At 34.1% G+C, this 128776-nt stretch overlaps 1 protein-coding gene and 1 pseudogene across 1 annotated transcript; one reads left to right on the top strand and one right to left on the bottom strand.

The window, feature by feature from the left end:
- The first annotated feature begins 34117 nt into the window (after positions 1–34117).
- Positions 34118–34225, top strand: LOC145242638 (U2 spliceosomal RNA; annotated as a pseudogene).
- A 4761-nt stretch (positions 34226–38986) lies between these two features.
- LOC145297004 (protein transport protein Sec61 subunit alpha) lies at positions 38987–88133 on the bottom strand. Its single transcript, XM_080143226.1, has 12 exons — positions 87752–88133; positions 87249–87316; positions 85543–85608; positions 64866–65076; positions 62894–63003; positions 61027–61180; positions 56023–56183; positions 52993–53133; positions 48870–48926; positions 46803–46991; positions 45140–45287; positions 38987–40277 (listed from the first exon to the last, which is right to left on the bottom strand). Exons 1-12 carry the CDS (start codon positions 87756–87758, stop codon positions 40162–40164), a joined length of 1428 nt encoding a protein of 475 aa, XP_079999352.1. The 5' UTR covers positions 87759–88133; the 3' UTR covers positions 38987–40161.
- Between the last annotated feature and the right edge of the window lie 40643 nt (positions 88134–128776).

Genomic DNA, 128776 nt, shown 5'->3' with positions numbered 1-128776 from the left:
CAAAAAGAATGTCCGGTGTAGAGGTAGAACAGTGTTCTAGCGAATTCTCAAGTGATGAGTAAGAGACATTTTAAGTGCGTACCTTTTTTTTTCTCGTGACGAGTATGCGGTCAAACACATTGTTTTTAAGGAAAGAATCCTGCAGCAACGTGAAGTGTTAGCGATACTGAAAGTTTGTTGTTTTTAAGAGGCTAGAAAAAACGAAAATAACAAATAAAGCCGTAGAAGGTTTCGTATTCCTTGGTCACCAACATATATAGAATAAACGACAACGAAATGGAGTTTCATTCTATATTCAGAAGCAATTTTATTTGTGATCTTCATAAGTAGCGTGTACAAGAGAGAAACGGGTTAGTAGGTGGACGTGTTCCTGTGTAAAGATAGATTTAATATATTGCCGGCTTGTTGAGGGGAGAATGGTTCCGTTTACACATGTTTATAGCTAGTAGTCGTCGGGACGAAGTAGGCCGGTTAAAGGAGAAAAAGTGAAGTCTTCAGTATATTTAAGTGTTATAGTGTGGGGGGGCAGTTCTGTAGCATGATAAAGAATGTTCGTTTGGGTACCACACGTGGAACCAAATGGGAGTTAGAAGATCGCCATGTTAGCTTGTACTCACATGCCTGGGCCTTTGGACTCAGGCGAAGTCTGCTGCCCAGAAGGGTCAGGAGGAAAAAGGATTAACAGTTTCAGATTTCGTTTTTATGTACTCCATCACGTGACTGAGAGCTAGCTTGTGATTGGACAAGCGAGAAAGAAAATGCTGTTGCCTATGATTGTATCAAGTTTCGGCTGCTACACACCTTAACATTTATTGCTTTGGTCTTAAATCAAAATAAAAAGTTTTATCCATGTCCAAATTACCCACATCTAAAATTTCAAACGTTTAGACACAAAATTGACAGAGGAATTTGGTAGAATCTGCAAAGGTCAACTTCGACTTTTTGGCAGCCAAATTTTTGCCTCAAAACTGATTAAAATGCTTGCCGCATGTCTGAATACTCGTTTTGTATAAATTTCAAATGTTTAGACCCAAAATTGGCTGAGTAGTTTGCTAGACACTGTAAAAGTCAAATCTTTTGAACTTTGACCCCTTGGCAGCTTAAACTGATTAAAAAGCACGCCCTATCTCTGAATACACTTATGTAAAATTTCAAACGTTTCGATCAGAAATTGGCTGAGGTCACATTTTCTTTTAACTTTGACCCCAATTTTGACCTCTTAACATTTATTGTTTCGGGCTCAAATCTAATTATAAAGTTTGATCCATGTCCAAGTAACCTACATTTAACATTTCAAGTGTTTAGACCCAAAATCGACGGAGGAGTTTGATAGAGTTTTCACAGATCAAATCGTTGAACTTTAACCCCTTGACAGCCAAATTTCTCGCCGAAAACCAATTCAAAAGATTTTCACAAATCTCAATACCTCTTATGTCAAGTCTCGAGTCTGTAGACTGAAAATTGATAGAGTAGTTTGGTAGGGAAATGTACACACAGACAGACATTTTCACTTTTATAGATATATAGATTGGAATTTTACACTACTTTTTCGAATCTCTAGTGATTATAAAAGAAACCCGGTTATTGTTTGCAAAGTATTTTGAAGTTAAATTCAGTTTTACGATATTTTTGTTTATTCAGTTGTTAAGTAATTTGCTAGAGTAACTTTTTAAAGGTGAAACATTAAAAAAAAATTAAAAAAATAAAAAACATTGTTAATGACCGGTTTGTTAGAAAAATAAAAAAGGCCACAGCCCGCTGATTTGTGAACGAGAAAAGGCGAAAGTAGCTCAGAGAGACATCTGCTACAGGAGAACCTTTGTGGATTTTTGGGAAAAATATTGGAATCATCCCATCAATAATAGGTAAGAATATAGTGTTACAAGCGAGATACTTTCTGGAACTATAGAAGGATCCAACCATTCCCCCCTCCCCCAGCGAATTTAGCAACAGATTTGGTGCAAGTCTTACATTGAAAGTCAGTCCTAGAAACGTATCAAAGCAGGTGCCTTTCCTCAAGAAGAGAGACATTCATTTCAATTGGGGCAAAGTGGTGATGTGAAAGGAAAGAAGCTTGGTTTTAAATGTATTAAAAGTAACCGGCCACCCCTTTCCCCATTGCACAATGTGCTTCAGGTCGGAAAAGAAAGAGAAACAAAGTCCATTGTTGCCATAGATGGGTGTGTCGTCGGCATACATGACAACGGTGTAGTGATCGTTATAATGGTGGAAATTGATTATTTAAGGAGCGACTCAACAAGAATTTGTTTACAGTTTTGAATTTTTTAGATGAGTGGTGATTGTCTGTCTTATTTGGATTAGTCGGACTAATGTTCTCATCTTGTGTGTTATTAGTAGGTCTATAACAACAGAATATTCTTTTCATTATTTTGACTCTCGGGTATATATCAGTTTATATCTTATATGTTTTTAGATAGCGTGATATGTCTAACTGTGTCGGATATATACTCGAGAGTCAAAACAATGATAAGAATATTCTCTTGCCCTAGCCCTAGTTATCAGCACAACGTTTCGGTCGATATAGCCGCCGACCTTCTTCAGGTGTATAAGTCGCCATGTTTGGTAAAATAGATGGCTGTGCCATCTGCATAAATGTCAGCGACTAAACTTAGAATGTGATTTGGAGGATCATATATAAAGATCAGGAAGAAAGTTAGACACAGAATAAATCTCTGAGGCACACCGGCATTGATACTGTGTGCTCCATACTTTTGCCCATCAATGACTATTTGCATAAACCTATCAGCGAGAAAGGGCTTGATGGCTGAGAATACATCTCTAGATATCCCATAACTAGCTATCGTGTGAAGCAAATCTTTGTGCCAAATCCTATCAAAGGTCTTTGATATGTCAAGAGATATTGCTCTAGATACGAAACTTCTGTCAATAGACTCACTGATCTGATACTACAGTCAGCACATCAGAAGTTGATCTTGCAGGAGGAAATCCATAATTCATGTCACTCTGTACACTGTTTACTGGGTTAGTTGATAATTACTTGATTTATCACAGATTCTTACTCATGGCGCACAGGGAACTAATTGGTGTGTGCTGAGACGCAGAGGACCGATTTCCGATGAAGTTTTCCAATGTGATGGGCAGCATTTCTCCTTTAAGCAACGATTGAACAGCTTTGCAAAAATAGGAGCTAGTTCCGGTCGCAATTTCTTAATCACTATGATTGGAATATTATCGAGGGCGATAGCCTTGCTGGTATGTTGGTTCTTGATAAATTTGGACACATCCAAGACAGATATAGTGTTTGTTGTCATAGGTGGAGCAGGGTCGGGTGGTTGGTGATCCTGATCATAAAGGGTGTAATTTAATACAAAGTTCTTTGAAAAGGATGAGCACAGGTGCGTGCGGGGGGGGATAGTTAGTGGAAATGTCTCTCATACCGTGAAATGCATGTGTTAGTAAATGTATGTAATACAATCGGCTTGGCCCTGCTCAAGGAAGGAGGGGAAAAATATAATAAAAAGAAAAATATAATAAAAAAGAGGAAGTAGGCTTATCGAGGTAGACAAGTAAGAGCTACGATGCAGTCCTAATTAAGATGACGGGAACAAAATAACAAGAGGATTGTTAAGCTTGGTGTGGTAGTTGTTAACTATTAACCAAAAAACTGAATAATATAGATATATTTAGAATCGGCAAGAGGCTTTACGGTGTTTTATAACAGTGTCTGGTTGACGACGGTTGGGAGCGGTTTTTGGCAATAGTCGACGACGGTCAAAATTGAGTAGACAGTTGGAGTTTGGGAACAGTAGAAGATAGCTCATGGCTCGGATCAGGTGGTGAAATGAATCGATCAACCGACTGACAAACATAACCTCAACATTAGATATAGATGTGAACTTTAGCATTTAGAGGATTAATGGTGTCACACATGCACCCAGAGTGCAACAAATATGTACAGAAAGCAGTTGAGTTTTATTTTTGTTTTTATACTTGTGAACGCGTACGCACCCCGACGAGAGAGAATCGGAGAGAACTTGGTCGTTTATAGTCTTAGATGTGCTACCATAGATGGTAGTGTCATCAGCATTAATGTCTACGAATGATGTAAGGATATGATTTGGAAGATCATTAATGTAGACCAGGAAGAGAGTTGGCCCCAGGATGGACCCCTGAGAGACTCCAGCATTTATACTGTGAGCTTCTGATTTTTGCCCATCTACTACTCTTATAAACCTATTTGCCCATCTACTACTCTTATGAACCTATCAGAGAGAAATGATTTAATAATTGAGAAGACATTTCCAGCTATACCATATCTGGAGATCTTGTGAAGTAAACCTTCATGCCATACCCTATCAAAGTCCTTAGAAAGGTTGCCTCCGTCGAGAGATGCGCTAATCCTATGAGATATAACTGTAAGCACATCTGCTGTAGATCTAGCAACACGGAAACCATATTGTGTGTCACTAAGAAGGTTATTTTTGCTGAGATGATTAAATACTTCTCTATTTAACACAGATTCCAGCAACTTACTCATGATGCACAAGAGACTTATTGGCCTGTACTGAGAGGGAGATAAGCGATCACCTGAATTCTTAAATACAGGGCATACTGATGAGATTTTCCAGGGTGATGGGAAGCAATTCTCCCTAAGACAACGTTTAAAAAGTTTTGTAAGTATGGGCGCTAGTTCTGGTTGAAGTTTTTTGAGTACTATAATTGGAATACCGTCAGGCAGAGTGCTTTACTGGAATAAAGGTTTTTGATTAGCTTGGTAACATCACGTACAGATATTTGTATATCACATAGCATGTTTTCTGATACAGGAGGAAATATTAGGGGTTGGCAACCTTGGTTGCAAAGGGTAGAATTAGCTGCAAAGTTCTTGGCAAAGAGTTTGGCTTTTTCTAATGCTGACGAGATTACTTTAGGTCCATTGATGATAGTTGGGATAGAGCACACGCTTCTGCTCAGGATTCTGTTTGCTATTTGCCAAAACTTGTGGGAACCAAGCCGCTGCTCAGCTACTTTGGACTTGACAGACTGAGCATAAAACTCTCTTGCGTTCTTTATTACTTTCTTACAATGGTTGATGGCAGTCCTGAAAGCGGCTTTAGTCTCAATACATCTATTACGTTGGAAGCAGTGGAAAAAGTGATTTCTGTGCGCAATGGCAGCAGCACATTCTGGAGAGAACCATGGCTGGCTTTTAGGTTTTCCGAGAGTATGAAACGGTCTATACCTTCAATTAACCATTTCGTCAGGTCTGATGCTATAGAGGACACATCATTTTTAAACATGGAACGCAGAGGTAGATCTGATATAAATGTACGGAAGTTATCTCAGTCAGCCATAGAGTATCGATATACTGTACGATGGAGAAGTACGTCTGAGGACTTATTACATTTCATTTTATCTTAACTGATACAACAGAGTGGTCAGAAGATCCAAGTGGAAACAAAACGGAAGCTGAACATGGTTCAGGGCAAGTTTTGAGAAAAAAAGTCTAGGAGACTTGCATACTGGCCATCAGTGTCGAGCACACGGGTGGGTTCGTGAACAATCTAAGTGAGGTCATGAGCAATAGAGAAATCGTGACATAATATCCCCTTATCATCAGTCTTGTTTGAGTGAGTTAACCATTCCACATTGTGGACATTGAGGTCTTCACATACGTGAATGTTGGCTGAAGGTTAAGCTTATAGGACGTGGTTAATTTTTTCAAATATGTTAAAAGCATAGTAACTCCGCTGTTGTGGGGGCGATAGAGAGTAAATATAAACGCAGTAGTGTGAGCAAGTGCAACCTGGAAACACATATAGGGTAAGTTAGGATCTTCTCTGGAGATGCCCCTACCACATGGAAAGCAATCTTTAATATAGTCACATATTCCATGCCCATGGCGATCTTGATGGTCAGATTTGGAAGTTAAGTTGGAGTATCCTTTAATTACTAACTCATTTAGTCTGTCCAATGCGAGTTTCGCTTAGAAATAATAGGTCTGGTTTAGTCTCTTGTAATTGGGTTTCAACCTCTGGAAGGGTGGAACGTAGACCTCTGATGTGTGAGAAGAAGACATAGTAGTGGGGTTCTACGTTGGAAGTTGGAAAAGGGATATAGTTTGATTCTGAAACACTCCGTGATGAATACATATGCACGTGTGTGGAAAAGGGTACCTATTTCCCGTATCTAATGTTTAAGAATTAAAATCATTTACTTTTCAATAATAATTACTTTTAAACCTTTTGATGGACAGCAGAGTTAAAAATCGTTAATTAAAAAAATAATAAATTATTAAACAAACCTTTTATCGATTTTGTTTGTTTTTTTTTTTGTTTTTTTTTTGTTTTTTGTTTTGTTTTTTTGTTTGTTTTTAGAGGAGGGTGGGATGTTATCGTTATTGAGAGTCAACGAAATTCTTTTAAGGCAAAACCAAAAAATAAGTTATCCCCCCTTAAACAATAAAGAGTCGAATGTTTTGCCCGTCATTAGTCTAAGGGAGATAACTCTAATTTTACCAAGAGATTCGCTCATTTTTTTTTTTTTTTTTTTTTCATTCGAGAATTTGGGATACTAAACATAATGTAACCTTGAGGAATTGCTTTTGTAATTTTTTAAACCTACTTTTCAATAGAAAAAAACGTAACTTCAAAGAATTGTAAGGAAAGAAAACTGTGACTATTTAAAAATGCGAGGATAATTGCAAAGGAATTGTAATTTTTATCACACAAAACATTTTATTTAAAGTAAAAAAATAAGAATGAAATATTTCAAAATCAAAGCTGCGACGACATTTTTTTTAAGTTTATAACATTAATAACAAAATAATGTAAGGTTTGTGATCACATGCAAAAAGACCAGGTATGATACTAATTTCCAACATCCATAACAAAAAATACAAGTAAAAACTAGTAAAATGAAATTAATTAATCGTAATGTTTACTCTATATTGAAGAGGAATGATCAGGGTTAAGTTGCAAAGTTGCATATAAACATTATTCATTGTATACGGAAAAAAAAAATCTGCGAAATTCGAGTTAAACATCGTAAAATAACAAAAACTTTTTAAAATAAAAAAATATCAATGGCGGCACAGATTTTTGTAAATACATTAGAACCCGCGATACGGTGGCCTTAGGATACGGGGTGTTGTTTTTTTTTGGGGGGGGGGTCAGGTTACGATGTGAAATACGATGTTTTCCGGGCCCTGGTTACGATATTTGTCCAGTCTTACGGTTTTATGTATAATGTTATTTGATTATATAAGTGTGTATTATATACTGTGCTGTATTTTGTTACTAATTTTTAATGTCGTATCCCGGGTTTCTACTGTACAAGAAAAATCAGGCCACATTTAATTTTAAAAATGTAAGAAAAAACTTAGTACAAATATACATTATATCTTGTTAAAGTTTAAGTTCAATTATTTGTCAAGTGAAATAAAGTCTTACATTTCGCTTGAAATGTGATGATAAAAATATATATAGATATGTATGTCCCGAAAAAATGTGCCGTTGGAACAGACAACAGCTAAAACAATTATCTTCCGGTATCTATGGACGGCTTTAATTGACAAAATTTCCTTGTTGATAACAGTTTATTAATTTTCAATATCAGTAATTTGTAAGCCCCCCCCCCCAAAGTAATATCTAAATTATTTCTATTAAATTCCTCTTTATTCTAAGAAATATTAATTTTTAATTCCTAAAACTAAGAATTATTTAAATTTTTATTAAATCCTTCAATTACCTTTATCGGAAACTTATTTTCAATTCAAAATATTTTTAGGGAATTATAAACTAGAACTCACTTTTTATTTAATATTAACAGATTTTAAAATCAGCTGTGCAGTGCAGTGTGCACAAACATATTTAATTAACTCTGAACTCGTAATTGTTTCAGTTACTTGGTTTAGAAATTATATTTTTGTTCTCACAATGAAAAAAAAGTAATATAGGTTACGCGACGATTTTTATTAGTGAGATACGAAGATAAACAAATTGGTCTACCATAGAAAAAAATTATTCACGTTCGATTTCTAAATGGATTTGTTACTTGCTCATTGCCGAAAAACTGCATCATTTTTTTTTAATATCTTTTTAAGTATTAACACTAAGATTTTCTGTTTTTCTTCTATATTAAGTTTTAAGAGGAAATCTTCCATATTTTTTTTTTGTTGTTGTTTTTTTTTTTTTTTTTTTTTTCACAGACTCTGAAAAATTCGATCATTCGATCATTAAAATATAAGAAATTATTTCGGTAATCTTTTGAAATTTCACAGGTGAAAATTTTTAAAAGTTGCAATCAAATAACAAAAAAATCGTAAAACTTAAATAATTTTATTATAATATATAATATATTTTCCAACTTCATTTTTCCGAAAATTCTAGAAAAATCGTATAAATCGGGAACAATTTGACACAAAATTAAAATGTAAAAAAAAAAACTAAAATAGCAAACCCTCCCCTAAAAAAACTTCTGATAAGATCGCGTGGGGGGGGGGGGTATGAGAAATTTTTTTGTAATCTTATTTCAGTTTATAGTTAGTTCAGTTTTTTTCTTTTAAAATAAGTGTGCAAAAAAAAATTAACGAAATTAATCAATTATTTGATTTTCGAGAAAATTTTAAAAATGCCATTGTTTTCATTGTTTATGTCAAAATATCATGCGGTTCCATTTTTCCTGTTTTTAGCTTTTAGGGAAATTTTTTGAAAATTTACCTGTTTTACCGAGAGTAATGTATATATATATATATATATATATATATATAATGCCTGATGAATCCTAGCGTGGATGAAACGCGGAATATTCTGTGTAGCTTAATCGCCATATATATATATATATGAAATTCTTTTAATAACACTGTGCAACAAATTTGAAGTGAAAAAAAAGTACAAGACATATAAGACCTGTTTCGGTGTAAGAAAAGTATGCTGATTCCAAATCTGACATTTATTTCTCTGGATTAGGTACCATTTTCATGTATTTTATTATTAATTATTTTGAAAAAAAAAAAAACACCGAATTCACCAGTTTAAACAACATTTGTCCTCTTAACTCTCTTGTGTAGAGTGCCATCATCCTTTTTTAAATTCCAGCAGTAGTCTGCCAACATACTAGTGTTCCATTTTCCTTTAAAACGTTTTTCTATTAATGAAATATCTTGATGGAACCTTTCGCCATGTTCATCACTCACATGGCCAAGATTCTCAGCAAAAAAATCCAAATGAGAGTGGAGCACATGAACTTTTAGAGACATGTTACATCCCATATCATGAAAATGATGCAATAGATCATTCACAACTTGCACATAGTCTTCTGAACGATGTTTTCCCAGGAAGTTATCACAAACTTTCTTGAATGACTCAAAGGCACATTTTTCTTTTCTCGTGAGATGTGTGTTAAAAGTTTCATCAAGAACAATTTTTCGAATTTGGGGACCTATGGAGATACCTTCTTTTATTTTAGCTCGACTTAATGAAGGAAACTTTTCTGCAAGATATGCAAATGCCAAGGAATCCTTGTCTAGTGCTTTCACAAACTGCTTGAAAAAACCGAGTTTAATATGCAAAGGTGGTAAATGGATTCTATCACTTTGCAGAAGTGGTTTGTGTTTGATGTTATGTTTTCCTTGCTCAATTTCATCTCTAGCAGGCCAGTGCTTGCGTACATAGTGTTCAGCTCTTGCTCTAGAGTCCCACAAGCACAAGAAGCAACAAAATTTAGTATAGCCTGGCTGAAGGCCAGTGAGCATGGCTATAACCTTGAAATCTGCACAAACATGCCATTTATGGACTTCATAATGTATGCTTGCTAAAATTGGTTTTAAATTTTCATATGATTCTTTCATGGTTATGCTGTAAGCTATAGGAACAGATGGCAAGGTGTTCCCATTGTGAAGCAAAACAGCTTTTATGCTTTCCTTGGATGCATCTAAGAAAAGTCGCCAGTTGGTGTTATCATATTGTATTTCCAGCTGTTCAAAAAGTCCAACAATGTCATTGCAGAAGCATAAATCATCTGTCAAAGTGAACAAAACATGCAAGTTTTGTGCACGTTTTCTGTACAATGTTATTTTCACACCTTTTCTAAAAGATTTCGTTCTTTAAGCCTTGATGCAAGAAGTTCACTTTTGTCTTTGGTTAAATAAAGATCTCTGCATAAGTCATTTAGAGCATCTTGAGAAAATAGTATTGGTTTATTATTGCTTTCTGAATTAGAAAATTCTACTGTTTCATCACTGTAATGTTCATCCTCACTGCTTGAACTCCACATTTCCTGATCAGGGGGTTTTGGTACAGGTAATTCTTTTGAGTGCTCAACTGGGCGCATTGCTGATTGCAAATTTGGGTAAACAATGTGTTTCTTTTTTTTTTTTTTGCTGTTGTACAGCCCGTATAGTCTTGCTGACAAAAATAGCAATCATTAGAATCATTGGCACACCAAACTTCATGTGAACATTATTTTTTGCATACCATGCGCTCAATGTTTTCACACATGTAAGGCAACAGGCATGAGGAGCCCATGACTTGTCTTGGTCTCCTATATCAAAATGAAAGTACGCCTTGTACAATTTCTTGATATGGCTGGTAATGCTGCGACTTTCTTTAGCAAATGTTAATTCGCCACATATGTAGCAGAATTTGCTTGGATCATTTTTGCACTGTCTTGAAGTCATCGTCAAAGCCTATATTGCATCTAAAGAATAATGACAAGAAAAAAAGTAAATTGTTTTATAAAGAAAAATAAGGATTCTATAATGTGGACATGTTAAGCCATTATAAACGCCCACTAGCAAGTTATTAGATTCTTTCGTACATAAAGTAAGGGGGTGATAAAATTTCATTTCTATTTTTTGCATTTAATTTAGTAAATTTTCAAAAAAGAATGTATAAAATGCTCCTTTATGTTTAAAACATTAAAATACACAATAATCCGGTCTTTATTGTAGTTTTTAGTTAAAAATACTTTATTAAATGGATATCTATTTTTAACCCTCAGATTTTTTCCCGTGCCCTACAAATAAGGTTCTGGGGCAGGTTTTAGCTTCTTTTCCTTGATTTTTTTAGCCTACATTAAAAAATGCCTTTCTTGACGAATACCATGGCTTTTCGGAAGGTGATGAACACCCAACCATGTGCTACAACATTATGTTTTTACTTTTGAAAAACTTAGCCCTTGGTCTAGAAAATATTATGCTAACCAAGCTAGCTCTGTCATCTAGCTCTCTTAAATCTGGAAAAATAGCTCATTTCGGCTGACTTTATCAAATAAATGATTCAAATAAATGATTTAACAAATAATGTACATAATATGTGTATATTAAACTGTGTTTTTCTCTTAAGATTTATAATTTAATGCACATAATATGTGACTGCAAAGTCGTCAGTAACCCATTTTTGACGTTTTTACTGAAATTTACGACTGTGGCAATTTTGCACAAATTATACCTAATTCAACAAAAAGAAAGCCAGAAATAAAATTTCCACGTTACTAGGTATACAAAAATTGCTGCAGATATCCTGTACTTTTTTTAGTGTTGCACAGTGTAATCTTTCTTCTTAACAATACAGCAAATATTAGGATGAATCAATTTTATTTACACGTTTTTACTGTTATTATTTATGGGAGTCGATAATTCCGCCTTTATTAGTGTCATACATACAAAAAGACACATAAGGAAATTGTTGGTTACAACAGGATAAATGTTCCATTTGGTAACGTTACTAAATGATGATAATGTTATAAACTTTGTTAAAAATTTTAAATGACTTCATCCTTTTTTTGTATGTTTTGTTTTATGAAAATTATAATTCCTCTGCAATTATCGTCGCATTTTCCTTCTGTTGTGTAATGTTAAAAATAACATTTAAAAAAAAAAATTAACATTTTTTCACGCTGTTTTACAATTGGTCATTGTTCTGAGGGAGAAAACTCTCTCTTACTAAGAGATTCGTTCATTTTTTCATCTCATAATTTAGGACGCTAATAAGCTTTCACAAGCGTTTTACGAAAACATACTTTTATGTTTTTCATTTTTTTCTTTTTTTTTTTTTTTGAGGGAGTATTCAATTATAGAACTTGTATAGGTTCTAACTAGGCCCCGCCAAAAATGGCCGAAAAATCAAGTTGTTGTTGTTTTTTAAAACGAAATTACATTTATTAAAATCCATTATTTCTGAGTAACTTTTTTTTTTTCCAGAAAGATAAAACCCTGAATTTTATCCTATAGAAAGCAGAATAATGTAAACTTTTCTACTATTTTTAATTAAATTTTAAATGTTAAATTTTCCCCAAAAGTTAACAATTGGCGTTTTTTTTGTTTTGCACAAAAAACGTATATAAATAGTTTAAAAAAAAAAAAAAAAGAAAAAAAAAAAAAGGTTTTTGAAAGAATTAATTTGTTTATTTCTTGTCTAACTGAGATTTAGAGTGATTTTCTATGAGAATATGCAAAAATATTATAATATAAGTACCTGGATTTCAAATAATTCCATTTATTCATATAGGCAACCAGTTACTTCGAGTCGATTTGATTACTCTGTTTACATTTGTTCTTGATAAAAAGCAAACTACGGAAGACCAAAAAGCCAAAAAAAATCTTTTTCAGTGACGAAAATTTCAATGTATTATTAACGCTGAGGCTGGTCAGTACCAGATGGGTGACCATTTGTATGAGTTTGGTTTTTAATGTGTATGTGTGTGGGGGTCAGGCTCTCCAAAATGTGGAGGGGGCAATTTAAAGCAGAATAAAAAAAATTATTTCGACGCGTTTGGTCCACCGTAGTAGAAAGGCGGCAAGCGTTTCCAAACTGGATCGAAAAAATGATGATATTTTTAACACAAAGCGCACAATATTTATCGAATTTTTTTTTTTATCGATTCTTCAAAGCATGCCCTGTTTAATAATGGTCATGCTGTTTAATAATGGTCATTCAGCTCGCTAAAAAGAAATTGTTAATTTACTTATCAAAGATTTTAAAATGGCTTTTTTCGTATAAATATTAAAACAAATTTTTTTTGTTTTGCTTAACTTAAATTAATTATTTTACTTAACATATTCACCGAATTTCACACTTCAAAACTCAAAAGCGGGATGATTAAACACAATCGAAGTTCTGATATTCAGACATCAAAATAAGGTATGCAAACAATTTTTTTTTTAATCTATAATCCCGTCCCTTACAACAACACAATATGTTTTGTTCAGTTTCAGATGATTATTTTAAGCATATTTGGAACCCCCTCAAAACAAGGGGGGTTTTGTAAGCAAAATATATATATATATATATATATATATATATATATATATATATATATATATATATATATATATATATATATGAATGAATGAAATAAAATGGAGGTGGAAGGACCTGGATACTCAACGTTTCGCCCGATTTATGCGGGCTTCTTCAAGAGGGATGGTCATTGAAGAAGCCCGCATAAATCGGGCGAAACGTTGAGTATCCAGGTCCTTCCACCTCCATTTTATTTCATATCGTTGGATTTAATCCAGCTCAACAATCATATATATATATATATATATATATATATATATATATTGTTTATGAAAAATAAGTACACTGTTATAAAGTTCATTCTTCACTTAATAATCGCTGAAAATTTCGTATTGATTGGATAATTACCTGATTTTTAAAAAGACGGTCCGTCAAAAAGTACTTCCCCCCCCCCGTTTTGGCGGTGCCTAGTTTTAACACGTACCTCTGCAGCTTAATTAACCGTTAAGTGTTGTGCCTGCTGCGTAAAAGAAGGTTGTTATCCTCAGAACAATGACAAATTGTAAAACAGCGCCCATTTTTTAATAAGGTTAAAGAAAAAATTCATTTTTTCTTAAAAAAAAAAAAAAAAAAGTATTCGCATCTTTTTATCTTACAATTTCTCGAAGTTGAGTTTTCTTAATAAAAAAAATATATAGTCTGAAAAACAATTCCTCGAAGTTGTGCTGGTTGTAGCATCCCAAATTATCGTACGAAAAACAAATCTTAGTAAGATTAGTTATCTCCTTCAGACCAATGACGAATTGTACGAAAGAGCCTAATATTTTATATAAATAAAAATCATTTTCTTTAGAAATGCTGAAAAATCAATATTTATTTGTGAAAAAAAAATTTTTTGCAGTACTAATTTCTACAAATTAATTTTTTGTAACTTTTATATGTTTTCCATATGTGAGTGTTGCCAAGTAGAAAGGTAATTAAAAAAAAAAAAAAAAAAAAAAAAAGAGGTGTCGATCTGTCGCTTAAGAAACGGTTGTTGGTTCACGGTGCAAGGTAAACAATCAGGTAAGTACTTAGAGGTGTTAGAACTTCCCGCGAAGGTGTTTAGCGGTCGTATTACAAAGAATTTTAACTTTGTGATTCCTCAATAATTGATTTTTCCGACTTTCTGTAAAATTTCAGATATTTATAAAATCCTTCATTGAAAAAGTATCATTTCTTTTTTTAAACTCTTATTCACTCCAAAGCACAGATCCACTTTGACGTTCTTTGGGGCCATGTCTACAGGGATACAATGTAGAATGTTGAGCAGCGAGATGTCTGTTCACTAGGCACTTCCAAACGATTGTGAAGAACGAAGCACATAATCCCGTGACGTCAGGCTTGTGTTAACTATACGAAGTATGGAACAGCAGAAGCGACTTAATGATTTTTTTTTAACCTTTGTTTATCTTCTACAAACTGCAATTAATCTTTGTTAGGTTTTAAACTGCAATTAATCTTTGTTAGGTTTTAAGATTTACACAGTTTAATGATTAATAATATTATAAACAGTTGTATATGAAATATACTAAATATGTACTACTGTTCGTTTGGTTAATTACCGGTTTCCATACTTTATTTGGTTAAAAGGGGCGAACTAAATATCGTAATGATCTACAAAATGTTTGTTTTTGTGCAATAATATTTTGCAATCGGTTTTAATCTGGCGATAAAATAGCTGTCAAGAGTCATGTTTTAAAACTTAATATTTTAAAAAATGGCACTTGTACAGTTTAATCAAGACATTAAAAAATGGAAATATCGAAAAAGGTTATATTGTACGTATCCGTTTTGGACTGAAGATCTCCGAAAAAAAAAAGTTTCATTTAATTTGATCGAGTAGTTTCTTTTTTACAGTGGAAAAACACTTTCTTATGAGAGCACGTTGAAGTCAGCCATTGCGAAATTTGCTGAAGTTGAACAACATGCCATGGGCAGATAACTCAATGTAAAGTGTCGACACTCCCTTCCCATCTTTAATTCGAGCTTTTCTTCCTAAAAATCGAACCTTTTGCTCGGTATCATAACAAATTGTTTTTTTGTTGTAAAAAACAAAAAACGGGTTTGTATTACTGTACACATAGATTCGAAAAAGTTGTCAAAAAAACAAATAAATGTTATCAAAGGCAAGATAGGTACTTTTCTACCTAACTGGATATGTTTTCAGTGTTTTTATTTTATGTAACATGTTTATTCAGCTCGAAAAACATACTGTGTTTACCGATGTATTGGAAAATTCAAAATGACGCCCGACTCTCTCTTTAACACGGTAAGTTTTGGAAAAGATGCTATAAATATAAAACTAGGCAAAATACTGTTAGAAACTCGCTCAATATATATTACCGTGACATAGGTTGACATATATTTGGTGGTTTTTTAATAGTATTTTGTCTAGTTTATTATTTATAACACCTTTTCCCGAACTTACCGTGTTAAAGAGAGAGTCGGGCGCCATTTTGAATTTTCCAATACATTAAAGTAACTTATCTTGCTTTTGATAACATTTATTTGTTATATATTTGTTTTTTGACAACTTTTTCGAATCTATGTGTACAGTAATACAAACCCCAAAAAAAACTACTTGATGAAATTAAGTGAAATTTTTTTTTCGGAGAACTTAGTTTCATAACGGATACGTGAAATATAACCTTTTTTCGATATTTTCATTTTTTAATGTCTTGACTAAACTGTACAAGTACCAAAAAAAATAAACACCGTTAATGAAAAATATATGTTGTAACGGAACATTTTGAAATAAATAGAATTTTAATTGTTTTGATCTTTTAAAAATTAATTAATTTTTAGGAAGTTTCTTTTTCTTGGCAGTTCAGCTGATAATAGTATATATTAATTAGAAAAGAAAACGCTATTTAAAAAAAAAAAATATTATATCAATTTTTTAATTGAAATTTTAAAGCAAATTTATGTTCAATACGGGATTTAAACGTTTAAAAAAATAAATCTATTTTATTTATTTGAACTCTTATATTTCATAATAAATACAAATTTCGATCAATTTAAATATATTTTGTTCAAATTTCGAAAAAAAATAAATAAATAGGGGGAGGGGACGCGCACTAAAATATATTTCCTCTCATATATTTAACGGAAACTGCATTTTATATGTAATTTCATTCTAAAATGGATAAGTATTGAAAATTTCACAAAAATCTGACAATTAGTTGATTTTTTTCTAAATTTATTAAACACGGGTATGTTTTCACGTTCGGGATGTTTACTACATGGGAACATTATTTTAAAGCGTCAATTATGTAAACAAGATTTTCGTCTCACATTTTCATTATTTTCGTACGATGAAAAAAAATTTTTTTATTATCATTACTAGTTCATTTTGCTCTTTTTTAAATAGTACAAAAGTTATATTGATAATATTAATTTATGATAAAGTTACGTCGTGTTACATATGGGGGGGGGATAATTGGGTAAATTTATACAAATACCGTGACAGCGAATTAGTAGAAAAAAATGTACTTTCCTTGTAGAGTTCTGTGTGCTGAACACGAATCTGAAAACCGCATCCGTCGCAAATTAATAGTTTCGGAGATAATAACGTTTTAAGAAGTGGGGGATAAATTTTCTATAATAATTTAATGTAAAATGAGCACCCACTTTTTGGCCACTCTCGACAAATTTTTGAAATCACTACCCCCCCCCCCCCCCCCTCTCGACAAATCCTGTGAAATCACTACGCGGCTTCCCTCCCCCCTCCCCACAAATCCGTTTAAATCACTACGCCCCCCCCTCCCCTCTTTTTCAAATTTATGTGACCCTTTTATTTTACTTTTTGGGGAAGGGGAGGGGTGAAGAGAGGGCGCAGTAATTTTATATGATTTCTCTTTCTATAATAATTTAATGTAAAATGAGCACCCACTTTTTGGCCACTCTCGACAAATCTTTGAAATCACTCACTACCCCCCCTCCCGACAAATCCTGTGAAATCACTACGCGGCTTCCCTTCCCCCCCTCCCCACAAATCCGTTTAAATCACTACGCCCCCCCTCCCCTCTTTTTCAAATTTATGTGACCCTCTCCTCACCCCTCCCCTTCCCCAAAAAGTGGTGAATTTTGGAAGTGCCTACATTTAAGCTTCTGCGTCTCGGTACAGTCAGGGAAGCAGTAAACCGGAAAGAAATTATAAAGACTAGCAGATAGCGGGAAGAGATACCCGTTTATTTTATTATTTCACGGAGTTTTAAAGTCCAATACAAGGCATGTTTCATTCATCCATCAATCAAGACTCGAGTACAGTTTTCGGTATCTTTTTTATTTTAAAGTGGCAAAGTAGGGGAGATAACTTATCTAAACTTATTTAGTTTTCGATATCTTTTTTACTTGAGAGTGACCAAATAGGGGAGATAACTAATCTAAATTTATTTTAATCTACTTATCTTATTTTTATTTATTTACTATCAAAGATACCCGCTTCGGAAGTACCGAGCGTACAGATGTCACGATCTTAACCTTTGACATTGACAATAGTGTGCACCATCCCTAGGTTGGGGACTATCATCATGCCAGGTTTGGTCATGATCAGTCCAGTGGTGTGGGCTATAGGAGAGTATATATATAGGCCATAACCTTAACCTTAACTTTGAAAAATAGTGCGTACCTACCATACCTAGGCGGGGGGGGGCATCATCATGCCAGGTTTGGTCATGATCGGTCAAGTGGTTTAGACTGTAGGAGTGTTGTACATACATACACAGCCACGCCCATACGTATATATATATATATATATATATATATATATATATATATATATATATATATATATATATATAAGAGAGAGAGAGAGGGAGGGAAGGCGGTAATCATGACACCCTGCACAGATGATTCCCGAAAGGATGAAACACTAATGTCTGTAGGTATTAAAAAATAATTATAGTAATAATTATGTCAGCCTCTGTGAAAACTCATTTCCTTTTGTTGAGCACTTTAAGTTGAAGTTAAAAGTCGATCACTTAAGCTTACATGCGCAGACCATGATGTCATAATAATTAGATTAATATCACCGTCTTGAGATTTAAAAATAAATGATTAAATTGCAACTGTATTTCGCGGTGAACGGTTACCGTGTGGGTTTGTTCCTTTCTAGTGTAGTTAGTGATGGCTTTGTTGTCAGGTTCGAATCTCCCTGCACTGATGAAACACTAGTGTCTGTAGATATTAAAAAATAATCATAGTAATATATGGTAGTCGAATGGAAAATAATAAGAAGCTACCACGTGTAGGGACCTAGACGACCTATGTAGATTATGCCTTCATGAAAAATTTACTATCCTGTACTTTAAAGAACACTAACATCTATTACACTGTAGAAGAGAAATAGCAAACAACTATGTTCACAAGATAAAATTTACTCTAGGATAGCAATACAAAATAGTTTTAAAACTAACAAAAACAATAGAAAATAAACAATAAATAAATTAAATAGACATGAATATACATAAACGATCACACACACACATATATATATATATATGCATATATGTATGTACACATATGTATATTTATATATAAACTAACATTAAAAAAAACACTAACCTAGTTTTAAAACAGATCAAGAAACTAAACAGAGCACACACAAAGGAACAGGTCAACCAGAGGCCAAATAGGCCTTTGTCCGATAAATGCATGCTCATTGGCTGATAGGAAGGGCGCGGTGGATACTAGAAAGCTGATTGGCTAACTAAAATCTCAATAGAAGAGGAGCATATAAAAACGATAAACAACCACAGAATTCGTGCATAAGCCTGAAGAGTCCTAGAGTGGGTGAAACGCGGAATATTCAGTGTAGCTTAATCGCCATATATATTTTATAAATTACTAACTAGCTCTACCTCCGTATTGAGCACTTTTGAAGTAAATACTTAAAGTTTACACATAAATCTATACTTTCGTATATTAATTTTATGTGAGTAAATGAAGTAGTTATATATATATATATATATATATATATATATATATATATATATATATATGCACACACACACATGGTGACACAAAAAAAACAGAGGACATTAAATTGTTTTTCTGAGCATTTTACAGTCAACGGAGAAAAAAGACCAAAGACTCTAGTGTTTTGATGTGATGTTTTGAATATAATAAACTAGTTACGACCAAGGTTTCATTTCATTCGGACAAAATACTAAAAAACGGGGCCTAATTAGAGTTGGGCCCGGTTTTTTTTGGGGGGGGGGTGCTATAGGATGTATATATATATATATATATATATATATATATATATATATATATATATATATATATATATATATATATATATATATTAACTTGTCATCTCTTTTCTGCAATATGGAATCGACAAATTGTCGAAAACAAGATGCAAGAACGGTCCACCCAACTCCAGTCCACCACAGTGTGTGTGTGTGTGCGTGCGTGCGTGCGTGTGTGTGTGTGTGTGTGTGTGTGTGTGCCTAAAACTAAGTAATAAAATAAATATTTTTCTTATTTCTCATCATATTAATGGGAAGTGATTTGGATCTGACCGTATTTACAAATACAGTTGTCTCTGTATTAACACACGAGCACACACATTTTGAGGCGTCATTGATTCATGGGAGATAACTCTATTATACTAAGCGATTCGTTCAAATTTCTCATACGGAAATTTGGGACGCTAATTGCAGATTTATTTTTTATTAAGAGAACGCAACTTGTTTACTGTATCATGTCAGCTGATATTTGGGATTGACAATGGATGCCTTGGAAGAGTCACTTCTACTTAATTGTTAGGAAAAGTGATGTGTTATTCAACTATTTTATTTAATGTAACAAAGTTTTAACATTATTTGCATATTGGTTAATTAAACATTAAAAGCAACAAACAAAGAAGGAAAAAGTGACGGTAATTGTTGAGAAATTGTTATCTTTTGAGTACTTAAAAAAAATTATTTTTTATTAAAAAAACAAAACTTCGAGAACTTGTAAGAAAAAACAATATATATATAAGGGAGTAGTCACCAACAATGTGTATTTTTTAACATTATTTTATTATTTATTAATATATATATATATATATATATATATATATATATATAAAGCGATTAGAGCACTGTTAAAGTGGTGAACGGATGTTTATTTAAATAGACATCTGGGGAGATTATTTACGGGCACCGCTCCCGTTGGTCGATCGATAGAACTGCTGACTGTCAATGTGATGGTTCTAGGTTCAATCCTCGGCTTGGGAGAGGTGTTAGTCTAGCGGCACTGACGAGTTGTGATACAACGAAACAGGACTGTGTATCGATGACTACAAATATATATATATATATATATATATATATATATATGAAAATATATTAAAAAAAGAATACGAAAAGTATAAAAACCTATAACTTTTATTTGTTTTCAACATTTTCTGGAGAGCCCCATGGAAGTCTTTTTGTGTAACCGTGTCAATGACCCTCGTCACAGCCTATTTCATCTCCTCAATTGTCTTATAATGACAGCCTCTAAGGTTTTCCTTGAGCTTAGGGAATAATCAAAAGTCACAGTAAGTTTTGGACTATAGGAAGAGTGAGAAACTGTCCTGATGTCCATGTTGGTCAAATAGTCTGTGACAAGGATGAAATTGTGGACTGGTGCATTCACGCAAATCTTCCGCATCTTCAGTTGCTTGTGAATTATTGTGTGTACAGTTCCCACACTGACATCAAACTGTACATTTATTGTTTCTATAGACCCACGGCGATCCTTATCAATGGAATTCTTTATTTTGCTAATCAAATCTGATGTTCTGACTTTCTTACTCCTCCCACACCTCTCATCATCCCTCACAGAGTCCCTGCCTTCCTTGAATCTATTATGCCACTCAAAACTGATGCTCAATTCATGCAAGATGATCCAAAAGCAGTCTGAAGCATTCCATACGTTTCTGTGGTATTTTTTCCAAGTTTAAAACAGAATTTTATTGCATATTGTTCTTCTAAAGTGTCCTCACGTCCAGATTGCCTTTTTGAAATTCACCATCTGTGACAATCAGGCTTTAAGTAGGATGGATTCCAATTCCTGCTGCAGCTGTTCATTTGAATCTTAAATCATAAAAATTGTTCAGTCATCTCATAAGATGTATAGCAATAATATATTGAATTTTCAACAGTTTACGACAATTTTAAATGACTGTATAAAAAAAAAGTCTGGAAACTTATTGAAGCCATCTCTAACTCCATTAGTAAGGAACAAACCGCACGGCCAACGTTAACCATGAGAAACACGGTTGGAATTAACATTTATATAAAGCGTAAAAGCAAGACCGTCTTAAAAGACAAGATGGCCGGTGGGCAAAAATAATTTAATCTGCTGACGTCATCACGGGTAGTCCATTAGTTGCTTCTTGACACCGGTAAACACCGGTACTCGTGGATATCTCCATTCAGCAAAGTAAGTTTTAACGTGCTCCCCCCTGTATTTAACACGATGCAACTATAATTTAATTCAATATTATCATCCTAAGTTTTTTACCATTCAAAAGAAGAAGCTTCAAATAAATTGCTAATATTAAAAAAAAATTTTTACAGCATACAAAACTAATGAAAATGCAAGACAACATCGACTCTTTTGAAGAGACGATTTTTTTAAGCTGTTGACACATGTTTTAAAAATTTAGCAAAAATTAATTTTCCTGAAATTTTCAATATTTAAAAATAAATTATGCCGGCTGATAACATTTTTAAACTTTTTTTTAAAGCTAGAAAGATAAAATTTAAAAATACTTATATATATATATATATATATATATATATATATATATATGAAACTTAAAAGTAAAAAAAAAAAAAAAAAAAAAAAAAAACGCGTGTTCATTTCGGGTTTGTATTACTGTACACATAGATTCGAAAAAGTTGTCAAAAAACAAATATATGACAAATAAATGTTACCAAAGGCAAGATAAGTTACTTTTCTACCAAACTAGATATATTTTTCGTGTTTTTATTCAATGTAACATGTTTATTCAGCTCGAAAAACAAGGTGTTATAAATAAAAAAAACTAGAAAAAATATATGTCAAGCTATGTCACGGTAACATATATTGAGCGAGTTTTTAACAGTATTTAAACCAGTTTTTAATTTATAACACCTTTTCCCAAACTTACCGTGTTAAAGAGGGAATCAGACGCCATCTTGAATTTTCCGGGTTTGTATTACTGTACACAGATTCGAAAGAGTTGTCAAAAAACAAATATATAACAAATAAATGTTATCAAAGGCAAGATAAGTTACTTTTCTACCTAACTGGATATATTTTTTGTGTTTTTATTCAATGTAACATATTTATTCAGCTCGAAAAACATACAGTGTTTACCGATGTATTGGAAAATTTAAAATGGCGGCCGACTCTCTCTTTAACACGGTTAGTTCGGAAAAAGGTGTAATAAATAATAAACTAGACAAAATACTCTTAGAAATTTGCTCAATATAAGTTACCGTGACATAACTTGATATATATTCGGTGGTTTTTTAATAGTTTTTCGAATCTATGTGTACAGTAATACAAACCCAATTTTCCAATACATCGGTAAACACTGTATGGTTTTCGAACTGAATAAACATGTTACATTGAATAAAAACACGAAAAATATATCCAGTTTGGTAGAAAAGTAACTTATCTTGCCTTTGATAACATTTATTTGTTTTTTGACAACTTTTTCGAATCTATGTTTGCAGTAATACAAACCCACGTATTTTAACAAACTGAAAATATGGATATAAAAAAATGATTTTGCATGTTATTTTTGTTATGTGGTGAAATAATCTTAAATAAGAAACATGATTTTTTCTTTAGGTTAATATTTTTTTACTGTGCAATATTTCATGAATTTATTAAAAATATTGTTTTTGATTTTGAAAAAATATTGTGGTTCATTTGCATTTAAAAATATTGTGGTTCATTTGCATTTAAAAATATTCATTTTGATTTTTAAAAAAAAATATTGTTCATTTTGATTAAAAAATATTCATTTTGATTTTAAAAAAATATTGTTCACTTTGATTAAAAAATATTCCTTTTGATTAAAAAAAAATTCATTTTGATTTAAAAAATATTGTTCATTTGATTAAAAAAATAGTTTAATTTTAATATTTCAAATATTTTGCTTGTGTTCTGCTTCAAATATTCATAATCTTACATGCATAATTTTCATTTAATTATATTAAATAAACTTCAAGTTTACTACAAATCAAATCGTGTTCCTTCACTTTTTAAAAATGTAATTTATAAGTAATTAAAGAACGCATTCTAATCTTTAAAATCTATAATACAACGAAATATTCAATTGCTTATAATACAACTTGTGTTTTATTATTTTTTTATTATTTTTTTATTATTAATATTAGATGAGTTTCAGTATAAATCATCGTGTTCTTTATTTCAATCCAATTTTGAAGTTTTGTAACGCTGTCTGTAAAAATTACTGTTCATTATTGACAGTCTAAGAGTTCCACATATCTTGCTTGTTGGGACCTCGAGATGACGTCATTTTTTCAGCTGTCCGGCCATCTTTATAACGAAGGCCACGGTAAAAGTCAAGACGGCGAGAGTGATCTTATGATTATAACATTATGATTTGCGCGTGTGAGTTTAAATGACCAACTTATTACATTTCAACAATAAGAATCGAGTTCTTAAATGGAGCTAACATAATAATAATTATTATTATTATTTTAATACTTACAGACACTTTTGTTTCATCCTTTCAGGAATAACCACTGGAGGAAGTTACGATTACAGCCGGTCAGAATATTAGGGAAATATATATATATATATATTACATTTTCATCCCAAACAAGGCCATTGCCACTTTGATGTAGGGGATTACTATTAGGGATACAAGCTATAGGGGTACTATGTGGGGAGTTGGGCAGCAAGACGTCGGTTCACGTTACACTTGAACTTCTGCATGTCAGTACAGTTGGGGAAGCAAGAACCCGGAAGGGAATTCCAAAGTCTAGCGGTTGAAACTGCTGGAGTAGAAGGCTCTCTTACATCTAAGGATCTCTACTGAAAAGGGGTGGGATTTTACTGCTTGTCAGGGGTATTTACGGATATATATATATATATATATATATATATATATATTACTGCGTGTCAAATTATTAACGAGATAACATTGTTTTACCAGTTTCAGAAATTTATCGGTAGTTTCGTATGAAAAGCTTCGGAAACGTTGACAGTGCTGAGCTGATCGTACTGTGAAATGTTCGTACTGTTCCGCGCAATGTAAACAACTTGCCACCGTAATTGCCGAATCCACGGTATTTGGGGTGTGTGAAATTATTAAAAAGGCAGTTTGTTTCGTCGATAAAATGGGTCCTAAAAGTTGTTTGAGTAGCTCTGAAAAGAGTACTATTACAGAACAGCTAGCAAAAGGTAAAACTACCCTCGAAATATCGAAAATGATAGGAAGGTACCATCAAACTATGAAGAACTTTGTCAAGGACCCTACAAAGGTATGTAAGAGAGCTTATAAAGATAAATCTAGAGTTGTTTCACGCCGTTCTCTACTTCAAATACACGTGAAGTTGTTAAGAACCCTGGGCAGAAAGTCGAGAAATCTTTGACCAAGCCGGATTGAAGAATGTCTAAAAAATACTCGATGTCGCCTTTTGAAAGAAGTGGCAAAGTCTGTTAAACCTGTGACAAAGCCCCCGTTAAACAACATCACATACAAAACCGATTGAAATGGGCAGAGGACAACATGAAAACGGATTTTTCCAAAAATTTTGGTTTACGGATGAAGTGCATATCACTCTTAATGGCCCAGATGGCTGGAGCAAGGGATGGGTCCTAGATGGACGAATCGTCATCAGCGTTTAAGGCGCCAACAAGGTGGTGGTGGGATAATGATTGGAGTCCCAGAAGGCGTAAAAATTACGTCAAATACTTACATAGCTTTTCTGAAGAAGCACTTTGAACCATAGCTGAAGAAGCAAAGTTTGACGTTCCGAAAAACCATTATTTTTATGCATGATAATGCTCCTCGCATGCTGCAAACAAAATCAATGAGTATTTGTACCAACTGGGGTTCTCTGGGCTACGGAAGATGGAGTGGCCTGCACCAGATTTGAACCCAATTGAGAACCTTTGGAGTATCATGAAGCGACGCCTCGATGCAAGTGGACGCCAACTTAAGAGCAAAGATGAGTTGTGGGATGCTCTACAAGAGGTATCAAAATTTCATGGATTTTTATTCACTCGTTCCTTAAATATTTTTTTTTTAATGTAAACTTGTTAATAATTTGATACGCAGATATATATATATATATATATATATATATATATATAATCATCGTGTTCTTTCTTTATTTCAATCCAATTTTGAAGTTTTGTAACGCTGTCTGTAAAAATTAGTGACTTTCCAGGGTATATATATATATATATATATATATATATATAATCATCGTGTTCTTTCTTTATTTCAATCCAATTTTGAAGTTTTGTAACGCTGTCTGTAAAAATTAGTGACTTTCCAGGGTATATATATATATATATATATATATATATATATCCTGGAAAGTCACTTCTACTTAATTTTTATCAGTTTTAAAATAGTCTGTTATTCTGAAAAACAGCCAAGTTCGTTTGCATAAAAAGATGCGACTATTTAAAAATGCGACGATAATTGCAGAGGAATTGCAATATTTATTAAACAAGTGCGACGACTTATTTTTAATGTAAAAAAGTTTATAATATTAATAACAAATGATCGGTGAATTTTCCTTTTTGCCTTCCCCGGCCAAAGGTAAATGGGGGGGGGGGTGAATAGCGTGGCCCAGCTTTGGAATTCTGGAGATTAATTTAACATAGATTAATACTTTTGGGTTTGAAACGATTTTCATTGGTTGAAACTATTTCGCACGATCAAGAGTGCGTTTGTTTGTTGCATTTTTTTTTTTTTTTTTTTTTATTTGCACAACTTTAATTAATCTGGATTGACATATTTATTTGGGCTCCTTATTCCATACTTTTTTCCAAATTTATTTCCAGCTATGTCGTTGGAATTTAATATTTAAGCACTTTCAGCTATTTTATTGGTCATATTTCGGATTTATTTAGCAAAAGAGAATGGCAAATTTAAGAAGCGTTCGTACAGGTAGAGAATTCATAGTGGACCATGTGTTCACACTACAACAAATTCCGGATTTTGACTGGAATTTTACTTCCATTTTACCAAAGGTGATAAAAAATGAAGCCCATTTTGCAGCTTCATTAATAGCTAATTCGAGTACATGTAAGCATGTGAAATACTCAGAATTTTGATATAAAAAAAATGGTTGCCATTGGAAATGCAACAATGTCTGTCAACAATGGCCATACGTTGGAACAGATACATTGAGAGCATTGCCAAGGCCGCTGCGAAAAAGGTGGACTCTCTAGAACAGGTGGGCTCTCGCTAGAAAGTTACTTATGCCTGAAATTATCCTGTATATCTACAAGGCCACCATTCTCCCATGTATGGAGTATTGTTGTCACACTTGGGCTGGTGCATCTGCTACTTGTCTCTCGCTCCTAGACAAGGTTCAAAAGAGAGTCGCCAACCTAATAGGTCCTAAACTGTCATCTAAGCTCCAACCTCTGTACCATCGACGAAATGTTGCATCCCTCTGCCTGTTTTACAAGTATTTTATTGGTGGATGCTCTGACGAGCTACAAGCTCTTGTATCTCCTCGACGTAAAAACCTCTGATAAACCCGACAAGCAGCAAAGTCCCACCCCTACGTAGTAGATATCCCTGTATGTAAGAAAGCCTTTTACGCTAATAGTTTCTTCCCCAGAACTGCTAGACTCTGGAACTCCCTTCCGGGTTCATGTTTTCCCAACTGTACTGACATGCAAAAGTTCAAGTGTAATGTGAATAGACATCTTGCTGCTCAACTCCCTACATAGTACGCCTGCAACTTATGTCCCTGATAGTAGTCCCCTACATCAAAGTGGCACTGTGCCTTGTTTAGGGTGAAAATAGATTTTTTTTAAATAATAAAATAAGAGTCTTTCTTAAAAAAAAAAAAATGTTAATTAAAAAAAAAAAAGTACTTTAAACTTAAGACAGATAATAATACTGTTGTATTTATGGAGTGTAGCTGTTTACTTTGCTTCACCACGAGGGCAGAGTTAGACACCAAGGTCGTTTTTTATTGTGGAGAAAATAACAAAAATTAAAATTGCCTCAGTCGTGAAGGATTTCTCCTCCATTAACCGAGAACAAAAAAGTGAAGTGCAGCAATGCAAACTTCGACGTCGTATGACGCGCAATCGTTGACTGGATGAAATTCGTCGGAGATTTGTGAGAAAGACTCGTCAAACAAGCCGTTATGTCTTGAAGGGTCACATGAAAATGGTACTGCTAAAGTAGTAGAGATAGATGAGTATTTTTCTTCAAGAGGAAATATAATCGAGGAACAATTAGAACCGGCCCTCGGGTGCTTGAAGCAATGGAGAGAGAGAGAGAGAGAGTAATAGATGCAAACAAAAACAAGTGAAGCATGCATGGTCCCCCGTGAGTGCGCAGTCAACGAGGCATAAAAAATGACTAAGTTCAGCATTTGCCACTCACCCCACTTTAGCCCCAAAAGTCTCCAGGTGACGTCAAATCCTGGAGAAAATGAACAAACAGTGCAGTTTTAGGCCTTAACATATGTAAATTTGAGTTCTACAGCATACAAAAAAAGAAATGACTAAGTTCATCATTTGACCCCCCCCCTCATTCAACCCCAAAAGTCCCCAAGGCCTTAACATATTTAAATTTGAGTTCATCACCATGCAAAACTGCTAAATAGACATACGCAGAAAATTTTGCACAAATATGGTAAAATAGTCCCAAAAATAGAGTGTTTTTATTATCCCTAAAAGAGCCCCTGGAGCACACCCAAGACTTATCACGAAGTATAGACAAACAAAATTATATAGAAATTAGTTAGTTACAACTTTTCAGACAGTTTTATAAAATCCAAGGCATCAATTTTTTTTTAATAAGCACAAAAGTGTCCATTTTAGCCATTTTAACCCGAAAGGCATCTCTAGGGGAAGCAACCGGCGTTTTCCCGGAAAATCCGTTCTGTTACTTTTTTTTACTCATATTATGTTTAATGTTAGTGCAAAAATTCCAAGGCGTAGTTATTGAGAAAAGTGCGGACAGACGAACAGAGAAGGGTGAATGAACAGGTCCAGTCCACCCTCTTTTTGTCGGGAACCAAGAAAAAAAAAAAAAAAACAGAAGTAGAAAGAAGGAACCGGGGAAACATTATTCCAGTGATTCGTTAGTAAATTTTGCCGGGAATAAGAGTAATATCGGATGATTGTGCAGCATATGATGGGCTGGAAACCTCTGAGAGTGGAATTTATCAGCATGTCACAGCTGTCCACGAGAAGAACTTTCTCAATCCTGATGACGACGCGGTCCATATGCAAACTATCGAAGGTTAGCTTTTTTTATTTGTTTGTTTGTTTGTTTTTGTTGTTTTTTTTGTTTTGTCTTTTTTAACGTTTCCAAATAATAAACAACAAAATTTATGTTTCATTATTAAAGATTAACGTACGTTTAAAAATAAAATTTATATTTTTATGCAGATTTGTGGTCGCATACAAAAAGACACGTCAGGAGATTGTTTGGGTACATCAGAAGAAATGTTCCATGTTATATGTCAACACTCGAGCCCACACGTTGTATGCAGATAGTCGCAAGGAAACAAAGACAAGGAAAAAATGGGACTCATGTTCCTCCCACCCAGTTAGAACAACAGAAATTTATTTGCAGATACGTCCAGAAATAACGCCTTGTCTCTTGTTCAAATCTTCTCATACTGGTGCTCTGTCTTTGTCCGGCCATGTTTGTCCGGCGATGTCGTTCTCGGACCACATGTGTGACACGTCTATTTCTGTCCTTCTCCGACCACGTTTTTTTTCTCCTTCTTACTCGCTGTGACGTCATTTCGCACAAGGCTCGGTCATTTGCATATGTTGTCTGTTGCTGCCATACGCGCGTTCGAGCACTGTTACATCTGCACCTGATGGAGTTCTTGTGGCAGAGACAAGAAACTGAACAAATATTCCCAAGAATATTGAATTGTATCAGGAACCAATATTGTTTTATGTAAAATATGAAAATTTGAACATATCGTTCAGTAAAATAGAGTTATCTCCCATGAACCAATAACGATGATTGCAAAAGCGCCCACTATTTTTCAATATCTTGTTTTAGTGGCTAATTTCTGTGCAGTAAACAATCTGTGGTGTATTGAAAATATATATACTGCTCGGTTAAAGTAGGTTTTAGGTGCGTAAATTAACACTTAAATAAACCATAAAAAGCTATTTTTTAATTGTTTTTAGTTTATTATTACTGAGCCAATGCACAAATTGTCTGCTATAATCCTTAGCATAACAAGAAACAAATCCCAGTTACGAAACCTATTGTGAAAAATGAACTCAAGAGATAGGATTGGGAAAGAGGCGCTCTTTTACAATCGGTTACTGTGCAGAGGGAGATAATGTTTTTACCAAGAGATTCGCTTATTTTTTTATCTCATAATTTAGGACGCTCGATGCATCGATATTTTTTTTTATTAAATCAAAACATTTAAAAAAAAAAAGCTGCGACGATCTTTTTTATGTAACAAAGTTGATGACATTACTAATATAAAATGTAGTCATTGCGCGACTATTAAAAGAAACCCAACGATATTTTTATTAGATGAAAACATTTAAAAAAAACTTTTTTAATTAAACTGTTTGGTTATCCTGACGCTCCGCACTTCTTTGTTTACCTTGGAAGTGACGTCACACAAATCTTATAATACGGATGGCTACAATTGTAAAAATAATTTGTTTTATTTTTCTTTCATTTCGAGCTCCTTTTTTCTCCCGTTTGTTTTTGTTTTCTACAATTAATAAACCAGTTTACAAGTAAAAAATAATTTGTTTTACTTGTATAGTTTTTTAACAGGTGCTTATACAGTTTAATTAACCGTTTAAACATAAGTCACGTGCCGACATTAACCAAGCAGAAGAACTGTTTATTATTTACACCGCTTCCCACCAAATGTAAACAGGTAATTTTAAAGAATTTTCCGATGGTAGAAAGGAAGCCCCCCCCCAAAAAAAAAAAAAAATCGTGACCACAAAATGGGCGATCATTTTATGTTAAATTATTATAGAAAAGTGATCCCCCACTTTTTAAAACTAACATTTCTTCATATCTTGGAAACTGCTCGTTTGCCGTAATTTTAAACGTTATTTTCGTTTTCAGCAACCCCGAAAACCTTACAGAGTGGTAATTTTAAAGGAATTTTCGAGGGTGGAGTAATTCTTCATATTTACCTTTTTTTTAATTGAATTGTTAGGTGAAAGTACAGAATAGTTACAATACACCCTCCCTTCCCCATGTTAAATAATAGGTTTCTAAATAATAGCGTTAAAAAATAGCTCGGGTCGTAAAGTGCAGGACTGCAGCAGTATCTATAAAAGGTAACGCCGGATCGGAAAAAGAGCTCAAAATGAAAATAAAATAAATTCTCCGCTCAACATAAGAAATGGGAGAAAAAAAAAAAGTTAAACGGGAGAAGAAAGGAGCTCAAAATGAAAGAAAAATAAAACAAATTATTTTTACAATTGTACCTATTTACAATGCCTCCCCACGGGACAAAGTTAGACACCAGGGTCGTTTTTTAACGTGGAGAAAAGGTACAAAAATAAAAATTGTCTCAGTCGTGAAGGATTTCTCCTCCACTGAAAGAGAACGAAAAATGGAAGTGCCGCATCTGAAGAACAGATACTACACTTTGCATTCTAGCCATCTGTATTATAAGATTTGTGTGACGTCACTTCCAAGGTAAACAAAGAAGTGTGGAGCGTCAAGATAACCAACTGTTTTTTTAATTAAAAGTAAATGTTACGGTAAGGTTTTTAAAAATTAGTCTTTAGCCTTAAATAATACAAAGAATGAAACTAATAAAACAAGGATGAAATTTTTAAAGCTGTGGCGACTTTTTTTTTTTTTTTTTTTTTTTTTGTTACTGTAACAAAGCTTATAATATTAATAACATCAACATCTAGATTTTAACATTATAAAAAATGAAAATGCAACGATAGTTGTAGAGGAGTTTTAAACGCAGCTGTACAAGTTTCATCCTTGTTTTATGGAGCAATTTCATTCTTTGTATTTTTCAGGCTAAAGACAAAAAAAAAAAAAAAAAAAAAACTTACCATAACATTTACTTTTTTAATTAAAAAAAAAAAAAAAAAAAGTTGTCGTAGTTTCCTTTTTAAATGTTTTCATCTAATAGAAATATCGTTTGTTTTCTCTTAATAGTCACGTAAAGACATTTTGTATTAATGTTATAAACTTTGTTACAAAAACAAAAAAAATCGTCGCATCTTTCTTTTTTTAATGTTTTGGGTTAAAATATATATATATATATATATATATATATATATATATATCTCGATGTCTCGAGCGTCCTAAATTATGAGATGAAAAATGAACGAATCTTTTAGTAAAAGAGAGTTATCTCCCTCTGCACAGTGAATGATTGAAACCTGCAAGCTGAGACGTGGGGAGGCAAATTCGGCCCTGCGCGGAATTGCAATACCCGGTGGCTCAGCTGCCAAGGTATCCACGTTTGCCAAAGATGTCACGGTTTTTGTGTCGAGCTTCAGAGACATCGAGATCGTGTCAAAGGCGCTCACTCGGTACGAAAGATTTACAGGAACCAAGATAAACCGCAACAAGTCGGTAGGACGCCTGGAGTGGCAACGCCAACCTCCCAGCGCCCTTCAGCTGGACGGATGGCCCAGTTCGGATCCTCAGCATGTGGTTCGGACTGGGTCTCCAGCTTGACAAAAATTGGTTGGAGGTTTAGTCAAAGGTGGAGGCTGCAGTCAATTCGTGGCTTCCTAGGAAACTTTCCTTAAAGTGTAGAGCTGAGGCGTGCACCATTTACGTCTTTCCTTTCATCCGGCCATACTTTCCCTGCCTGCACAACACCTAACAGCTCTCGTCAAACTCTTGTCCTCGCTTCTTTGGGACAAAGGAAGACACTGGGTGAGTAGACAGGTCTGTATTCAACGTCGGTGTGAGGGCGGCTTGGGAATGCCGGACTTGAAGTGTCATCGAGACGCTGGCCTTCCTGAGCCACTATATGCAGGATGACCAACCATGGCACCCCGTGGTTACTGCCGCCTTCCCCGACCTCGTTCTCAACCCTTCCATCGAGAGCCGTCGCAGGCCACGGGGAGTATCTGCCTACATGAAAGAGTGCCGAGCCGCGCTAAAACAACTACCAAGGTCCAGTGACCTTGTGACTGCTACCCGTAGGGAACTCCACAGGGATCTAGTGAAGGGGGCCGCTGACGACCCGCTATGCGCGCGTTTGGGGTGGCAGTAGAGTGAGATCCGCTCCGCGTGGAGCTGGGCGCCAGGTTCGAGTCATCTGAACAATTCAAAGTTCTCTCTGACCTGGCGATTAGCCCGAAATGCACTTCCCCTCAACAACATACAATGCAGTTCTGGGTTTTTGGAGTCGATTGTCCCCGTTGTGGGACAATGGCCGTAGAAACGACTGATCACGCTTTCTTCGATTGCCGCAAACTCCGCCGGTCTGGTCGTATGTCAGCGAAGTGACGGCTCGCATCAATCCTGAGCATCCTCACCCAATTACCGTACCCAATGTTGTGGACAACGTGAGGCTGCCTTGGGACCGGGAAAGACAAATGGTCTACGTTACGATCCTGACTGTGGTGAGAATGGTGATTTGGACGTCGTCGAGGGGGGGGGGGTCTTTTTCTGATCAGGATCTGATCGCTTTCTTTAAACACCAACTACGGGTGAAGATCAGATGTGATAGAATAAGGCTGCATCGCACGGCATTTGACAGAAGATGGGTACATGTAGCAAGTCTGTGTGTACAAAGAGGAGCCAAATTTGAATACGTGTTCCTTACCTAGGTGTGGAACGCGCAGTTCCGTAAAGTAAAATTAAACAAGTAGCCTCTCAGCTAGCTGAGTGTGTGTTCCATCCCTCCCCAATTTGGAAGCCTCCAAGTTACCCACCCCCTCCTACTTGCAATTTTTGTTTTCACCTCTTCCTCTAAATTTCACCCATCTTGGAGAAAGAAATACAAACTAAGCCCCATCCCTTACCCACAAAATTTTCTTTTCTCCATTCACCTGCATCTAGAGGGCATCCCCACTTAGAGACTGACCCACAGAAGCGAGGTTCCTTTTACAAGCCTAGTGGAACAGGCAGTCTATCAACTAGACGGAGTTGGGAGGATCCTACTAATCACCTCCTTCCCCCCCCCCGCCGTCGACACAAATGAATTATTGTACCATTTTTATTGTTATCTTTTTTGTTTTTACACGTCAATAAAAATTGTTTTAAAATTGGGAGTTAAGTAGGACATCCCCCAATATGAAAGGGTGAATGCAGTATTATGGTGAAAGAAGATACTAGCTGGGAGAAACTTTTGATTTTGTTGTTCTGGAGTGACAAGGATGACCAACGATCCTCACAATCCCCCTTTTGAGTTGGCCATATGCCCAAGTTTTTTGTTCATTGTTGATTTTCACTGTATTTTTAACATGAATAAAGGATTTAATATCTCAAAGTGCAGTATCTGTTCCGGCAGATACTGCAAGCAAAGACCATATGTGGGGGCAACCCCAGATATAAGACCTTGGTCAATGTAGGGGCAACCCTTCATACCAATTGTCACTATCCAGCTCCCTACTCCCCGGGGAGTTGGTCCCCATTTCCCCTTTACTCCTCACTTTAAAAATCGGCCTTGTGCCTAATTTGCTCGGTGGGGGAGCAAATAAATACCCTTTTCTTGGCCTTTTGGCCAAGATCAAAGTGTAGTATCTGTTCTTACTACATGCTGTACTTATGTTTGTAACTTTTCCTTGGCCACATAGCTAATATAACGTTTCAAATTCCCTAAATCAAATAATTTTTGTTATATTATTTTGTTATTTAAGTGGGGGATCACTTTTCTGTATTAATTTTTCGGTCATTTTAGTTTATTTTTAAGAATTTCATGTCAATCCTACATTCACGCATTCATTCATTACACAAGAGCACGCGACTAATGGCTATTGGCCTTGTTATATTAGGAGTAAATAAAAATTTGTTGAATTTCTTGAAATCTTTTTTAAAGAAAACCGATATTAAAAACAAATATTGCATATTTTTCTATTAAACCTTTTATTATTTTAAATTTTGGTCTTTGCTCCTTTTATTGAAAAGGAATTAAGGTTTAAATTACATTTTTCAAGTAGTTGTAAGCTTCGAAAGACAGCGAGTTTAATTATTCAAATTTTTATCACTCATTTTTAATGGCGACATCTGACACTGCTACCCTATGGCCACCTTTCCACCGTGCCTTATATTTTCTGTGAAATGACTTCGATTCATAAATTTCAACGACCACAGGGTCTCCGTTGGTATCTATGTCGCCAATTTTAATTTATGCACCTAAAATGCATTTTTACCTACTGTTTTTATTATTATTACTATTTTAGGAACACAAAAAGCCATGATAATTGACATCTACTTTTAAAATTTATTCAAGTCAGAAACGAAAGCAATTTAATTAAAATTTTCGACCCATAAAAGGTTCTTCGGGAAAATCCAGATATTTTTTCATTCTCTATTACGTTCTATGCTGGTGGTAATGCCTGGAACATCTTCAGATGTTAATGAAGATTGAGGTTTTCAGTGACTGATTCAGTACGAAACATCAGTCACGGGTACATGTGTCAAAATAATAGAAAATTCACTGCTTTTAAAAAAAAAAAAAAAAAAAAAAAAAAAAAAAAAAAAAAAGCACTTGATATTGGAAATCTAAATTTAATGGTTTAAAAGACCAAATAAGTGCCAGATTTTTTTTGTAAATAAATATATTTATTTGCTAGATGTACCCGTCGTTGCTCGGTATTAAACGTAACTTTTTTTTTTTTAAGGAATTTAACGTTACATAAAAACAACGGAAAAAAAAACTGAGACATGTTTATGCTAGTATTACGTTATTTTCTAAACATTTCGCTTCTTTTAAGTAAAAAAAAAAAAAAAAAAAAAAGAAATACTCAAGCTGAGATCGAAACCAAATTCTAAAGACTATGAGCCAAATACGATAACCATTAGACCAGCTTGCCACATTCTTTAAAAAGTGTTTTCAAACCTCGGAAAGAGTTGTCATGAGAATTTAAAAAAAAAAAAAAAAAAAAACATTTGTCTGCATTTGATAGCTGTTAGATTTCAGTGTGCGGCCACATGGTTCGAAATTTGTAATTTGAAAGACAATAGCTCAAAATGTTAGATAACAGAATTTATCAGCCACAAGTTAACCAATCTTCCCATTTCGAGAAGAGTTAAACTTCAATCTAGAACTTGTCTGTTCAGTTCAGAAGCTAAAACCTCATTAACTTGAAGATTAGCTAGATCATATTTAAATAGATATTATCAGGTTTTCAATTATCTCATCATTACATATACTCTCACATAAGCTAAAATACTAAAGATTAATAGATTAATTTGCCTGGAATTATACTGAGCTATGAATACAATACAATGCTGCTAGAAATAAATCTACAATTCCTCTTGAAATTGCAACATATCAAAAAGGAAAGAATATGAAAACAGCCGTGTGCGTTCAATGCACCGGCCATGATAGTCACAATCAGAGTTGGTTATTTGAACCTGGCAATGCTACAACAAAGGAATTTTCCTTCAAAACAAAAAACAAGTCCAGTTTATAAAACAAACTAGCCTGGGTGGCCGTCGTTGTCTGGAAGGTGTGTGTTGAGCAAAAAAAATAAATAAATAAATAAAAATAAAAAAGTGGTAGTAGGCAGGCAGGTTCAAACCCGTACCGCGAAGGAGGAAAAGAACGTAAAAAAAAAAAAAAATAAAATAATAAAAAAATGACGTTTTTGCTGTTGCAACCATTGCCAACCCGGAGGTGGCGAAGGTTTAAATTAAGGCTAGTCAATCGAAAAGAGGGATGACTTCTGAAAGTATTAAAAAAAAAAAAAAAAAAAAAAAAAGCGACCCCTCTGTTTTTAGCCAATTTTTTTATATTTGTCGTCCGAAGGGTTGAGCTTTAAAATGATACCAATCTTGTGAAAATCCGTTGCCTCTGTCGAAAGTTTTAGGCAGACATACATACAAACAGGTGAGATTAATAGAGGTTTATTTTAGGATATTACATGTGGCCTTTGTTTTCTTAAAGTTCAATGGCAGACTTGCAAAATGAGTTTTACCTGTCCAGACCAAAACACAAAAGTCTGATTGACAAAATTAATTGTCTGTCAACATTCAGCTCTAAATCCAGTTTAAGTATGTGTGTTTATGCCTGCTTCCATATGCCCCCCTCCTCCTTGTCAGTTTTACTTCAATCTCTTTCAGTGTATGTATTTCTTTACAAATATCAAGTAAAAGTTCAATCTATATAATTATAAAACTCCAGACTTTGTTTGCCTGCATCTAGTCTTTGATGATCCGGCAATTCTTCCAAATGAAAGGTAAAATATATATACCTACACATAAACGAGTGTGGCTCAGAGGCTAAAGAATGAGGCTGGAGAGTTGTATGTTTTGGTTTTGATTCTAGCTGATGGCACCAAAGTCATTTTTTATTTTGATTTCACTACTATATATTAGGTTTAAAATAATAATTTTACTACAATATATTAGGTTTAAAATAATAATCGATAGAGAATTGTCTCTATAATAATAAATACGTAATCTACATGAATTAAAATATCATATTCAAGCATATCTTACGACCGGGCAATGCCAGGTGGCCTGCTAGTTAAAGAATAATCAGTTTTAGAATTTTGATGATCTGCCATTCATTATAACTTGACTAAATGACAGACTGACTTATCTTCACCTGCTTTACAGGAGTTTTGCTCTTAGCAATGGCAGGTCGGCTAAATAGAATAAAACATTTTTAATTAAAATTCTACTCAATTTTTTGGCGTAGATAGCTACTTTTGCGTGGCACGCAACTATATAAAAGAGTTTTCCTGCTATATTATTTGGAACCATGATTTTCACTTGTGCTCCTATCTGCATAAACACCAAAGGATAGGACATATTTAGTTTCTGGTGAATATATTCAAAAGACATTAGTTGTTAGAGAAAGAATGACAACAATGCCCACTGAAAGACATCAGAGTTAGTTTTAGCCAAAATTTAGAAGGTGATAGATTGAGGAGTTGGCTTAGATGTAAAGTCTCTTTCTACAAAACACACAAAGTGTCCAACAGTCAATTCTATACAATGTATGTTTTTATCCTGCAAGTAAATTATGAACTGTGGCTTCACACCCAATAACCAACATTAGAATCTAACATGGCCAATAAGATGTAGATGATAGACCATGACACATTCATTTGGGATGAGGCAGCAGTCGGAGGCGTTAACATTTGTACATGAATGAAAATCCTGTCATTAACGTGATTTTCTATCAGGGTTCATACACATTTTCAAGGCCTTCTCCAGACAAAACTCAAGTTTTCAAAACAAAATTTTGGGTTTGTTTTACTTTACAATCCGGTCAGCCTCGTTTTCACTTATGTGTCATTTTTTTTTTGGGGGGGGGGGCACTATTACAGAATCCTGTCTGCACAAGAAGCATCGTTTTTTTTTTTAGAGGGGGGGGGGTAATTTTTAAATTTATTTATGTAGGCTGCCACTGTGCCTCCCCAAAATTGAATTATAAATGAAAGCCAAAATGGAAGATTTTAATCTGCTCACCTACCCAAAAAAAGGTGAGAAAAAAAAAATTTGTGAGAACTGAAAACTAGGCAGATCATGTCTCATCACAAAACTACAGTTTTGTCGTAAAGGGACACAACTCTTGTATCCACAATTTCAGAACAATGTATTTCAATATTTTAATGGTATTTTATTAATACTTGGAAAATTTCATAGTATGTATTTCGATTTTATTTTTAATATTTTAATGGTATTTTATTAATACTTGGAAAATTTCACAGTATGTATTTCGATTTTATTTTCAATATTTAATATTTTAATCGTATTTTATTAATACTTGGAAAATTTCATAGCATGTATTTCGATTTTATTTTTAATATTTCAACAAATTTTTACTGGACACAAAGAATGCAATTTTCAAGCCCTTTCAATATATTTTCAATAAATTTTCCATATTTTAAAGGATTTTTCAAGGTAATAACAGAAATAAGGCATTTTCAAGCCTATGAACCCTGTCTATCAATGAAGAAAGACTGCTAAAGAATTATCTTGGGGTAAAAATAAAAAAAAAATAAAAAAATTGTTCCCCTCAAAAATCTAAATTTCACACAAGAGGGGAAGTGTGCAATTACACATTCATCCATTATCAGACATCATGTAACAAATGACAATGAAGCATGGATGAGATGAAAAGTGGCGGGAGGAGAGAAGGGTGTATTATACACAAAATTCTCATGTTCAATCCTAGTAGAGTACTAAACTTTCAACACTATCTTCAAATCACACCTAAAAATAAATTTCATTAAATAATCGAGAAAAAAAAAATTTGATTATATTTTAAAATTTAAATGCATTTCCAAAAAATGAAAACTTTGAAACAAGCAAATTGTGTATTTTCTAAATTACATTTTAAAATGAGTCCCCATTTTAGTAATAATAATGAAGAAAAAAATATTAACAAAGTAAATTTGTTATTAAAGTGTATTTTATTTTCAGATTTTTTTTTATTTTTAATAAATTGTTACATTTTTTTTTTTTTTCTTTTCCTTTTTTTGGAGTAAATTTGGAAACCATGCCAGCATTTTGTATATTATTATTATTTTTAACTTATTCCAAGTCTGACATTGTCAGAAATTAGAAAAAGGCTTCTTTAAAAAGATGAGATTGATTTTTGGTTAGTTGAATTTTTTTTTTTTTTTCTTTTAAAACATTTTTAAGTGCATGTAACAAATGTTTTTTTTTCTTTCTTTCTTTTTCAAAAGAAAAAAAAAAAAATAGAAACAAACAAAAAATCCAATTGTTCGCCTTATTGACGAGCTCCCCTAGCTAAAAAATTTTTTTTAAATGTCTCTTATGTCATAACGGTGATTTTTTTTTTTTTTAATGATGAAAGTAAACAAAGTGAATATGTGCTGACCGTTTTATATCTTGAAGAGATGGAAATAAGCCTTTTGTAAAGGTGTCATTAAAAGAGATTTTGTTTTTTTGTTTGTTTTTTTTAGGTTTCATAACAGTGCACAATATTTTAAATATTTAATTTCTAAAATACAGAAAATGATAAATTACAACAAATAAATGTCGCCAGACACCGCAACAACATTTGTTATAATATATATTAGGTTGAAGAGCTTAAACATGAGATCAACAGGCCATAATGGTCAGTTTCAATATATCTTTCAACTAAATGATCCAACATATGCAAGTACAGAAACTGGCAGTTACCATGTACTGCTGATTTTGCGTAAACCCTTTAAACTTATATCTACATAGACTATCACAGTTATTGAGCACTCAATTATATAGCAACTTATTATAAGCAATTTTGTGAGAACCACGGCCTGGCAGGTAGATGGAATCATGCATTGATGTGCTATGAAAATCTTACACTGCTAGACTGACTGGAAAAGGAGAAGAAGCAGGCTTTAGTGAACAAGTCCTGCCCTCTGACCCCACATTTATGGAAGGTTGGGTTATGTTGTGTGTGCAATAGAATAAACTGGAGATTATGAGTAGAAGAAAAAAAAAAAAAGTGTCCTTTTTATTAAGCCTTTGGGTTTTTTGTTTTCATTCCTTCAGTCATTTATTCAATCTTTCATTCGTCACAAATTAAAAAAAAAAAAAAAAAATATTTTTTTTTTACGTCTAGAAAAGCAGAGTGCTCATGCCACCCATTTCACTCTGTTCTTTGACGAAAATCTCAAAATATTGATAAATGATGGTCACGGCCAGCAGGATACCGGTTCCACTACCAATGGCACCTGAAAAATAAGAAACGTTTGTTAGCATAATAATAAAAAAAAAAAAAGGGAGGGGGGGGGCATCTATAAAAAAAAATTTTTTTAAAAACCTACAAAATGGATACTGCAAATGAAAGAGGGCTTACAGAACTGAGAAAAAAAAAAAGAAAAATGAAACAAAAGTATGCAAAGTATAACCAGAGGGATCCGAACCAGAATTTTGCCAGGGTCATCCATACTGAATTTATATTAAGAACAATAGCCTCCACATTTTGGACAAGTTTCAGAAAAATCTAATGGATGGATCAAACACTATGGGGCAAAAAGTGTAATTTTTGGCCATTTTGGGGCATTTTTGACCTCTTGAGCCAGAGGACGCCGAATCCCAGTGTAAATGGATACCGGTGTTGTTTCAGGCCTTAACACATGTATATTTGAGTTGACCACCATGGAAAACCACTATATAGTCAGACATATCAAGTTTTTGTTGAGAAATATGAAAAAAGAGCCAGAAAAAGAGGCGTTTTTAGCACTGAAAGTCCCCGGGGATGTGAACCAGAATTTTGCCAGGTTCACCCATACTGGATTTATATTAAGAACAATGAGTTCCACATTTTGGCCAATTTAAAAAAAAAAAAAAAAAAAAATCTAATGGATGGATCAAAAGTTATGGGGCAAAAATGTAATTTTGGACCATTTTGGGGCATTTTTGACCTCTTGAGCCCCTGGGGTGCAACGGGAATTTTTGTAAAAAAAAATTTTTTTTTTTTTTTTACTGTGCACATCTATTTAATGAAATAGAATTTGTGACAAAATTTCAGGAAAAACTAATGGATGGTTATCTGGCGATAGTCCAGACTAACAGACGCACGGATGCCACTGAAAACAAATCAGGAGACCAACAAAGAAAATTGAAGATGAGGCGTAAAAAGAAAAAGATAACTATAAGGTAGAATGGAAAAATAAGATCAGTCTTAGGTTAACAGATACACAAATATAGATTGAGCACTTTCTAGTCAGCCAATAAGGTAAAACAGCAAAAAACATTGTACGAACAACATTCAAAGTTATGCTATGACATTGTGTGGCACTATATCTTAGTGCCCCGGTAGTGGCAGTGACTAACACTGCTTCAGCATGGCCAGGTGGTAATTTGGTCATAAGCGGAGGAATACACAGAAAGGAATACTCCTTTGCTCTCTCTTTCTTTCTGTCCAGACTGCCATGTGGTGAGCACACATATTTCTGTATCTCCATAAATGAGGGAGGGGGCATCCCCTCTCCTTCAACACTAGTTAAGGTAGGTTAGTTAGTTTTAATGAAGTAATGGTGAAAATCAATAGTATGATCTGTACATTGTATGTTAATATTGTAATTACATATACATATATATATATATATATATATATAGAGAGGCCCTGAGGAAAAGGAAGATTCCAACCCAAATGCCAGCAAAGGTCAAGATGTTTTCCAGGAAGAAGAAGGAGCCACACAGCCACATCCAACATCTCAGGTATGCTTTTCCTATTGATACTCAGACCCTAATGGCTGGCTATAAAATGTTTTTGACTTGTGATGGGGGTATGAGACGAATGGATTCGCTAATCATTTTTATAACCAACGGCTGTGCTAAACAACCAATGAAAACATCGCAAAATTATTATAAAAATTGTCGAATTTTGGATCCAATCAGTTCACCGTTTGCTACGTCACGGACCGCATTTAATTCTTCGCCGCCATCTTGGTTACTGATCTGAACTACGCCGCCATCTTGGTTACTGATCTGAACTACGCCACCATCTTTGTTCAACACAATGTCTCAAAACTTAACACTAGCCCATCTTGACATCATCATGGAACCGTTTCTAAGACATTTGGTGTAACACGTGGGTCGGTCACACACCAGTGATTGGCTGATCGTGCTATAATTACATCAACTGAGAGTAAGATAAGAGAATGCTAACTCAGATGTTCGGACATGTGCTAAGAGTTTACGACTACAGTTGCGAAACTCAAATTTGAAATTGTTGAGAAGCAACCAAGAGAAAGGCCAATGATGATAGGAAAATGCTCTGCACAATTATCTCTGTAAAATCGGCCTTCATTCAGACCAACGCTTTGAGTGTGTTAAATTACCATAAGAGAATGAATTTCAAACATTAACCACAGAAATTAGAAAGACGGGGTGCATGTGGAAATTAAAATCCAAGTTTATTAAAACTAAGCGAGTGACAAAGAGCTTCGTTTAGAATGTGGAAATGTCCGATATATAATATGGCCAACAGCGTTTTGTGATCAAGGTAGTTTTGCTGCAAGAAGATAAGCAGGTCTCATCTTGGTTGCTGTCATATGTAACTTAAGCTTGAGGGAAAAAAAAAAAAATCGTTGAAAGCAAACCCAATGATTTTGTGTTATTTTTATATTTTTAATAACTTAGATTCACTTAAGGAGACCACTGCATCAGTAAGAAAATAGATGTCACAATCCATTAAGCATGACCTCAAAATAAGACTGCAGTTCAATAGATTTACAATTAACCTTTCACTGGCTTTTTCTTCATCCAGTTTTGGGATTTAGGATGCCATTAGTGTCCTAAACTCTAGAATGAAGAACACTAAGCACCATCTTACACCTGCACCACATGCAGTCTTACACACTTGGACCACATCATCCTTTTTCTACCACGTTCAAGATATCCAAGTGCATTATGGAGTTCATGAGCAGCATGCTATACATGGTCAAACTACCCAAGGTGCTAAAAGACAGGTGTAGTTTTCATTAATACCAAGTTTCCGATGAAACACACTTGAAAGGATCTTTTCTTCCGGTTTGCAGTTGAATCGCCGATGTAGATAATTGTCGAAGCAAGTTTTCTTTTTCAATAACTTTGGGCTCAAATTTTAGACTTGCACCCTATTTGATTTTATTTAGATTACTGTCAGCCATTAAAAATCAACAATTTCATAAGATAGACTAGAACAGTCACAGTTTACACATTTTGGTTTTATTGCTTTTCCTCCTGTTAATCAAAAAACACTTGCTTTTTTTTTTTTTATCACTGTTCGTTCTGATCATCTAAAAATTGGTTCATTATTTATTTTTTTAATTTTTTTTTTTTTTGAGGGTGGGGGTTGGTTTAGGGGAAACGGAATTAAGTAAAATCGATTCAGCATAACTAAATTTTATTTTTCTATCCAAACAAGTTAATAAAAGTGTAGCACAAAGAGACAATAAATGGATAATTTGGAATGAATTAACAGACAAAAACTTGAAAAATGAAATATAGAAATTATTAAAACAGTTTGTTTAGGGATTTTAGAAATGCAACTTTGTATTAAGAGATAAGATATAACATAAGTTAATGGACAATTAAAAAGTCATTCAAAAATAGATATATAACTCATTCCAAAAAAATATCGAATTGAAATTTAAAAAAAAAAAAAAAAAGTTTAAATATTTTTTTTAATCTTAAAAATCAGAATTATTTTTAAAATAACAATTTGCTTCATTTATTTGTTTCAAATACAAAAATTAAGATTAACAATTAAAGAGTAATGGCTACCCCTTCCCACACACAAAAACTAATTTGTCCAAGGATAATTGAAAAATTAGCTATAAACAGACAAAAATTTTACCTTTAACAGATTTAAATTTATAAAATTGTTTAATTTTTACAAATTCAAATGTTACATTGATTGTTTTTTGTTCAAAATACATTTTGTGCTTTTGTTTATATTGTTCAAATAATGATAGCAAGGCAAGGGAGGGGGGAGGGGGAATAAGTCATAAGTGACTTGCTTAAGTGATTACATCTTAATATCAGCTTGTCAAACAATTTGTCAATTGCCACAAGCAACAAAGTTGTGAAATTCTATTACATAATTAAAATCTGTGTCCACCAAAAGTATATATATACTAACATTGGGACGATTAATCAGCATAAAAAATAACTTTTTTGCTGCATCGGAATTAGAAAAATCTATGTTTAATTTCCGATGCCAAAAACAATTCCTTTAATAGTTTTAGTTGTTTGTTTTTGTTACAAACTTAATTTTTCCATGGCTTATATTAATGGTGAAATGATAAAACATTTACGGATTTGAAACTACAAGTAAAACTAAAAACTGTAGATCATCTCATGAGTATTTCTTGATAGAGTTCAAAATAGACTTCGTAGCCTCGTAGGAGATGTCCTTTTCTCTTCCTTGCAACCTCTATCTCACAGAAGAGATGTTGCGAGTTTGTCTCTGATGTATCGTTATTTTCATGGAAAGTGTTCGACTGAGCTTCAATCTATGGTCCTCCCCCCCTCGCCAAACTTTCACAAGAAACACTCGTCTAGCTGTAAACACTATCAATAATTCCCCCCACTCTTTATCTGTGCCTAAACTTAAACGTAGATTCCATGAACAAAGCTTCTTTCTTAGAACTGCACGCCTGTGGAATTGTCTTCCGTTTTCCTGCTTTCCGGCTGACTACAATATGGTTATCTTCAAGTCTAACGTAAATAAGTTCTTGATGAGCCGTTCCATATAAGTTATCAAATTTACCAAATTTTCATTACTAATGATTACTATATTGTCCAATTTCTACTGTACACTCTTTAACCCTTATCCTTGAGTGGCCTCTTGGCCTTGATAATGTGGTGATGCCTATGTAAAAAAAAAAAAAAAAAAAATTTCTTTATAATGGACATATTTCATGGTTTTTTGCAGTCTTCCACCTTACACTTATAAACAAAAAAAAAACAAAAAAAAAATTATATTTAGAAATTTACAAGAAATTTGTTAATTGTATTGAAATCTGGGAAAATATTGGAATCATCCCATCACTAATATATAGATAAGAAAAAGTGGAGGAGGAATTGCTCATGTCATGCTTACCTAAGAAGTCTGCCAAAACGGACAAGGCTCCTATACACAAACCTCCAAAGGCAGCAGCAGTGGGGATGTAACGGTTTAACTCGTGAATCATAGATTTCTCTCTGTGTCCTCTCATCACCATTTGTTGTTCTTTTAGTTGTTTTGCAACCTAAAGAACAGAAAAAAAATTGTTTTTTTTTTTTTTAAATAAAAAATTGTTTTTTAAACAAGTTATACAGAAAAAACATTCAGGTGAATAAAATTTAACTATCTCAAGTAGAACAGACATAGCAAACATGTAATTAAACTTGGTAAAAAAAAAAAAAAAAAAATTCTAAATCGTATCAAATAACATTTTTTTCATAACTAATCTCTTACATAAAATATTAAAAAATTACTGAAGATTGTTCTATAGTCGTTGTGAAAATTTAGAAATGATCAAAACCCACAATAACAATAGTCATAAATAGAAAATTAAGTTCATAGAAAAAGTGATAAGAAATAATAACAGTAATATTAATTATGCAAATAGAATAAAATTAAAGTGAAGAAAAAAAAGTTTACAGACTAGCATACATATCACTTGACCATTTGTCAAAATATTTGGAAGGGTCTAATTTAGAACCAATTTAATTTGGAGATATCCCAGTCAAACTCACAGAAAAAGATGAAGTCATTTTTGGCTGATAACCTCAGAACTAGTCATAATTGGTTACTTGGCCCATATTGTAGCCAACGAAGTCCCATACGTTATATAATCTTGACTTTGAAAATTTCGGTTATGATGAAAATTTTAACATTTGATTTTTCCAAATTTGAAGTATTGATCCGATGCTCTTTAATAATAACCGCCATGCAAAATTTCAGCCTAATCAGATAAATAGTTAGAGTTATCAACGTTTTTTATGGCAGAACGTGTGCATGCACAGGAATACTTTATACAATAAAGATTTTTGTTCACTTTACATTATCAAGAAGAGGTATGCAGTCTCACAACCGATTTGTCTTTAAATAAATGGTGCTTGTTAAGATAGAATCAACAAATCAATTTTTTAAATGTCGTTTTAAGCAAAAACAATTACATAATTGTCATGTCGAAAATAGTAATACAGCCAAAAATTATGAAAATTTGTATAGAATTGCTATTGTATTTTTAATAAAATAAAGTCTATCAACAGACAACAAATATTACAGGTATGAACAATTAATCTAAAATATTCATTCCAAGTTATGTCTGCATGCCTGTGTCTATAAGGTCTATGAACGCAATTTTACCAATTTTCCGTAAAAATTACTATTAACTAAATAACTTTCTACTCAATGAATATTCATAATTTTTGAATATATCACTATTTTCAGTATGACAATTAAGCATTAAGTGTCTTTGCTTAAACAAAAATCTTTAAAAAATCTATCGACTATCTTAAAGACCAAATAATTTTTAATTTATCTACGTCAACATATCAAGTGAGTACAACTACACTTGAAATTATTTTCCATGACCAGCATGTATATTTCTTCCTATTTATTAGTGCTTTGTATACAACATATACTAGACATTCATAAGCGAGCAATTTCAGATGTGTAGTATAGGAATACACTTTACTGTGAAACTGCAATTATTAACTATATAAAACTCACATTTCGTTTTTTTTTGTTTTTTTTTTTAATCTTTGGAACTTACATCTTTGGCACTGGATCCGGAAACTTCAATCCATGTTTTTGAGAAGAAAGCGCAAGAGCCCAACATAAAGAAGATGTATACCATAGCATGGATAGGATCTTCAACAACATGAGTCAGAGTATCTGGTGGAGAAAGATAGTAACACAAACCACCAGTTGGATAAGATCGAGCTGGGCCGCCTCCTTCACTCTAAAGGGATGAAAAAAAAAAAAAAATACAATACAAAAATTTCATAAAGATCGATTGGATTCTATGGAAAACAATATTTTTCTATTCAAACATTGTGCAACTAATATGTGGCAACAAAAATAAAATTAAAAAAGACAATGTTTTTTTTTGATGTAATAAGATGGTATGTGGAACAGGTTAAAGAAAGGATTATTTTGAAATTAGGTTATGTAAAAGAGAAAAAAATTTCCATTTAACAATTTATCACAAGTGATCAAGGTAGTGACGTAAGAGAGGAAGTATGTGGTAAAGAATAAGCTAAAGACAGATAGTGTCATGGAATTTGCCTAAGAAACGTATCAGACAAGTTTTGGAGGTTTTCTGCCCCCCTCCTCCTCCTCCTCCAACCCCCCCCCCCCAGTGTGGACAGTAAGGCTGAATACTGCATTAATGTATGCTGCAAAGAATGTATAGAAATTGCATACTATATAGAAAAATAAAAGAATTATAACTTAACAGATAAATGCGAATTATTGTTTCTATTTCTGCTTCTACAATGTATACACAGATGAGAACAGACCTATGAAGAACAACCTATACATGCTGTGACCATGATTAGATGTGTCAACTTCAGAAAAAAAAAAAAAAAAAAAAAAAAAGAATCGCAACTATTAAAAAAATTTTTTTTTGATAGTTGCAATTCTTTTCTCAGAAATTGACACATCTAATCATGGTCACAGTATGTCAACTTCTGAAAAAAAGAATCACAACTATTAAAAAAAATATATACACACATATATAGTAATTTATAAAATATATATGGCGATTAAGCTACACTGAATATTCGGCGTTTCATCCACTCTAGGACTCCTCAGACTTTCGTATATTAATTTTATGCGAGTAAATTTAGTTATATATATATATATATATATTTTTTAATAGTTGTGATTCTTCTTTTCAGAAATTGATATATCGAATCATGGTCACAATGTGTAGAGGTTGTTCTGCATAGGGCTGTTCTCATCTGTAAATAAATAACTTTTTTAGCAAAATAAGAATATTGGGCATTCTATATTTATTTGCAGACTTATCTTCATAGTTGTTGCTTCACAACATTTTGGCCAATTATTCCTCTGACTGTTGTCAGGTAGTTAACCGCGCCGTGATAAGAATGCCGAGTCTTAATTGTATTCTCAGCAATTTCTGCCTTCCATACTTGATATCGTCTCATTACGTTTTGAGCAACTAATCCTCTGGCCGGCTTTGGGTGGAATTGAAACCGCTATCTTCAGACAATACTCACAGTGAACCGTAGAGATTCAACGCCTCTATCCACTGCGCCACGGGCCCCGAAAGGCGATCAAGGTTGGATTTTCTGGTGTTATAAATCCAAGTTTTTGTTCTTATGTCGTCTTCCACCGTCAAGTCCATACCGAGTGGCATATCTTATTGGAATCGTTTGAAATGAATAATTTGTATACTTTTTTTTGCAAACTGTTATCCTCATCATCATAGTTGTTTCACAATGTTTCAGCCAACTTATTCTTCTGGCCTTCGTCAGGTGATTAAATAACATGCCATTTCTTTTGAATCCGATCGGTTGGAAAATGACATGAGTTTTCTTAAAAAGGTTTTTGGCAAAAATTGGATTGTAAATAAAAACAAGTGCTTTAAGTTAGAATACATTTTACACTTTTTAACAATAAAATCAAAGTTTGTCAAATCAAATTCAATCATGTGACAGTTTCAAATGATACCAAAATTTTGACCTGTCCAATAACAATAAATTCTCACGTTTAACCATGACAAAATTTTAATGGTTTTGTTTGCTTTTAAAATTTCTAACTGGGGAGACTTTGTAATGAAAATTATAAAGAGATTGATAGAACAAATACTTACAGTCCAAATTCCTAAAAGATTTACGAAAAGATTTCCATGGAATTTATTGGCCAACATCTGAGAAAAATAAATAAAGAATAGTTATAAAATAAAAAGAATTAAAGTGTAGATTAGGTGAAATCGCATTCTATTTTTTGATCAATATAAAAAAAAAAAATTAATGCTTTCCAAAAAAAGTGTGAGAAATAAAAAAAATAAAAAATTAAAAACTTTTGGAATAGATTGCTTTAGTTTACAGCTGATCAGAATTTTCAAAAGAATCAATAAACATCTATAGTTATGAACCAAAGACAATAAAATTGATCTGGTAAGACGCATTAGCAGAATTTTTAGTCAAAACTTTAAAACTATCTTTCTACAATGATATTTACAAGTGAAAAGATTTTTTTTTTTTTTTGCAAGAGTGCTGGTTAAATTATATATATATATATATATATATATATATATAAATAGCATCTTTTGAACCAAGAAAAAAAAAAAAAAAAAAAAAAACTAGCCATATCATAGCAATCAAAATTACTGTTATCCCAACAGTCTGAACAATTCTTTAATGCTTGTTAAGATATACTTGATAGAACGATTTATTTTTTAATATGTGGCTATAAGCAAAAACAATATTACTTAATTGTCATGTTGAAAAAAGTAATATATCCAAAAATTAAAAATTTGAATAGAACTGCTACAGCGGATAAAAAAAAAAAAAAAAAAAAAAAAAAGTCTACCACTATGGTCTGTAACAGTGTATCAGATATTAAAGTGGCTAAAAAGGGAGATAAATATGCCCCCTGTATTTGTAGTCTTAAAGGTGTTAAGCAATTTCCCACAATTTTCCGTAAAAATTACTTTTAACTAGAAATAATTTTTTACTTAAGGAATTTTCATAATTTTGGGATATATTAGTATTTGCGACATGAGCTAGTACTGTTTTTCCTTAAAACAACATATTTAAAAAAAAGAAAAAAAATCTGTTGACCATCTTAACAAGCACCCATACTTTTTATACATTTTAAACCAGCTGCTTCTCATAATATACCGAACGAAATACCTTCTGCCGAGTTATACAGTTATGAGTACGCATTGAAACAGATACATGTATTATGTGCGATTCAAAAAATATTTTTTGAACATTTAACTCTTCTTGTATTACATCTGTTTATCCAAAACAAAATATATTTATTCAAATACCCTGTGCAACGTACTTTCAGAATATATCTGGTTATGGGAGTCTTATCTCTAAAACCTTATAAGGATATTGTGAACAAACAAATTACATACACATACATCTATTATCTATATACCTATTATAAGTTTTTTCTCGCTCTGACATAGATGTTAAAACCCTACTTCTACTTAAAAATTATTGAAATGAACTTTAATATACTCAGTCATGGATATGCAAGCAACTACATGAAGGTTAACTAATTTGCATATTCCCTTGAAAAATAGGCATTAATTTCTTATTTTTCGTTTCTTATTAGATGATTTCACTTCATTATTATGCTGAATTCCACTTATTCATAAAATTTAAGATGAATACATTCTATCATAGATATATCTATAAAAGTGATAGCGTGCGCATTTCCCTACCAAACTACTCTATCAATTTTCAGTCTACAGACTAGAGATTTGACATAAGGGATATGGAGATTCGGGAAAATCTTTAATCAGTTTTTGGCCAGAAATTTGGTTGTCAAGGGGTCAACGATTTGATTTTTGAAAACCATCAAATTCCTCTGCCAATTTTGGGTCTAACCAATTGAAATTTTAGATCTAGATTTCTTGGACATTGATCAAAATTTTTAACTTTGTGCCCAAAACAATAAATGTTAAGATCAAAATTGAGGTCAAAGTTTTAAAAAATTTGACCTTTCAGACAATTTTTGGTCTAAACATTTGAAATTTTACATAAAGTGTATTCAGACATAGGGCAAGCTTTTTAATAGGTTTTTGGCTGAGAATTTGGCTACCAAGGGGCCAAAGTTCAAAAGATTTAACCTTTGCAGATTCTAGCAGCCAATTTTGGGTCTAAACATGAAATTTTACCTAAAGGGTATTCAGACATACAAGCTTTTTAATCAGCTTTTGGGCGAACATTTGGCTGCTAAGAGGTCAAAGTTGAAAGAGTTGACCTTTGCAGACTACCAAACTCCGTCAATTTTGGGTCTAAACACTTGAAATTTTAGATGTAGGTTGCCTGGACAGGAGTCAAACTTTAATATATATAAGTTATGCACAGTACATAGGGCCCAAGCAAAGCTGGGCTGAACTGCTAGTGCATATATATCAAAGTTACCTTGTCAGTGTGTGTGTGTGTGTGTGTGCGCGCACACGTGTGCATGTGAGAAATCTCTACCAAATACCTCTCTGAATATTTAGTCCACAGCATTGAAATTTGATACATACAGTATTTGGATGTGAAGCACATTTTCAATTTGTTTTTTAGCTGGTAAAACAGCTGCTAAGGGAGTCAAAATTGAAAAAACACTCATCTTGGCCTGGCATAAGTCTACTATACCCATCTTTTTTCTATGCATAAGCAAGTTATAGGTTAATCAACGTTATCTTTTGTAGTTTTTTGGGTTTCGTTTCGATTTTAACTGATGGCACACAAGTTTTTTTTGTCACTTCTCGAAATCACTATATATTAGAGACAATATAATAATCTATAGAGAATTGGCCGTATAATAATACAAAATCTGCATAAAATAAAATATTTAAGCATATTTTCCGACTGGGCAATGCCGGGCAGCCTGCTAGTTATAATACTAAAACTAACTTAATGTTTGTTTCTCTTAGGCTTTTTTTTTCCTCCAGATATTTTAATCACAAAATATGTTAAAATATTTTCTTGGTTTGAGATTTGAGATGTTTGGAAAAAAAAAAAAAAAAAAAAAAAAAAAAAAAAAAAAAAAAAATCCATTTTTATTTTACGACTTAGCTATAATTTGCAATTTAATCAGCATGTCACCTATTTCTTAGGTTTATCTATTACCCTCATTTTGTTTGACCTCTCCAACCCTCCACTTATTTTATAGCATTTATTAACTTCACTTTCTGTAAAAAATAAATCTGTAAAACAGAAGATTAGAATAATCCATCTTCCATATATATATATAAAAGGTCAAATGTGTGTGACCATTTCGTGTATGTCTCGCAAAGGCTTCTTTCACACATACTCCTGGGAAGGGGGGGGGGGGGGTATACGCTCACTTAGAAGTATTTATATACCCGCTAGATAATAATATCTAGGATTTGGGAACGCGGGGTCGCCTCTACATTTATTTGCATCGACTTTTATGAGATTCGCGCTATTTCACTCTGTCGACTGTCCTGCTTTTTAGTATAAATAAAGTGAAACTAAAAATTCAAACCGTTCGTTCTCGGAATCATGCTGAGAAACGTCCAAAAGCAATCAGCTTTGATCAATGTGGGGACAAACACCTTTCATATCAGACAATTGCTATTCAATCTGGACAATGGGACCCCCTCCCAACACCTTGGGCAAAAAACCAGTCAAAGTTGGGTAAACAAACCCAAGTTAACTGCATGACTTCTATTTGACCTCATTAATTAGGTCAAATAGAAGCAGCAGAGTTAACTTTTATTGCTGCCACCTATCAATAGTTACATAAATAAATTCAAACGTGACCCCGTAGTATGGCGCAGTGGTCCAATGGTTAGCACCACACATCTTTTTTTTCACACTTTAATTTCCAACTTTGCCTCAAGGGTTCGATCCTCATTCTCACCTACCAAAACTTGTTTTTTTTTTTAATTTTAACACCCACCCACCCCGAGTTTTGATTTACCCAAAACCACACACACACCTTAAAACACCCGGGCATCGCCGGGTACCCCCTGCTAGTACTTTCATAAATCAGAGTCCATTTTCTGTAGGCTGTTTTTGAACTCAGTCAACGCCGGGTACTTTTGCTAGTTATAAAGAAATCACACATTAATATTATTTAATCCCTAGCCGAAAGAGAAAATGAACAGATCTGCTTTTAATAATTTAACAGGTTTTGTAACTCTTCAATCAATCTAACCCAAACTCAATAGTCACATTTTTTCTAGTACACATATACACATTAGTTCTGTTGAAAAAGCAAAATATTTTTCTCACCTGAGAAATGAAGTATAAATTGGATACAAGAGCACTCTGAAGAATGATAGGGATGTTGGAGGTGTAGAACAATTTGATTGGATAAGAGCTGTATTGACCTCTGTAGCGGGCAGATTTGATTGGAAGGTCAACACGGAATCCCTGAAAAATAAATAAATATAAGCATTTACTACAAGTAGATTAAATAAAGTCATACAAAATAGGTTTCAATTTGTTTGGGTTTTTTTTTTTTAAATATAAATGGAATTTTTTATACATATCCACACATCCCTGTAAGACTCATCCAGATAAGCAATTTATGAAACTAGGTGTATTAGGATAGGTTAAGTTCAAAATAGACTTCGTAGCCTAGCGGGAGGATGGCCTTTTTTTCACAGCAACCTCTTTCCAACAGAAGAAACATTGCAAGCCTATCTCTGCTTTATTATCTTCATCTGAGCTCCAATCTATGGTCCCCCCTCTCCTGACATTCACAAAAAAAAACAAAAAAACTCATCTAGCTGAAACTACTATCAATAATTTCCATAAATGTAGATTCCATGAACAAAGTTTTTCTTAGAACTGCACGCCTGTAGAACTGTTCCGTTTTCCTGCTTTCCAACTGACTACAATATGGTCGTCTTCAAGTCCAACATGAACAAATTCTTGATGAGCCATCCACTTGAGTAATCCAATTTAACAAATTTCCACTACTAAGGATTACTACATGTTCCCTTTGACCACTATACACTCATTAACCTTTATCCTTGACTGGCCTCTGGGCCTTCATAAGTGGTAATTCCTTCGTAAAAAAAAAAAAATTATCCATTTTATGCATTTTGCTGCTTTTTGTTATTGCTACTATTTTTGTAGCTAATATCACTAACAAACAATGTCACAAAGTAAAAAAGATTCATACAAGATACGAACATGTGCCTCATAAGAACAACCTAACATGAGCATAATATTATTACATCTAGAGAAAGCCGAAATAAAATTGCAAGGACAAAATTTTCTGGAAAAATATTAGCATTACAAAAAATAAAATCAACATACTGCCAGAAACAATCTTCAAAATATATAATTGTCAGACCAGCTACTGTTTGGTGGACATTCATGTTTGAACTTCACTGTTTAAAATATATTTTAACAATGTTATTCAATTAATAAATTAATGAACAAATGCTACCATGAGAATAGTTTACTTTTCAAAATCCTTTCAAAAAAAAAAAAAAAAAAAAAAAAAAAACTTTCATATCCGCATGCAATATATTCAAGAAGAAACACTACCAATATAATTCACAAATGGAGCATGATTCGCTTGAGAAAAAAGGAGTTTCAACTGACATAAGTTTTTTTTTTTTTTTTTTTTTTTTTTGCACACTTAAGAGCAACTGTGAAAGTCAGCATCAGTCTTTACGTAAAAAAAAAAAAAAAAAAAAAAAAAAAAACTTCAACAAAGGGAACTTTTCTGTACCTCTACAAGGCCACTATTCGCCCATGTATGGAGTATTGTCATATTTGGGCTGGTGCATCTGCTACTAGTCTCTCACTCCTAGATGGGGTTCAAAAGAGAGTCGCCAACCTGATAGGTCCTGAACTGTTATCTAAGCTTCAGCCTCTGTCCCATCAACGTAATGTAGCATCCCTCTGCCTGTTCTACAAATATTTCAACGGTGAATGCTGACGAACTGCAAGCACTTGTGCCCCCTTGACGTAAATACCCCTGGCAAACCCGACAAGCAGCAAAATCCCACCCCTTCACAGTAGATATCCCTAGATGTAAGAGCCTTCTACTCCAGTAGTTTCTTCCCCAGAACCGCTGGACTTTGGAATTCCCTTCGGAGTTTCTGCTTCCCCAACTGTACTGACATGCAGAAGTTCAAGTGTAACGTGAACCGGCATCTTGCTGCCCAACTCCCCACATAGTACTCCTGTAGCTTATGTCCCTGGTAGTAGCCCCCTACAGCAAATTGGCAATGTGCCTTGTTTGGGGTGAAATTGCAATAAAAAAAAGGAAGAGTAACTACACTGACTTTCTGAAAAAAGGAAAACCCTTCCTAAACAACCATTTTTTGGAATACCGACTAAGTATCTCATTGTATTTTGTTTTGTTTTTTAAACATGTTTGACTTTTTTTTATAAATGCAAATAAACTGAACAAACAAAATTAAAAAAAAAGAGGATTGCTCAAGGAAAAAAAAACTTTTTGCCTTTACTATACAGGTCAGAAATTAATCTTCCAAGCAATTCCCAACATCCTACGTGTGGTTGACTTTCAGTTAGTAGAGACAGTGTTAAAGCAAAAGTGAATTCACAACAGAAATTCAGAGAATTAATCAAGAGTCAAACCAATCCAGTACTATTTTTCAATACTTTAAGATTTACTGAGTATAGATCTATTTAAACTAATTTCAATTTTCATTCAAACAATGTTAACAGACTTATGACTTTTTTTTTTCTATTAAAGTTATTTAAAATGTACATGAAATAATTCTAAATTTAGCTTTTAGATTTCTGGATACATCAAGTTTGCCCTCCACTCCACAACAGATGAAATATATATATATATATATATATACATACATACATACATACATACTTTTTCCTTTTATTTTTACTTCATTTTTTTTTTCTTTTTAAATTGCTAAAGTGAATTTATGTAAAAAGTTAAATATAAAATACTTTTGAACAGAAGACAGCAGCTAATAACAAGCAGATATTGTGACTACTGACAGGTTACCATCCTTCCCTTGTGTCTAGTCATGAACCACTATAGGAATAGACCAAGAAATGTCAAACTGACCCAATTCCCCTACAAAAAAAAAAAAAAAAAAAAAAAAAAAAGGATGCCATTATTTTCATTATTTATCCCTTTTACTCTAAAACACTGTATCATCCAAATTTGGTTAGATCATGGAACCACAAATCTATACAGTCATAATTATTAGAGAGAGTAGATTCTTTTCTCCACATTGAAAAAACTGCGTGGCAATGGAAATAAAATCATTTTTCTTTTAATCAAAAATTTAAAAATGAAAGTAAGTTTACCTGAAAGTAGATGACGATAGCAAATACAAAGACAGTGGCCATCAAGTTGGTTAGATTAGGTAAGTTCTGTCGGTAGAAAGCTTCACGTAGAGCTCTTACTTTGTCATTACGTGTTGCCAACAGATGGAAAAGAGCAATAATTGCACCTTCAAATTCAGTACCTACAAAGACAAAGAAATAAAACATTCTTTTAGAAAATGACAGATAAGAGACATTTAGTTGATTATTTAGTTTGCTTATTTGGCATACCTCTTTTATTCAACAGGGATTTTGGAGTTATCTCCCTTTTACTGCAGAGTAAAAAATAAATATCCTCAGTCTAGACAATCATTATATATTGTTTTCTTTCAGATTTTTTTTTTTTTTTTTTTTTTTAACAAAGCCTCACATTAATTATTTTACTGGAAAGAAAGAAATTAAAATTTTAGAAAATAAAAATAATTTAAAAAGGAACAAAATAATCTCTCCGAACACAATCGGCAGTCTTTAAACCTGATCCAAGAAGAGACCCTAAATTTCAAAATATTTTCCAGGAAATTACATTTTTTTTCTGAAAGACTCGCCAATTACTTACCAGAAAAGAAAAATCTGACTTCCTTTATAAGCGACTCCACAAATCAAAAGACGTTCATAATTAAAACACAGCATCCTCCTCCCCTGCTTGACCATACTGATCTTAACTTACTATCACACACACAATTATATTCTTATTAAAGAATCATGCACTATTGAATTTTTTCTACTCAACCAAACCCAAAATTATCTATTTGGTAATCCTCTTTAACTGGCTTTAAAACTTGATTCTTGAATTTTATCTAAAATAATAACATTACAAATAATCTACTTTAAAAAATTTTGGACCCTGCAGAAATTTATAATTATTAATAATATTTCTCTTGAAATAAATGCAAGGTTTAATAATATTAAGGAAAGCCATTGCCTCTTTCATAAAAAGAATTGTCAGCTAAACATTCTTTAAACAAAATATTTTTTCAATTAAAAATTCTAAGAATTGTGTGTATAAGAATGGTGAGAATAAATTTTTAAAACTATGGAACAATTCGATTTTGAAAGAATTCATTTTGAAATGAGTAACGAGTTTTGCTTTGGTGATCGTTATTTCAATTACTTTCATGTTTATTTTTGGAGATAGGACTTTTTTTTTTTTTCTTTATAAATCCATGTGGAAGGTAATAACATACAATGTTAATAAGCATATTATTAAAGATGGGTTAAATATTTAACCGATAGTTCCCAAAAATTCGATATTTTATTTTCGTTTTTCTAAATTCCTTTAATTCCATCCTGAAAATCTATGCTATGTCTGTTCTTAATCTGATTTAGGAATTAGTTTAAAAAAATCTTACGCTATTTGGAATAAAATATATAAATTAAAAAAAATAAATGCATGTGTGTGTATTAGAACAATTGGTAGAACTGTAAGGAAAGTTTCTGATAAAAAAAAAACACAGGAGTAGCCAGATCATTTTGGTTTGATCTGCAAGACAAGGCAGATATGTTTTCAAAGGACTATCCTATTATAAAGACATGCGTAATTCTCTGCAGATGATTAAAAAAAAAAAAAAAAAAAAAAAAACTTAGTCAATATGTACATTTACGCCGCAACACAATTTTGTATGATGCAGACTGTTCCACATTGCAGGCATACTGCAGAGAAAGATGCTGTGCTATAACTTATGACAAGAAAAACATCTTAGCAATATTTGTTTGAGTTTTAAAGCTCTGTTCAATATGTTGCAAACCTAGCTTTTGAAATATGCCATAAATTTTCCAAATTCAGCAAAATAGTCATAGAAATTAAAAATACTCTAAAATAATTTAAAATTAATTCTTAAAATAATCTTGACAGACAGAATCAAATAGACTCACTAAGAGTAAAAACAAATAAAATGAGGATTTTGGATTTTTTTTTTTATCATTCTTTAGCAGATGGATTTAGGATATAATATAATCCTTTAATAGTTATCTCCTTTAAATCTGTTCATTATAATTTGGATTGTTGGGTGTGACCACAACATTAAAGTTGAAAATTTTATTACCATGACATAATTGAATTTATTGGCCTATTTTAATAGTTTCAATGTAATTTACACTCATTGAAATTATTTTAATGGACATGTAAAAAACATTGTAGAAAACTATATTACTAAACCACCCATGACCCGTTGGGTCAGTATTTGTTACACAAAATATTTCTTAACTGATATTGGTTGATATGTTTTACAACGATTACAAAGTCAAAGAATTTCATAAAGTCAGAAAACATTCTGATGTCAAACTTTCTTCTCAGTTTTTTAAAATTATTTACATCATTCCATTTGTTTTATCATTCATATTATTTGATGTTAAAAATATAGTGAACATAATACAATTTTTGCATTGTTGATACGATTTGACATTTATCTTCTACACTCAATTATATTTTATTCAAACTGTTTTTGATTAAATTTCTCTTCAGTCACATTTTTTGATAATAAATCTATATATATATATATATATATATATGTATATATACATATATATATGTGTGTGTGTGTGTGTGTGTGTGTGTGTGTGTGTGTGTGTGTGTGTGTGTGTGTGTGTGTGTATTTACATTCATTAAAAAGAAAACCGTCCAGAATTCTCCCATATTAAAAAACAAAGAAAAATGTGTACTATGTACGTACCTGTGACAAAGAAAATATCATACACCAAAAATCATGTAACTTGATCAAGTTTTATTTTTAAAAAAGAAAATCAAATTTTGTGGCTTAAATGAACGATATTGTGGCATCATCTTGAAAACAAGGGAAGAAACTCCAATTCAAACTTGCGAGATATTAAGCCATTTTTAACACTGGGACATTGGAAAAACTCAAATTCACTTAAAATAGAGCTATTTGATCAATTTATGCGATTTTTGGAATAGAATATTTTTTTTCCATCATGACTACATACAGATTTTCCTTTATTTTTGATTTTTAAGAGAATTTTGGACAAGCACCAAAAATAGAATATTCAGAAGTTCGCTGAATATTTATTTAAAATTCTTTGGAATATTAATTAAGTAGCACATTTTCAGATAACATCTTGCTATGTATGTTTAATGTAATTCCATTACTTTCCTCTTAAACCACTCCCTAAATGTTTTTTTATTTAAAAATATTCACTGTAAACATCCACCTCATGGCACGTGTTCATCTGAGCTCCAATCTATGCCCCACCCCCCACCTTGCAAAATATTCACGAGAAACACTCATTTGGCTGAAAACACTATCAATAATTCCCCCCCCCCGACTCTTTATCTGTGCCTAGACCTAAACGTAGATTCCATGAACAAAGCTTCTTTCTCAGAACTGCACACCTGTGGAACTCTCTTCAGTTTACCTGCTTTCCAACTGATTACAATATGGCTGTCTCCAATGTAAACAAGTTCTTGATGAGCCGTTCCCCTTAAGTAATCGAATTTTACCAAATTTACACCAACGATTACTATGATATTGTCCTTTTGACCACTGTACACTCTTTAACCCTTATCCTCGAGTGGCGTCTGGGCCTTGATAAGCGGTGATTCCCTTGTAAACAAAAATAAAATGAAGATACTATAATGGCCTTTGTTTTATAATTACTGCTAGAAAAATATTCAACCCATAGGGGGGGGGGATTATTTAATTTTACATTAATTTTAGAAGGGGGGGGGGAGATATTTGATTTTAGGATTTAGTGTTCAGATAATCAGAAAGCAGCAATAAAATTTTAGAGGGAGAACGGAGATCTACCATTGAGAACAGTCTTTAAAAATAAATTCTTTAGAAAGGTGTAAAATTTAGAGTTCTTCCTCTTCACAATCTAACACACTGCAAACTTTCCTACTCCTTTTGAACAAAATGTTAATGGATGTTTAGCTTTAAATGAGGCTGGTTTGATGTTTGTTGGAACAAATATTTTTTATGTTGAAAATATTTTCTTTGAGCATATTCCAGAAAATTAACCTTTCTAACTATAATTTTACTCCAACCGATTGCAGAAGACTGATTAGATGCTAATTAGAACAGAATTTTATTCTTTACAAGTTAAATATAAAAATTGTAAAAATTGAAATGGGGGGGGGGGGGCTAATTTCCTTATTCGGGCATATTCCCAGAAATTTAGCTTTCTCCATGACAGCATTCTCAAAATAGTTTAAGATAGGTCGAGTGTTTTTAGATAGCAGAACAAGTTGACTTAAAATCTCTAAGGTTAGCTAACATCTTAACTGGTTTTTGGATGAAATGGGAGGGGGGGGGGTCGCGACGATACCTAGTTACCAAATGTGTGCCCAAAACTGGAACGATGGAATGTCAATCGCAAAAAGTTTTGTTGACTCCTTGAACAAGCATATGAGTAAAGTGAACCTGCAGTTAATCGGTGAAAAAACATACGATCATCACTAGGCTCAATGCCTCTTTTGTTAGGGACCAAAAAACTTTTTCATATAAAATATTTGAATGTTTAAATTAAATTTTTTGGAAAAGATGCAACTTTACTTCAGACTTAAAAAAAAAAAAAAAAAAATTATCCACACTTCTGACAGCATTTTTTTTTTCATCTTTTGTGCTAGTTGATGAATTGTTATCTTGTTTGACTTTGTAAAGGTTTTCGATCTTCAAGTGTTATTTGAAGTTTTTGACCATATCTCTCATATACTTAAATCTGAAACTTAAAACACTTTCATAACCACGTACATATATTGTCACACAACTGTGTTCCAATAAATATTTCGAAAGATTCATAAGATTTTTTGCATTTTTACGATTGCCAATCAGATCTCCCAATTACTCCTATCCTCAACCAAGTTCCAGGAATCTTAAACATAGCGAGTGAAGAATGGCTGACAGAAAAGAGCAACCAGTAAAAATGTCTGCAGTCATTGCAGCAGAAGACCAAATGCAAGTTGTTAATAGTTTCATTTATGTTAAGAAAGTGCATAATAAAAAAAGAAAAGCATCTGTCTGACATACTTACCTCTGCCAGTGTTGACAGTCGCAGGACTAAATGCTTTCCAAACAATGGTTTCACAAATATTTGTGGCAATGAAAAGAGAAATACCAGAACCAAGTCCATAACCTTTTTGTAGCAACTCGTCAAGGAGGAGGACAATCAAGCCAGCCACAAATAACTGGTAAAAAAAAAAAAAAAAAAAAAAAATTTAAAAAGCAGTCAATAAGAATATTTTTCTTTTTGAGTTCAAAGAATAAAGAACTTAAACATTCAGTCCATTTTGCAGAAGTTTTCATTTCATTATATCCAATATCCCAAAGGCCCCCCTCATGACAAATTTGGTGCAATTATATCTAATGGTCTTAGAGCTAACCAGTATTCTTGTATTAGTCTGAAACATTAAAGTCAAGAAACTCCTGCATCCACAACTGAACCTCATTATATTTGGATTTTTTTTCTATAAGTAATAGAACTTGTATTAAAAATCAAACAACTCATGAAATAAAGAAATTTGGGTGCTTATGTATTTTTGGTACTGAGCTATTTTTTAAATAGTTTTCAGGTTAAATTTAAATTTCACATTATCTTTTTTTTAATTAAATTGTTAGGTGGAAGCACAGAAATACCCCCCCTCTCCCTATGTTAAGGATGGATTTCGAAATAATGTCATTATTTCAGCGACGTACCAAAAATGTATAAGCACCAAAATTTGTTAGAACCTAGCCAACAGCAAGAACCTAAACTGTGACCATTTGTTTAATAGAGCCATCTCCCAATCACTGAGCTATGAAGGAAAAAATATTCTATGAAAATAGTTGACATTAGAGTCAACTTATTTTCTTCTTTATCCAAAATGTGTCTGCATATTTTTTTTTTTTTTCATTATTGCACCAAGTAAAATAACATACCATTTACTCAAAAATCAGTCTGTATATTAATTATTGCTATCGATTATACATAATGATATCTATATATCTATAAAAATAAAATTGTCTGTGTGTACACATTTCCCTACCAAATTGGTGTCAATTTTCAGTCTACAGACTCGAGATTTAACATAAGGGGCATTGAAATTTAGGAAAAATCCTTTTAATCAGGTTTTGGCCAGAAATTTGGCTGTCAAGGGGTCAAAGTTCAACGATTTGACCGTTAAAAACACTACCAAACTCCTCCGCCAATTTTGAGTCTAAACATTTGAAATTTTACATAAAGGGTATTCAGACATGCAGCAAGCTTTTTAATCAGTTTTGGGGGCAAAAATTTGGCTGTCAAGAGGTTAAAGTTGAAAGAGTTGATCTTTACAGACTGTACCAAACTCCTGTTAATTTTGGGTCTAAACACTTGAAATTTTAGATATAGATTACCTGTACACAAGTAAAACTTTTTAACACAAAGTTATGAACATTATATAGGGCCCGAGCAAAGCTAGGCTGAACTACTAGTAAACAATAAAATACAGTGTCAGCTAAGTTATTCACAAATATGTGGAATTTAGTTCTAAAGTTCTTAAGACCAAAAATATTATGAACATAATTCTTTAAATATTTAAAAAATTTGTTTTAGATGATAATTTATAATTTGTATTATTCAGACTACTGTTCTCATCTTGGATGTTATTCTCAACATTCCAGCCGATGTAACCTCTGACCGCTTACAACTGCATCTTGTTAACAATGTAAAAATATCCCTACCAGACTTTAACAAGATGCATCTCCAAGACGAAAACAGTAATCTGAATAATTTAAATTCGGAAAATGTTTTCCGCTTGATGACAAATCAATTTAAGATTCAGGGTTATTAAACCAGGAATTATTTTATTAAATTACACGTGCAATCAACACTTGTCAATGCAAGTAAACTATTAGGCAAATTTAATAAAAAGATTACTCACCTGGATGATGATAAGCAGGCAGACTCCAGGCCCAATTTCTGCAGGGTCACCATACATTCCAGTCATGACATAGACAATAGCTTGACCAATTGTTATAATCATACCAAAAACTTGAAAAATAAAAAATAAAAATAATTCAGTTTTTTTTTTGGTTTTTTTTGTGAGGGAGGGGGTGAAGGATTTTTGTTTTTCTAATTCATTAGAACAGCCCGCGATGGAGAGAGGTTGCTATTTGCTTGCTACCTTCCTCTAAACACTTGAAATTTTTTTTCAATTTGGTCGATCAGATCATACTCAGTGATTTTCAGTTTTGAGATGCAGATATTACACGTCTATAAAGTGGTTCAGTCAGTCAGTCCCATCTGATATATGGCATAATCAGATTGATACCTGTTCTCATTAGATCCACCAAAGTTAAGCCACAATGAACCCGGTCAGTACCAAATAGATGACCATTTAGGAATACTAGTGCTATATATAAAAGGACACCAATACTTCCCTGCAAGAATTGCAAAAACCCAACATCTCCCCTGACCGGTATATACATGTAGGAGGGGGGGGGGCAACCTCCCCACCCCAGACACACTGACAGTATCCTTAATCTTTCAAGTTTATAGGTTAAATAAACTAAACTACTGCTTGTTTTAACACCTACATATATTCCGTCATTCCAAAATAGAAAAGTGGTCATAAATCATAAATTTTGATTTGATCAATTACATTTTTGCAAGTCGGAGATTTTCGAAGAATACATTTTGCCCCCATTGTAAGTAGTTACAGATTTTTTTTTTAGAAGTCAGCTCAACTTTAACATACATGGTTACAGAACAAGTTAGACCAGGTATGTTTTGTGAGAAATTAGGCACAAAAGAGTTAAATTACGAATGTGCGAAACCAAATTTAGCAAAGTAGAGTTATTGTTTTAGATTTATTTTCATCGACCTTGACTAATATATCTTGTGAGATTTTGAAAGTTGAACCTGAATAGTATTTAAGCTGACATATCAAACTTTGAATCAGACTCAAATTTTCAGATTATTGTTGCATTATCTTATTAGCAATATAACATACTTCAGTATAGTTTATTTTTAAAAATGATTTAAGTCCTGCGTGGACAACTGGTAATATGAAAACATTTTACAATTATGCCGGAAAATAAAAATCAGCAAATTCATTTTTATTGAAGATACAAAAAAAAATTAAAGTTTTATTTCTTTTTCGGTATAAGTTTTACAAAAAAAAAAAAAAAAAAAAAAAAAAATTATAATGTGCAAAAAAATAGAAATTAAAATGTAAAAAGGACTTCATTGCAAATGCTGAGTAAGTCCAGCTAGTACTTTTTTTTAATAGCAAATAGCAAATATAAAGAATTTATAAAATTAATTTAATAATCTTGAAGACTTGAAAAATAATTCAATTTTTTTTACAGCTTTCTTCAAAAATTAAAAACAGGATGGCACACATTAGACACCCATTGTATCGTTTTAATGAATTAAATTTCCATGCTATTTCTTAATATTGGGTTTAATTTAATATTTTCATTGCATTTTTTTTGTTTTAACCAGATTTTTCATTTCACTTTCTAACTGGTCACATAAATAAAAAGATGGAAGTCTTTTTTGCTTCTCACTGCAGTAAGAGTTGGCTTAAGCCTACAAAGTGGAGTACTCTGGCTTATATAAAAATAGATTTGAATTTGTTAGCATTTCCATAAGATCACCTCAGGCAATTAACAATAACTCAGCCTCTCAAAAAGAAGTAATTCCTGGTAAGCCAGACTATATCTCTCTCTGAAGAAAAAAAAGTTTGGTGGTCCAGGTCAGTCTTTAGGTTGTCAATTATCACTAAGGCCAGATCCTCGGCAGATATGTTGACCACAAACAGTAAATAAAGTTCACTATTTTAAAATAAGCCTGAAGATTAGAAATTACTGCAAAAAGTCAGCTGAATTACATTGTATGTAAATACTCACGTTTTTGGGCTCCATTAAAGAGTGCTCTGTCTTTGGGAGTGTCACCAACTTCAATAATTTTAGCACCAGCCAACAATTGCATAATGAGACCAGAAGTGACAATGGGAGAGATACCCAGCTCCATTAGCGTCCCTCTGTTGGAAGCAAGGATGACACGGATCCAGTAGAAGGGATCCGCAGAGTCTGAAGACATGATTCCGAAAAGAGGAATCTGGAAGTAAAAAAAAAAAAAAATTGCAAATATAAGAACAGTTATAGAAAACTTTATTTTAGAAGACACCCTCATGAAGTGGCCAATTAATTTCAGAAGCATACCATTTAATTAAAACAACTTTATACGAGTTGAACTAGAAACAAGTAAAGCATGTGTGGTCCCTATGCAATTAGAACTAGAATCATGTAAAGCATCAATCACAACTATTGTCGGAATCTGATGAACTGCCCCCTTAACTAAGACACTTTATCAAATCTCAACACTAACGTACTGTACATGCAATAACCCTTATCCTCGAGTGGCTTCCAGGCCTTGATAAGTGGTGACCCCCCCCCTGTAAAAAAAAAAAAAATAAAATACAATTTATGAAATGAAGAATTTTGCAAAAATAAAGGGGAGGTTATAGACATATCTTAAAATAAAATCTAGACATTTTGATTCCATCTGGAGGTTACTAGGGACAAATTATCAGTTAAGTTAATAAAATAAGTGAAATATATTAGAACATAAAGAAACAATTTTTAAAAATAGATTTTGTTTTATGAAACAAAAGTAAAAATACCTCGGTGAAGAATATTTTTAAAAAGTTTAAACATTCACATAATTACTTTTATTACTATTTTCAAGAGCTACAATAAATTAAAAAAAAGGGAATTTGTTTCATTAAAACCTGCTGTTTTACAGAAACAGGAAGAAACATTAAGTTTTTTTAGAACACAATCATACTAATAGTTTTTTTTTTTATTATTTGACCTCATGTAGGAAATGTTATTTTTTTTATCTTTTCTTTTAAGGACAAAAATGAAACAGGATATTTGAAATGATTTTTTTTTAAAAGAAACCTATCCTCATAGTTGGTTTAACGTTAGCTTTAATATGCCAGGATGGCTCTAAGAAATTGACTTTCAATGAAATCTATCCGTCGGGTACATTTTTTATGTTTTCCTTGGCTATCACTTGTGAACCGAACTTGCTACCTCAACTGTTCTACATTTACTAACCCAAAAACTCATCCATTCTTTCAACACTGCCATAACATCAAACTATTCTTCTGTATAAATCTTCCTATCCTGTGCCGATTTAATATTTCCGAGGTCATCAGAACTAAGCTGGCTTTAAAGACTCACCATTACGCATCCATTGCATCATTTTTATAAAATTTCCTTCCATGTTACACATGTTTTCAACCTCCAAGTCTTACTTGTATGTCATTAGACCATGTACACATGCTCGATAAACTCTTTGCAGTGGCAATGCTCTGATCAACAATATATATGAATACCATTAGTCAAAGTTTTGGTGGATTTCACACCAAGGAAAGATATTTGAGGTGTGATAACTAGAGCTGTGACAACAGCATATTCTTGAGTATATATCCGTTATTATCTTATGTTTTTATATAGACAGATGTGGTTCTCGGTTGATTAAGTGTGCGAATTATATTGGATATACACCTGAGAGTCAAAACAATGAAAAGAATATTCTGTTGTCACAGCCCTAGTGATAACACACACACCTTGGAGAAGAAATTTGCTTTTCTAATAGAGCTACCCCATTGTTTTGAGTAGGTAATGATAGAAAGTGCTGAAAACAAATTCCTCAACTTGCGCACTTTGACTTTATGCGCTTATGTGGAGAGTGTTACGCAGAAAAAATTTTTTTTTTTCCCTAAACCACTCTAAAATCAGTTTCAACTAAAAAAAAAAAGCTGAAATGAAGATGCCAAGTGTTTACATAGGAAAGAGATCAGTCAGTGTGTGATGAAACAAAAGTTTCATAATTCCTACACTCCTTTCTTGAATGTTTGAAATTTTAGCATCAACCGGGCAATGCCGGGTACCCCCGCTAGTATATAATTAAAAAAAAAAAAAAATAAGTGCCAGAAATCAGTTATTTCTAATTTTATAAATTCTATAAAAGAAAAAAAAAAAAATTTTTTTTTTTTTTTTTCTCCACCAAAAAGCAAAGAATTCAAATGCATAAAAAGATCTAGCAATTTAAATAGAAAATTGCTTTTCCTGGATTTTACAAAAGTAGAATTACATTAAAATTGGAGAACTTAAATCTCTGGTTAGAATGACGTACGAAAGGAAACTATTTTCTAACTAGAGGAAGTAAATTTCCATTAAAAGTCAATATTAGAATTAGAGTTAACATGCCAGGAAGTTACATTACTGATTCAAAGTCTTAAGTCAATGTGACAGAAAGGCTAATGAAATTTTTCTCTTGTTTCCGAACTGTGAAGAAAAGCAGCTGTATTTGAGACAGCTACCTACCCCTCTCCCATAACTAATCTCAATGTACGTTGTGAAAAAAAATCTGGATGTACTGTCATTAGTAATAACTTTTACAACTGCTGCTATTAAAAGGCAGCTTAAGTCAACACTGTAGACATGTCAACAACAGCAATGACAATCACTTTCAAGGTCATCATTTTGACTACTACAAAGACCAGACTTGTCAACTTGCATTTACAAGACTTCTATTGACAAAATAGCAATATTCAATGTCAACTGAATTCTCCATCTGATGTAACAGTGATAAGTTGTGAAAAACAAAATCTTTGAGAAAAAAAAAATCAGAAGACAGATCCTCACCCCTACTTCTGAAGAATTTTTTCAATTAAAATCTAAAATGCACTTAATCTTTTACATCTTTAGTCAGTGAGCAAGTGATCCTTCTACACTGAGGCAATTTTAATTTTTGTCCCACTCTATAGTAACACTTTTTGAGGAGCTGAATTTTCCCAACATTAAAACCCGACCATGCATCTCATTCCATCCTCTGGGGAGGCAAATTGGACCATCAAAATCAACAAGACAAGAGAAGAAATCTTATCCCCAATACATTGGCCTTCAGGTTCAATCCAAGGTAACTTGAGGTATACTGGAAATCTAGATGGGCCATATTTAGGTTGCTCAGAAAAGGATTCTATTTTCTTGTTGATAACTTTGTTGACCAATGGAGGCAGATATCCATTCATAATGAAAATCCTTTTAATATTATCGATTTCAGAATCGATATAAGTAGTAGAACAAATGGATTGGACTTGAAGGCCAACGTATTGGGGATAAGATTTCCTCTCGTCACTTCTAATTTTGGTGCTTTATCCCTCCGAATTGTTCTTTCTACAAAGTGCACCTTTCCCTCTTTTCACAAGGATATCTTGCCTATCTCACAGTCAAGCAATATCGTTTACAAATTTCAATGTTGGTGCGGTGCCGTCTATATAGGCAAGACGACCCAGCGTCTTTAGGTTAGAATCACCCAGCATGTACCTCGTTTCATCCGGGATCATCAGCCTATTTCCAGGGGTTCCCAATTAGTAGAATCTGCTATTGGACAACACTTAGTAGATAATAGACTGTGGTTCTACATTTTCTCTGGAGCGTTTTTCTGTTTCGCACAAAGTTCCACCTGTCTGTCCTCGAGGCGCTTGCCACCATCAGTTTTAGTCCCCCTACTTTGTGCAAGCAGAGAAACCTTCAGTTACAGTTGGAACTATTATTTTTTTCATTTCTACCCCTTTTGCATACTAGTATTAGTATTTCTAAAAAAGTTTCTTTTCCTCCTTTCAGACATATACTCCCGAAAAGTTTGTCCGATGAAAAGCGCTTTGGGTTTTATTACAATTTGTGATTCTTTTAATCGACTTATAACATCCGAATATGGTTCATTTCTTTTTCATCATTTTAAAATTTTGCCATTCTAATAAAGATATATATATATATATATATATATATATATTATTACACATGCATAATGAGAAAGCAAGGTGAAAATTTTACAAAATTTTCAAGAAAAACAATGATTTTCAAAGAGGGAAATATATGGTACCGGTAATTATTAATTAACTAATCGTTTCTTAAAAATATTTTTGGTACTTGTTATTTAGATCTCAAAAGTTCCATTCCTAATTGTATGGCTCACAGGCTCATTATGGGTTTATCCTAGACTATTTCTTAAACTAATCTTGAACAGAGAGAAACAATTGTATGAACAGGTTCGACAAGTTTGCAAATCTATTATTAAGGGTCTTGATTGAATTCACAGGAACTTCAGTTTAGTTTTCTTTTAAGTATAGAGAAATAGATACTTGAATGTACTGCTTAGATTAACAAATATGCATATATATTGTCTTTCGGAGAGAGATTCCCATGGGTTAGACCACACAAGACAATGAAAGGAGCAGAGGTCATCATTAGACCTGGGAAAACTTTCGTGAGTAATGATTTACAGCGATTCAATTAGAAAGAGTGCAGGTATGTTTTTCAAGGTTCTACAAATTCAACAAGCTCAGCTGTTTCAAATGAACTTTAAATTATCGCATGAAATCTTAAAAATTAGACTTAAATAGTATTTAAGCAGACTTTGATTTGATTCTAAGTCAATTTTCATGTTTTATCATACCATATTATTGGCACAACATTTTGCTAGTTTTTTTTTGTTTTTAAATTATGGAATACCATCGAGACTACTAGAAACATTTTTCAATTAGAATAAATTTTTGAATTGTCAAAAAGAGAATTTATTTTTTATTGAAGAGAATATAAACAGTTGTATCCCCTACAACTAAAATTTTATTTTATTTTCTGTGCAAGTTTAAAAAACATGTGCAAATAAAATTTAAAAACTACAATGACCTTACTGCACTTTGATAGCACCAAATAGGTACAGACAGAAAAATAAATTCAATTAAGATTTTAAAAAAATTTTTTCGACTTAACTGAATCTAGATTTTGCGCTTTCTGTGCGTATGAATTTCCATTAAAAAATATTGCATCATCAATTAGTTATGTTGTCTTTTTAGCGTTTACCAAATTAAAGTTATTAGTTAGAATCACTCGTATCAGACTTAAATTTAAAATAAAAAAAAAAACATTTAAGATGATCAAGTCACTTTTTTGTTTTACTTGGTTTGGTTCTTTTACGGCATATCAACCCTCTAAGTTATTTAATGCTGAATTTAATAATTTTGGAAAAGTTTTATGCTTAAAGTTCTTTATATCTTCAAATGTTTATTCATAGCGTTTGGTTTGGTTGTTTCGCAGAAAAAAATTGTTTTAGGCTTTGCAGAACATTAAGCCAATATCTTTATGCTTCCTAATCCTGTAACATTAGTTTTTAGTTTAGTTTGCCCATTTTTACAGATTCAAACTCCCAAAACAATGAATCTGCTCAGACTGTCCGCAGCACAAGTTATATGCATTAAAAGATATAGTTAAGTAGCCAAGTCCCTTTCTTGGTTATGCTCTTAAATCACTGATTACTCTCTGGTCTCTGGAGTAAACAGAATAGATCACCAAAACCACTGCTATAAGAGGATGCTAGTCTGTCTGCAGTTATGTCCTCAGCCAGGCTGGTATCTATACACCAGAGTGGAGCGTTTGCATACAGCACCTGGTATTCCAAAATAGTCACTCAAGTACTGGCCAGGCTCGATGTCACTTAACTTTGGTTATTCGAGGAGAAACATGTCAATGTGATTTAGTCCTTATTTTAAGCAAAAAAGTCTTCAGAAAACTATAATAGATTGAGGTCACCGACCTCTTTATTAAAATAAAAGTCACCAGCAAGAAGTCAGAATAATTTTGTTTGTTTGTGAGACTATGCAACCAAGCAATTAGAAAACAGGGCAATAAAAGATCAAAGTCCTTAATTATTAAACTGTGCAATAAGATAAGAACATCTCAGTATCGGGTTATCAAAAAAAATAAATAAAAATAAACAAAAAAAAGCTTAATAAAATAAACACAAGAGAATGGGGAAGATGGGGCTGAACTGAAATTTGCTTCTTACATTTAAATTTCCAGCCCCCACCCCTTCCTCTCTCTCATATATATATATATATATATATATATATATATATATATATAACAGGGCTGGAGAGCTAGCAGCACAGATAATATTCAGACTCCTCAAATGGCTCAACTGAGCTAAGAAACCCTCCACCAGTAATGACTTATACTAGCGAAACCACTGAAAATTACATGGTGTTTTCTAAATCACTGCAGAATTTACTGTCAATATTCATTTTGAAATGTTTGTCAGCATCAACACTATTAAAAACTAGCAAGACCTGTGGAAATTCTACAGGAGACTCATTCATATGTAATATATTGATGCTGGCATTCTGTAGATGTTCAGTGTTGTTGGAGACGCTCTGATATTATTTTAGCTTTTTTTGTTAAAACTGCAAAAGTATTTAAGCTAGCATGAATGCCCGGCAAAGCCCAGTCGTAAAGTACGCTTAAATATATTTCTTGCAGATTTTGTATATATTATTATAGAGTTAATGTTCTATTGATTTTTATATTATAAAGTTGCAATTTCAAAAATAAAAAAATATATCCATATGACTTGAGTGCATTAGCTTGAACCGAAACTGAAATAAAAACTTAATTATATAAAAATATATATATATAACTTTAGTTTTTTCAGCCATAATCTAAACAGATACCAAAACTGAGGAATTCTTGATAAAATTATTTATAAAAAAAAAAAAAAAAAAAAAAAATAGTTGACTTAAGTGCCATCGGCTATAATCGAAACCAAAACTTATGAAGAATTCTTGGTAAAATTATTTATGACAAGAAATGAAAGTACATAAACAACTCGGATGTAAGCGTGATACAGAAAATAACACTATCATTAATATAGCGATACTTCCTCCGTTAAAAATATCTGTCCGTTAAACATTCTTTAAATAAATAAAATTGATAGTTTTTATTTAAAATTGTAGCAATTCTTTTTAAAACGGTAACTATTTTGTCTCACTATTAAAATAGCTATCAGCTAAATATTCTTCAAATTAATAAAATTAGTTTGTTTTTTTTTGTTTAAATGTATTTAAAAATTGTACTTGTAATTTTTGTTTAAATGTACTTAAAAATTGTAAAGTTGATGAAACCAATTCAATTTTTTAACAATTTATTTGAAAATGCGTCATGTCAGATTTTTTTTTACCTTAGTGACATCATATTAAGTTCCCAATCATCAATTTTTGCTGATAGGACAACCTAATTTTTTTATGCGTAAAAGATGACAGAGGGCTCTACATTGTGACTGAAACAATCACATTTGCAAGTAGTTTTTCAAAATGGCGACTAGAAATAATGAAACGCTTATCTTTTGGCGACTGTATTTCTTTCACAGACTCTTGCAAAGCTCACTACCGAGTGAAAAATATCTTAAAACGAGCAAAGTCAAATTATTTAAACAATAAAAGGTTTAACGAAACAATATACTTCTTTTTTTGAAGAAAGGGTATTTAAAAAACATCTGAGGAAATTCAAATGTTTATACGTTTCAAGTATCAACATAAAATCCTGTGTATATTTAGAATTACACTTATTAAAAATACAGAAAAATCTTTATGATGTACATACTTGTCATAGAACAAAGATGTCATATTCTAAAAATCATATGGGTTTGGCTAGTAAACGAAAAATTTGTCCATAGACTCCTGTGACAACGTATGTTTTTTTTTTTTTTGTTTTTTTTTTTAACTTGGGACTCCCCACTTATCAAGGCCCAAAGGCCACTCGAAGATGTAAAAACATGAAATGCCCTATATTATATTAATAGCATTAATTTTAAATCAGACTTTCTTGATTAGAATGCCTATTTCACATCAGATGTAGGTTGCATGTTGACAGTTTTGATGTGAAATTGCTTGGTCATTTTTACCAGGGTCACTCCAAGTTTTCTTCGGACATGGTGACTCATATTTACACCTGGTTATCCATCCAGAGCATCCTTCAACATGTATATACTATCCCCAGCATCAACAGTTGAGAATCCGATATGTTAAGTTGCATACCATAGCCACCAAATCATACCCTTGCATCCTCAGAAAGACTGAATTAGTCGGAGTCCAGCATGTAACATTGCGCTACTAACATACCTGCTTTAAACTCAGCCCAAAGTAAGAAGTGAATGACAGGCTTAAATGGCAAATTTAAAAACGTCGTCAGCGGCGTGTACATGTCAGATCAAATTGAATTAATATCCTCTATTAATAAAATGAGTCCACAGCTCCAGACTTCCGCAAACAACACAACACCTGCTTTCAATTGAAAGAGCGTAGCACATTTTTCAGAAATAATCTTCAATAGAGATTAATCTTCTCCACTTCAGGTCAACCTATTGACTTGTGCAAAATACAAAGTTGCTGTCAACACCAAATCAGCAAATACAAGGAAACTTGACTGGCATATTTGTTTTGTTTTTTAATGAACCAAATCTCTCTCTCTCACACACACACACACGCACATTGAATGAATGACAAAAGACTGTATTCCAAAGTTCATGATGTTAACCATCTTATAATTTATTCCTTTAATTCAGTTAACATTTACAATTCTTGACAGTATCTGTTTCATAGCACAAAATCAATCAATTATTATATCAACTAATGAATCTATTTTGCCCTTAACTCAGAAATAGCAACAATCAATCCATCAAAAGGAAGTAAAGTGCGTTTTGATATGATTAAAATCCAAAATTTGGAAGAGAAGCTGTAAATAGCTTATAATATGTTCCATTACGCCATTTTGAATTTTAGAAATAAAGTCACTAAACCCATCTATTCGTACTAACAAGTTCTATTAATTTAAGAATAAAGGAATAAATTATAAGATGGTCAACATCATGAACTTTGGAATATAGACTTGTCATTCATTCACTATATTGCTTTGTAATTACATTGAGCTTCTTAAAATAAGGATTGGTATATATATATATATATATATATATATATATATATATATATTTTTTGAAATTGCTCCAGACAAGGCATGAAGGCACTTGAGTTAATGAGCTAAGAAGAACGATGAAAAATGATTACTATTGAGCTCAATCTTGAAAAGAACACTACAAGTAAGAGGAAAATAGTAAGTAGGAAGAGTGTCTTCTAAGCCTGTAGTTCTTGGAAAGAAGCTACTAGAATAAGAAACTATATTACAATGAGGTATTAAAATAATGAACAGTGAAGACCACTAGATAAACAAGTTGGAACAAAGGAAGCAGTAAATAGAGACGATTCTGAAGAACACATTCTATAATAGTATCCATAGAAAAGAAAGTCTAAGAGTGTAGAGAAGAAAGGGTGAGCCAATCAAATTAGAGATACAGTAGAATCCTGGGATACGGTTATTCAGGTTACGATGTGGAATAGGATGTTTTTCCAGTCCCTAGTTATGGTATTTGCCCCATCTTACAGTGTTATTTATGTTATTTGATTATATGCTGTATAGTACATTGTTACTAATTTTTAATGCTGTATCCGGGGTTTTATTTTATATTTTTGAACCTTATCAAGAACCTTCAAATGGAACAGAGATTCACCAGCCCAAATATAACTAGCGATACATAAAAAACCTTTATCTGGTTTTCTGTTAGAGTTGCAGTTGTTAACTTGTTCTATAGATAAAGCATGGAGTGAAACTCGTCATCATGCTAGCAAAGTTGGATTTTTTTTTTTTTTTTTTTAACTTAAAAAGATATTATGAACATTGGAAGACTAAAATAAAAAATTTATGTTGGATATTTTTGGAATTATAGGAATCAGATCTTACCGATTCAGACTTCGCAACACTGGTACGATAAATATTTGTCCTCAATTTTCAATCACTAATTTGATGTATTTCTTGAATTTTTTACTTTCATTTTCTATCTTATCTTCACAAAAACAAATTACTGCATTTCCATTTTTTTCTTGATTAACAATTTTGAACATCTATTTGTGGAAGAGGCAATTTTTGTGGAAGAACAAATAAAAGTTCCAACTTCCTCAATATGAACAAGAATAAGAAAAGGAATTAAAAAATTCACCATTTGATGACGATGTGACAGAAAAACATGATTGACAATTCGATGCCATCAGAATGCCAGATGTAATCACTAAAGGTGAGCTTGTGCCACCCAACTTCTTCCATGACGGTTTCAGGCTGAACAGAGATAGCATTCTAAGCAAGATAGTGAAACCCTGGATGGAACAGGTAGCTACAAGTAGGCCATATATGTGGCAGCAAATTCAACAGCCTGCCATACTAACCAGAAGAGCCAGGTCTCGTTGTTGAATATAACATTTGGCCTCTCAGCTAACCCGACTGCAACCTCTTCGACTCTTAGTGAGGCAGGGTGGAACAGACCAATAAATTCAGCTACAATACAAAGTCAGAAGACAATAACGAAGACCTATGGTCGGTTTTAAAGCCACTTAATTCAGATGAAAGTAAAAGTCGGGAATTGTTTTCATGATGGATCAGTGAAACAAATGTATTGCATGCATTTCTTTTATGAAATATTTGAACTGATTCTTATTTAAAACGTCAATTTCTTTACATAGTGTCAGGGATGCAGATGATGTTGATTCTGGACAATTTCGAACCTCCATATTTTTGGAAAAGACACAGAAATTTGCTTTTAAATTAATGCTGAAATAAATAAGAAAATTTCAGACTTTCTTAGTGTTAGTAGAATGGTAGAAAAGAGTCCGAAAAGAATTGAAACATTCAGGATTTGTTTATGAAGTGAGAGTGAAAATCACATGACTGACGATCAAACAGCATCTCTCTCTCTCTCTCTCTCCCTCTCTCTCTATATATATAAGGCAAAAGTGGTGCATACGTTTTTGTATGTTCAGCAAAGGCCTTTTTCGTGAGGGTTCTTGGCTGGGGGGGGGTAGAACTTTTTATATACTTTCTAGATCATAATATCTACAATTTGCAAAGGGACGTCGCCTCTAGATTTATTTTGATTGACTTTTATAAAATTCATGCTATTCCATCCTCTCACGTGTTTGTTAGTCTTTTTCGTATAAATAAAGCGGAACTCAAAGCAAAGCAGTGGGCGGCCTTTCATGCCGGGACATCTTGAAAACAATTCAATGTGGGGAAACCCTTCACATCAGACAATTGCTATTCATTTGAGAGTTCCCCTTTTTTCTAGGCAGCTTGGTTTCCCCAACATCGTGGAGAAAAATAAATGAAACAGCAGAAAGCTGAATTGGCCTTCAACCAACGTTCATTTCAGCACTTGCATATTCACTTAGCAAGCCAACTTTTTGATTGACATCGCTAAATTTGAACGCTGTTCACTTCTTATGGCTTCGTAGCGTAGCGGTAAAATATCACGTTTTCTTTCACTTTCTTTTCCGCCTTTGCGTCACAGGTTCGAGCCTCCCTCCCTACTAACAATTTTTTTCCTTTTATACCTCCAAACACCCCAGGCAACGCCGGGTACCCTCGCTAGTAATCAATAAAGGTTACATAACTCCATTTCTTCCTTAAGGGTTTCAGTCTGAACATCGATGGTAACATCAGCATTCAGAGAGAAACAGTGAAATCATCGATCGATCACATAGCTGTAGGCGAGCTGTATATCTGAGACCAAGACTCGGGTGCCCTGTCACACTAGCTGAAAGATCCAAGCCTGGCTGTTAAGACCTTGTCGATAATAAAAAAAATGTTGCCATTCAGATATGTGTGTGTGCATTAGAGATAAAATTCCAATATATTTCCTGATTTCAATACAATTAACGATGCTGTTCAAAATTCCCAATTTTGATATAATTACTCTTTCTGTGTCCAATTCTTTTAATATCTCTAAATATTTAGCTTAGAGCTTTTTTTTTTTTTTAAATCAGATTACTGTAAAGATCCATGTAACATGTGCACATCTTAAATGTAAAAATGCACTTGTTATGGAGGAGAGTGATTTATAGAAATGTATTTTATACATATTTTATCTAAAAATTAAAACGCTTCTATCAAGGAAAACAATTGACTTTCATATCACATGCGCTAAATGTCCTGGGATTTCAAAATAACACAGCAGACAAACACAGATTCTTTACTGTTTTTTCTTCAATTTAACGTGTCGAGAAAAAAGTACAAAATTCTGAGTATTGAGTCTATCTTCAAAATATTAATTTTAAACAAACATTTGTTTTTCATGATATTGCGTTGTAATTTGACTTATAAATGTATTTTATACCTATTTTATTTTAAAAAGTTGAAACTTTTTTTTTTAGACATTAAATCTTGCAAACATATCGGCTAGTGTGTGCAAAATTTGAAGCTACTTTTTGTAATGTTCCATGCTTTTGTTTACTAATTCAGGTAGAGATTTCAATTATTCAATTATGATGGTTGAGATCGTATTAATGTACACGAGTCAGTGATTCTCTTTGTTGTGGAAAGGCTAAAATGTACAGTCTTATGAATTTATCCATTTTAAGGACGTGACATGGTATATTAAGTATTTCCAATAGGAAATGAACAAAAAAAAAAAAATTCATGATGCTTAACGTGGTTGAAATAAATCCCCGAAAAATCATTTATTTTTGTCACATTCTCTTATAATTATTGCACTGTACTTTACAGGAAGTTTTTTTTTTTTTTTTTTACAAAGGAGTTGCCACTTATCAAGACCCGGAGGCCACTCAAGGATAAGGGTTAATGGGTATACATTAGTCAATGGGATTAATCATAAATAGTGGAAATTTTGTAACTTTAATTACTTAGGGGAACCGTTCATCAAGAACTTGTTTACATTGGACTTGAAGACAATCAAATTGTAGTCAGATGGAAAGAAGGCAAACAGAAGAGAGTTCAACAGGTGTGCAGTTCTAAGAAAGAAGCTTTGTCCATGGAATCTGCATTTAGGTTTAGGCGCAGATAAATAATGTGGGAAATTATTGATAGTGGTTTTGGCTAGACGAGTGTTTTTTGTGAAAGTTTGGCGAGAGGGATCATAGATCAAATCTCAGATGAGCACTTGCCATGAAAATAACGATAAAGCAGAGACAAGCTCGCAACATCTCTTCTGTGAGAAAGAGGTTGCAGGGAAGAGAAAAAGGTATCCCCACTAAGCTACAAAGTCTATTTTGAACTCTGCCAAGGCAGGATAAGCTGCTTCTAGTAACTCCTGCCCAATTGTGGCAACAGTACTCCATCATTGGCTGTACCTGGCTTTTATATAGGTAGAGAATCGCACCAGGAGCGAAATATCCACTGGAGCGGTAGAAGGATCCTACCATTTTTCCAGCAGCCTTGGCAATGGATTTGATGCAGGAGTTCCATTTCAGATCAAGAGTAAAGGTTAAGCCCAGAAGCTTGTCAAAACATGGAGCCTCCCCAAATTCATTTCAATTGATGCCAGATGAGGATCAGAGCAGTGATGATGTAAAGATAGGACCTTGGTTTTAGATGCATTAAAAGTAACCACCGCTTGAATTTATCCTGCAGTGATATTCCTACATCCAACCAAACCTTACAAGATATTATATACTTTTTAGGTCTTGCTATCTCCAATTAGACTAGCATTCTCATGAGTTTTCCAAGTATTACAACTTCCGTCCTGGCTCATGACAAAATAGAAGCAGGTATTTGTATGAAAATCACCATCACTAGAAGATTTCCATACAAGACCAACAGGCTGCCTCTACCAGATTTGTTTTTTTTTAACAAAACCCTGAGGAATTCTATCCATCCCCAGTATGATTAGTAATACACGCGGACGAAAAAACGCTTTGGATAATTACAGATTTCAAGGTAGTTCTACTAAAATAGCCATATTTTTTAAACCAAAGCACTTCAAGTCTTCAAATTACTACTGTTTTGTTCGGAAATGAATATACTTTCAAATGAATTAATAAATATGAATGTACATTATATATTTTAAGAGTTTTAAGCAAATAAAGTGATAAAAATGTGAACGTCATAAAATGGCGTTTTCGGTAAGGTTTTGTAATGACCCCCCCCCCTGTTTTCTAAAGGTCCGTACCGTGATTGTATGAAGAATTTCGTCATGAAATTTGGGAACCAATTAGAAGAGGTGTTAATCTTAATACTGTCAAGTGTCTGAAATATTTTTGACCATTTCTTTTTTTGTTGTGTTAAAAATAAGAATTTAATATGACGAGTATTGAACATTTTGAAAAAAAAATTCTTCGGACACCCAGTAGTAAGTAAATCAATCTTTTTACTATCTTTATCAATTAAAAGTATTATTTTATGTTGAGTAGGACCGCGGTAATTGATAATTTAAAAGGACCTACCCGAAAAAAAAAATTGTTTCTATTTCTCGAATTTGGTCAAATGAAGTTAGTATTACTAGAAGCAGCAGCAGCTCCAGCCTGTAGAATCAGCCATAGCAGTGTATAAACACGCGTTCTTTAATTTTTATTCAAGAACGAATTAAGAAAAACATGAAAATATGAATATAAATGTTCTTATATGTTTAATGAGAGCTATTTTGTTATCAGAATAACATTAGTTTAGAACTATTCGGTTTTCAGAATGTATAATAACAACAATCCTAACCAATTCGGCATTATGAATCTGTTGCAATTTCTCACATTGCTTGTCAAATTTAAAAACATGGTTAAAAAAACAAACTTTTGTAGATATATAGCTTGCATGCACTTTTATTCTTTAAATTAGTTTTGAACAACGAATTAAAACAATGTTTTACTGCGAACAGCCACAGATGTTTTTTTTTTCAAAATCAAAATAAGTATCAAAATCTCGTTTATACAAAGATTCGAAAAAGTTGTCAAAAAACAAATATATAACAAATAAATGTTATCAAAGGCAAAATAAGTTACTTTTCTACCAAACTGGATATATTTTTTGTGTTTTTATTCAATGTAACATGTTTATTCAGCTCGAAAAACATACAGTGTTTACCGATGTATTGGAAAATTAAAAATGGCGCCCGACCCGACTCTCTTTGACACGGTAAGTTTGAGAAAAGGAGTTAAAAATAAAAAAAACTATACAAAATAATGTTAAAAACTCGCCAAATATATGTCAGCCTACGTCACGGTAACATATATTGAGCGAGTTTCTAGCAGTATTTTGTCTACTTTTTTATTTTTAACTCTTTTCCCCAAACTTACCGTTTCAAGAGAGTCGGGCACCATTTTGAATTTTCCAAAACATCGGTAAACACCGTTTTCAAACTGAATAAACATGTTACATTAAATAAAAACACTAAAAAATTATCCAGTTAGGTAGAAAAGTAACTTGCTTTTGATAACATTTATTTGTTATATATTTGTTTTTTTGACAACTTTTTCGAATCTATGTGTATAGTAATACAAACCCTCAAAATCTATATCAATATTCTTGAAATTTTAAAAGCAGTTAGAAAACACATCAAACTACAATTAGGAAGCTTTTTATTTCGTTATTTTTTTTTCTACTTATTAAGCGAAATATATTCTTACAACCTGCTCCAGCGTAGTATAAACGGCCTATGGAATTAACACCTTCAACCTCGAAAATAGAAATCAACAAATTTTTGAACGCTCTCTTTGAAAAAAAGCTCTCTTAACTTCACCTCTAATACAAATTATGTGTGGCAAGTCTCCTCCTAAAACACTCTTTAACCCTAACAATAACACTAAGTTCGAGTGGCAAGCCCCCCCAACAAAATACCTCTGTAAGCCACATACAAACATCTAAAACAAACAAACAAAAAATAGATCCTTCCTTAAAGAAAAATACACATAAAAATAAATTGGTTAACTGTCCTAAAATGCTAGAATGGCCAGGAAATGAATTATTTTACATTAAATTTTTGTGAAACGAACCGCTCCCCCCTCTAATATTGTTTTTGTTAGCTTTGTCTCTGTCAAGTTTTCAGTATGTTCACACATAATTTTCCTTAGCCCTACAATTAATTCAAAGTCCGAATGGCAACCCTCCCCATATTCTCATTGCATAGAAACCCTCTTAAAACTACACATAATCATCTTAAAAAAAAAAAAAAAAAAAAAAAAAGCATGCATATTTTCCCATAGAAAAAAAAAAAACAGTTAACTGCCCTAAAATGCTAGAATGACCTGTAATAGGAAATTATTTTACATTCAATTCTAAAATAATTTGTTTATCTTTCATTAAAGTTTTTCATGGCATTTTATACATAATTTCCTAAAAAGGTAGAATCACATTTTGGAGGGGTGGTCAGAAGGAGTTGAGTGGGGTTAAACAGAAGGTGTTAATCTACAATAATACCAAAGAAATATTGCAATATATTCATTTTTAAATGGTCTTATGTTTAGATTAGTTTTTTGTACATAAAGCACATTACAATTCAACTTTGAGTTCTCCAACTTCTTTTCTGTTTATGGATACATGGCATTTTTAAGGAATTGCTGCATATTTATGCACATTTACTGCAGATTATTTGGAAACCATAAACTTTGGGAGATTTTCAGTTGCATATTCTGATTCCTTGTACAAAAATACACATATGGTAAATTTCATTTCTTAGTCTTGTGTTTTAACAAAGATATGACATTTTTACTGAAAAAGTAGTGTAAAAAATGTGACGAAACGCATATGGTCTTAAAGAGGGAAAAATATCCAAACGTGTACAAAAATAGCCATAACTTCCTTAATTTTAATCAGATTTTAAAAATTTAAAAAGATTTTCTTAGCTCATCAAGCTCTTTCTATGCATACCAATATTGAAATATTTCAAGCTATTTCAATTTTTTCATGTGTATTGCTAGTATGATAAACCTCTAGATTATAAAGGGAGGCAAATAGTTTTATTCTTCCTAAATACAGAGAGCTCAATTAGGTTCGTAAGAGTATGTGCGTTGTGGGTGATATTATATAGTGAAAATTTGATTAGATATGGACTGATAATCTAAGTCTCAAACCATGCAATAAATTCAGCCTGTTGGGCTAGGAAGTACTCAAGAGCTCCATCAGCAAATCGAATGCTTTCACTCATGCAGACACGACAATACCACTATGAGGTATCCTTAATTGCTTGAACGTACTAAAATTTAACTCTTAGATTCAGTTGAATCTGAAAGGTTTGCTTTGATCCAGGATTTTTGTTGCATGACATTCACCCTAGACAGATTGAATCGGTTTCCTCTAAGTGTCAAGAGAATATTAAATTACAAGCGACTGAGGATTTCCTGTGAATGTTCGGTGCATCCCCCCCCACTCAGACTTGGATACTCTATAAGCAAAAAATGTTTTTGGTCCCGACAAAAGGAGGGTGGACCTGTGAATTCACCCTTGTCTGTTCGCACTTTCCTCAATAACTACGACTTGGAATCGTTTTGAAATTTTGCACAAACATTAAACATGCTATGAGTAAAAAACAGAACGATTTTCCAGGGAAACCCCTAGGGGTGCCTTTCGAGTTAAAATGGCTAAAATTGACACTTTTGTGCTTAAAAAAAAAAAAAAAAAAAAAAAGTGATGCTTGGATTTTTATAAAACTTTCTGAAAAGTAGTAACTAACTGATTTCTATATAATTTTTTTTGTCTATACTTCGCGATAACTTTCAGGTGTACCCCAAGGGCTCTTTTAGGGCTAATAAAAACACTCCATTTTTCGGACTATTTTATCATATTTGCCCAAAATTTTCTGTGTATTTCTATTTAGCAGTTTTGCATGGTGCTGAACTCAAATTTAAATATGGGGACTTTTGGGGCTAAATGGGCGGGGGGGGGGCAATGTTGAACTTAGTCATTTTTTTATGCCTCGTTTACTGTGCATTCATGGGGGACCATGCATGCTTCACTTGTTTATATTAAATTCATTTTTAAAAGATTATCACTTAAAAGAGTATTAAAACTGAAACTGATCAGTCATCACCATATTCGGTTTAACATCCGTTTCACATGCTGACACGTGTTGGAAGGCTTTAAGAAATTAATTTGACCTGTGCCTTAAACTAAACGAATATTCCATGAGCAGAGGTTTTTTTTTTTTTTTATAGAACTGCTCATCTGTGGAACACAATACGGCAGAGCTGCTTCCCATCTGAGTATAACATGGTCGTTTTCAGGTTCAGTGTAAACAAATTCTTGTTGAACGGCCCTTTTAAATAATTTCTACCCAATTTCCACCATCACGGTGTTTTATCCGACAATCATTAACCCATATACTTATTTAAATATACATTATTACATTAAAACTAAAATAATTTTCTTTATGTAACAAAAGTCGAGCAACAATAAAAAATTTTTTTAATTCTGCAAAGATAAAGGATAAAAGTGAGGGAGGAAGGGGGCACTCCAAAAGACACGTGTTACTAAAGATTAACGTTGATCGTTCAACGTCCAATATAAAGAGATCGAACTTTTTTTAAAGTTTAATTTTGGGTATGCGGTTCTTCAATACGACAGAGGTGCGCGTAAAGTCTTTTGGTTTCATGAGCACATAAGCCATAATAGAGATTACTATGAAGGGTTTCCAAATTTTAAAGTTTTTAAAGATTAAACGACAAATGGAATATTTTAATTTTATCAAAGTTGCCTGTATAAGGTTCTTAGAAACAAAATACAGTCCATAGTTATTCCTTTTTTTTAATAGGAATTTTAACATTCTTTTGTCATTTTTATTTCAATTTAAAAAAAAAAAAAAAAAAATGAATGTTGTTACATATATGCAAGAAACACCAGATTTTGCAAAATTTAATACTGTTTTTTTGTTATAATAGCTGATGTGTTTACTTCATGACTTTTCGAAAATATTTTCAAACGCTTTAAACTGGAAAAGTCAAATATTATGGTTCATTTGAGCACGCATTTCATGTGTAAAAACAAAATGAAAATAAAACGTAAATCAAGTCGTAGAAAAACAGCTGGACTTGTCGATGAGTGATAACCGTTTAATATCACGAGGGAATGGAAATTTTTAAATTACAAAAGCGGACAATAAATATTAAATATTCTTTTAATAAAAGAAAATTTTGGAAGGGGATAGAGTTGGTATAATAACCAGATTTGGCAAAAAAAAAAAAAAAAAAAAAAAAGACAGAAAATAAGGGAAAGGCGACGTGAAGCATCTTAAGCAGCAGCAGCAGTAAGACACGAAAACCAACACGTGTCAGTTTAAAAAAGGCAACGTTCGACTTATTTTTATTTACAGAAGAAGAGTACAACACCACCACCACCACCCTTTTCTCATACTAACCCCGAGATAGGAGGAGGGGGGGGGATAAATGATGGCGTATTCGAATTCCGTGTTGAAAGACTGAATGAGGTACGATTCGATTGTAGGAAGCTCATAGGGGTCTTCACATGTTGTTGCGCATCATCCCTACCCGAGAATGAAGATTTCATTTTCGGCTATTTTTTGTACACATTCTTCGGGGTGGAATGTGGAGTGCTGATTTTTTTTTTTTTTTTTTTTACTCCACGTGTAATCTTCCTGCAAATGGGTAGCAGGTAAACCCTACCCTTTCAAAAAAAAAAAAAAAAAAAAAAAAAGGGGGGGGGGGGTAATTTAGAACAATTTGGGGTGCCAGGAGCAAAGTGTACTATCTGTTTCTCTATTACTTCCTTTCCATCAATGAAGTAGAAATTCTTCAAAGCCCCCTTCCCCCACCTTTTAAGAGATCTATATTTCCCCTACATTAAAATACGATCCTGGTGTCTAACTCTGCCCTCGTGGGGAGGCAAAGTAAATAGTTATATTAGAAACCGGCATGTGTTTAATAATTGTTCTTGTGGGGAGAGGAACTTTAAAACTTGCAGTAAAAACTAATTTTGATTAAACTGACATAAGGTTTTTTATTATTAGTTTTAAATAGATTTTGTTTTTATATTAACTAAAATTATAAACTGGTAATCGCATTACTTTCGAATAATTACGAAAAATAAAAAATGGCCAATGTGTTTACTTGCAACCTTCAAAATCAGTAATTTTTAAAACCTTTAAACTTATGGAGTAATTTCTGGATTTCATGAAGGTTTAAAAGTCTCGTGCAGGTGTGCTTCTAAAACTAAATTTCCTCATGCGCCCCAGTCATATCAAAGAATAGATTCATGTGGTCTTTTTTGTTAAGGGAAAGAAAGAGTAAATACGATTCTTTTGCGATTTAATCGATAGTCCAGTTTTTGGTCCACGTTAAAAATACTGTTAAAAGATCGTATTTAATAAGTGTAGATTATTCGATGCTTGTTAAAATAAAGTTGACAAGTCGATTTTTTTTTAAATATGTTGTTTTAAGCAAAAACATTACGTACTTAGTAGCTATGTCGAAAATAGCAATATATCCAAAAATTATGAAAATTCATCGACTATTGTTTTCAGTAAAAAAATAAAAATGTCTATCGCTATAGACAGCAAATATTGCAGCCATGAGTAATCTAAAATATTAGTTCTGAGTTATATTCCGTGTGTGAACTCTTCATTGTCTACTTTGTGTAAGTAAAATGCAATTTTACTCAATTTTTCGTAAAAATTACTTTAACAATGACTTATCGTAATTTTTTTTATATATTACTATTTTCGACGTGACAATCAAGTACGAAAGATTTTTTTTTGTTTAAAACGACACATTAAAAAAAAATGATCTGTCGACTATCTTAAAACGCCCCATTTAATCATAGTAAATTAAGTTACATTGACATTTTTTTCCATAACATATGGTAAAAAACTATAAAAGACTCAGAATAAGAAATTTTATTTTACCTGACAACAAACAAGAAAGATGAAAAGAGTGATTGCAGTCCATAACACTTTTTCTCGAAACTGGATCTGAAAATTAGAAAAAAAAAATTCATTAAAACCTAAATAACAATCCAGATTATAAATTTCCTCTCAAAATACATAAAAAATAAAAAATATAACTTTCTTATGATTGAGCATTATCAACGACCCTTGTTGAAATTTAATTATTTTCATTTTTTGGATATCTTCCCACCTGAAGGTTTATTTTATTATTTATTTTTCAGAATATTCTTGTAAAAGTGATAACATTTTTTTTTACCAATATTTATCCAGGGTTTAGTATTTGAAAACGATCAGCTGTTTGTTTATTCTTTTAAATAGTTTAGAAACTTTAGAAACATTACACAAGCATGGATAAATAATGCGTTAGGAAATTTTAAATCATTTAAACAATACGAATAAAAATGGAAAAGTTGAAACCAAAAAAGTTTTTTTAATCAAATCATTATACTAATATGGATTCGGTACTTATGCAGAATACGGATCGTGCTGAAATAACATTATTTGGACACCCACTCTTAAAATGGTGAGGATGTGCCTTTTTAAACTATTCTGTACTTTCACCTAACAATTTAATGAAAAGATACCGTAAAAATTGGCTTCAACGTAAAGATGAAAAATATTATGATCGGTATTCTGCATAAATACCAGGATTTCTACTCCTTAAAATAATAAATGGTGCTTTTTAGGAATAGGTATCCAGAAATTTGTAGGCGTGACGTAAACAATCCTGATTACGAACGGGGGGGGGGAGAAATGGTGCTTTTACACAATACGAACTGAACTAAACCGACTTTGAAAACTAACATTTAGAGTTAAAAAAAAAAAAACAGTTCGATGAGTATTGCGTAGTGTTTGTTATTCTGTAAGTAAGTACTGAAATTTTGATAAATTTTTACGACGTGCCCCAGCGAGCGTAGTATAAACACCCCAAACCACTCCATGTTAAGAACGGCTTTCGGAATAAACACCTCCCAACCTCCCCATATTAAGAACGGCTTCAGAGGTTGGGGGCGTTTATTCCGAAAGCCGTTCTTAACATGGGGTGGTTGGGGTGTTTATAATACGCTGGGCCGGGGTACATCGTAAAAGTTTACCGGAATTTTATTGGGTACCTATTTCTTAAATTGTACCAAAATAAAATAAACAGTTGATTGGAAACAAGAGCAATTCTATAAAATTGCCATTTTATTCTTATATTTAATCTTATACACCTGAAGTAAAATAAAATTAAAACAATTTGATTTATACTTACGTATTCAATTTATCACTAAGAAATAACTATTATATAAAATAAATACAAACATTTTTTGTAAAATTTACAGGAATGAAAATAAAATCGCTTGATTGTAATTCAATTCTTAAACATTAATTTTTGTTTATATTTTTCTTAGTATGAGGATATTTTAAAATATTTTTGATAATTATGTAGATTAAGGATGTGTTGAAATAACATTTAGAAACCCATTCTTAACATGGGGAGGTGAGGGCATTTTGTAACTAATCTGTACTTTCACCTAACAATTTTATAAACAAAAATGCTGTAAAATATTTAACTATAAAATCACATCTAAAAAATTAAAATAAAATTTTTAAAATAGCACGTATTCTGAATAAATACTTTCTTTTAAATAGGAAAAAATGCGAATTTGAAAACAAAAACTTACTTTTCTGTCCGGTTTGGAGATTTCTGGTAATACTGCACAAAACGGTTTCACGAACTCAAGAAACTTGACTGTAAAAAAGAAAAAAAATGTTTATATTAGATAAATATTTTATTATTTCAATTAAAAATCGGGAATCAATTTCGGCTAAAATAATCCGATAAACAGAAAAAAAAGGAGTGTATGTTTTTTGTTTTTTATTTTTAGTATTAAAAAAAGTGGCACTTAAAAATGATTCGAAATTAAACAAAAATATCGACGTTACACAAAATCGAATATACTTTTTTACAATTTAGATATAATAAATAATCTATAATAACCATAAAATAAAACACTAAGGGTTTCTTATGTAAATGTGTCGTTTTTAAATCTTGTTAATATGACAAACCGCTTATAAAGCCACGTAAGCATTAACAACCATATTGCCGGCGATTATATTTATCACTGAGAAATTTTTTTAAACATAATAATAAATCCAGTCTTTAAATACCAGTCTCGATACTTACTCCCCATTTTTTAGCTTTGACCTGCCGTGTTAAATGACCATAAGAGGCTGGTAGGTCCCAAGAAAAACCTAAGTGAAAAAAAAACGGACGAATGACTTCTCTGTCGGATCCAACAACCTAGACGAGGGGAGCATGAAAAAAAGACCAAACATACGTCATCCGTTGGCTGCTTCGTTAACGAAAAAGACAAGGTCACGTTGCAGACGTTATCCAATTTAGTAACTACTGTTTTTTAATATTCTGATATATTTTAACAGCTTATTTTCGATAAAAATTCAAATAAATATAGTGAGTGCAAAAAATATTTCAATTAAAAAAAAAAGAAGTTTAACGAGACACTTTTTTTTTTATTTGCAAAGAGCGAAATCTGAGTTATCTGCCCTGTCAGTTCAATCTCATACCGCAACGCACTTTGTTGTTGTTTCGTTATTATTTAATGATTAAAGTCTTTGGTCAAATAAAAAGGAAACCCCTTTACTTTGACACCTATGTTTGTTTAACATTCTTATATACTATATTTATACAAAAAGAATTATGCAGTAACTAAAAAATTGTATATTTATTATCATGAAATGCTGAAACGTAGGCACCTCCAAAAGTCACCACAGAATTACCCCCCCCCATATGTAAAACGATGTAACTTTATTAAGTTAATATTATCAATATAACTTTTGTACCATTTAAAAGAAGAGGGGCAAAATAAACTAGTAATAATTTTTTTTTAATTTTTTCATCGTACGAAAATAAAAAAATTGCAAGACGAAAATCGTGTTTACATAATTGGCGCTTTAAAATAACGTTCCCATGTATTGTAAGCATTTTGAACGTGAAAACATGCCCGTGATTAATAACTCTAGCAAAAATCAACTAATGGTCAGATTTTCGTGAAATTTTTTATACTTATCCATTTTAGAATGAAATTACATATAAAATGCAGTTTCCGTAAAATATACGAGAGGAAATTTTTTTTTTTTAGTGCGTGCCCCCCCCCTATTTATTTTTTCGAAATTTGAACAAAATATATTTAAATCTATCGAAATTTCTATTTATTATGAACCATAAGAGTTCAACTAAGTAAAAAATATTTATTTTTTTAAAATTTAAATACACATATTAAACAAAATCTTACCTTGAAGTTGCAATTTAAAAAAAAATGATATAAATATAATATCATTGTTCTGTTTTTTTATAGCGTTTTTTCTAATTAATATACACTATAATCAGTTGAATTGGTAAGAAAAAGAAACTTCCTAAAAATTAATTAATTTCTAAAAGATTAAAACGATTAAAATTCCATTATTTCAAAATGTTCTGCTACAACAAAGATTTTTAATTAATTGTGTTTAAATTTTTTTTTAAATATAAAGTTGTCATATAACCACAGCTCTTGTCAGCTATTTTAGCGTCATATTAAAACCGATTTGAAAATATTATTGCACAAATATTAAGTATTTTGTAGCCCCCCCCCTCTCATTAGCTCTTTTTACGGAACAAAAGTATGGAAGCCGAACATGAACATTCAGTAAAACCGTATTTCATATTTAATACAAGTTAGAAAAGCATTTCATCCAAGGCATGAAAATTGTTAAACAAAATGTTTTTACTATAGGCTTTAAAAATAAAGGTACAAGATTCAATTTGAAATTTATTTATCTTCAAAGTGTATTTTTATAAATTTTACAAAGTAAGGTATGCAAATTTAATACCTTACTTTGTAAAATGTATAAAAGTGCACTTTGAAGATAAATAAATTTCAAATTGAATCTTGTACCTTTATTTTTAAAGCCTATAGTAAAAACATTTTGTTTAACAATTTTCATGCCTTGGATGAAATGCTTTTCTAACTTGTATCCTATCTTTTTAAGATTATATTTTATTTAATTTATTAATTTGGATTTTAAAAAAAAGATGAATGTGATTTTGTATGTATTTATAAAAACTCTCCTACTCTCTATTTCAGATTGTATTTCTCCTCACACCACAACTCATTTTTGCAACCCCGTCTTTGTATTATTACAGGTTTGAATATTCTCTCTGTTTCAGTTTGTAATTCTCCTCACTCCACAACTCTTTTTTGCAACTCTCTCTTTGTCATACATGTCTGAATAATAAGAAAATCTGAATTTTTTTTAACAAAAACTTTAAAATAACTTTTTTAGATTAATTTTTTTAAAGTTCTTTCAGAATAGAAAATCTTTACAATTTAATAAGGAACATATTTCATATAGGTTTCATCAAAAATATTCAGTAGATAACGAAAAAAATAGAGATGAAAATTTCAAAAGGAGTGTATAACTGGTTACGCTCAATAGTAGTCCTCACTAGCAAAAGACTTTGTTATTGTTATTCTATTATTATTATTATTTAAAACATTTTGTGTCCTGCGCTTTTGCGCGAGGACTAATACAAATGTTTATAATATTATTAATCATTAAACTGTAAATCTTAAAACCAAAATTATAACAAAGATTAATTATTAATTGCAGTTTGAAAAAGATAAACTAAGGTTTTAAAAAATCATTAAGTCGCTTCTGCTTTTCCATAGTTTGTATAGTTAACACAAGTCTGACGTCACAGAATCATGCGCTCCTTTTTTTATAATTCTTCACATTCAGTTGGCAGTGCCTACTGAAATGACTAACATATTGCCGTTAAAATCTTTTAGTTTATTATTAATAAAGAAAACACAATTTAACACTTTTTAAATTGATACATAGGGTTATTTCTAATATCGATATAATGATCGATAAAGAAGGGTACTTATGCACAACAGGAGCCATGTTATCGTCGATATATTCCGGGTAGGTTGCGTAAACAGCTCGGAGATATTAAAACATTTAACAAATGAAATCCCTGCAGTCAACAATTGGCAAACGGACCAACGGTATCTTTTGTTTATTTAATTTTTTAATGGTATTTTTCATTTATTAAATTGATAGGTCTAAGTATAGAATAGTTAAAAAAAATTTAAGTGGCCCATGTTAAGAATGACTTTTTAACGTGATTATTTCACCACGGTGCGTAAACAAATATACTTATTTCTCACCATACTACCTGAGGAGTGTGTGACTAATGCCCACAGTCCACTTGTAAACACAGACCACATAGTGGTATCAGTTGACATCACATTTAAATCCCAACCTTAAGGTGAGGAACCATTGCTACTACAACAGGGCTGACTGGGAAGCCCTTAGAGAATATATCCGAGATGCCCCATGGGCCAATATCTTCTCTCTTCCTGCTAAACAGTGTGCCAATGAGACAACTGAATGGTGCAAAGTAGGCATTGGAGCACATGTTCCCACACGGAAGTATTATAGCAAGCCCCACTCACCCACCCCCTAGTTCACTGCAGATTGTGCAGCTGCCATTGCACAAAGACAGCTTGCATTCTGCCGGTTTGTACGTCATAAGTCAAATACAAAGAGGCAAAAATTCATAGATGCTAGAAATCATTGTAAGAGAGAAATAGCAACAGCCAAAAGAAAGCATGCTGAAATAATCAGGGAACGCATTGGATCGCAAAAGATAGGAACTCGTGATTTCTGGAAAATCTATATTAGTGTAATGAATAAAGGACAATCAGTAATTCCCCCATTGAGCAACAACCAGACAGTTGCATGCACGACAATAGAGAAGGCAGAACTGCTTGCCCGGCGATTCGCCTCCAACTCCACCTTAGAGCCAACAAACAATTCCCTCCCAAATTTTCCTATGCAGACTGAAACCACATTAGATGATATAAAAATCACCTCTTTTCATGTCTGCAATATCATAAAAAACTTAGACACCTCAAAGGCCTGATCTCATCCCTGCATTACTAATTAAGAAATGTTCAGCCGAGCTAGCCCCCATACTTTCCCAGCTCTACAATAAATGCCTTTCTGAATCTTGCTTTCCTAATAGCTGAAAGATGGCCTCTGTGGTACCAGTGTACAAGAATTCTGGTGAAGGAACAGACCCCCTCAATTATCACCCCATTAGTCTACTCCCACTCTTCGCTAAAATCTTTGAGACCCTAATTAATTGAGTATTAGTTCACCACCTCGTAAAAGCAAATCTTCTCTCTGACAAACAGTATGGATTCAGGCAATGATGTTCTACTGCAGATATTTTAACAGTCATCTCTGAACGCATTTACCATGTACTGGATAAGGCAGGTAAAGCCAGGGCTGTAGCCCTTGATATATCCCAGACCTTTGACAAAATCTGGCATAAAGGGCTGCTAATGAAAATTAAATCGTACGGTATAACTGGACGTATACAAAATATAATTAGATCCTTCTTAGCCAATAGAAGTATACAAGTTGTCATTGACGGACATACATCCAAGCAGCATAACGTTAATGCAGGAGTGCTTCAGCAGTCGATCCTTGGACCATTATTATTCCTGATCTTCATAAACGACCTCCCTGATAATATTGTGTCCAAGATGGATATATTTGCTGATGATACAATGCTCTATAATATGCATGAGGGAAGAACAGATGTACATAAATCTAAGACAATGGCAGAATTATTAGAAAATGACCTCCAGACTATAGTGGAATGGGGACGCAAATAGATGGTAACATTTAATGTAATACTCACCAGAGTAGCAAGTGTCCACATATTTGTGCATTGTGTGGATGTGCGTACGAGCGGTGGTGTGACGGAGGAGGGGTGGACTTGCCGCAGGGAAGTGTTGGGTAGGAAAAGAGAAAAAAAGATGGCGCCTGGTGTTTTAGAAACTGTGGTCTCGTGAGATCACGAGAAAACAGAGGGCATACATGCAAATGAGACAGGGTGAAAACGGCATAAAAAGCAAGTTTGAGTGAGAGGAGGGGACAGTGTCGTTTACAGTCATGAGGTTATTGTGTTACTATTGCGAGCGTTGGTGATGATTGAAGTTGAATTCGATACAAGCTATTTCGGCTATCGCTGTGAAAAATGATCGACTCAAAGTTTGATCTGAAACTGATTCCAGAGTTTGATGGGCCCACATCTGTTTTTGACTGTGTTGAGAGGGTCGAGTTGACCTGCAATCTCTGTGAGGTAAAGAGAGTGCACACTGTGATTCCCCTGAGATTGGCTGGGGGCGCTCTGAGTGTGTATCAGCAACTTAGTGCCACCGAGAAGGCTGATGTGACCGCTATAAAAAATGCGCTGTACAAGGCATTTGCAATGGATCCTTGCATGGCTTATGAAAGATTCGCCTCCAGGAAGCTCATGCTGAGAGAAACCGTGGATGTGTTCTTAGCGGAATTGAAGAAACTTGCTGTGCTGTTTGGCAATGGAGTGTCGGAGAGGACATTGGCATATGCATTTGTGGTCGGCCTTCCCACCCATGTTAAGCAATTGTTGAGAGCCTCTACCAGTGTGTCCGCAACGCCTATAGAGCACTTGATGGAACGCGCTCGGGCTATCATCAGAGATGAGGAGGACCTTGGGGGAACCAGTTGTGATGGCAACAAAGGCAGCCCAGAACGAGGCCGGGAGGATTCCCAGTCTGAGCCCCACGACTAATGGAAGATGTTACCGCTGTGGTCAGCGAGGTCATTTTGAAAGAAGCTGCACTGACAAATGGCGGGGGTGACTGCACTGTTTCCAATGTGGCGGCATAGGGCACCTAGCCCAAAACTGTGTGAGAAACGTGTCAGGCGGCAGGATGTCAGCGCCACCCTGCTCCCCAGACAAGAGCTAAGTGACGCACAACCTACAATAACTGTGTACGTGAACTGAGTGCCCTGTTCAGCTCTTCTCGACTCCGGCTACTCACATACCATCATGAGTGCCAGATTGTGTCGGACCTGGACTAAAAGGAATATTAAAGTCACCACAATAGGCGGTGAGACACAAGCATGCTGTGAAGCCGGAACCGTGAAGGTCCACACAGACTCTGGTGTGGCCGTGGAAATTAATGTGTTAGTGATGCAAGGGGATTTGCTGGCGTTCAATGTACTGCTGGGCTATTATGCTATCAAGGCACTAGGGGGAGTGATCATCGAAAGAGACCGGAGCATGCGCTTTTTAAAAAACCCGGTGTGTGCTGCAATCCACATTGATCACTCTGACTTTAAGGTGGGCTATGACTATAACCAGCAGGCTTGGACTGCATCATGGAAATGGACAGAGGGAAGGGCACCAACCAAATTAAAGAATCGCCTCGCAGAATACCCTATACCTGACGAGGCTCGTGATGAGTACGAGCAAGAGCTTGAGGCATGGATCCGAGATGGATGGCTGATCCCCTACCCCAAGAAGCTTGGTCCACCCAAGAGTCTGATACCCTCAATGGCGGTTATCCAGCATAACAAGTCAAAAATAAGACCAGTGCTGGATTATCGTGAGCTCAACCAGTTCATTGAGGCTTACACTGCTGATGCTGATGTGTGCGCCAGCAAACTGAGGGAATGGTGCTAGGAGGGCTCCAATGTGTCAATATTAGACCTGCGGAAGGCCTATTTGCAGGTGCAAGTAGATGAGATGCTGTGGCCGTTCCAGACAGTGTGGTTTGGGGTTAGAGGTACTGCCTAACACGACTCGGCTTTGTGTTTGAATGTGTTTGAAGACGCATGTGGCACCGCAGATCATGAAGACCATTGTGAATGCGGTGTTGTCTCTAGAAAAGACTATTGAGGACGCAACATCAGCCTACATTAACGATGTGTACATCAATGAGGACATAAAATCTGCATCGTGTGTCAGGGAAAAATTGGCACAGTTTGGTCTGCAGTGCAAGAATCCTGAACGTCTGAGGGATGGAGTACGCGTATTGGGATTAGACGTCTCTGAGGAAGATGGCATCTAACGCTGGAGGTGTGGCAGTAGGATTCCAGGCATTCCTGACGTTGCTACGAGGCGGACCGTTTTTTTCTGGTGTGGGAAACTTGTTGGACACTTACCAGCCTGTGGCTGGCTCCATGTAGCTGTGGGTGTCATCAAACGCAGAGCGAATTTGGTAACCACAGGTTGGGACGATGTGCTTGATGATGCTCTTCTAACTCTGATGGTAACTGAGACTCTGGAAAGAGTCAACAAGGAGGACTCTGCCCGTGGAAAATGGTGTGTTGATGCAGACCACATAAATGTGTGGGTTGACACTAGTTCATTGGCATGGGAGTCACATTAGAGCAAGGAGGGAATGTGTTTGAAGACGCATGTTGGCTGCGACCCGTGAGTGATGCTCAGCACATCTACTTAGCAGAGCTGGATGCTGTTGTAAAGGGAATAAATCTTGCACTGCAATGGTAATCGAAGAAACTGTACCTGTACACGGATTCTCTCTGCGTCTATCACTGGGTGTCTGACACGTTTTCAGGATGGACAAGAATCTGCACTAAGGCAGCCAGCGAGATGTTGATTCGGCGAAGGCTAGACATGCTGAAGAATCTGGTCTCTGAGTATGGACTATCAGTGTGGGTAACGCTGGTAACATCACATTGTAATCGTGCCGACCAACTAACCCGTGTACCTCACAGATGATATGGGGCCATGAAGATGAGTGTGGTGCACACTGTTCGATCTTGCACAGTTGTAATTGGTGCGATTAGCCCATGTCAAATACAGAAGATTCATGCACAGAGCGGACATCCAGGTGTCAAGAGAACAGTGTATTTTGCGAGGCGTGTGGACCCAGCAGTGACAAAGGCAGATGTCAGGCAGATTGTCAGGCACTGTGAAGCATGTCAGTCTATTGATCTTGCACCAGAGCAATGGCGAAAAGGACGATTGGACATCAAGGTGTGGCAGCGGGTAGTAAACCCTTTCTAACTCTTATCAATTGTTAGACAGGACTCGGCAAGTGTTATTCGCATCTTGTCATCCATCTTTTTTGAGCGAGATGCACTGGAAGAGATCTTGACAGATAACGATGCTGCTTTTTGCAGCCAACAAGTTCGCCAGCTGTTAGATGAATGGGACGTCCAACTATGGCTGTGATGCGCTCATGGGCCATCAGGGAATGGCATTGCTGAGAGGAGCCATCGTAGCATTAAGAGAATTACTGCCAGAAAGCAATGTACCATTATGGAGGCCACGTATTGGTATAATGTCACGCCAAAGGATGGGAAATTACCTACAACAGCGCCGGCCAATGCCATATACACATACCGTGTTATACCGTGTTAGACTAAAGGAAATTGACACTGCACAGCCAGTCAACCAGAAAAGACATGCCAGTGCACCACCAAATTCAAGTGAGGATGAATCTCTGGGGTGATCAGCCACCAGTCGGTCCTAGTTGACAGAACCCCGCGCCATGTGCGCGATCTTCGCCCGTCTTCTGAGGTGCATTATACAACTACAGAGGAGAGCAATAAATCATCAAGTGATGAGCTACTGATGAACGAAATCAACAGACCAGAGAGTGATGATTATAGTTCATCTGACGCGGCAGAAACAGAACCAGAACCAGACCTGAAATCAGAACCAAACCCGAAACCAGAACCAAACCTAAAACCAGAACCAGAAAGAGAATCTGAACCTGAACCTGAATCTGAATCTAAATCTGAACCAGAACCAGAACCAGAACCAAAACCTATGAATGTGCCCCTTCGCAGAAGTAAGCGGACTAGGACACCAACCCTGCAGTGCACTCTGTGTGATCATCAGATCAGGAGGGGAGTGTAATACACACCAGAGTAGCAAGTGTCCGCGTATTTGTGCATTGTGTGGATGTGCATGTGTGTGGTGGCGTGACGGAGGAGGGGTGAACTTGCCGCAGGGAAGTGTTGCGTGGGAAAAGAGAAAAAAAGATGGCGCCTGGTGTTTTAGAAACTGTGGTCTCGCAAGAAAACACGAGAAAACAGAGGGCACACATGCAAATGAGACAGAGTGAAAACTGCATAAAAAGCAAGCTTGAGTGAGAGGAGGGACAGTGTCGTTTACAGTCATGTGTTACTATTGCGAACGTTGGTGATGATTGAAGTTGAATTTGATACATTTAATGCTAGTAAAACTAAGCTGCTCTCCTTTAACAATTACAAGACGCCTCTCCAACCCCCTACATCCATGATAAATAGCACCCTATCTGTGAATTCTACCTTCAAACTCCTCGGCCTAACATTTGCGTGCAATATGAACTGGAACAAATACATAGAGGACATTGCAAAGGCTGCTGCAAAGAAGGTGGGTTCCCTCTATCGAACTAGAAGACTACTCATGCCTGAGAGTATCCTGTACGGCCACCATTCACCCATGCATTGAGTATTGTTGCCTCATCTGGGCTGGTGCATCTACCACTAATCTCTCCCTCTTAGATAAAGTCCAGAAAAGAGTTGTCAATCTAATCGGTCCCACTTTATCAACTAAGCTCCAGCCCCTGTCACATCGCCGCAATGTTGCATCATTGTGTCTGTTTTACAAATATTTTAATGGAATCTGTTCTGATGAACTTGTTTCACTTGTACCCCCTCGACATGCATATCCCTGACAAACCTGCTTAGAAATAAGATCTCATGTCTTCACTGTTGTTGTCCCTAAATGCCAGAAAGCTTTCTATTCTAATAGTTTCTTCCCTCAAACAGCTAGACTTTGGAATTCCCTTCCTGATGCCTGCTTCCCAGGCTGTACTGATATGCAGAAGTTTAAATGTAACATAAACAAATATCTTGTTAATCTTTCCTAGACATGGCCCCAAATAGTAGTCCACTACTTCTAAGTGGCGATATGCTTTGTAAGGGGTGAACATGAGTAAAAAAAAAAAAAACAAAAAAAAAAACAGCACAGCACCTTAAAAATTGGCCAACGTTTTTGTGAGGAAAAAAAAACATGAAATTTTCTTTCGGCACCTTCCGACAGTTTGTATAACACAAGCGGAATATGCTGTCGATAACGTGATAACGATTCTGCGTAAGTACAAAAAGGCGGGTGGGGGACAAGGTGCCACAGAAAAAAAAAACAATAAAAAAGTAAAGTTTTTTAGTGAGTTATAAGAGAAAAAAAATTATTTAATATAAATTTTAAATAAATTATTTTATATAAATTTTAAATAAATTATTTTATATAAATTTTAAATAAATTATTTTATATAAATTTTAAATAAATTATTTTATATAAATTTTAAATAAATTATTTTATATAAATTTTAAATAAATTATTTTATATAAATTTTAAATAAATTATTTTATATAAATTTTAAATAAATTATTTTATATAAATTTTAAATAAATTATTTTATATAAATCACTACTTCTGTAGCAGTCACCATAACAAACCATTTTCTCCTGTGGATTAATGCCCCCTTGTTGACTGATGTGGCCACTCACTGGCCACACAGCTATTCGGGCGCATTAATTCTATATGTCCCTTAAGGAACTAATTACCCCTGTCAGGAACTAGCCAGCAGCCAGCAGAGGAGCTCAGACCACTAAAGAAGACAGACCTTTCTCCTCTTATTCTTTGTCCACGGAATCCCTCCAGGCTGCAGCTACTTCACTAAAGACCTCTACTGAACCACCCGGGGACACTTCAAGTTTCTGCTTCCCGACACAAGAACATCCTAGAACTTTCTGTTCCTTTCTTTTCTTTCAAAATAAACCATCTTGTTGTTTTTTTTTTTTTTAAAAAAAGGTGTTGATTAATTACTCTTTGCTTTTGTGGTACAAATTAATCTTTTATTAGGGTTTTTGTGCATAAAAATTGTCTAAACTTCTTTTTCATTCAACCTAGTTTCAATTTCCATTTTTTTACCAATTGCTGTCAATCCAATGAAACATGTCATTATCTTGAAAATGATACTAGCATTAAAAAAAAAAAAACGTTTGTTATACATACTACTAAATTGACTCTAATTCTTTTTTTTTAACTATCATTTTTAACTATAGCATCTTGCTTTTTTTTTTAAATATATATCTATTGTCTAAACTTTACGTTTACTAATAATTATTATTATTATTATTATTATTATTATTATTATTATTATTAAATTTTGATTTAAACTTGAAATTTATGGTTAAAAAAGGAATTGTCTTACACATGTTCAGATGTTTTATGTTTCTGTCCTTGTGTACATTTTTTTTTTTTTTCGGCCAAAAGCAACAACAGCGACGGAGTTTAAAAAATAACAAACGAAACAAGAAAGCGTTTCTAACTGAAATTTTAATTTGAACTTGAAATTTATGGTTAAACAAGGAATTGTCTTACACATGTTCGGATGTTTTATATTTCTGTCCTTGTGTACATTTTTCCGGTCATCAGCAAAATCAGTGGCGGAGTTTAAAAAAAAAAAATAGCAGAAGGGAAAAAAAAAACCTTTCTAACTGAAATTGGTATTTAAAAATTGAATTCACGGTTAAACGAGGAATTGTCTTTCACATATTTGGATGTTTTATGTTTCTGTTTTTGTGTACATTTTTCTGACCAAAAGCAACATCGGCAGAGGAGTTTAAAAAAAAAACGAACAAAGTAAGCTTTTCTAACTGAAATTATTATTATTATTATTATTATTATTATTATTATTATTAATTATTATTATTATTTATTATTATTATTATTATTATTATTATTATTATTATTATTATTATTATTATTATTATCAGTGCTCTTCTACTTATTATTATTTTCATTTTGTTATTATCATTATCATTATTAGTATCATTATTATCATTATTATTGTTATTATTATTTTTAAAAAAATTTACTTTATTGGTTATTACTATTACCACTAATATTATTACTAGTAGTAGTAGTAGTGGGGTGGTGGTTGTAATGGTGGCATGTTTTTATTATTTTTTATTATTACTGTAGCTATAATGGTAGGTGTTGTTTTTTGCTGTCATTGCTATTGTTGTTTTTGCTGTTAATATTATTGCTCCCGATATTAGTGTTGCTATTATCATTGTAGAATTTATTTCTATTGTTGTTGGTGGTGGTAATGGGAATAGTGGTGGTGATGGAGGAAAAAGGTCGGGAGGGGATCTTTGACCTTGGTGGGAAACCCTCCTAGAGATAATGTCTCGATAAACTATTGGTGGTGGTGTAACCTTAAATTCACTAACCCCATTTATGGGAGAATGTCAAATCAAAATATTGAAAATAACAACGTAAATGATGTGATGGTCTCACATCAGATAGGTGTCCAACTGGTCAACAGGGTGGTTCCTGTCGTCATCATACAACTGTTCGAAATTCTGAGGATGTGGCTGGATATAGGGGGTGTGAGAATTGCCAGAGAGAGTACCAAGACACGAAGGGAGTTGGAACAGGAAGTGTAAAAAAAACATGGACGGATGAGGAAAGAAGAGTCCTGAGAGAATGCTTTGTAAGGGTTTGTCGGGGGTATTTACGTCAAGCGAGTACAAGTGCTTGCAGTTCGTCAAAGCATTCATCACTAAAATACTTGTAGAATAGGCAGAGGGATGCAACATTTTGTCGATGGGACAGAGGATGAAGCTTAGATGACAGTTCAAGATCTATCAGATTAGCGACACTCTTTTAAACCCTGTCCAGGAGTGAGAGACTAGTAGCAGATGCACCAGCCCAAATGTGACAACAATACTCCATACATGGGCGAATGGTGGCCTTATAGAGGTACAGGATACTTTCGGGCGTTAGTAGCTTTCTAGCACGGTAGAGAAAGCCCACCTTCTTCACAGCAGCCTTGGTAATGCTCTCAATGTATCTGCACCAACTCATGTTTCCTGTGAACGTTAGGCCTAGGAGTTTAAAGGAAGTACTTTCAAGTAATGTGTTTTTGGCCATTGCTATTGGTGACAGAGAAGGTTTCTTGTAATTATTGAAGGAAACAAGTTTAGTCTTGGCAGCATTGAATGCGACCATCCATTTATGTCCCCATTCCACTACAAATTGGAGATCTTTCTCTCGTGTTTCTGCCATTTCCTTAGATATATGTTCATTTGTTTTGCCCTCGTGCCTTATAGAACGTGATGTCATCAGCAAATATACCCATCTCAGAGACAATTTTATCAGGGAGGACATTTATGAATATTAGGAGTAATAAAGGTCCTAGGATAGACCCCTGAGGTATACCTGCATTTATATCATATTGTTTAGATGTACAAACATCAAGGACAACCTGTATTCTTCTCTTACTTAAGAAGGATTTAATGACGTTATGTATGCGTTCATAGTTGAATAATATGTGTATGTAAGTAATATATGTATGTGTTGTGAAGGAACATAACTGGCTATACACCGGTTACAAACTGTATATATATATTGGACTGTTTGGCAGACAGCGGCAGACAAGCAGTCGCAGTAAGACGGATAGTCTTACGTGTTGATTATCAGACTTTCTTCCCCATACTTGTTACTATGTACTTCTATTTACCTTAGGCGAGCAGCCTTACGTTTCTGTATTATAAATAAACCCCATTACACATACCACTCGGTGTAACTCACGTTTGTCTTATTTTCCTAAGTATTTAGGAATATAACAATGGCGACGAAAGGATGTTCTTTCTCTTAACAGAGATAAATTACCGTACCAAGGACTGTGTACAATGCAAGGATTTTTTGTTTTACGAAAAAAACAAACTACACAAGGATTTTTGACCACGTGCGTCAATGAATTTAAAAATTTTTCCTACCTAAAGTAGCGAAAAGTACGGATTTTTCTTCGTAAAGAACTCACAAGAAATTATAGAAACATGTTCAAGGTAAAGTGGAATTTATATTTATTTTGACAAGTAAAAAAAAAAAAAAAAAAAAAAAAAAAAAAAAAAAATGGTCGCAAGTTGAATTCGAAACTACACTAAAGGATTACGAGTTTCGAAAGAAAAAATATAAATACAACGACTATTGTACCATTTTATGCCACGTGGGAACGGCAGCCATATATATTTTTTTTTTTGGAAAATTAATTGTTTGTTATTGCCTTTATATAAATAATTGGAACTATTTGTCGTGGGAAGTAAGAAATATTTTGTGTATGAACTTACGTTGTTGAAAAAAAAAAAAAAAAAAAGAATTATTTTACAAAGCCTGTTGAATTACTATGGATGAACTTTGTTGAAACGTGTTGTGTCTGCATATTGCTACTAATTTACGATATACGTAAATTTACGATTTTTCTTTGGAATTATTGTATAGAATTCGAAAAGACATTTTTGTACTAGAAGCTAACATGGAACAATTAGCAGAGTTAACTAAGGCTCTAGCCCTTAGCATCCAGGAACAGACAAAAATGACTCAACAATTTTTAGCGCAACAACAACAACAACAACAAATTCAACAACAACAGCTACAGCAACAGCTGCAACAACAACAAGAAAGAACACAAAAAACTTTAGAGGCACAACAAGAACAAACAAACATACTACAACGACAAATGTCGACACAGCAAAAGAATTTAGAAAAGCTAATTCTAACGTCGACCGGGAAGAAGACTAATTTTTCTGCCGAGGGTATTTCAAATTCACTAACGGAATTTCGTTACTCCCCGGATACTGGTGTTACTTTCCCTGCATACTACAGAAGATACGAAACAATTTTTACGAAAAGATGTTTAGACTGGACCGATGAGGAAAAAGTTACCCTGCTACTACAAAAACTGGGTACTGATGAAAACACCAAGTATGCAAATCTAATTCTACCAAAAAAACCGGAGGAGGTTTCGTTCGAGCAAACAATTAGTACCTTGTCGAAAATATTTGATAAAAGGGATAGCCTATTTCACTCTAGATACAAATGTTTGAACATTCAGAAGGCAGAAGCTGAAGACTATCTAGAATATGCTTGCACTGTGAACTGTTTATGCGAATCATTTAAATTGAATGAAATTTCCGCAGACCAATTTAAATGTTTAATCTTTGTACAAGGTCTCACAGCACCAAGGGACAAAGATATACGTTCACGGATCCTAACAATTATGGAGGCGGATCCTAACATAACATTGCAAAAAGTCACTGAAGAGTGTCAACGTCTGATTAACATAAAGAAAGACAACACTCGCATTGAAGAGAAAAATATTTTTAAGGTGCAGCAAGTAAAAAGGCAAGGGACCACAAGAAAGTCCAGGTTCCAAGAACACAGGATCCTTAAAGGATACAAAGACCCAAAGCTAAAGTGTAAATGTTGTGGTAGTTTAAGACACAACAATAAGACCTGCTGGTTTAGGAACAAAATATGTTATGAATGTGGTCTCAGAGGTCACAAGGGAACATACTGTGCCCAGAAGAAAAGACAAGGGACCGATAATGTAAATACGCTTCGCATGAATAAAGAAAAAAGCTGCGAAAGACGGAAATATGTTGATGTTCGGATAAATGGACATCTGGTTACATTGCTTCTGGATAGCGGTGCAGATATTAGTATTATAAATGAAGATATATGGAAAAGGATAGGTCGACCTGAATTAACGAAAACCAGAAAGACGGCGAGAAGTGTGTGCGGCAAAAGATTAGAGTTCAAGGGAGAATTAAAATGCAAAGTGACATTCGCTAACCAGACTCATAAATCCAAAGTGTACGTCGTACCAGGAAAGAATACATGCCTGTTTGGGGTAGATGGGATTGTCTTGTTTAATTTATGGGAGAAACCCATAAATTCGTTTTGTAACGTTTTAACTGCAGAAAAAGCAAACCAAAGGGAAGACTTCCTGAAGGATTTGAAAACTGAATTTCCCAATGTTTTTGCCGAAGGACTAGGACTCTGTATTAAGACAGAGGCAAAATTTGAATTAAAGAAAAATGCCACTCCAGTATTCAAACCTAAAAGGAATGTGCCTTTTTCAGCGATGGACGCAATCGAAAAAGAGTTGGATAGACTTCAACAACTGGAAGTCATTGAAAAAGTTAACCACACAGATTGGGCAAGTCCAACCGTGTATGTAAAGAAAAAAAATAACAGAATAAGGGTCTGTGGAGATTTTTCAACGGGTTTAAATGACTGTCTATTGGACCATAATTATCCCCTTCCGTCCGCAGAAGATCTGTTCTCTAAGCTTAACGGAGGAAAAATTTTTTCTAAGATAGACCTCTCAGATGCTTACTTGCAAATTAAGATCAGCGATGAATGCTCCAAATACTTAGGCATAAATACTCATAAGGGCATTTTTAAGCTAAAGAGGCTTCCTTTTGGATTAAAGGTTGCTCCTGCTATTTTCCAGCAAATTATGGACACGATGCTGGCAGGGTTGGAATTTTCAATGGCCTACCTTGACGATATCCTAATTAAAAGTGAAAATTTGCAAGATCATAAGAAGCATGTAAAAGAAGTATTCAAAAGAATACAGGAATTTGGTTTTAAATTGAGCCCAGAAAAATGCGATTTTTTTATGAAAAAAATTAAATATCTAGGTCAAATAATCGACAAAGAGGGTCGAAGACCAGATCCACAAAGGACTGAAGCAATTGAAAAGATGCCTGCTCCAGATTCAGTGACAAAATTAAAATCGTTTTTGGGATTAGTTCAATACTATGCAATTTACATCCCTAACATACATAATTTAAGAGCTCCTCTTAACGAGTTACTGAAAAAGGGTGTTAAATGGAACTGGAATAAGGAATGTGAATCTGCTTTCCAAAATATCAAAAGATGTCTACTGTCAGACTTAGCATTGGCACATTTCAATCCAGAAAAGGAACTAATACTAGCAACGGACGCCAGTGATTACGGTGTTGGCGCTGTATTACTTCACAAGTATGAGGATGGTAGGACAAAAGCTATCGCCCATGCTTCAAGAACGTTGGTTGCAGCGGAGAAAAATTACAGCCAAATTGAAAAAGAGGCGCTGTCGATAATATTTGGAATTACAAAGTACAATCGATTTCTCCATGGACGATCTTTTATTTTGCAAACCGACCATAAACCCCTACTTACCATATTTGGATCAAAGAAAGGCATTCCCACACATACTGCGAATCGATTACAGCGATGGGCTGTAACCCTCTTAAACTATCAGTTTAAGATGGAACATGTATCCTCAAAAAAGTTAGGACACGCAGATGCATTATCACGGTTGATCCCTAAAAGAAGCGAAAGTTTCGAAGAAACGGTAATTGCTGCGCTTAAAGACGAAAGTGAATATACAAGTTCAATGTGTAATATGATACGTGAACTTCCGGTAACTTTCGAAAAAATAAAAAAAGAGGCAGTAAATGACATTTTCATTAAGAAAATGAAAAATCAATTGGGATGGATAAAAAAAAATAAAAAGGTAGATCAAACAACGCCTTTTTCCATCTGTGAAGATGTGCTCATGTATGGTGAGAGGATCGTAATTCCACTAACGTTACAGAGGAAAATTCTGAAGGAATTTCATACAGGTCATCCGGGCATTTCGAGAATGAAATCCCTTATGAGAGGATATGTGTACTGGCCTGGTATGGACAAGGAAGTTGAAAAATGTGTCAAGACATGCAGAGGATGTCAATTAGCAGCTCGAGATCCTCCAGTAAAAACGACGCCATGGCCAAAGACGGACCTACCCTGGTCACGTCTGCATATTGATTATGCGGGACCTATAAATGGTTATTTTTACTTGATTATTGTAGATTCTTTTTCAAAATGGCCAGAAATATTTAAGTTTAGACATCCAACAGCAAAAAACACTGTGAGTGCGCTTAATGAAATTTTTAGCCGTTTTGGAGTGCCAAAAACCTTAGTGAGCGATAATGGAACAGCATTTACTGCTCATGAATTCAAAGAATTCTGTGACTCACTAAATATTCTACATATGACAACACCTGTGTACCATCCACGATCGAATGGGTTGGCCGAAAAATTTGTAGATACGTTTAAAAGGGCACTTAAGAAAAATCTTACTACGGACACAGACGAACAATGTATTCAAACATTTTTAGCAATTTACAGGGTGACACCAAATCCTAATAATAATGTCAATTCTTCCCCGGCTGAGCTAATGTTTGCAAGAAAGATAAGATCTGTCTTCGATAGGCTGCTACCAGAGAAAAAGAAAGTTTTCAAAAAAGAAAACCTTAATACCAAGTGCTTCTCCCCAGGTGAAAATGTATATTTCAAAAATTTTCAAAATGGACGAAATCAGTGGGTTGAAGGTATTATCAAAAAAAGGATTGGGAGCATGGTCTATACCATCCAAGGATTAAGTTTTGTCTGCAAAAGACACAGAAATCAAATACGTCCCAGACTGTCTCCAAATGTGGAAGAGACACCAATGGAAACATTGTGCGATATTTTTGATATACCAAAACCAGCGTGTGTACCGCAAACAATGAATATTTCGCCTGAACCGACCATACGGGCTGGACAGAAACCTTTACCCCGGGTAACGCTGACCAGAAGGAAAAGCACAAGAAAGAGAAAAGTTACCAGGAGATTAAGCCCTGACCCTAAAAGGAAGAGGTATTTAAGCTAAAATCAGGAAGATTTCAGCTTCAGGGGGAGGTGTTGTGAAGGAACATAACTGGCTATACACCGGTTACAAACTGTATATATATATTGGACTGTTTGGCAGACAGCGGCAGACAGCGGCAGACAAGCAGTCGCAGTAAGACGGATAGTCTTACGTGTTGATTATCAGACTTTCTTCCCCATACTTGTTACTATGTACTTCTATTTACCTTAGGCGAGCAGCCTTACGTTTCTGTATTATAAATAAACCCCATTACACATACCACTCGGTGTAACTCACGTTTGTCTTATTTTCCTAAGTATTTAGGAATATAACAGTATGTAAGTATTTGGCAGCGTGCATTGTGCATGTGTGTTGGTTTACATTATCTTTGTTAGTGCATGAATAGAAGTGTGCAAGCTGATGAAGGTTTGTACGTGATTGAAGATTCATTTTGCCTTCCCCGGCAAAAGACATATGAGAATACATGCTTGAGTTCTTCAGTGCTGCCATCTAGAAAAAACATCTCTATCTTTTGGCTATTTATTTCCTCATTTTATAAGAGTTTCTAAGTTCGCATAGGCTTGTTAATTTGACATAAACTTGTTACCTTTTGAGCTTAAAATGATTTTCATTGGTTAAAAATACATTGAGTTAACACATTCCAGTGAAAACTAACTTACTTTTGGAAGGGAAGAGGAGAGTGAATCAAAATGAAAGAAGGTAAGCTATTCAAGTCATTTGTTTTTAGCATTCATTCAAATCACTTTATGCTTCAGTCAGTACAAAACACAAACTATTGAATTTATTTAGAGTTGAGAATTTCTTCTTGAATTCTGTTTAAACAGGGAGGGAATTTGCTATTTCATTTCATCACTTCAAATTACTTTGTCAAAGAGATTAAAAAAAAAAGGTTGGATAGATCACCTAGAATGAGTTAGGATTATTAGGTAGATGACCTAGTGCTAGAATTAGTATGGTTAACGGATTGATAACATAATGTTAGGGTTAGTTAGTAACAGTTAATGGGTAGATAACCTAGAATAAGGGTTAGTTAGTTAAAGTTTATGGGTAGATCGCCTACGGTTATGAATAGTTAGTTAAAGTTAAATGGTTCAATATCTAAGGTTAGAGTTAGCTACAGTTACTAGTTAGATCATCTAGGGTTACTTATTTAGGGTTAATGGGTACATCACCTATGATTATGATTAGTTAATTATAGTTAATGGCTATATCTCTTAGGGTAAGGCTTAGTTACAGTTAATGAGTAGATCACCTAGAGTTAGGGTTAGTTAGATAGGGTTAATTGGTAGACACCTATAGTTAGGATTAGTTAGTTAAGGTTAATGGGCACATCACCTAGATTTAGTGTTAGTTAGTTATGATCAATGACAATATCACCTAAGGTAAGAGTTGGTTAATTAGTTAGTTAGGGTTAATGGATATGGGTAGATTACCTAGGTTGGGATTCATTGTGGTTAATGGGTAGATCATCTAGGATTAGTTAGTTAAGGTTAATGGGCACATCACCTAGATTTAGTGTTAGTTAGTTATGATCAATGACAATATCACCTAAGGTAAGAGTTGGTTAATTAGTTAGTTAGGGTTAATGGATATGGGTAGATTACCTAGGTTGGGATTCATTGTGGTTAATGGGTAGATCATCTAGGATTTGTTAGTTAGGGTTAATGGGTAGATTACTTATTGTTAGGATTAGGTAGGGTTTATTGGTTGATTACCTAGGGTTAATCAGGTTTCTGGTTAGTGCAAATGGTGTTAAACCCACAAAAAAAATGACATAAGCCATCCTTCACTTCCCTACTCCCAGGAATATCATTGGACTAAGGTCCTGGTTGAGCTTAATGAATCAGGTGATGTATGCCTTTTCAAAAAGAGAAGTTATAAAGTTAGTTAGTTCGGGTAAATTGGTAGAACTCCTCGGGTTAGATAGTTAGGATTAATCAGTAGATCACCAAGAGTTATGATTAGTTAGGGTTTATGGGTAGATAATCTAGGGTTAGTTAGTTACATTTAATAAGAAGATCACCCGATATTTATTGTTTGTGAGTAGAACATCCGGGGTTAATTAGTTAGGGTCAATGAGTAGATTACTTGGGGTCAGTTAGTTACGGGTTAACAATAGATCGACTAGGATTAAAGTGAGTTAATTAGAGTTTATGGGTATATCACCTCAGATTAATTAGTTAGAGTTAATGGGTTCATCACCTAGAGTTAGTTAATTAGGGCTTATGAGTATTAGGTTGATAAGAAAGTTCTTGTGAAATTTATAATTTTGATTTCAAATGATACATTTTCAAATAAGTTTTCGTTATAATACTTTTATATTATATATCATTTTAAAGAGGGTTTTCCGCTTTATCTAATCATTTAAATTACAATCGTTTTAAAAAAAATTGTCTTCTTTTTCAGAATGTTGAATACAAGATAGAAAAAAAAGCAAATTCACACAATTTTTTCATTTCAATTCAAGCTAGGCTGAAAAGCTGCTGAAACAGCGTTTGGCTCAGGAACCACTACTAAACGTGCAGCATAATTTTTGTTTAAGAAATTTTGTGGCGGCAACAAGAGTCTTGAAGATGATGAGCATAGTGGTCAGCCATCGGATGTTGACAACGATCAATTAAGAGTCGACGCCAATCCATGCACAACTGTTCAAAAACTTGCTTTTGAATTAGGCATAATGTATACAATGATTTCCAACCACTTGAAAGAGACTGGAAAGACAAAAAAAACTGATAAATGGGTGTTTCACAAATTGAATGACAACCAAAAGAAACACTGTTATTAACTATCATCTTCCCTTCTTTTATGCAACAACAACGACCCGTTTCTCAACCAGGTTGTGACTTGCGATGAAAAGTGGGTGCATTATGACAACCGGCGATGCTCAACTCAGTGGTTAGACATTGATCTCCACGACACTTCCTAAAGTCAGAGTTGCACCAAAAGAAGATCATGCTGACTGTTTGATGATCTGCGACTGGTCTCATCTATTGTCGGTTTTAAATGCAGGCAAAACCATTACGGCAGACAAGTACTGTCAACAAATGGACAAAATGCATCAGAAACTTCGATAACAACACCCAACATTAGTCACCAGAAAAGATCTAATTCTCCTTCACAACAATTCCCAACCACACATTGTTAAACCGATCCTGCAGAGGTTGAATGAATTGGACTACAAAACTCTGCCTCATCTGCCATAGTCTCTAGACCTCTCACCTACCGACTACCACTTTTTCAAGCATCTCAACAACTTTCTGGATGAGAAATGCTTCAAAAACCTAAGTGATATCAAAACTGCCTTTAGCAATTTCACTCCCCCTCCCCAGAATGCAAGATTTTTAGATTATTGGCATAAATACACTTGTTTTGCGTTGGCAAAAATGTATTGATTCTGATGGTGCTTATTTCGGTCAATAAATTTTTGTTTAAGCTGAGATATGTTCATCTGAATTTAAAAATTAAAAACTGCAAGAACTTTCATGTTAACCTGATATTTAGTTTCATTCAGTTTAATTCACCTAGGGTTAGTAAGTTAGGATTAATGAGTAGATAACCTAGGGTTAAGGTTTATGGGTAGATCACCTATAGTTAGTTAGAATTAATGGATAGATCATTTTATAGCAAGCCCCGGATTAAACCCGGATCTCCAACTTCCAACGCAGACCCCCACTACCATGTCTCCTTCTCCAACATCAGGGGTCTACGTTTTAACCTTCCAGAGGTTGAAACCCAATTACAGGAGACTAAACCTGACCTTTTATTTTTAAGCGAAACTGGCATTGGACAGGCTATTTCCCTAGATGTGTTCGTAATTAAAGGATACTCTAACTTAACTTCTAAATTTAACCCATGGGCATGGAATATGTGCTTATATTAAAGATGGCTTTCCATGTGGTAGGGATATCTCCAGAGAAGATCCTAACTTACCCTATATGTGCTTCCGGGTTGCATTAGCTCACACTACTGCATTTATATTTACTCTCTATTCCCCCACAACAGCGGAGTTACTATCTTTAAAAGCATATCTGAGAAAACTGACCAAGTCCTATCTGTTTATCATTCAGCTAACATTCACGTATGTGGAGACTTCAATGTTCACAACATGGAATGTTTAACCCACTCAAACAAGACCGATGATGAGGGGAAGTTCTTTCATGATTTCTCCATTGCTTATGACCTCACTCAGATTGTTCACGAACCCACCCATGGGCCTGACAATGACGGCCAGTATACAAGTCTACTAGACCTTTTTCTCACAACTTGCCTTGAACTATGTTCAGTTTCTGTTCTGTCTCCTCTTGGATCTCCTGACCACTCTGTTGTATCAATTAAGATAAAAATGAAATATAATAAGTCCCCAGACATATCTCTCCATCGATACCTCTATATCGATACACTATGGCTGACTGGGATAACTTCCGTACATTTATATCAGATCTACCTCTGTGGTCCATGTTTAAAAAGGATGTGTCCTCTATAGTATCAGACCTGACGGAATGGTTAATTGTAGGTATAGACCGTTTCATGCCCTCAAAACAATTCCAGCAAAAACCTAACAGCCAGCCATGGTTCTCTCCAGAATGTGCTGCTGCCATTGCAAACAGAAATCACTTTTTCCACTGCTTCCAACATAATAGATGTATGGAAACTAAACCTGCTTTCAGGACTGCCATCAACCATTGTAAGAAAGTAATAAAGAACGCAAGAGACTTGTATGCTCAGTCCATCAAGTCCAAAGTAGCTGAGCAGTGGCTTGGTCCCCACCAGTTTTGGCAAATAGTAAACAGAATCCTAAACAGAAGCGTGTGCTCTATTCCAACTATCATCAATGGACCTGAGGTAATCTCGTCAGCATCAGACAAAGCCAAACTCTTTGCCAAGAACTTTGCAGCTAATTCTAACCTTTGCGACCAAGGCCGCCAACCCCCAATATTTCCTCCTGTATCAGAAAACACGCTATGTGATATACATATATCTGTACGTGATGTTGCCAAGCTAATCAAAAACCTTGATTCCAGTAAAGCAACCAGCCCTGATGGTATTCCAATTATAGTACTCAAAAAACTTCAACCAGAACTAGCGCCCATACTTACAAAACTGCTTAAACATTGTCTTAAGGAGAATTGCTTCCCATCACCCTGGAAAATCTCGTCAGTATGCCCTGTATTTAAGAATTCAGGTGATCGCTCATCCCCCTCTCAGTACAGGCCAATAAGTCTCCTGTGCGTCATGAGTAAGTTGCTGGAATCTGCATTAAATAGAGAAGTAATCAACCATCTCAGCAAAAATAGCCTTCTTAGTGACACGCAATATGGTTTACGTTCTGCTAGATCTACAGCAGATGTGCTTACAGTTATATCTCACAGGATTAGCAAATCTCTCGACAGAGGCAACCTTTCTAGGACCATTGCTCTTGACATATCTAAGGCCTTTGATAGGGTATGGCATGAAGGTTTACTTCACAAGATCTCTAGCTATGGTATAGCTGGAAATGTCTTCTCAATTATTAAATCATTTCTTTCTGACAGGTTCATAAGAGTAGTAGTTGATGGACAAAAATCAGAACCTCATAGTATTAATGCTGGAGTCCCTCAGGGGTTCATCCTGGGCCCAACTCTTTTCCTGATCTACATTAATGATCTTCCAAATCACATCCTTACATCATTTGTAGACATTTATGCTGATGACACTACCATCTATGGTAGCACATCTAAGTCAGTAAACGACCAAGTTCTCTCTGATTCTCTCTCCTCTGATCTTGAGCACATGATACAATGGGGAAAGGAGTGGTTGGTTACTTTTAATGCATCTAAAACTTTGTCATTTACGGCCTTTGACATGTTGCCATAGATGGTAGTGTAATCAGCATAGATGTCAATGAATGATTTAAGTATGTGTTTTGGGAGATCATTGATGTAGATCAGGAAGAGAGTTGGGCCCAGGATGGACCTCTGAGGGACTCCAGCATTAATACTGAGGGCCTCTGATTTCTGCCCATCAACCATTACTCTTATGAGCCTATCAGAGAGAAATGATTTAATTATCGAGAAACGAGAAAACATTTCCAGTTATACCATAGCTGGAAATCTTGTGAAGTAGGCCCTTATGCCATACTTGATCGAAGGATTTTGATATGTTAAGAGCAATTGCCCTAGAGAGGAAGCCTTTGTCAAGAGATTCACTAATCCTATGAGATATAACCGTTAGCACATCTGCTGTAGATCTAGCAGAGCAAAAACCATATTGCATGTCACTAAGAAGGTTATTTCTGCTGAGGTGGTTGACTACTTCTCTATTTAATATAGATTCCAGCAATTTACTCATGACACACAGGAAACTTATTGGTCTGTACTGAGAGGACTGTAAGAAAGAAACCACCAAAAAACGCATAGAAATTAGGATATCTGGAAAATCTACTAATAATGGGCAATCAACAATTCCCTCACTATCCAACAATCATGAGGTTGTTTGTTCAGCAACTGAGAAGGCTAACATGCTTGCCAGTCGGTTTGCCTCCAACTCCACACTGGACCCTGCTAACCACCCCCTCCCTGACTTTCCTTTGCAGACAGACGCCACACTAGACGATCTGAAAATCACCCCTTCTCAGGTGCATGCTATCATAAAAAATCTTGACATTTCAAAAGCATCTGAACTCGATCTCATCCCGGCTGTGCTATTAAAATGTGCTCCACCAAAGTAGCTCCGGTTCTCTCCAAACTTTACAACAAATGCCTTAATGAATCTTGCTTTCCTACCTGCTGGAAAACTGCTTCTGTGGTACCAGTTTTCAAGAATTCTGGCGAAAGAACTGACCCAGTACATCACCGCCCCATTAGCCTCCTCCCACTTTTTGCCAAAATATTTGAGTCCATAATTAACCAAGCTCTAGTCCATCACCTTACAAATGCTAAACTTCTGACCGACTATCAATATGGATTTAGGCAAGCTCGTTCCACGGCAAACATCCTAACTGTAATCTCTGAGCGTATATACAATTCACTTGACAAAGCAGGGGAGGGTAGAGCAGTAGCTCTAGATATATCTAAGGCTTTTGACAGAGTATGGCATGACGGTCTTCTCAGGAAAATCAGATCATATGATATCACTGAAAGAAAACTTAACATAATTAAATCCTTCTTAGATAAGAGAAAAATCCAGGTTGTTCTCGACGGTCGTACATCTAAACAATATGATATAAATGTGTTAGTGCCTCAGGGGCCTATCCTTGGAGCTCTATTATTCCTAATATTCATAAATGACCTCCCTGATAAAATTGTCTATGAGATGAGTATATGTGCTGATGACACCACACTCTATAACAGACACGACAGGAAAACAAATGAACACATATCTAAAGAAATGGCAGAAACACCAGAGGATGACCTCCAATCTGTAGTGGAATGGAGACAAAAATGTATGGTCACATTCAATGTTGCCAAGACTAAACTTGTTTCCTTCAATAACTACAAGAAACCTTCTCTACCACCAATAGCAATTGTCAAAAACTCTTTATCTGAAAGTACATCTTTTAAACTCCTAGGCCTAACGTTCACAGAAAACATGAGTTGCAACAGATACACTGAGAGCATTACCAAGGCTGCTGCAAAAAAGGTGGGTTCTCTCTACCGTGCTAGAAAGCTACTAACGCCCGAAAGTATCCTGTACCTCTATAAGGCCACCATTCGCCCATGTATGGAGTATTGTTGTCATATTTGGGCTGGTGCATCTGCTACTAGTCTCTCACTCGTAGACAAGGTTCAAAACAGAGTTGCCAACCTGATAGGTCCTGAACTGTCATCTAAGCTCCAGCCTCTGTCCCATCAACGAAATGTTGCATCCCTTTGCCTGTTCTCCAAGTACTTTAATGATGAATGCTCCGACGAACTGCAAGCACTTGTACTCGCTTGACGTAAATACCCCCGACAAACCTGACAAGCAGCAAAATCACATCCCTTCACAGTTGAGATCTCTAGATGTAAGAGAGCCTTCTATTCCAGTATTTCTTCCCCAGAACGGCTAGACTTTGGAATTCCCTTCCGGGATCCTGCTTCCCCAACTGTACTGACATGCAGAAGTTCAAGTGTAACGTGAACCGGCATCTTGCTGCCCAACTCCGCACATAGTACCCCTGTAGCTTATGTCCCTGATAGTAGCCCCCTACCTCAAAGTGGCAATGTGCCTTGTTTGGGGTGAAAATGTAATAAAAAAAAAGATCATCTAGGATTACAGGGTGGAACGATAAAATTGTTACACTAAAAAGATGACATGATTCCATTTCCGTTTGATGAAAACCGAGTTTCTTTTTTTTGTTGTTACAGACCATCTACTAGTTGGACAGTTGTGTACAAATCCTAAAAGTGATAAGAGCCTTCTATCACATCTGAAAGTAACACAATCTTCAACAAGCGAGATCGGAGATGTACCGCTGTACAACTCATGCTTTCTACTGATCCAAGTTATGACAGCAGGACCATTGCCAGCATCCTCAAAATGTATCGCTGGATTGCCACGAATAACGGGGACATGCGCAGGGTATGGTCTTTGGTGTGGTTTCAAGTGAGGGTCACATCATACCTCCTCACATCTTCGAAGTCGGCTTAAAAGTCAACACCAAAGTGTATCTGGATGTGCTGAAGCATGTGGTGATCCCCTGGTGCAATCAGGTGATTGCTGGCAGATCCTGGGTGTGGCAGCAGGATTTGGTGCCGATTCACAAGTCCAAATAGACCCAAGCTTGGCTTCAGATGAAGTGCTACAACTTTGTACCCTTCTCTCACTAAGATTAGTTAAGATTAATTAGCAGATCATCTACGATTAGTTTTATGTTGAACATCGCCGATGATCAAATCTTAACAATGGTACAAAACAGAAATACTAAGATAAATGGAAATCATAGGAATAAAAAAAGAGAGAGAGAGAGAGAGAGAGAGAGAGAGAGAGAGAGAGAGAGAGAGAAAATAACCTACCATAACATTGTTTTATTATTCATTTAATGTTCCATGGCAAACATTTTTTTATGCAGGATGCGGGGAGGTTCTATAACCATTTTTTTGTATGTTTTGTTTGCCTTTTTGATAGATGATGTTTAGCAAACAAAAGGGTTTTTTTTTTTTTTTCAAACAAATTATGCATATTTTTTTTTTGTCTTTGAAAGGTTTTTCAAAAGATAGAAAGAAGAAAACATTTTTTTTTATTTTCAAGTATTTTTTGCAAATTTTTATTTTTTTATTTTTTGTCAAGAAAATTTTAAGCAAAAACTTGTGCTCTTCCAGCCACATCCATCGCTTATGAGGCCACATGTCATGCAATTTATTTGGAGATCTGATTAATTTCTTATTTTGACACAAAAAAAAACAACTACTTCTTCGAGCGTCTGTAGTTATTTGTCTAACATTGATGAATTCATATTGCTGTTAGTCTCCATGCTTTCGATGTAACATCTAGGTTTATTTTATTTATTTATTTTTTTATTCTTCCAATATTTATCCAAAAGTCGTCTGGTCATTTCCGCACATTGTGATTGATTGATCAATGTCTTACATCATATCACAGGCAAAGCTGAGCAGATGCTTAGATACATCTAGTTCAAAATCTGCACAAGTACCCACAAGTCTTTATAAATAAAACAGTAAAAGTATGTATGTGTGTGTCAGTGTAAAAATACTTAACTGATAAACTCTTAAACTACTGATCACATAAAAATGAAATTAGCAGGAAATAGTAATCATACAGCAAGAGTAGTTTATAACAAGTAAAATCTTTGTTTAGATGGTTGAATAATGCATACAGAAATATGTTGGAAAGTTGAAATGTAAAATGTTCATTTCAACAATTTCTATTAGTTTTGCACATGCACAAATTCATTCATAGCTTGAAGTGGTTTAATTTTAACTCATTCTTATCTATCTGTTGATAGCTCAAATCGTATGGAACACCGCTGGAGCACTAATTTGTTTTAGTTTCAATTCTAACTGATGACACCCAAGTCGTTTTTGTAAACTTTTGAGATCGGTACTATATTTATATATCATTCAAACAATACCGTGTTTGAATATATGGTTATGTGGCAGTTTTAGTCACTTAGAATTGCTTTAAAGCTTCATCCCTCACTCATTTTTTGACCAAATTTCAAACAATTATTACAGTTTATAGATCACCCATTCAGCAATATTGTGAAAAAAGAATTTTCAATTTTTGTTCAGTAAAACAAAAGTTATGATAAATTTACTGGTGCTCAAAATCATAAAAATATCGCTTCAGTGACTACTCTTGCTACTAATTCCAATAGAGAAGTAACAAGTGAGAATGAAAGCATGAAAAGGAGATAATTGGGGGGGATTTTATTGAAAGCAGACAAGTGCCATACATTGTTATTACATATGTGTTTATGGGGGCAAAAATATAAGGCTAAAAGTAAACAACAAAGAACAAGTGAATTTATTGGAAGCCTGGAACAATTATGGATTACAATAGAAAAATGCAAGCATGAAAAGTAATATGGTTAAGCTTAAACATTGAAAAGTAAAGGACTAGTTGTTAAAACTGGAAAAGAAAAGGACAAGATATTCTAGTAAAAAACATAAATTTATAATTTAAAATATTGCAGCATTAAGAATTTTTTTTAAATTCAATTTACAACATTATATAATCAATTCTTAATGCTACAATATTTTAAGTTATAAATTTATTATATTTTTTACTAGAATATATTGTCCTTTTCTTTTCCAGTTTTAATAACTTAATAATAAGTACGAAATCTGCATGAATTAAAATATATTGAAGTGTATTTTATGACCAGGCAAGGCTGCCCCCACCCTCTGGTATGAAAGTAAAATACAAAACTCACAAACCCCAACACATTCTACAAACATCAGTTGCATTCTGTGTGTATGTGTGTGTGACCCCCATCAGCCACTGAATGATAAAGCCATGTTTGTCAGTTGATGTCAGCTCATCTCAATCTGGTCAGAATCACAATTTGTGTTTGACTCTATCCAACTCACAACTCTCTTCAACTGTCATAAACTCAAGAAGACAGTCTGCAAACTATCCCTAATTGTTATAAACTGTCACAAAACTCATTACACTCCTAAAACTAACTCTAAACATATTGACTGTCATTGTTCGGTTCTTTGTTCCCATTCACTGCCACACCTTGTTTAACAGTCCTATTTTAATTCCCATTGTGTCCCTTGGTGAACAATTTCTCATAACTTTGTTCTGATGACAAACTTCTTTCTTTTTTCTTTTTTTTTTTTTTGTTACGTTTTTCTTCTTTTTTTAAATTCTTAACACTATGGAGGGGAAGAGTGAACGTTGATGATATCGTACTATGCATACATACGCCATGTCCTATTCCCACAGTTTCCTTTTCGTGGCTTTCTCTACTTATGTTTTTTTTTTTTTATCATTACCTACCTTTTGCACACAACTTCATGCATACATATATACACCAGGGGGCATTCACACATACACTGTTCCAGGACTATTCTATCTCTATATCTACACAAATACACAGTAAAATGGACTGACACTCCCTCTCCTCCTTCTTCTTCATACATATGATAATGCCTACATTCATGCTTTTACTAAAGGATATATAGTTCTCTTCCACTGCAAAAACTGTGGCATTAGGGTCAGAAAGTGGGATTGGAAAAGTCAATGCTCTAGAGAAGGAGCCCTCTGATTCTACAAAAGATGCTTGTGCAGCCTCATCGGCATTCCTGGCAGGGCGCCTCAGGCGAATAGCAATAAACTAATCCCTTCTGGAAGAGAGAAGGCATAGCCTGGCAGGTGGACATTCTAAAACTGCGCAGAACCACTATTACACCGCAATCAACGGAGACTTACTAAAGACAAAAAGGATTTAAATGTCCAATCAAAGGGAAATAACCTCGACTTAATGCCAAGAGATTAACTCCCTTGTATGAATCGAAAGTTAAGCAAACAATGCCTGTTGCTCTATTCAGGAAATAAAAGAACGTCTTTAGAAAACAAATCACTTGTGTTGCTTCGTCTTTTTTTTTTTTTTTTTTCATGTGCTAAGTCTCATGCGCTGAGTCTAGGACACTGTAATGTCGAAACCACAGATAGATATGTTAATATTAAGCTTCTTTCTTATATTTGCATTTTTTTTTTTTTTTGTCTTTCTCACAAAGTTGCTCTGTGGAGTTCATATTTAACATATCATTTTTTGTTGTTTTTTCTGAGAATGGGCATCCTACCAGATGCCAGATATTCATCCACGATATCTTCTTAAGATTCTTAACTATCTCTTTAAACACAATTGTTTAGATCCGTCTTCTACATGGTTCACTGGGTATATTTATCAAGTAGTTTTTATTTTTCTTTGTACTCATATGATTACTTGAATGAGATCACTTGCATGTGCAGCAATAGAAACAAAGATGGAGTACTGCTGCCATATCTGGGCTGGAGCTGCTAAAAACAGCCTATCCTGCCTTGACAGAGTACAAAATAGACTTTGTGGCTTAGTGGGGGGATGCCTTTTCTTTTCCCTGCAACCTCTCTCCCACAGAAGAGACGTTGTGAGCCTGTCTTTGTTTTATCATTATTTCCATGGCAAATGCTCGTCTGAGCTCCAATCTCTGGTCCCCCTCGCCAATCTTTCACGAAAAACACCTGTCTAGCTGAAACCACTATCAATAATTTTCTCCACTCTTTATCTGTGCCTAAATCAAAACGTAGATTACATGAACAAAGCTCCTTTGTTAGAAGTGCACGCCTGTGGAACTCTCTTCCGTTTGCCTGTTTCCCACCTGGCTACAACTTGGATGTCTTCAAGTCCAACATAAACAAGTTCCTGATAAACCGCCCCCTTAAGTAAGACACTTTATCAAATTTCCATTGCTAACGATTACTACGATACTATCCCATTGATTACTGTAAATGCAATAACCCTTATCCCCGAATGGCTTCTGGACCTTGATAAGTGGTGACCTCCATGTAAAAAAAAAAATTTAAAAAAAACTATCAGTGCATTGTAAAGTCTTAATTTCAGAAATGTTGATATTTTCTTTTCGCTCCATATTTTTTAGACATCCAAATTTATGTTTCTGAATTTTTGAGATAAGGATTGGTTATTCATATTATTTGGATTCATCGGACTACTGTTCTCATCTTGACTGTGATTTTAACAATGTTTCGGCCAATGTAACCTCTGCAGGGACCCGTGGTGCAGTGGTTAGAGTACTTGAAAAAATCAATTGTAAAAGTGATATTCTCCTGAAGGTTGAAGGTTCAATTCTCAGTATGGGCAAGCGAAACATACAAGTGCAAATAACTTAGGATCTCCATCCAGTCATGGCTGATGGAACAAGAGCATGCTACCCCTTGATGTAACTAAAGGGTTCCATTCGAAATTACATCCAAATTCCCGAGTTCAACAAGATACACCTGAAGAGGGGCAGAGGTTACATCGACCGAAACGTTGTGAAAATGACACTCAAGATTAGAATAGTAGTCTGATCGGCGGACATCTACAAGTGCTACTCCTCCAGCAAAATATGCATGGGCTCTGATGTTGCACGTAGTTCAACTTAGGGAGCGCCTATTTATTTTGGCTTGTTTGTTCAGATTGTTTTTTTTTTTGTTTTTTTTTTTTGGGATGGATATTTTTTATTTTGGCTTGAACTTTGCGAATTATTTTGTTATTATATGATTTTTTTAAATACATATCGGGATCAGTAGGAGAAATGAAATGGTCTTATGTCGATGAAGCCATAACATGAAAAATGAAAAAATATTAGATAATTTTGAATTTTTAGAGCATGTGCATGAAAAATATGGTAATTAATAAAATCGCCAATAAGCTTTGGAAAATAAACATGTTTTGAAAAACTGAAATTTTTTTATTTTTGAATAAAAAATAATTATTAAAACTAAGGCAGTAGTGGTCTCATCGAGTAGTTTTTATTTTATTCAAGAAAATAAAAGGTACTCATGCACTTACTGAGCCGTGCTGAAACAATGACGTTATTATTTAGAAAGCTATTCTTAACATGGGGACAGGAGGGTGTTGTGTACCTATTCTGTACTTTCACCTAACAATTTAATAAAAACAGGTATGCAATTAAACTTGAAAATACTATTTAAAAATAACGCGGATCAATAAGTGCACTAGCACCAAATAACATTTCACTGTGTTTCGATCTACAACATTCCATGAGAGGTACGTAAACGCTAAAGTTTTTTGTTTATCGCCACATGTGCTAATTTGGACTTGTACCAATTTTCCTGTTAATAATTACATATAACTATAATCTCCGGCCAAAAAAAATATCCATAAAAAAAATTTTAAAAAAACAGAAAAATCATATTAACAAAATAATTCGCAAAGTTCAAGCCAAAATAAATAAATTTAAAAAAAACTAGGCCACACACGCAACAATTCTTTCCATGTAAAAATAATAATTGCTCCCTAAGCTGAACTGCGTACAACATCGGAGCCGATGCGTATTTCGCTAGAGAGATAGCACTCGTGTACGTCAGCTGTCCCATGAATTCAAATAATATGAATTCAAATTTATCATTTGTTATTTCTATTTTTCTGCTAATCTCAGATGTAGATCCTGAAAATATTGAGCCAAAGAACACAAAGATTTGGGGGGGAATAAGGAAATGTGGCGGGCTCAACCATTTTGGTGAGAAGAGGAAATGATTTCGCATTTTCATCCATGCAGTGAATTATCTTCTATCTAAATGAATAACTGTGAAAGTTGACTACATTTCTCACACTGACAGTAAAGTCAAAATGGTTCTTTTTCATTATTGTAGTGAAATTCGAAAACTTAAATATTGAATTTAAAGTGAAACCAATGGTATCCACTGAATTTTTATGTCACAGTAATGAACATATTCAAGAATTATAAAAAACAATAAGGTAGAAAGTCAATAATTAATGAAAATCGTTTCCGAAGACAATTAGCGAAAAATGAATTTTGCAAAAGCAGAAACCAGAGACTGTAACAAAAGGGAGATTAATATTTTCTGAAAACTGAAAATCTTTGACCAATTTAGCAAAACTCAATTTTCGCTAATTGCCTTCAAAAACTATTTTCATGCTTAATTAATTTTTTTACCTTATTTATAATTTTTCGTAATTTTCGGATATTTTCATTACTGCGACATGACAATTCAGCAGATACAATTAGTTTCACTTGAAATTCAATTTTTAGAATTTCGCTACAATGAATGTAAAACCATCAAAACACCAGATTTCAAAATTAATTCAACTTTATACAACAGACACAAAAAAAAAAATGTAGTAGGCAGGCAGGCTCGAACCCATACCGTGAAGAAGGAAAAGAACGTGAAAAAATCCAATAAAAAAACACAACGTCTTTGCTTTTGCAAGTGGCGAATGTTTAAATTAAGGCTAGTCAATCAAAAAGAGGGGATTACTTTCGAAAATATCGGCGAAAAAAGCGACCTCTCTCTGTAGAAACGTTCCCAGTTTAGGGTGAAGGAATTAACGTTTTAGCCAATTTTCTGATATTTGTCGTCCGAAGACTCGACCTTCAAAGCGATACCAATCTCATGGAAATCCATTACCTCTGTCGATAGTTTTAGGCAGACATACATGCATACATGATGATGATTGCAACGTCTTGTCAGACGAGTGCCACTTCCTCAGACACTTAAAGTCCATGAGCCCAAAAATGACTTTTTTTTTTGTTAGTCCTACCGATGAATTCACATGCTCAAGCAGGCATGACACTGAAGACGGTCATTGAAATCAATTATTACATGTTTTTCCAGCATTTCAAGCCTCCACACGTCACAACTTTTCCATCGCCACAAGACCATTTTTATAGACAAATGCCTGAGGGAGTATCTATACACAGATGATGTTACAGAGTCTTAGCTTTGTATGACAGCTAAGTCTCTTTCTTGGTTTAAAATGTTGAGATCCAGCAACAAGCAAGAGTAAGATAGCCAGCAACAAATTAAACTGCGGACCAGCTTAATGCGGGTACTGGTCTCCCGCTTTATGGTTTTTTAAATCAGAAATTTGCTTCTCCTAGAAAGGTTGCCTTCACCACAGCTTACGGGAGCCCTCTCCACCCCAACACACACATACATACACACAATACACACGGTGCTAGTTGGCCGTTGACCCTAAAAAAGGGTTCATTCGCCCTTTGGAAGGTCTTGTTTTTAATCCTTCAGGGAGAATAGCCACCCTCCTCACCAAACAAGTCTGGTGGGTAAACCAGTTTAGTCGCCGGTGACCCGACCATGAGGCAGGTAGTACTGGGTTACATGGTACCAGTAGCATATGACATGACCTGACACACATACATACATACATACATACATACATTTAAACAGACAGGTGAGATTTATATTATAAATGATTTTGTTATTCAAGTTATAGTCAACCAGCGTCTTTCCTAATTTTCTGTGTGGCGCTTCCAGAACTGGTGATGAGGCAAAAACAGTACTTTCGTTTTTTTGTTTTTTTTTGTTACTTTCTATTTGTCTTTTGAAGCAATTTATTGTAATAAAATATAAAAGATTGGGAACTATAAAAGTTGAAGCGCAAAAAAAATTTACTGTCTTTTAGCTCCACCTGACACACTGCATGGTGGACCACTTCTGGTCACTTATACCTTCAATAACATGCGTTTGTTAAATACATGTGTTGTTATGAGTATGAGTATATATAAATAATATCTAAAATTATTTTTCAGCCATTTCCAATGTGTTATCTATAATATAAATCTCACCTGTCTGTTTAAATGTATGTATGTATGTATGTATGTATGTATGTTTTGCAAAACTTTTGACAGATGCGACAGATCCTGACAAGATTGGTATCATTTTGAAGCTCAATGTCTCAAATATCGAAAAATTGGTCAAAAACATTAATTCCATCACCCTAAACTCGACCGTTTCGTACAAAGAGGGGTCGATTTTTTTCTCCAACATTTTAGCAAGTCATTGTCACGGTTGGATTGACTTCTGTTATTTTCAACACTTTTGACTTCTGGTCACGTCATGGAGATATCGGCTAAGACGTCAGATTTTCTTTCACTTTCTTTTCCACCTTCGTGCCATGGGTTCGAGCCTACCTACCTACTACCACTTTTTTTTATTTTTATTTTAACACCTCTCTCCACCCTGGCTGCCTACTGTTGTTTTGATTCCCTCCCCATGCTACTACTACTTTTTTTTAACACCTCTCCACGTTCACGGGTTTGAGCATGCCTGCCTACTACCACTTTTTTTGCTCAATACACACCTCCAAACACCCGAGCAATGCCGAGCACTCAGGATAGTCTATTATATAAAGGAAAGATAAGTGACCCTTTTTTATACTTATTCACCCTAATCAAGGCACATTGCTACCTGGACGGAAGGGGCAACTATTTGGGATCATGTCTACGGGGGGCACTATGTAGGGAGTCGAGATGAGAAGTGAGATGTCTATTTGCATTACATTTAAATTTGAACATGTTAGCGCAGTCAGGAAAGCAGGAAATAGGGAGGGAATTCCAAAGTCTAACAATTGAAATGAAGAAACTATTAGAGTAGAAGGCTTTCCAGTATTTAGAAACCTTTACAGTGAAGGGATGGAATTTTGCGGCTTGTCTGGTTAGTCGGTGGTATTTACATTAAGGGGACACAAGTGTTATGAGTTCATCAGAGCACATTCCATAAAAATACTTGTAAAACAAGCACAGGGATGCAACATTGCAGCGATGGGACAGGGGATGGAGCTTGGTTGATAGTGCAGGACCTATTAGATTTAAATTTGAGACTCTTTCTTTGGACCTTATCTTAGAGCGAGAAACTAGTGGTGGCAGATGCACCAGCTCGGATGTGGCAACAATATTCCATGCATGGGCGAATGGTGGCTTTGTAGGTATGTAGGATGTTGTCAGGTATGACTTACATTATTATTATTTTCAATAGAGAGGAATGGGCTGGATGGAAATCAAAGAGAGGTGGGGGGAGACGGATATGGAAAAATGGGGAAGTGGGAGAAAAATAGAGAGACGGATTGAGAGAGGTAGAGAGATAGAAGATAGAAAAATATTACACACATTTTTAACCTTTTTCTTTTCCGAGCAATGCCGTGTAGTTCTGCTAGTCTACATAGAAGAGAGTATAGTAGTTTGCTTAAAGCATTGCTGGTAGCATATACAACATAATCATATTGACACACCAGTTCCCATTAGATCACCAAAGTTAAACAACGTTGAATCTGATCAGTACTAAAATGGGTGACCATTTGGGAATTCCAGGTGCTGTATGTGCTCTCTGCTTATCTTGGCATTGTTTCCAGCCGTTCTGGGCTTCTCCTTACCACTGGACCTAAGCAGTGCCAATTCAGGAGAAGTGTGATTGCTGATTGCGTAACTCTTGCCTCACAATTACACGTGCAGCTACCATTGCCGGTGGGAGCCATTGTCTTTTGAGACTAAATAGAGGCTATGATTGCTGGTAAGCAACTATATAGTTATTCCAAATAATTCAAACTTTTAGAAAGCCATTTTTAACATAAGGAGTAGGGCATTGGACAAACTTAGATTCATCACTGAACAACTCCCCTTTAAAATACTCTTCAGTAATAGTTTAAAATGAGTCTTGTACATCATTGTAATGACTGAATTCCCATTAATTGGTTTAAAATGATTCTCTCATTTAAAAATAAAACTACTTGATCAATTTATGTGATTTTTGGTGTACGGTATTTTCTTTCCATCACTGGTATGTACATTACAAAGATTTGTCCTTTAGTTTTGTTTTTTTTTTTCTTGAGGTAGGGGGTGGTGTATGGACTTTTTAAAAAACTTTTATTCATCCCCAAACATTGCCGATAAGATGTAAGTGGCTATCCAAGATTAAGGACCAGATTTATAAGGGCCACTCTAACTAAGGGGTTGTGCAATGAGATGTTTGTTCCCATTACTTTTAGTTTTTTGCATGTTGATACGATCAAGGAAATCAGGGATCAGGGAGGGAATTTCAAAGACTAGCAGCTTGAGGAAAGAAGGTACTAAAAAGTTTTCCAGCATCTGGGGACTTCAACAGATAATGGATGGGATTTAGTTGATTAGTCGGGGTATTTATGTCGAGAGGGCAGCAGGGCAGTCAATTCATCATAGCACATTCCACGGAATCACTTGTTAAACAAACACAGGGATGCAACATTGTGGTGATGGGACAGAGACTACAGCTTAGTAGACAGTGGAGGACCTTTTAAATTAGGGTCGCATTTTTTTATGCCTGCATAAGAGGGAGAAGAATAGTGACTAGTGCACCAGTCCAGATATGATTACAATACTTCATGCATGGGAAAATGGTGGTTTGGTAGGCATGTAGGATACTGGCAGATATAAGAAGTTTTCTAGCACAGTAGAGGGAGCCCACTTTCTTTGCAGTAACCTTGACAATGCTTTCTATGTACTTGTTCCAATTCATGTTACCTGTGAATGTTAGGTTCAAGCGTTTGAATGTTTGACTCTCAGATACGTTGCTATTAACCATGGCAATCACTGATTGAAAAAGTTTTCTTATCATAGGTTATTATTATTATTATTATTATTATTATTATTATTATTATTATTATTATTGAGTAATTCGTAACTACAAAAGTCTGTTCTTCTATATAAATAAATAGATGCATGTATGTATGTATATGTGTGTCTATCTAAAAATATTTTTACTGCTAAACTCTTAAGCTACTGGTCACATAACACTGAAATTAACAGGAAATAGTAATCATACTCCAAGGATGATTTATAACAGGTAAATTTTTTGTTTGAATGGATGACGTGTACAGAAATATTTTTTATTTATATTTTTTATTTATTACATTTTCACCCCAAACAAGGCACAGTGCCACCTTGATGTATTTATGCTATCAGGAACATAAGTTGCAGGGATACTATGTAGGAAGTTGAGCAGCAAGATGTCTGTTTACATTACACTTGAACTTCTGCATGTCAGTACAGTTGGGGAAGCAGGAACTTGGAAGGGAATTCCAAAGTTTAGCAGTTCTGGGGAAGAAACTATTAAAGTAGAAGGCTTTCTTACATCTAGAGATTTCTACTGTGTAGGGGTGAGACTTTGCTGCTTGTCAGGTTTGTCAGGAGTTTTTACGTTGAGGAGGTACAAGGGCTTGTAGTTTGTTGGAGCATTCACTATTAAAATTCTTGTAAAACAGGCAGAAGGATGCGACATCTTATTGATGGGACAGAGGTTGAAGCTTAGATGACAGTTCAGGTCCTATCAGGTTGGCGACTCTCTTTTGAACCCTGTCCAGGAGTGAGAGACTAATAGCAGATGCACCAGCTCAAATGTGACAACAATACTCCATACATGGGCAGTATATATAGAGGTACAAGATACTTTCAGGCGTAAGTAACTTTCTAGCATGGTAGAGAGAGCCTACCTTCTTCACAGCAGCCTTGGCAATGCTCTCAATGTATCTGTTGACACTCATGTTTCCTGTGAACGTTAGGCCGAGGAGTTTAAAGGAAGTACTTTCAGGTAATGTGTTTTTGGCCATTGCTATTGGTGACAGAGAAGGTTTCTTGTAATTATTGAAGGAAACAAGTTTAGCCAAGGAGTTTGAATGAAGTCTTTCAGGTAATGTATCTTTAGCCATAACTATTGGTGATTGGAAAGGTTTCTTGTAATTATTAAAGAAAACAAGCTTAGTCTTGACAGCATTGAATGTTACCATCCATTTTTGATCCTATTCCACTGCAGACTGGAGGTTTTCTTCTAGGGTTTTTGCCATTGCCTTTGATATGTGTCCATTCGCTTTCCCCTCGTGTCTGTTATAGAGCATGGTCTCATCAGCAAATATACCCATCTCAGAGACTATTTTATCACAAATTGAAATGCAAAACATTCATTTCAACTTGCTGACATATTTATATTAGTTTTATGCATGCACAAATTCAATCATAGCTTACAGTCGTTTAACATAAAATCTTTCTTATTTATCTGTCGTGTTAGCTCAAACAGTAGGGAAAATGGCTAGAGCTCTAAATGTTTTGGTTTCGAATCTAGCTGATGGCACCCAAGTCATTTTTTTTTTTTTTACTTTTGAAATCAGTACTATATATATATATATATATATATATATATATATATATATATATATATATATATGTTTATTAATATTTTATTTAACATATTTTATTAACTGTTTGCTCATATATATATATATATATATATATATATATATATATATATATATATATAATATTAAATAGAGAATTGGCTCTGTAATAATAAATACAAAAGCTGCATGAATTAAAATACAAGGTGGAACGATAAAATTGTCGCCCTAAAGAAAACAATACTACAGCTTTATTTTAAAACTTTTATTGAAAAGATCAATTCAGGTAACTTAATTATGTAATAGAGCTGACATCTATTCAATCACCGCCCTGATACGGGTCCAGAACTGAGAGCATACTTTTTCCACAAGCGCCGGTGGGAGCTTGCCGAATACTCAGTGAATGGTGCAATCAGGCTAGCTTTGGTGTTGTGCACCCTGCCCCTGCTAGTTATAGAGTAATTCATAGCTACCAAAATCTATTCGTCATGAATAAGTACTTGAAGAAATTTTGTTTATTTATTTTATGTAAGGTCATATTGGGGAATATGTGTCCCTTTTAACTTAGCTCCCCACAAGGGCAAAGTTAAACACAAGGTCATTTTAACATGCGGAATATTCAGCTACCTCAAAAAGGACATTCTGAACTGCGACAAAATTAAAAATTACCTCAGTTGATAAAGATTTCTTTTCCTCTAATCAAGGATAGGACAGATACACTTTGAAAGATTTACTTCCAAAAACATTTAAACAATTTTTGCAAATTAAGCACAAGGCCATCAAAAGTGAGGAGTCAGATCTGTTGTAATCTTCTGTCTACTCTACTTGTAATTAGATGCATCAATTAGAGAACTTGAATACCTACTGGACACTATCCTCTAGTGTCTAAGGTCTCTCTGTGCAAGGGTTTGTCAAGGCAACCTAGCATGAGAATACTTTTTACTACACGTAAACCCTGACTAAATATTCAACATCACAGAGTATTCGCAGACCAAACAAGATCTCCTTGGTATGGCTCACATACACTGGCTTTTGCAAGGAATCGTGCATCTTCTCTGAGTGATGTTACCTGAAGTAAAAGCATAAAGCTAGATACTCCACCAGACTAGATGAATTCTTTTCCTGGGATCCAGTAAGACACAGAAACCACAAGAAAGATATATTATAACATATTTAAATGATCAATTGAGACAAGGAAAATTAACGTTTTTAACTTCTTTACTAACTAAACATTTGAGAGGTAAAGGAGAATTTAATTCAATATTCGATCTATGTATCTCCTATAATGATCAATGTTAGCCCCTAAGAAAAGGTTGGTTGGTTGGTTGTTTTTGTTTTACGGCATATCAACCCTTTTCAGGTTATTTAATGCCGAATCCAGTGATTTTGAAGAACAATTTTTTAATGGAATATATTTGTTTTTTTCAACTAGGTTTCTATTTAACCCATAGTTGGGACCCTAACAGGTACTACAAGTCTGGGTCAGTGTGGACCTGAGAGCAAAGGCAATTAAAGAGTGGCTCCACGCTCCCCAAAGTCCGCAAGCTGGAGCCTCACCATCGGATATAGTTTAAGGTCATATCCAGGACTCCTAAGAAAAGGACCCTTTGTTTTTGAGAAATTCAACTGAAGTAAAATG

The sequence above is a fragment of the Euprymna scolopes genome, chromosome 2, assembly GCF_053919585.1.
Source record: "Euprymna scolopes isolate OS-2025 chromosome 2, ASM5391958v1, whole genome shotgun sequence".
Lineage (NCBI taxonomy): Eukaryota > Metazoa > Mollusca > Cephalopoda > Sepiida > Sepiolidae > Euprymna > Euprymna scolopes.
This window is presented reverse-complemented; position numbering and strand designations above follow the sequence as displayed.

Excerpts from the sequence above, each read along its gene's own strand:
- LOC145297004 (XM_080143226.1), bottom strand. Across the intron at positions 63,004-64,865 it reads CTTTAATGGAGCCCAAAAAC|TTTTTGGTATGATTATAACA; the intron begins GTGAGTATTTAC and ends TTATTTTTCAAG. Across the intron at positions 53,134-56,022 it reads CTATCGTCATCTACTTTCAG|GGATTCCGTGTTGACCTTCC; the intron begins GTAAACTTACTT and ends TTTATTTTTCAG.